The sequence below is a fragment of the Apium graveolens genome, chromosome 11, assembly GCF_009905375.1.
Source record: "Apium graveolens cultivar Ventura chromosome 11, ASM990537v1, whole genome shotgun sequence".
In the NCBI taxonomy this organism is placed as follows: Eukaryota; Viridiplantae; Streptophyta; class Magnoliopsida; order Apiales; family Apiaceae; genus Apium; species Apium graveolens.
In genome coordinates, this window is record NC_133657.1 from 186,217,421 (window position 1) to 186,361,599 (window position 144,179).

The 144,179-nt window shown below is 34.7% G+C and overlaps 4 protein-coding genes and 1 long non-coding RNA gene across 8 annotated transcripts; 2 read left to right on the plus strand and 3 right to left on the minus strand.

The window, feature by feature from the left end:
- Nucleotides 1-56,914: 56,914 nt before the first annotated feature.
- On the plus strand, nucleotides 56,915-58,649 carry LOC141697777 (uncharacterized). The gene is made up of 2 exons (XR_012564847.1): nucleotides 56,915-57,268; nucleotides 58,332-58,649. It is a non-coding gene; the product is annotated as an uncharacterized LOC141697777 (long non-coding RNA).
- A 5,421-nt stretch (nucleotides 58,650-64,070) lies between these two features.
- LOC141697141 (dihydrolipoyllysine-residue acetyltransferase component 1 of pyruvate dehydrogenase complex, mitochondrial) lies at nucleotides 64,071-75,290 on the minus strand. Of its 2 annotated transcripts, none has more exons than XM_074501383.1 (23): nucleotides 74,974-75,290; nucleotides 73,891-73,938; nucleotides 73,255-73,309; nucleotides 73,057-73,090; nucleotides 71,979-72,028; nucleotides 71,847-71,891; nucleotides 71,605-71,678; nucleotides 71,304-71,373; nucleotides 70,151-70,336; nucleotides 70,027-70,071; nucleotides 69,843-69,916; nucleotides 69,587-69,656; nucleotides 69,021-69,425; nucleotides 68,315-68,375; nucleotides 68,188-68,232; nucleotides 68,020-68,103; nucleotides 67,604-67,680; nucleotides 67,468-67,530; nucleotides 66,142-66,212; nucleotides 65,997-66,057; nucleotides 64,796-64,856; nucleotides 64,632-64,712; nucleotides 64,071-64,525 (listed from the first exon to the last, which is right to left on the minus strand). In XM_074501383.1, exons 1-23 carry the CDS (start codon nucleotides 75,060-75,062, stop codon nucleotides 64,467-64,469), a joined length of 1,908 nt encoding a protein of 635 aa, XP_074357484.1. In that variant the 5' UTR covers nucleotides 75,063-75,290; the 3' UTR covers nucleotides 64,071-64,466. The 2 variants fall into 2 exon arrangements, with proteins under 2 accessions (XP_074357484.1, XP_074357483.1); XM_074501382.1 differs by having other exon boundaries at nucleotides 73,891-73,941.
- Nucleotides 75,291-76,799: 1,509 nt separating this feature from the next.
- LOC141695193 (uncharacterized) lies at nucleotides 76,800-79,715 on the minus strand. Of its 2 annotated transcripts, none has more exons than XM_074499454.1 (2): nucleotides 79,615-79,637; nucleotides 76,800-77,976 (listed from the first exon to the last, which is right to left on the minus strand). In XM_074499454.1, exon 2 carries the CDS (start codon nucleotides 77,920-77,922, stop codon nucleotides 77,413-77,415), a length of 510 nt encoding a protein of 169 aa, XP_074355555.1. In that variant the 5' UTR covers nucleotides 77,923-77,976; nucleotides 79,615-79,637; the 3' UTR covers nucleotides 76,800-77,412. The 2 variants fall into 2 exon arrangements, with proteins under 2 accessions (XP_074355555.1, XP_074355554.1); XM_074499453.1 differs by lacking the exon at nucleotides 79,615-79,637 and adding an exon at nucleotides 79,648-79,715 and having other exon boundaries at nucleotides 76,802-77,976.
- Nucleotides 79,716-81,090: 1,375 nt separating this feature from the next.
- On the minus strand, nucleotides 81,091-88,210 carry LOC141697752 (3-phosphoinositide-dependent protein kinase 2-like). 2 transcript variants are annotated; one of them, XM_074502287.1, is made up of 12 exons: nucleotides 87,666-87,804; nucleotides 86,694-86,832; nucleotides 85,565-85,745; nucleotides 85,400-85,452; nucleotides 85,133-85,234; nucleotides 84,946-85,054; nucleotides 84,790-84,868; nucleotides 84,471-84,636; nucleotides 82,923-83,057; nucleotides 82,640-82,806; nucleotides 81,732-81,954; nucleotides 81,091-81,326 (listed from the first exon to the last, which is right to left on the minus strand). In XM_074502287.1, exons 2-12 carry the CDS (start codon nucleotides 86,721-86,723, stop codon nucleotides 81,243-81,245), a joined length of 1,329 nt encoding a protein of 442 aa, XP_074358388.1. In that variant the 5' UTR covers nucleotides 86,724-86,832; nucleotides 87,666-87,804; the 3' UTR covers nucleotides 81,091-81,242. The 2 variants fall into 2 exon arrangements, with proteins under 2 accessions (XP_074358388.1, XP_074358387.1); XM_074502286.1 differs by lacking the exon at nucleotides 86,694-86,832 and having other exon boundaries at nucleotides 87,666-88,210.
- A 13,135-nt stretch (nucleotides 88,211-101,345) lies between these two features.
- Nucleotides 101,346-103,569, plus strand: LOC141696261 (zinc finger BED domain-containing protein RICESLEEPER 2-like). The gene is made up of 3 exons (XM_074500425.1): nucleotides 101,346-101,704; nucleotides 101,876-103,448; nucleotides 103,534-103,569. The coding sequence occupies exons 1-3, from the start codon at nucleotides 101,346-101,348 to the stop codon at nucleotides 103,567-103,569; spliced, it is 1,968 nt and encodes a 655-aa protein (XP_074356526.1).
- Nucleotides 103,570-144,179: the final 40,610 nt, after the last annotated feature.

Here is a 144,179-nt window from a genome sequence, read left to right on the forward strand (position 1 = left end):
AAGGGTACATTATTGATGGATCAAGTGCTCTAGTTGTTAATGACAACCAATCATCTGAAGATGAATAAGAAATCCAGACTCCAGTTATTTCAAGCAATGGGAAAAAGAACAAGCCACAGAAGTAAGTTACTCTTGAACTTGAAGAGGATGATTTATATATCTTGGATGAACTGGATGAGTTAAATCAGTCCATGGCTTACTTAGCAAGGAAATTCTCTAACATTAGAGTAAAGAAGCCAAAGTTCTTCAAAAATCAGGGACAAACATCCAACAAGGACAGCAGCTGAAAGGCAAAGGCACATTACAACCCTGGCAGCAAAAATGGCTACAAAAAGAATCTATTGACAGGTCAAAGATCAGGTCCTTTAACAGTGATAAATTGGGCCATTTTTCTACAGAATGCAGGAATCCTAAAAAGGTGAAAAAGGACAAGGCTTATCTTGAATTGGAAGCAAAGTATGAGGCTCTTATAAGAAAGCAACAGGGTAAAACTTATATTGCAGAAGGAAAGAGTTTGAATGACTCAGATAATGATGATGATGATGAGGAGGAAGTAGGAAACTATGCACTCATAGCCTTGGAGCAAGGATAGTCATCCTCATCAAAAACACGTGTACCAACTCTTACCACTATTGATTTAAATGAAAGTCAATATAAGGAGATCGTTGAAAAGATGATCACAGAAATGTTCCATATCCATACTAGCATGATAGCTGCTACTGAGAAGGTCAGTAGATTATCAAAAGCTAATAAGAAGCTTGTGAAAAACAAGAGTTTGAGTTATGAAAGGCATATGTCATAGCCTATTTGTTTATTCGAGGATTTAACTCAACTCAAATAAGAATGTAATAAGTAAATAGTGGATCTGTCGTCAGAGAGATCTCACAAAGTAACATCTGTCAAAGGGTTAAGGAACATTATTCATCTACAGACTTGAAGACTTAATTCACTGGAAGAAGCTCAAGAAATTGATCAAGCCTCAGTGATATAAATCAAGATTGTGGATTTAATCAAGTGACAGAGATCTCGTCAGGGTATCAATTAGTTACAAGGATTTAGTCTGAAGAAAGTCAGAGTATCAAAGTCAAGACATGAAGAAACGTCACGGAAGTTAGTCACTCATGAACCAGACAGTACATCGAGTGTCAACATTGAAGTGGTGGAATTGATTCATAATTTCAGTGATATTCAGAAGAATGGATGCTGCTCAAGATTAGTATTAATTCTCTATTAATTAATTAAGTCATATAATTTAATTAAGAAAATAAATTATATCTGCAAAGATTAATTTATTGATTAATTGAATTAATTGATTAATTAATTCAGAATTAATATTAAGGATTTTCAGGATTCTAATTGGTTTAAAATCTATTTAAATTCAAACAAGACAAACTAATTGTATTAGTATGACAATCGGTATGACAATCAATAGTCATATCGAAAGTTATGATAATTTATTTAATTGTCTTGTTAGAATTTTAATTAGATTAAAAATCTGTTATTAATTTCAGCAAGACAATTTGATTGTACTAATATGACAATCGGTATGACAATCAATAGTCATACCGAAAGTCATGCCAGTACAGTTGATTGTCCTACCGAAAGTCTTGTTAGTTCAAAAGAATAGTCCTACCGATTGTCATTGCAGTTCATTTCCATTTCGGCTGTTATGATAAAAGAAGCAGAAGACATTCATTAAACAGACTTGAATACACAGCCAACCATTGAAGAACACAAAACAAACAGAAGCAGAGAAATTATTGTAAAATCCTCAGAGCATTTATTTCTAGCATTTATTGTTAAATCCAATCCACTAGAAATTCTTTTGTTGTTCTTGTGTAACTATCTAGCGGATCAAAATCCCTAGAACTTAATCTCAAATCGCTTTTAGCATTTGATTCTAATTATTGCAAAAATAGAAAAAGTTCATGTCGAATTTATTCTAAATTTGTGATAATTAATTTGAGATTAATTCCTTGTAACAGATACCGTTGTTGTAACTCATTTCAAGTTTAATAAAAGTTTTATTTAACTTGAATTTTGTTTCAATTCTTATTCCGCATTTTATTCGATTAAACGGTATAGTTTGTATTCAACCCCCCTTCTACAAACATTTTGGGACCTAACAATTGGTATCAGAGCCTTCTGATTAACGTACAAATCTAGATCCTAGACTTTTGTGTTTCTTTCACTCCTTGAATTTTTTATTCACTCAAAAAATTCATAATGACTACACAAAAAGTTGGAACCGTTAAAATTCCACTTTTCGATAAAGAAAATTATGTTATATGGAAGAAGAAGTTGCTACTGTTTTTACAAGTTGCTAATCCCAAATATCTGCAAGTGTTAAAGAAGGGTCCAAAAATTCCTATGGTTATTGAACCAGAGGTAATAGAAAATGATGTGGTGATCATCAAAGCAAGAACTTATGTGAAAGATCCTGAGGATTTCTCTCCTGCTGAAATAGAAGAAGCCTCCCTGGATGCTAGCCTTCGATTAATTTTAGTAGATTCCCTTAATCCCTTGATGAATAGACATGTGATGAATTGTAAAGATTCCAAACATATCTGGGAAACTATTGAGGTTATTAATGAAGGCACAGAGGAAGTTAGGGAGAACAAGTTAGAAATCCTGACCTCTGAGTATGAATACTTTAAATCCAATCCAGGAGAAGGAATTACTGAAGTGTTTGAGAGGTATAATGCATTGATCAACAACCTGAACATTAATGGTAAATACTATTCCATCAGGGAGGTCAACAAAAAGTTCCTTTTAACACTGCCAACTCATCTCGAACATAGAATCACTGCCATAAGAGAAGCAAGAGATCTGAGTGAGATTTCTTTGGAAAGGCTCTATGGTGTGTTAAAGACTTATGAGTTGGAGCAGATTCAGCAGAAGGAAGTTTACGGGAAAGGAAGAGTGGTCAGCACGTCTACTGCTCTAGTAGCTGATGAACATCAACAACAATCTCAACAGTCAGAAAGAATGGTACAGTCTTCCAAGGTTGAAGAAAATGTGATAGTAGCAGAATTTGATCCTCCTACTACAAATCAATCAGGAGATGATTATTATTCCTTGGAAGAACTGGAGCAATTGGAGGATGAGTCAATGGCCCTTATTGTCAAGAGATTCTCAAATGTCAGATTCAAAAGGAATCCCAAGTTCAAGTACAAGTCCAACTACAACAGATTCCAGAAAGGTGGATCTTCATCCTCTAACACCAGCAGTGGTGGGTATAAAACAAGGATGGTTGATCGAAGCACCATTCGATGCTTCAACTGCAATGAGTTGGGACACTTTGCCACATAATGCAGGAAGCCAAAACAAGTTAGGAAGAACTCTTATGATTCTAATCAGAAGAGTAAATCTGAAAGGGCTTACCTGGCAAAGGGAAGAAGCTGGGATGATACTGACAGTGAAGATGAAGAAGTTGGGAATCTTGCTCTCATGGCTAGTGATGCAAACACCTCATCGTCAAGAAAAGAGGTAAAATTTACTGATGCTGAATTAGTTTATCATCTAGGAGGTTCCTTAGATTGTGCTCGTCGTGATAATGAATTGTTAAATCAACAAATCAAAGACCTTGAGAAAGAGGTCAATGAATTAAGACTTGTGCACATTAATCAAGATAAATTAAAAGAACAAGTATCTTTTCTAGAGAATAGAGTTGACTGTTATAGACAACTTGAAACTATTCTCAAAGACAAGATCACCGGTCTTGAGGCTAAGGTTAAAGCTTACTTTAATTCTTGTTCGAAGTCCAAAGAGTTTTACAATAAGCAAGCTGTTAATCAAACATCTGGAATAGGTTATGATTACAATGCTGCTATTGGAAAATTAGGCATAAACTCCCCTCCTCATGTCCGTGCTAAAGGAAGGGAAGTACCACATGTGCTTAAGGGTGTTGATGAACCCCTCTATAAAGAATCAATTACTGAACCATTTGATGAGACCTCATTTATTATTCAAGAAGAAATCCGTGCTGAAGATAATGCTAATGAGAAAGCTGTCTCCAAGTCAAGTGTGTCAAAAGTTCCAGTCAAGGTTGTGAAAGCAACTGAGACTAACTCAGACACACATGAGTTGGATAACACAAATGCCATGTCTACCATGCATAAGTTGCCTATTGTTAATCCCTCTCATAAAGCATGTGGTGTTCCTGATTGTATGTCTTGTGCTTGTAATCTGATGTATGCTTATTTTAATGGTAAGCATGTTTCTAATGATAAGACTACTCCTCGTCAGCATGTGAATAATAGAAAGCATGAAAGGTCTAAGACTGCTAGTCCTCCTAAAGCTAGAAAGGAGACATTTGTGCCTAAGCCTAAACAGAAATTTGTCAAGGCTGTTCACAAGGTCAAATGTTCAGTCATTGAGAACGTTGAGAATATTAAAATTAAGAATGTTGTTTTGCCTGATAAAGGCCAATTTTACAAGTATGCCGGACCCAGCCAAGCTTGGGTTCCGAAGAAGGTCTAATCCATTTATATTGCAGGGCATTAAACAGGTACAACCGGTAGTGTGGATTCTTGACAGCGGATCGTCAAGACATATGACCGGAGATAGAGCCCTGCTATCAAATGTGGTTGAGAAAGCTGGCCCAGTAGTTAGCTTTGGAGATAACAACAAAGGTTTAACGGAGGGATATGGCTGTTTGCTAGCTGGAAATGTTATCATTGAAAATGTGTATATTGTGCAAGGACTTGAACACAATCTGCTTAGCATTAGTCAGTTCTGTGACAACGACTACAATGTTTTATTCGACAAACTGAAGTGTCAGATTCTGCACAAGAAAAGTGAAAAACCCTCCTTAATGGGAATCCGGAAAGGAAATCTGTTCGTAGCTGACATGAACTCTGGAAGCAATCCTGAAGTCAATTGTTTCTATGCAAAGGCATCGTCAGATGAGAGTTGGCTATGGCACAAGAGACTTTCTCATCTCAATTTCAAAACAATGAATTCTCTTGTAAAAAGAGAATTGGTAAGAGGTCTGCCTCAGCTGGAATTCTCTCCAGAAGGACTATGTGAGGCCTGCCAGAAAGGAAAGTCAAAGAAAGTAAGTCACAGAGGCACTGACACATCTTCCATAACTGGTGTTCTGCAATTATTGCACATGGATTTATTTGGACCAGTTAATGTCCTTTCGATGTCAAAAAAGTGTTATTGTCTTGTGATAGTTGATGACTATTCCAAGTATACGTGGGTTTTATTTCTTCACTCTAAGGATGAAATACCACAAGTTGTGATTGATCATATCAAGATGATTGAGTTAGATTCTAATGTCCCTGTTAGAGTAATAAGGTCAGATAATGGAACAGAATTCAAGAATTCACTTCTCAATGGATTCTGTACAGACAAAGGGATTACCAGACAATTTTCAGCTCCTAGAACCCCTCAGCAAAATGGAGTGGTAGAAAGGAAGAATCGTACATTGATTGAAGCTGCAAGAACGATGTTAAGTGAATTAGGTCTTCCAATGTACTTTTGGGCTGAAGCTGTCAATACTGCATGTTATACTCAGAATCGAACTCTAATCAACAAAGACTTCATGAAAACTCCTTATGAGATTTTGAATGAACAGAAACCTTCTATCAAATACTTTCATGTATTTGGTGCCAGATACTTCGTGCTCAAGGATGGAGATGATCGTCGTGGTAAATTCGAGGCAAAGGCATATGAGGGTATTTTTGTTGGATATGGAAGAAGATCATACAGAGTGTATATCATTGATCAACACAAAGTAACTGAAAGTGTCAATGTTACATTTGATGACACTAAACTCCCTAGTATCCAAACTGAAGATCCTTCTGATAAACTGAAGTTTGATGATATGTCAGATTCAGAATCAGAACATGGTCAAGAACCTGAGGTTGTTGCTGGTGAAGAACCTGTTAATCATGATGATACTCAAGGTAATAGTGATGGAAACTTTGGCAACAATGGAGATACCACCGCTACTGACGGAGAATCTTCAAGTCAACATGACAACAACTCAGGGGGAGATGCTGAAGGATCATCTAGTAGGACACAACATCCCAATGAATTTCAAGGCGAATCATCAAGATCAAATCTTCCAAGACAGACTGTCTGGAATAAAGCTCATCCTTTTGAGTTGATTATTGGTGATCCAGATGTTGGAGTCAGAACTAGACGTGCTACTCAAAATGAGTGTCTATTCTCAGGATTTCTTTCTGAGATGGAACCTAAGAAGATTGAAGAAGCACTAACTGATCCAGATTGGGTGATTGCTATGCAAGATGAACTCAATCAGTTTGAAAGTCAACAAGTCTGGAAACTGGTACCTAGACCTACACACAAGAAAGTTGTTGGTACTAGGTGGGTATTCAGGAATAAACTAGATGAAGATGGTGTGGTTGCAAGAAACAAGGCAAGACTGGTAGCAAAAGGGTATTCTCAAGCTGAAGGCATTGATTATGATGAAACCTATGCTCCAGTGGCTAGACTTGAGGCCATCAGGATATTTCTGTCATTCGCAGCATTCTCAAACTTTAAAGTTTATCAAATGGATGTCAAGAGCGCCTTTCTGAATGGAAAGCTGGATGAAGAGGTATATGTAGAGCAACCTCCTGGTTTTGAAGATCCAGATCATTTGGATTTTGTCTTCTTTCTTTTCAAGGCTATCTATGGGCTCAAACAGTCTCCAAGAAAATGGTATGACACTCTCTCTGAATTTCTTATTGAAAATAGCTTTATTAGAGGTGTCATAGACAAAACTCTCTTTTCTAAAAAACATAAGAATGATACTATATTAGTCCAAGTCTATGTGGATGATATAATATTTGGGTCTACTAATGATAATCTCTGTAAGAGATTTGTTAAGTTAATGCACAGCAAGTTTGAAATGAGCATGATGGGAGAGCTGAAGTTCTTTCTTGGATTACAAGTAAATCAAAGGTTAGATGGAACATTTATTTGTCAATCCAAGTATCTCAAGGAACTCCTCAAAAAGTACAATCTAGAGGATTCTGTATCAGCAAGGACTCCATCAACTACAGCTGTCAAGCTTGGACCATGTGAAAACTCCATTAAGGTAGATGTCACAAGCTACAGAGGTATGATTGGCTCGTTACTCTATCTTACTGCAAGTAGACCAGATATTATGTATGTTACATGCTTATGTGCAAGGTTCCAAGCGGATCCTAGAGATATTCATCTCGTTGCTGTTAAACGAATCTTAAGATATCTTAAGGGAACACCAAATCTAGATATTTGGTACCCTAAAGAATCTGGTTTTAACCTTGTTGGATATACAGATTCAGATTATGCAGGAAGTGTTGTTGATAGGAAAAGCACCTCAGGGAGTTGTCAATTCTTAGGTAGCAGACTAGTCTCATGGTACAGCAAGAAACAACAAACAGTTTCCAACTCAATGGCCGAGGCTGAATATATTGCTGCTGGAAGCTGCTGTGCTCAGATCTTGTGGATTAGGAACCAGCTACGAGACTATGACTCTGTATTGAACAAAATTCCTATTTTATGTGACAATACAAGTGCAATAGCCATCACCAACAACCCTGTGCAGCACTCGAGGACAAAGCACATTGACATCAGGTATCATTTTATTAGAGAGCACGTCATGAATGGTACTGTTGAACTAATTTTTATTCCAACAGAAGAACAAATAGCAGATATTTTCACTAAACCACTTGATGAATCCACATTTACCAGATTAGTTGGTAAATTGGGCATGTTGAATAGTTTTAGTGATTAATTTAGTTAATATCTGAGATCTGTTCTTGAATGAATTTACAAATGAATTTTTCATAAATGAAAAATTCATTTGCAAATTTATTTTATCATTGTATCATATTTCTTGCTTATTTCTATGTAATTTCTATTATCTTATCTTATTTATTTACTCAACTTGTTAATTTTAATGTCTCAGAATATTTTATTTTTGTCACACCCCCAACTTAAATAGCGAAATAAATATAGCTATTACATCATTTTAATGAAGGATACACAACCAATCCAAGATCTTACAGTTTAGGGTTTGGAACAGCCCATCACTACCAGCTATTACATCTGATTACAAATACCGAATCCTCACAGCTATTATTACTTATTCTACCTGAGCTCGAACATAAGCATCAGCATCACAGGTCTTACGGGCAGTCTGCTTGAATCTAACCATAGCTGCTAGCTGTAATATCAGGGTAAAGCAAGAAGTGAGCCAAAAGCTCAACAAGTGCTAACAGTACAACGCAAAACATAAATCGAGATATACCTTTAGGAATGACAATGGAAAGACATAATCAATGATAACGAGAGATAAAACTTATGTGAGTTGGCATCATTATGCTTGCATTAAAACAATTTTAAAATCATTCTTAATCAAAATCATTTTATGACGCTACGGATTACAGCCGGTGATCAGCCGCGAAGTAATCCCGAACCTCGCTGGGTTCTAAAACATTATTGGGAATCCCTAGGCAACTTTTAAGCCTAATATAAGTGTGAAAAGGACTCGCGTCTCAGTCCAGATCCACCATTCAAAGAAAACATTTATCCCCCTTTGGGACTGAAAAATCCACATTTTAATCATTTTAAAAACTGATGCCGATTTATGACAAAATCTCTTTCGACTGTAATCATTTTTATCAAGGGATTATAGATCAACTTGAAACACTGGAAATATGACACTAAATCTCAGGGCCATGATCCACTAGACTTTACTATATTAGGGTAATTGAGAGGTTTCCATAAACAAGAACTTTGACAAGGAAATTGAGCAAGGCTATTGGATAATATGAAAGAGTAATGCCAAACTAGGCTTAAAGCAATGGTTGTAGACAAGGTATAGGTATTAGAACATCAAGAAGATAAGCATCACTGGTTCCAATAGGATAGAGGTGTTAAAATATAAAGAAAGTGATCATCAGCTCAAGATATAACAGGGTATCAAGCTTTAGGGTAAGGATAGGGTTATCAAACAATCATGAATGAATTTAAGAAATGATTGGCTTTTAGGTATCAAGATAAAGTTTCTATCGAGGTTATTTCAAGAGTTGAATCAAAGCATCAGGGTGCAATATCAAGATTTCTCAGGGATCAATAGCATGATAATCAAAAGGATCAATAAAGTATTATAACAAATCTCTATTTTATCATGGCATTAAACTATCATGAAAGACTTTTGAACTACTTGCAATACGTACTCGAGGGTTCATGGCATCTCTATGTAACTCAAAGATAAACAAAAGATACGCTTGATTTAAATATATCAAAATGACTCAGGATAATTGCATCGATATATATATGAACTGTTTACAGTAAATACGAAGGTCAAGTTGAATCACTTGCCTTGAGATAGACTGGTCTGGTCTGACTGGTAGGAGCAACAACTGGAGCTTCACTCGACTTTTATGGCAAGTTTTCCCTCGTCTCGAGATCCTACATAAATAATAATAATCCTCATTATAATATATTCTTACCATCTTAACCTATTTACAACCCGAAATTAAACATGGATGGCACTTAGGCCTATACGCACTTAATTCATATCCACCATTATATTTTCAAATGTACACACGTAGCCACATAATCACATATCGTATATTAATACCAAATAACATCATATACACCATAATGCCACACTAGGCTTGGATGATCTCGACTCACCACTTAAGTCACTTGGTCGCTAACTAAACAAAGTCTTCAAATTTGGGCTTCCTAACTCAATGTGCCTTTCCTAAATTATCCAAAACCTATTGACCCTTACTTGTGCCTTTTGCTCTACTGACCTTATACTATCTTACAACTATGGTGGTCGACCTAATACTCACTTCTAAGTGTTCTAAAGCTATGTGATAAGTGAAAGTGCTCACTGGTGCAAATTTCAGAATGGTAACTAAGGTTTCTTGAGTGCATTAGACACTCTTAAACTACAAGTTTTTCTTCAAAATTTTTACACAAGACTCTCCTGACCTAAGGGCATCTCACAAGCTTAATGTGGCTCAAAGGCCTGGCTTGGGCCTTCTTGGGCCTAAGCTAAAAGTCCAAGGTTCCCCTGTTTTTCTGGGCAGAAAATGCCCTGACTTGAATTATCTTGTGACACATGGTTCTAGCTCATATCCTATGAACTATGGTTGGAAAAACTTCTATGACATACCCTCTAACTAAGGCCCAATTGGGCCTAATGAGGGCCTACCCATGACATGGCCAAATCTCCCTATTTCTAAGTTGCAACAAAACTGTCCCCTGCTGGACAGATTTTGTTATTCTACTTGTGCACCTAACCAAATGACATGCAAACCTCCAACCAACTCCTAAAACCTATTATATACTCCCCATACTAACTTCTGGTAGTTTGGGCCTCAAAGTGCACATCAATGACATGGTCAAAACTCACTCTAAACCTCAGGGTACTAAACTGATTTTTCTGCAGAAACTATAACTCTCATTTTTCCAAGGCTTTGACTTGACAAACCTATCTAACAACAACTCAAAACTTAAACAAAGACTTATACATGGTATTCTACTGAACTAACTCCCTTTTTCTCAAAATAACCTTGGTGAGATCATCCTTACCTAAGGTGCAACTATGGCAAAACAAAAGAGACTACTCTTTACAAATCACAAACCTTTATGCTCTTGAAGCAACAAGATATATATTTTTTTTATAATAGATAACCATGAATTATTACCATGCAATAAGAAGTATAAATCAATATTAATACATTATTCCTACTGAAATTAAGGCTCACTAACAACATGAATCTAAATGATCAAAACTTTCAAAAAAAATCAAAAGTGATTTACATGCATGCATGCTTTCGGATCTTTCAAGCCAAAGCAACATGATTTCCAAATAAATTTTTATCATAATTCAACATGCAAGCCTAACATGGATTACAACTAAATGATCAACTAGCATGCAAAAGGGTTTTATCAAGCTTTTACTATAAAATTCACGTTATCATCACAAAATACACAAAAATGTAACAAGGCAACAAAACACCATCCATTCGGCTCCTATCAAGTCATGGCCGAATGGATTAGGGTAAGAACAACATTTCATAAGTGTAACACTCTTATGTCTAGCCATTCTTGACCCTATGATACTATATCTCATGGTGAAAGCCTTAGATTCACAAGAATCAAGGAGGTTCACTTTGAGCTTAACAAAAACATCACCATGCAAGGTCAAAACATAGGTTTTTCACTCTAAACTTTTGAAATATATATAAGAATAACATATAGGGAGTAAAATTACTTGGATATAAGATGATTGTTTGAGTGAGAGTTGAAGAAAGAAGGGGATGGGGCTCGGTTTTGGCCGAGAGGGGAGGGGAAAAACCGAGAGGTGAGGGAGGAGGGAGGGAGAAGAGAGTGAAGTGGTGGGGTGAAGTGAGGTGATGATCACTTCTTGGACTTGTTTTTATGCATTGATTTGACTATAATGTGAGTGGGTTTGAGATTTTACAAGAGTAACCCTCCAATATAGTCAGGTAGATTTGCATGCAAGGGTAAAGGGGTAAATTGGTTAGCAAAATGTGAGTTAGTGGGGTTGAGAATGTCTTCTTTGCCCTTTGATTAAATAGAACAGAGTTTGCATGCAAGGTTATTCATGTAATTTGATAAATATGACAACTAAAATTTATAATGATTTATTTTTATAAAATAAAATACAAGTTCAAAAATTATAAAATTTATACCATAAATTAACTTGTATTTTTAGAGACTTTATAAAATCATTTTCAAAATTTGTGAACAAAATGCCTTTTAAAAGAAGATTTTTCCAAAGCTTAGAATATTCCTTATAAATCAAAAATAAAGAAATTAAATAAACTCTTGCTTTGAAAAATCATATACTACCCAAAGCAAATTTATAATGCAGAAATTTTCACTCACACAAACGTACAATCATTGAATATATTTTCATTTGACTTAATATTATACCAAATTCACAAATAATATTACATAAAATGTCGGTCGTAACAATTTTCTCTAAAAATATTTTTCTATGAATTTAATTTATTAAAATTCAAAAGAAATCTATTTTTGGACTGAAAATATTATTATCTCTGAAATATTTTAATTATTTTAAATTTGTAAATATTTTCTGAATTTTTACTAAGTTATATAAGTCTTTATTTCAGTACATATTTATATATATGTGTGTTTCTGTGTTTTTTTTAAAAGCTGATATGACAATCGGCAAGACAATTGAAATTGTCTTGCTGAAAGTCATTTCAGTTTAAATTTTGATTATTATGATTATCAATATAGCTTTATACTGGCAAGACAATCGGTATGACTATCAATTGTCTTGCCAGTTATAAACTTTTATATATATATTTCTTTTATTTTATACTGGTATGACAATCGGTATGACTATCAGATTGTCATACCAGTTATAAATTTAGTGTTTATTATTTTTTACTTCTTTTATTTGTTTTCTTTCTTTTACCTGGTATGACAATCGGTATGACAATCCCGGATTGTCATACCAGTTATACTACTTAATCAGTTTTGTTGTTTTGTTTTATCATTTCGTACAACAGTTTTCTCTCATCATTTTCAAACTTTACAGTCTTGTCTCTCTCTCTCTTCGAACCAACAGATCTCCATTGTTACTCTTGTGCTCGAGTTCTTACTCAGCAATTTACTCCTGTTATATATACATACATATATATACATACAGGAGTGCTGCCAAAATTTTTTCAAAACTTTTTTTTCGAATCATTGTGTTTGTTGATTTTGGGTATTTTTGATTTTAATTTTAATTTCTGTTTTGTGTCTTTTGGCTTTTCAAATCTGCGTTTGTGAGTTAAGAATTTTAACGAGATACATTTCTGTCTAAATTTTTCGATTATAATTAATTTAATTCGAATTATTAAATTAATTTAATTAATTCGAATTTTCTTAATATTATTCTTAAAATTCTGAAAGTGTGTGTCTTATTATTATTTAAATGGCTCTCAATTTCCAAATTGTCGCGCATAATCAGGTTGGTTATTTTAATCCAGAAAAATGTGATGTGGAAAAATTTAAGCCATAGATTAGATTTTTAAATGACCATTCGATTGTTAGCTCTGCTATTAAATCAAATGTGATTTTAAATGTCGATCTACTTAGACTGATTTGCACAACCTCTACTGTGGCCGATGATTCAAAATCTTTTTCATTCACCGTGACAAACACACAGTATATAGTTGATGAAACAGTCGTCAATCAAGCGTTAAATTTTCCATTGGACAATTTCTGTAATTTGCCCTCTGAAAATGATATCACAAACTTTTTCCATGCTATTCACTATCAGGGGGTGATCAATTTAACCAAACTTTCAAAATCCAATTTGGTGTCTGAATGGGATATTTTCTTCGATACACTTTCTAAAGTGTTTGCCAACTGCACTAAATCCAACTTTCACAACATCACTTCCACTCTGCAGTATATTGGTCTTGCGGTTGTTTTCAATCAAAGGATCAATTTTGGCAAACTACTTTTTCCCATTCTCTTGAGACGTCTCACTACTGCTTTACGTGATCATTCTACAAATCGTAGGGTATCATGTTACTATGCTCGTTTTCTCATGCTTATAGCAGATCATCTTCTCATACCTGAGCACAAAGCCCTTTTTGCTAACTCTGCAGTAACCGAACCCCCTCCAGTAAGCAAAAAGATTTACACCCGCCAAGACACAACCTTCAAATTCATGCAAGTTCCAGTACTTGTATCTACTTTCATGGCCACTTATATTCCCTTACCTATTTTCAATCTTCCCGGTCATGAACAGCAACCTCAACCTCCAGTGGTTCAAGCCACCCAGGCTCCTCCAACATCAGATGCTCTTCCATTACAGGTAGTAATTCCTCACTCTCACTCCATTCCTACTTCTGTTGAAAGACCCCCAGTGGTCGATAGGACTGACCATGAAGTTATCGAACCACAGCTTCAATCCCAGGTCATAGAGCCAAACACAGAGTCACAACCTATCTCAACCTCTCCCCCACTGTCTAAAATGTTACCCAGAAGATTAATAGGAAGTAGTGCATTGTTAAATGTGAGTGAACCCTCAGCTCTGCCTCCTCCAAAGAAAAGAAGAACTTATACTGAGGCATCTGAAAGCCTATCCTTGTCCTCCCAACAGGACATGGACTTTGAAATGGCCAATGAACAGTTACTAAAGACATTCTCTCAACAGGATGAATCTATTGAAATTCGCCATAGGGCCATGGCATCTTGTACTGAGTCAAGCACAATTCCATTACTCATAATGGAACCATACATACCCACAGATGATACTCAGGACACAGAGCAAGGAGTGCACATAGAGTCTGTTACAGTGCCTGCCATAGTTACGGCAGAAGAGCAGTCACATGCTTCTGAGGGAAAATCTGACTCTCAGCCACCCTTAATAGAGTCATTTTCTCCCCTCCCAGATCAAACACCTCTGGCTCCCTCACGGGATTCTCCACTCGCAGATTTATCTGGAGACAGTGGAGGGCAACTCGGTCAATCTATCCCTGAAGCAATTCAGACATCTATTTCACATGAAATGATAGGTTTGACTGAGGATCGGGACTCGCGAATTCCCATTGCACCACCACTGACCTCTCTTGAAGAGGCTAGGGTGATTTTAACTGCAGATACAGAAGAACAGCAACAGGAAGACTCCTCACGAGCAATTATATTGAGAGAAACACGAGCACGTGAGGTGAGTGAACCAAACACGAGTGAAATTTAGGTGAGAGCACACACAGACACAGATACTGAAAACCTGTTAGCTCAAATTGCTCCTCTAAAAGAAGAACTTGCTAAAAGCCAAGCTGAGGCTCAATCATTCAAAGCACAAGTGGTTGAACGGTCTTCTTCTTCCACCTCTGTCAACAATCAGCTGGCACTCATAAGGAATGATATCTCAGATCTCAAGAACACTGTCACACCAAAGCTCAATTCCATTCAGGAAACTCCAACTTTATCAGCTGATGACATTTCTAACTTCTGCTCTCTACATACAAGGATGACTTCTCTTGAAGATTTGGTTGAAATGAATCATTCACTGAATTCCTCCAGATTTCTGAAGATAGAGACAGGTATGGAACATCTGAATGAAGGGATGAAGCACCTGTACTATATGATCAAAAATTCTCGCTGTCCCAATGAAGAACAAAGGACTTACTTTGAAGGGCCGTCTGGTGGAGGCTCAGGCTCGGGAGGTGATGGAGGTCATGGAGGATCTAAGGGAAAGTCCGTAGAGGATCCCTCAACTAAGGGGGAGAAGAAAGAGAGTAGTGGAAAGGGGAAATAAAAAGATACCTCTGCTGGAGACAAAAGAAAGGCTGATGATGTCTACTACAGTGGAGAACAAGATGACTTTGATATTTTTGACATTCCCACTGAACCAGTCTTGGAAGATAAAGATGGTTTATTTGAAGCTGAAGAGGAAAGTGATTTTGGAGAATGGGAAGAGGAAGCTACAGTGGATCCTATCTTTGAGAAAGAGTTTCAGCAGCAGCAGTCAGAGATGAAAAAAAAGAAGCTGAACTCAAAAAGGTCTCCCAGATCATTGACATGAGGAAAGACATACAAAGAACAGAAACTCTTCAAAAGCAACGTCTTCATGACATTAAGGCTCAAGAAAGGAAAAGAGATGTCAGACTGAAGATTGGTGAAAAATGGGATGAAGCTAGGAGAGTACTTGATATGCCTCAGCTGAGCACTAACAATGATAGGCAGTTCCTACATCTTCTTGACAAGCTGGAAATCTCAAATCCTAATAATGACATGTACATGAATGCTATCAAGACTGAAGTCTCAAGGATCACAGCTGCTTTTGACAGATCCCTAAATGAGATGAGCATTTTTGTATATTGTCAGAGTGAAGGATCTTTCAAGGTGTCACTTCATCTGTTTGAGAATCGTTCTTTATCAGAGACTTGGGTTCTTCTCAACAAGGTAAAAAGAAGCTCAGAATTGAATGAAGTTCTTCGAGAAAGGCTTAAAGAGTTTGCCAGCAGGGCTAGTCCTCAAGTGGTCAACAATCCTCATCAGGTGAGATTCTTTAAGTCTGATTGTCTTCAAATCTGTCAGCTAGATGTACAATCTCTTAAAGACTACTCAGCTAAGCATCTGGTCTGGATGGAACATCATTTAAGAACTGCTGGATACTCATCCATGTTGAAGACTCAAGCTGCTGATTTGATTCAAGCTTATTGTGAAAAGAATATTAAAAGGTACAATCAGATCAAGAATAAGCTGAAGTCAGTTGGAGTTCAACCAGTCAGACCAGCAAGCTTCACTTCAGAAAAGGATCGTGTGTTTGACAAAGAGTTGCTTCAAGATTTAGAAGAAGGTGAAGTCAGAAGAGAAGACAACTGAAGTCAATTAGCTCAAAACTCAATGTAATATGATTAGAGCTTTATGAATCAAGATAGACTAATGTAGTTATATGTTCAGGCTAGAGGAACATCTATCTTGTATTCACTTGTAAATTTCTTTTGGAATCTGAAAAATGTTAAATATAATCCAGAACTTTTCTGCTATTTACTTTGCATTACTGTTTATATCTTTTTCTTATTTGTTAGTTGAGTTATCCTCTAGGTATTTGTTGTTATTGTCTAACAAGCAAATAGGGGGAGATTGAAAGGCATATGTCATAGCCTATTTGTTTATTCGAGGATTTAACTCAACTCAAATAAGAATGTAATAAGTAAATAGTGGATCTGTCGTCAGAGAGATCTCACAAAGTAACATCTGTCAAAGGGTTAAAGAACATTATTCATCTACAGACTTGAAGACTTAATTCACTGGAAGAAGCTCAAGAAATTGATCAAGCCTCAGTGATATAAATCAAGATTGTGGATTTAATCAAGTGACAGAGATCTCGTTAGGGTATCAATTAGTTACAAGGATTTAGTCTGAAGAAAATCAGAGTATCAAAGTCAAGACATGAAGAAACGTCACGGAAGTTAGTCACTCATGAACCAGACAGTACATCGAGTGTCAACATTGAAGTGGTGGAATTGATTCATAATTTCAGTGATATTCAGAAGAATGGATGCTACTCAAGATTAGTATTAATTCTCTATTAATTAATTAAGTCATATAATTTAATTAAGAAAATAAATTATATCTGCAAAGATTAATTTATTGATTAATTGAATTAATTGATTAATTAATTCAGAATTAATATTAAGGATTTTCAGGATTCTAATTGGTTTAAAATCTATTTAAATTCAAACAAGACAAACTAATTGTATTAGTATGACAATCGGTATGACAATCAATAGTCATACCGAAAGTCATGATAATTTATTTAATTGTCTTGTTAGAATTTTTATTAGATTAAAAATCTGTTATTAATTTCAGCAAGACAATTTGATTGTATTAATATGACAATCGGTATGACAATCAATAGTCATACCGAAAGTCATGCCAGTACAGTTGATTGTCCTACCGAAAGTCTTGTTAGTTCAAAAGAATAGTCCTACCGATTGTCATTGCAGTTCATTTCCATTTCGGCTGTTATGATAAAAGAAGCAGAAGACATTCATTAAACAGACTTGAATACACAGCCAACCATTGAAGAACACAAAACAAACAGAAGCAGAGAAATTATTGTAAAATCCTCAGAGCATTTATTTCTAGCAGTTATTGTTAAATCCAATCCACTAGAAATTCTTTTGTTGTTCTTGTGTAACTATCTAGCGGATCAAAATCCCTAGAACTTAATCTCAAATCGCTTTTAGCATTTGATTCTAATTATTGCAAAAATAGAAAAAGTTCATGTCGAATTTATTCTAAATTTGTGATAATTAATTTGAGATTAATTCCTTGTAACAGATACCGTTGTTGTAACTCATTTCAAGTTTAATAAAAGTTTTATTTAACTTGAATTTTGTTTCAATTCTTATTCCGCATTTTATTCGATTAAACGGTATAGTTTGTATTCAACCCCCCTTCTACAAACATATTGGGACCTAACAAGTTATTACTTGTGGAGCTTGAGACAGTCAAGCAAGAGAATGAATATCTAAAGAACAAGCTAAAGTGTGCTAGTGAAATAGAAGTTGTGTTAAGAGAAAAGATAGAGAAGAATGAGATAAACTCATTCAAAAATGCATCTCAGCTAGTTGGTCAATACCATGAGAAAAACAAGCCATGTGCAAACATAGCTATTGGCTTGGATTATGATGCATTGAACAACAACAAGAAAGTTGAAGGTTACAAGGGAAAAATAACTGTAAGGGAAGATGTCCCAGCGATGCTGAGAATGGTTGGGTCACCACTGTTCAAAGCATGTGAAGTTAATATCAGTGAAAATGAGTTGATCATAAAATAAGAACTAGATGATGAGGACAAAGAAAAAAAATGCACATAAACAACTCCAACTTCTAAAACCGAAAAGAAGCCCGTGGTGGATCAAACCCTCAAGAAGATAATCAAAGAGGTTAAGACTGAGAATGCATGAAAGAAGAAGAAAAATAGAAATGGGAAGATTGGGATAAATAAAAGCAATAACTTTGCATTTATTGCAGATGCCCCTAGGAAACAATGTTAGAAATGTGGCTCTACAAATCATCTAACTCACCTTTGCAAAAAGGTTGTTAGCAAGCCAGTAGTGGGACCATGCAAGTATAATGAAGCAAAGGCTAATGATCCCTACTCATTCTGTGACAATTTTGATTGCATACCTTGCAACATGAAAGTAATGACAAGTTGCTACAAGCTGAGAGTAGACCTTAAGGAAGTTAATATTGAGTCCGCAACTAAAAATGAAAATGCACATCAATCAATAAATTCTATTTCTTCTGAATCATCAAATTATATTTCTACCAAATATGTTATATTAGATATATTTGATAATGTCATGACTAATATGATTTGTGTTTAGTTTTCAGATCTTACTTAACATGACAAATCAGTACTTAACTGAAAATCAGTACTTATACTGAAGTCAGAACTTAAGTTGTCAGATTTTAAGTTATCAGGAGATATTTATCAGGAGATAATATCAGGACTTAAGGAGACTTTCAGATAAGGAAGACGGCTGATTGAAAGGAAAGAAGATCAAGACAAACGCAAGAAGAGATATGCATGAAGAAGGAATTCTATGAAGAATAGAATACTTGGAAGAAAATATAACTAGTTGATATATTTTAGGAAGCAGAATTATATTTCATATCAATTAGAATTTATCTTGTAACTGTGTAGTATATAAACACAGAAATAGGGTTTACACTATATGTGTTATCATAATCGAAGTTATTATTCATTGTAACCCTAGCAGCTCTCGTGATAAGTTATTCATCAATGAGAGAGGACAGTTCCATATTGTAACAGAGTTTATTATGTTAAATAAAATCTATTTTCTGTGTTCTTATATTCGATTTTATTGTGATAAACACTGTATTCAACCCCCTTCTACAGTGTGTGAGACCTAACAAGTGGTATCAGAGCAGATCTGTTAACACACAAACAGTTTAAGATCCAAAAACAATCATGTCTGAAGAAGAACAAACTCCAACCAAGCCCACCAAAACTGAAGAACCTCCAAAGACTCAAATCCATAATCGATATGAGACTATTAGAGTTCCCATACTGAAACCATCTGAATATCCCATATGGAAGGTGAGGATGTCTATGTTTCTGGAAGCTACAGATCCATAATACCTTGACAGAATCAATGAAGGACCACACAAACCAACCAAACTCTCTGTTGTAGTTGCAGGTGAACCAACAAAGTCTGTTCCAAAGGAGAAGAGTGATTACACTGCTGAAGATATCTCATCGATTGATAAGGATGCTAAGATACGACACTTGCTGCATAGTGCCATTGATAATGTTATGTCAAATAGGGTAATTAACTGCAAGACTGCAAAGGAGATATGGGATGCCTTGAAGACAAGATGCCAGGGAACTGATTCAATTAAGAAGAATAGGAAGACTATACTCACTCAAGAGTATGAGCACTTTGACTCAAAACTTGATGAGTCATTGACTGGTTTATATGACAGATTTGTCAAACTCTTGAATGATTTGTCACTAGTTGACAAGGAATATGATCTTGAAGATTCAAATCTTAAATTCATGTTAGCTCTTCCTGAAAGTTGGGATTTGAAGGCCACCACTATAAGAGACAACTATAATCTTGAAGAAACAACTCTTAATGAAATTTATGGGATGCTCAAGACTCATGAACTTGAGATGGAACAAAGAAGCAAGAGGAATGGAAGACAATCAAGGACAGTTGCTCTAAAGGCTGAGGAGGAATCCCCCAAAGCAGCTGCCTCAAGAAAAGGCAAAGGAAAAGCTCTCATCACAAAGTCTGATACTGAGTCATCATGTTCTGATAGTGATGATGACTCAAAAACTGAAAGCTTACCTGAGATGGATGCTGATGAAGAGATGATGAAGCTGTGTGCTCTTATGGTGAAAGGAATCACAAGGATTGCATACAGGAAATTCAGAAAGGGAAAGAAATTTTTCAGGAAAGGTGCAAGTTCTGATAAGAAAGGTTTTAGAAAATCTGAAGGCAAAGGAGGAAAGTATGACATAGGAGATTACTCAAATGTCAAGTGCTACAACTGTGGTGAGAAAGGCCACATATCTCCTGATTGCAAGAAAGTGAAGAGTGACAAAGGCAAGGCTCTTGTCACAAAGAAGAAAAGCTGGACAGACACTTCAGATTCTGAAAGTGAGGTGAACTATGCCTTGATGGCAAATGCTGATAGCAGTTCTGATAATGCTGAGTTAAAGGTACCTCAAACTACTTATGCCTTTCATACTGATGATATTACTGAGTTGAGAAGATATCTTAAAACCATGTTCATTAGTTATAGAGATCAAACTTTAACATGTGAAAGATTAACTTCTGAAAATCTTGCTTATAAAAAGAGGAATGATTATTTAGAAAAAGAGTTAGTCATGTTCCATAAAACTCAAAAAGATAGAGATGATGCATTTTATGTTAGGGATGAAGTACTTAAAATAAATGAATCTCTAAAAACTAAGTTAGAAAAAGAAAGAGAGATTATCAGGACTGGGACTAACTCTGGCAGAACAACTCAGAATTTATTAAGTAGTGGAAACTGGAAAGAAGGCTTAGGTTATGGAGATGATAAGAATGATAAGGGAACTATAGAAATTGAGCCTATAGTTGTTAAACAAAAGCCAAAGGTAAATCCTATTAAGTTTGTAGCTGTAAAGTCTGATATTGATAAATCAGAAGTTAAAGAGAAATTAACTTCTGACAGACCAAAACAGGATAAGCCAACTGAAGTTAACATAGGCTTAATGACAAAGAAGCAGCTTAAGCATAAGCTGAAAGATGTTAAGAATGTAAACAAGGTAAAGCTCCCTAGGAAAAATAGGAATGAAAAGGAAGGTGTGAGTAAAAGTAATGATTATAAGCCTGTTCCTAATGATCCTAGAAAGAAATGTTATAACTGTGGAAATTCTAACCATCTGGCTTCTTTTTGCAGGAAAAATAAGAACATAAACTCCTTACCTTCAAAGTCAGGATTTAAGAGTCAGGCTGTTAGATATAGGCCACAAAATCCTTGTTTTCATTGTGGTAGTTTATGGCATTCCATTTATACTTGTAAGGAATATCATAGTTTGTACTATGATTATTATCAAATAAAACCTTCTTTAAAGAAAGTTAGCATTATTCCTTCTAGTGTAAGTTCTGATGCAAAGTCTGATAGTGTAAATGCTGATAAGAAAAATGTTAACATAAACTCTGATGCTAAATCCGCTGCAAATGTTAACAAACTTAATAAGGCCAAAGGATCCAAGCAAGTCTAGGTCCTTAAAACTAATCATTAGTCGTCTTTGTGATTGCAGGGCAACAGGAAAAACATCCGAGTTCTGGACAGTGGATGTTCAGGACATATGACTGGAAATAAAGCCCCGCTATCAGACTTTGTGGAGAAAGCTGGCCCAAGTGTTTCTTATGGAGATGGCAATATGGGAAAAACTTTGGGATATGGCAATATCAATCTGGGGAATGTCATCATTGGAAAAGTAGCTCTAGTCTCAGGACTTAAACACGATTTGCTGAGTGTTAATCAAATCTGTGACAGAGGTTATCATGTGGATTTCTTTGAAGAACACTGTGAAGTTGTAAGCAAATCTACAGGCAAAGTTGTTCTGAAAGGATACATGCATGGTAACATTTATGAAGCCAATATTTCAACAAGTACTAATGGTTCTGCAATCTGTCTGTTAAGTAGAGCATCAATTGAAGAAAGCAGGAATTGACACAAGAAACTCTCTCGTTTAAATTTCAACAATATAAATGAACTAGTCAAGAAAGATCTTGTGAGAGGTTTGCCAAAATCACTATTTGCTCCTGATGGCCTTTGTGATTCCTGTCAAAAAGCAAAACAAAGAAAATCTTTATTCAAGAGCAAGACTGAATTTTCAATTCTTGACCTTTATCTCCTACTACATGTTGATCTATTTGGTCCAGTGAAAGTCATGTCTATTGCAAAGAAGAAATATGATATGCTCATAGTGGATGAGTTCACCAGATACACATGGGTATATTTCTTGCACACAAAAAATGAAACTGCATCTATCTTGATTGATCATGTCAAACAACTGGATAAAGTGGTTAAAGCCTCTGTAAAAATCATAAGAAGTGATAATGACACTGAGTTCAAGAATTTGATTATGGAAGAGTTATGCAAAGACCAAGGAATCAAGAAGGAATTCTCTGCTCCTGGAACTCCACGACAAAATGGAGTGGTTGAAAGAAAGAATAGACCTCTTATTGAAGCTGCACGAACTATGCTTGATAAAGCAAAGTTACCAACCTATTTTTGGGTTGAAGCTGTGAGGACTGCTTGTTTTACTCAAAATACAACACTCATTAACAAGCATGGAAAGACACCATATGAGATGGTGAAGAAAAAGAAGCCAAATCTGAAGTATTTTCATGTATTTAGATGCAAATGTTTTGTTCTTAAGACTCATCCTGAACAGCTATCCAAATTTGATCTAAAAGCTGATGAATGAATTTTTGTTGGATATCCACTTTCCACAAAAGCCTTCAGAGTCTACAATTTAAGAACAAGGGATGTCATGGAATCTATCAATGTCTCTTTTGATGATAAGAAGATTACAGGACTTGAAGATTTCAATGATCATGATCAGTTGAGATTTGAGAATGAAGTTTTAAATTCTGATACTGTAAATCCTGACAGTCTAAATCCTGACAGTCTAAATCCTAATACTGCAAACTCTGATGGATTAAACTCTAATGTTATTGAAACTGTGGTGACTACACCAAAGGAAGATGCACCTGTGCAGGAGGAGCATACTGAAGATACAACCACATCTCAAGAAGCATCAGAACCTACAACTGGCTCTTCAAGTTCTGATTCATCAAGTTCTGATGGGCCAAGTTCTGATAATTCTGGGAACTCCAATTTTGAAGGATCCAACTCAGAGAGCATAATTTTAGGGGGAGCATCAGAAAAGGTTGATGAAGACAGCATGGATCATGGGGGAGCATCAGGTTCTAGAGAAAACCTTCCATCTGCAAGGAAGTGGACTAAAGCACATATACCTGACTTAATTATTGGAAATCCTGATGCATGTGTCAGAACTAGAACATCTACATCAAATGAATTTCTTTATCACTCTTTTCTTTCTCAGACTGAACCAAAGAAATTAGAAGAAGCTCTTCAAGATGCTGATTGAGTGCAAGCAATGCAGGAAGAGTTAAATGAATTTAAAAGAAATAAAGTCTGGACCCTAGTGCCAAGACCAAAGAACAAATCTGTAGTTGGTACAAAGTGGGTGTTCAGAAACAAAACTGATAGTGATGGAATAATTACAAGGAATAAAGCAAGGCTGGTTACAAAAAGATATTCTCAACATGAGGGAATTGATTATGATGAAACATTTGCACCAGTTGCTAGATTGGAAGCCATAAGGATAATTTTGGCTTATGCTGCTCACAAAAAGTTTACAGTCTTTCAAATGGATGTAAAAAGTACTTTTCTTAATGGAGAATTGGAAGAAGAAGTATATGTTGAACAACCTCCAGGTTTTGTAGATTCAAAATTTCCTAATCATGTCTACAGACTTGACAAAGCACTTTATGGCCTTAAGCAAGCTCCAACAGCATGGTATTAGACATTAGCTCAGTTTCTTCTGGAAAGTGGATTCAACAGAGGGACTATTAACAAAACACTATTTTATCTCAACCATGGAAAGGACTTACTTTTGGTGCAGATATATGTTGATGATATCATTTTTGGTTCTGCAAATGACAGACTTTGTAAAAGGTTTGCCAAGCTAATGCAGTCAAGATATCAAATGAGTATGATGGGTGAACTTAGCTATTTTCTGGGCCTTCAAGTCAAGCAGAATGAAGAAGGAACTTTTATTTGTCAATCTAAGTACACCAAAAATTTGTTGAAGAAATTTGGAATGCAATATTGTTCAAGTGCATCCACTCCTATGGCCACTGCAATAAAATTGGATAAGGATACTGGTACATCAGTAGATATTACTGATTACAGAGGTATGATTGGCTCACTACTCTATCTAACTGCAAATAGACCTGATATCATGTATGTTACCTGTCTTTGTGCAAGATTTCAAGCAGGTCCAAGAGAACCTCACTTAACAGCTGTGAAAAGAATTTTCAAATACCTTAAGGGTACAACTGATCTGGGATTGTGGTATCCTAGAGAATCAGACTTTAAGCTAATAGGTTACTCAGATGCAGATTATGCAGGATGCAAACTTGACAGGAAAAACACAAGTGGAAGCTGTCAATTTCTTGGAGGAAGATTAGTTTCTTGGTTTAGCAAGAAACATAAGTCAATTTCCACATCAACTGCAGAAGCAGAGTACATTGCTGAAGGAAGCTGTTGTCCACAGATTCTTTGGATGAAGAATCAGTTACTGGATTATGGGTTAATATATTCTAAAATCCCTATTTACTGTGATAATCAAAGCGCTATTGCTATGATAGGTAATCCAGTTCAACACTCAATGACAAAGCACATCAGCATTAGGTACCACTTCATAAGGGAACATGTGGATGAAGGTACAGTAAAATTGCATTTTTTTCCAACAGATCAACAACTAGCAGATATCTTCACAAAACCACTGTGTGAAGCAACCTTTACAAGATTGGTAAATGAACTTGGAATGGTTTCAGGTTCTTTCTCTAAATTTGCTTAGTTTTTGTTCTGATACATCGGACTTTATGATTAGAATTTATAGATATTACTATCTTTGTGAATTCTATGCCTAAATTGAAAATTTGCTTAAATGCTGATTGTTGTCTGATGTGAATTTCTAAACTCTGATAGTGATATGAATGTTTCTGTGACTATTCAATCCAATGAGGATAATTGTGTTAGATGTTGAATTAGTAGTCTTTAATATACTAAAGATCTCATGTCTGAAGTAATTATTTATGTGGAAATCTCTTAACATAAGCAAATTCTGATATTGAGCTTAGTTGAAGTTTACTTTGTATCTCTTATTACTAAGTCAAAAACTAGAATAGTGCTTCTTATCTGTTAAGTTCTGATGTTAGTAAATCTGATAGATGTACTAAGTGCTGATAAGCCTCACTTATCAATAGAAAAGAAAAGAAATAAAAATCAGGTACTCATTTGAGATCTAAAGTAAAAAGTGTGGAAGGGAAGACCCAAGTGCATTGCTGGTATTAAGTAATATGCATTAGAAAAGCAAAATAAAGTTTTCTTGGTGACTTTTCACATTCTCTTATTACTGGAGAAATACTCTGATAATAGCATAAATTCTGATAAGCAGTTGTGACTCACTTACACTGAGAAGCCACTGTAAAAAGGAATTTCAAAAGATGCATAAAATGAGCACAAAACAGTTGATGTGGACTCATGCATGAACTCATTCTATAGTAGACTTCAGAATAATGACAGATTTTAAGCAAAGTTCTCAGTTATGCCTTATTTCTAAGATGTACTGAAGTGAATCAGACTTTACTCTTTGTCTGATATTTAGCTTAATGCACACACATACACTCCATATGAATGATGAAAATTATTGTGGTGATAAATGTTATTTTGGATGAACTGTTTAAGTGTTAGTTGCATAAATTCTAAGAACAAGTTCTGATAGAAGTTCTGATGATTAAGTTCTGATGTACCCATATCAGTATTTGTGTGAAGAATTACAGGAATAAATATTCACTTTTCAAGTTAAGAAGCCATATTCTGATGACTTTTAAATTCTGATAATAATCAAGTTCTGATGTTGACGTTGCAGTATTTATTTACTTGGTTTATTTTTGGTCATTACCTCAACGGTCACATTTTTTTCAGAATATTGGTTTATGTGAGATAAAGCAGTAATAATCATTTATTTAGTGGGAACAGTTTTTTTTAAACTGAACGTGCAAAGTCATAATTGCTAATTTATCGTGCCCATTAACTTTTGCCTTATCTGCTGCATGTTTGACAGGTGTAAAGGTCTGTTCCACTCCTCATTAACTGTTGTAACGTGGGTTGTCTAAGTAAAAGAGATAAAAGATTTTCAAATCTTTTATTCATATTTTTATTCTATTTCACTCTCTCTCTTTTCTTATTCTCTCACATTTTCTGACGGTTCACTATACAGACATTTCAACAAACACCTTTCAGGCAAACAAGTTTATCACTTATTTCTGATGGCGCCCAAGGATTTAATTGTTGATGGAGCCAAGTTTGTACCAAATAACTATGCTGCAATCTTGAACAAGGCTGAAGCTCCATCAGATTTGCACTTTGTGTAAGATTTCTTAGCAAATAGTGAGATTGGGTATGCTTTGACCCAACCTCAAACCATTTCAAGCCAACAAGTACTGACGTTTTGGCGGACTGGGATTTTTGATGATGGTGGTGCTACTGGTACTCCAAGCATCGTATTTGAAGTAAATGATGTTAAACATGTAGTTACTCCTGGGGCAGTTCGCAAAGCTCTCCACTTACCAGAAGGCTGTACATTCTCAACAGTGGAGGACCCTGTTCTACAGCAGCTTATGGCCAGTTTGGGTTATGAGAAAAGTTTGGGAAAGCTTGGACAACTGAAAAGAGCAAATATCAGGAAAGAATGGAGCTTTTTCTTTGATTACATCACTAAGGCATTCGCCAATAAATGCTCCAACTTTGATGTTATTCCAATCATGAGTCAGCAAATCGGGTATGCTCTTATTCATCAAACTCAATTTGATTTTGCAAGTGCTGTGCTAGGTTTCATAGGGGATAGGATGACAGAGGATAGGAATATAGTATACTTTGCTAGATTCTGTCAGCTTATATATACTTTTTGTTGTGCTGATGAACCCCAACCTACCACTGATTTAATTCCACCCTTTAAGCTTGCAAAAAGGGCTTTTAATGATTTGTTAAATGCTGACATTAAGAAACAAGTGGTTAGACCCTTACAAATACCTCAGTTAGTGAAACAGATACTGGTAAATGCTGATCCTCAAACCTACACATCTGTTTATCCTGATGTTTAACCCACATCCCAGCCACCACAACAACCATTATAACATACCACATCTACACAAACACCTCAAACTTCTCAACCTCAACCTACTCAACCCTCAATCAGGACATATTTCAAACCATCATAGTCATCTCAATCTCAACCTTCAGCACATCCAGTGAAGCCTTCATCTTCCAAACCCAAGAGGACTAAGACAGTACCTCAGACTCAACAGAAGAGAAGGAAACTTGTTCTGAGAGATGAGTCAGACAATGAGGAACAAGTTCCCATGTCTGAACCTGTTGTAGTAGAAGCTGAGAAAATCTCTTCTCAGAAAGACACTGTAACTGGGAGTTCTAGGACTCTCAAAAGGCTTAGAAAGCTAAATCCTGATGATAAAGCTCCTACAGTGTCTCCACCCTTGAAGAAAATGAAAAAGCAAAGAGCTCACAGGGACACAGTTGAGTCAGAATCAGAAGATGAGGAAGCAGCTAAGGAAGGGGGTCGGGAATCTCTGATCCCAACAGAACCAATTGTTATTGAATTACTTCCTTCAGCACAACCAGAAACTGCTCAAGATAGAGTGCCTACTCCTCCTGTGTCACCTATAATTGAACAAGCACATACTGATGACCCATGTACAAGTGCTGAGATTGATATTCATAACTTGATTGTGCCTGAGGTTTTGTACTTAGAAGCTCCACCAACTCAAATCACTCCACCAACAACACCAATTCTAGATGCTGATTTTAATGAAGATATTCCTACTACACCAATTCTGAATCTGGATGATGAAAATCAGATTTTAGGTGGGCATCAAGGTTTGGCTGTTGATCAGAACTTAGTTGGAGATCAGCACTTAAAGGATGATGTTGAAGCCTCAATAGCCTCTCATACTATTCTTTTATCAGAGGATGCTGATTCTATAAATTCTGATGCTGCTAATGATGAACTTACTGGTGAAGCTGCTGCCAATGTAGATGCTGATGCAGCTGGTCCATCAGGACATGCACCTCAACAAGCTCCAAATAAAGCTGAATTAATCAAGAAGTTTGTTAGAGAAGATGCACCAGTACCTTGGAGTGAAACTCCTAGAGGAAGGGAGTGGACTAAGGAATGGAACAAAGTTGATTTTGTTCCTTCTTCAACCATACTTGCTGAGCACTTGACCAAAGCTGATGAGATGCTAGTAAATGATGATTTCAAGACATATCTCAGAGTTACTGCACTAAGTACAAGGAACCTTCAAGGTCAACAATCTGTAACTCAGGCCAAGGTAGACAAGATTCAAGAATCCATAAATCAGCAAGATATGCTTGTCAAGCTGGACAAGAAAAGGTTTTTCAAACCTATCTTTGACAGAATTGAGTACATTGAGAAAACTCAGGAGAAGCAACAGGCTCAGATTGATGAAATTTTGAAGAATCAAGCTTCTCATCAAAATCAACTCAATGAGATCCAATCCTCAGTGGATTTTCTTGTCTCTCTTCTTTTACCTGTTGATGCCAAAAAGGGGGAGAAAGTAATTAAGTCCAAATGCAAAACTATTAAGACAATGAAGGGAAAGGATGATGAAAAAGATGACCAGGGAAACTCTGGAATGGTTGGAGGTCATGGTCAAGGTCAAGGTTTTTCATCAAGCAAAGCTGGAACTACAAGTCAAAGAACAAGTTCTGATACTGGGAGAAGAATAAGTTCTGATATTGGTAAAATGATAAGTTCTGATGAACATCTGGAACTTGATGAGGAAATTTCAAGACAGTTATTTTTGAAAGAAAATCCAGGAATGGACTTTGAGAGTCTAAAGGAAGAAGAAGCTAGACTTAAGTTAGAAAAAGTCAACTCCAAATCTAAAGCTTCTGTTGTTGAAAAGAAACTTCCTAAGGCTAAAGGCATTGTGATAAAAGAAAGGACAAATCTTGAGGCAACTAAAGCCAAATCACAAGAGGAGATAGATCCAAGGTCCAAGGGCAAAGAAAAAGTTGATGAACCTGTAAAGGTTTATGTGCCATTCATGGATAAAAAATATCTAATGAAGATTCTAGTTTTACTCTGATAAAAAGGAATATTTCTCAAACAACCTCTGACATGACTCATTTTGTTCAGAGTCAAGATATAGTAAGTTATGATATGACAGTGAAGCAATCAACCTCTGACTTAGCTCAAGTTGGCTTGATATCAGAAGATAAGGAAAATGAAACCTCTGACATTGCTCATGTTAAACCTTCAAAGTTACTCCTACCAGGATTCACCAAAGCTAAACAGACTTAATCTTTGAAGACTGCAACAAGTGGTTTTGAAGCAAGGGTTGTTACAGGAAAAGGAGCCAGAGATAAATTTGGATTGGGTAGTGCTGATGAAAGAAGAATACAAAACACAACCAATGATCCAACTTCTTTAAGTGAACCAGGTGTTGGAGCAACTCCTGAAAGATTGAATCAGCTTGAATTTATACATATGGTTTACCATACATTTTTGAAAGAATAGATCTTGTTATATTTTATGACAGATGGAAGGGTATACCATATTAGGCAGAATGCTATACCACTGAAGTATTTTGAGGAATCGGAACATGTTCTATTCTTACTTCAAGTGAAGAACAGATTAACAGATAGTGCTGCAAATTATTTGAAGACTCAAATTCAAAGACAGAAGAAGCTTTACTCTGTAAAGTCTGACAGCACATATTGTCCCAAGTACAGAGATCACAAAGGTGATATTGTCGAGATGAAGCCTAACTCTGCTAAGATTATAACTAATTTTCTGGGTTATAAGGTTGTGGAATTCAATCTTGAGTCTGACAAGGCATATTTAATCAGACTAGATCAGGATATAAGGAAAGCTAGAATAAATGATCTCAGGGCTGCTATCTTTCAAATTGGTGAAGATACAGTTGAATTGAAGAATTCTAAAAGGAGGATGGTTAATGAACTTGAATATGCTGAGAGATGTTTGTTAAAGAACTATCTTAGAACAACTCCTAATATCAAAGAGATCAGTAATTGAAGCCAAGTCAAAGATCTACAACTGCTTAAATTCTGATGTGTATACAGACTGAAGCTGTTATCAGACCTTGAGGATGGTAAAGCTACAAGGACTCTAAGTTGTAGTTATCTAGTCAAATTTTCATGCATTTGTACTTAATGTTTTTGACATCATCAAATATCTGTTAAACTTGTATATTATGCTAATTTACAAGTTGGGGGAGATTGTTAGATATATTTGATAATGTCATGACTAATATGATTTGTGTTTAGTTTTCAGATCTTACTTAACAGGATAAATCAGTACTTAACTGGAAATCAGTACTTATACTGAAGTCAGAAAGTTGTCAGAACTTAAGTTATCAGGAGATATTTATCAGGAGATAATATCAGGACTTAAGGAGACTTTCAGATAAGGAAGGCGGCTGATTGAAAGGAAAGAAGATCAAGACAAACGCAAGAAGAGATATGCATGAAGAAGGAATTCTATGAAGAATAGAATACTTGGAAGAAAAGATAACTAGTTCATATATTTTAGGAAGCAGAATTATATTCCATATCAATTAGAATTTATCTTGTAACTGTGTAGTATATAAACACAAACATAGGGTTTACACTATATGTGTTATCATAATCAAAGTTATTATTCATTGTAACTCTAGCATCTTTCGTGATAAGTTGTTCATCACTGAGAGAGGACAATTCCATATTGTAACGGAGTTTATTGTGTTAAATAAAATCTATTTTCTATGTTCTTATATTCGATTTGATTGTGATAAACACTGTATTCAACCCCCTTCTACAGTGTGTGAGACCTAACATGTTAACAAGAAGAAAGTACCCAACACTGCTTGGGTTGCTAAACACACTTAATCCTTATTTTGTGCAGGGCAAAGTGAGAAAGTCATATGGATCATAGATAGTGGATGCTCAAGACATATGACAGGTGATATGGCCCTGCTATCATAATTTGAGGAAATGGCTGGCCCATTAGTGACTTTTGGAGACAACAACAAAGGTTTCACAATGGGATATGGCAAGGTAATTTCTGGAAATATTGGCATTGAAGATGTGGCACTGGTTGTTGGTTTGGAAGTGAATCTCCTAAGTGTTAGTCAATTCATAGATAGGGGATTTAATGTTGCATTTGACAAAGAAGAATGCTTAATCATCAGCAAAAAGACTAGTGAAGTTGCTCTGAAAGGAGTAAGAAAGGGAAGCCTGTTTGTTGCAGATTTAGACTCAGCAAACAAGGAAGGAATTTTTTGCACCAAGCCATCTATAAAGCAAATCAATCTATGGTATAAAAAGCTCTCTCACCTAAATTACAAGGCAATCAATACCTTAATGAAAAAAGAGTGAGAGATATGCCATATTTGGAATTTGTTAGGTCCCAATATGTTTGTAGAAGGGGGGAGTTGAATACAAACAATACCGAATAATCGAATTTAGTGCGGAATAAAAAATTGAAACAAAATTCTATTTAAATAAAAATATTATTAAACTTGAAAGGTGTTACAACAACGGTATCGATTACAAGGGATTAATCTCAAATTAATTATCACAAATCTAGAATAAATTCGACATGAACTTTTTCTATTTTTGCAATAAAAAGATTCAAATGCTAAACACAATTTGAGATTAAGTTCTAGGGATTTTGATCCGCTAGATAGTTATACAAGAACAAGAGAATGATTTCTAGTTGTTTGGATTTAACTTGGAAACTAGAAATTGTGATCTTGAATTTAGCAGATGAAAATGAAATATTGTGCGGCTGCTTTTCTTTCTGTGTTCTTGGTTGGTTGATGGATAAAGAATGACTTCAGCTGCTTCTGTCTTTATAATTTAATCAACAGAATCACTTGAACTGGAATGACAATCGGTTGAATTAGCAAGACAATCTGCTGAACCAGTAGAACTTTCGGTATGACAATCAGTTGTACTAGTATGACTTTCGGTATGACTATCTGTTGTACTAGCATGACAATCTGATTGAACTAGCAAGACTATCTCCTTCCAGTAGAACTTTTGGCAAGACAATTAAAATGACTTGGCATTACAATTGGTATGACAATCCAGATTGTCATGCTAGTTCAATTTCAATTGTCTTGCTGAATTAAAATAGATTTTAATCCAATAATAATTCTGAAAATTCTTAATATTAATTCAGAATTAATTAATCAATTAATTCAATTAATCAATAAATTAATCTTTGCAGATATAATTTATTTTCTTAATTAAATTATATGACTTAATTAATTAATAGAGAATTAATACTAATCTTGAGCAGCAACCATTCTTCTGAAAATCTTCTGAAAATCACTGAGAATTATGAATCAATTCCACCACTTCAATGTTGACACTCGATGTACTGTCTGGTTCATGAGTGACTAACTTCCGTGACATTTCTTCATGTCTTGACTTTGATACTTGATTTTCTTCAGATTAAATCCTTGTAATTATCTGATACCCTGACGAGATCTCTGTCACTTGATTAAATCGACAATCTTGATTTGTATCACCGGGGCTTGATCAATTTCTTGAACTTCTTCCAGTGAATTAATTCCTCAAGTCTGTAGATGAACGTTGTTTCTGAATCCTTTGACAGATGTTACTTTGTGAGATCTCTTTAACGGTAGATCCACTATTTACTTATTACATTCTTATTTGAGTTGAGTTAAATCCTGGAATATACTGTTAGATATATTTGATAATGTCATGGCTAATATGTTTTATGTTTAGCTTTCAGATCTTACTTGAACAGGATAAATCAGTACTTAACTGTTGATCAGTACTTATACTGGAAGTCAGGACTTAAGGGATATCAGTACTTATGTTATCAGGAGATAATCATCAGAAGATAGATATCAGAACTTAAGTGCTGAAGGACGATCAGATAAGGACAGTAGCTGATTAAAGGAAAGAAGATCAAGATAAACATAAGAAGAGATATGCATGAAGAAGGAATTCTGTAAAGAATGGAATACTTGGAAGAAAAGATATCTTATTGATATATTTTAGGAAGCAGAATTATATTCCATATCAATTAGCGATTATCTTGTAACTGTGTAGTATATAAACACAGACATAGGGTTTACACTATAAGTGTTATCATTATTAGAGAAGATTATTCATTATAACCCTAGCAGCTCTCTGATATTTGTTCATCACTGAGAGGTAACAGTTCCATACTGTAACAGAGTTTATTGTTTCAATAAAGTTTGTTTTCTGTTGCTTAAGTTCTTAAAGTTCGATTTGAGTGTACTATACACTGTATTCACCCCCTCTACAGTGTGTGTGTGACCTAACAATTGGTATCAGAGCCTATCTGTTAACATACATACAGTTAAAGATCCAAACACAATCATGTCGGACACATAAACTCCAACTAAGCCTACCAAAACTGAGGAACCACCAAAGACACAAATTCAGAGTCGGTATGAGACCATCAGAGTTCCCATACTGAGACCGTCTGAATATCCCATATGGAAGGTAAGGATGAACATGTTCCTGGAAGCAACAGATCCAGAATACCTTGATAGAATCAAGGAAGGCCCTCACAAACCAACCAAACTCGATGTTGCAGTTGCAGGTGAAGCAGCAAAGACCGTACCAAAGGAGAAGAGTGATTATACTGCTGAAGACATAGCATCAATTGCTAAGGATGCTAAGGTACGACACTTACTGCATAGTGCCATTGATAATGTAATGTCAAACAGGGTAATCAACTGCAAGACTGCTAAGGAGATATGGGATGCTCTGGAAACAAGGTGTCAGGGAACTGACACAATTAAGAAGAACATGAAGACAATACTCACTCAAGAGTATGAACACTTTGACTCAAAGACTAATGAGTCATTGAATGATTTATATGATAGATTTGTCAAACTTTTGAATGATTTGTCATTGGTTGATAAAGAGTATGATCTTGAAGATTCAAACCTTAAGTTCCTGTTAGCTCTTCCTGAATGCTGGGATTTGAAGGCAACGACAATAAGAGACAACTACAAGCTTGATGAAACAACTCTTGACGAAATCTATGGAATGCTCAAGACTCATGAGCTGGAGATGGAACAAAGAAGCAAGAGGAATGGAGGAAAGTCAAGGACAGTTGCTCTTAAGGCTGAAGAAGAATTCCCCAAAGCAGCTTCCTCAAAGAAAGACAAGGGTAAAGCTCTTTTCATAAAGTCTGATACCGAGTCATCAAGTTCTGAGAGTGATGATGACTCAGATTCTGAAAGCTTGCCTGAGACTGATGCTGATGAGGTGATGATGAAGCTGTGTGCTCTTATGGTGAAAGGAATCACAAAGATTGCATACAGGAAGTTTAGGAAGGGAAAGAAGTTTTCCAGGAAAGGCATAAGTTCTGATAAGAAGAATTTCAGAAGATCTGAAGGCAGAGGAGGAAAGTCTGACAAAGGAGATTACACCAATGTTAAATGCTATAACTGTGGTGAGAAAGGCCACATATCTCCTGATTGCAAGAAGGTAAAGGGTGACAAAGGCAAGGCTCTTGTCACAAAGCAGAAAAACTGGACAGACACCTCAGACTCTGAAAGTGAGGAGAACTATGCATTGATGGCCAATGCTGATAAAGAAAGTGCTGATAGCAGTTCTGAAGCTGCTGAAATAAAGGTACCTCAGACTACTTATGCTTTTCATACTGATGATATTAATGAGTTGAGAAGATATCTTAAAACCATGTTTGTGAGTTATAGAGATCAAACTTTAACATGTGAAAGATTAACTTCTGAAAATCTTGCTTTTAAGAAAAGAAATGATTTTTTAGAAAAATAGTTAGTCATGTTCCATTAAACTCAGAAGGATAGAGATGATGTTTTTTATGTTAGGGATGAAGTGCTAAAAATGAATGAATCTCTAAAAACTGAGTTAGAAAAGGAAAGAGAGATTATCAGGACTTGGACTAACTCTGGAAAAACAACTCAAAATTTGCTAAGTAGTGGAAACTGGAAAGAAGGCTTAGGTTATGGAGAAAATAAGAATGATAAAGGAACTGAAGAAATTAAGCCTGTTGTTAAGCAAAAGCCAAAGTTAAAACCTGTTAAGTTTGTAACTGTAAAGTCTGAAAATGAGAAATCAGAAGTTAAAGAGGAATCAACTTCTGACAAACTAAAACAGGAAAAGACAACTGAAGTGAACATAGGCTTAATGACAAAGAAGCAGCTTAAGCATAAGCTGAAAGATGTTAAGAATGCAAACAAGGTAAAATCACCTAGGAAAAATAGGAATGGAAAGGAAGGTGTGAATAAAAGCAATGATTATAAACCTGTTCCTGATGCTCCTAGGAAAACATGTCATAACTGTGGAAGTTCTAACCATCTGGCTTCTTTTTGCAGGAAGAACAAGAATATTAACTCCTTACCCTCAAAATCAGGAGTTAAGAGTCAGTATGTTAGATACAAACCACAAAATCCTTGTTTTCATTGTGGTAGTTTATGGCATTCCATTTATACTTGTAAGGAATATCATAGTTTGTACTATGATTATTATCAAATAAAACCTTCTTTGAAGAAAGTTTTTATTGTTCCTTCTAGTGTAAATTCTGATTCAAAGTCTGATAGTGTAAGTTCTGATAAGAAAAATGTTAACATAAACTCTGATGCTAAATCCGCTGCAAATGTTAACAAACTTAATAAGGCCAAAGGATCCAAGCAAGTCTGGGTCCTTAAAACTAATAATTAGTGGTCTTTGTGATTGCAGGGCAACAGGAAAAATATTCTAGTTCTGGACAGTGGATGTTCAGGACATATGACTGGAAATAAGGCCCCGCTATCAGACTTTGTGGAGAAAGCTGGCCCAAGTGTTTCTTATGGAGATGGCAACATTGGAAAAACATTGGGATATGGCAATATCAATCTTGGAAATGTCATAATTAAACAAGTAGCTCTAGTCTCAAGACTTAAACACAACCTACTGAGTATAAGTCAAATCTGTGACAGAGGTTATCATGTTGATTTCTTTGAAGAACACTGTGAAATTGTGAGTAAATCTAAAGGCAAAGTTGTTCTGAAAGGATACAGGCGTGGTAAGATTTATGAAGCTAAGCTTTCAACAAGTACTGATGGTTCTGCAATCTGTCTGATGAGTAGAGCATCAATTGAAGAAAGCTGGAATTGGCATAAGAAACTCTCTCATTTAAATTTCAACAATATAAATGAACTGGTCAAGAAAGATCTTGTGAGAGGATTGCCAAACACAGTATTTGCTCCTGATGGTCTTTGTGATTCATGTCAGAAAGCCAAACAAAGAAAATCTTCATTCAAGAGCAAGACTGAATCATCAATTCTTGAGCCTTATCATCTACTATATGTTGATCTATTTGGTCCAGTAAATGTCATGTCTATTACAAAGAAGTAGTATGCGTTGGTCATAGTGGATGAGTTCACCAGATACACATGGGTGTATTTCTTGCATACAAAAAGTGAAACTGCATCAATCTTGATTGATCATGTCAAACATCTGGATAAAATGGTCAAAGATTCTGTGAAAGTTTTAAGGAGTGATAATGGCACTGAGTTCAAGAATTTGATAATGGAAGAGTTCTGCAAAAGTCATGGAATAAAGCAGGAATTTTCTGCTCCTGGAACTCCACAGCAAAATGGAGTTGTTGAAAGGAAGAATAGAACTCTCATTGAAGCTGCACGTACAATGCTTGAAGAAGCAAAGCTTCCAACCTATTTCTGGGCTGAAGCTGTGCAGACTGCTTGTTTTACTCAAAATGCAACACTCATTAACAATCATGGAAAAACACCATATGAGATGGTGAAGAAAAAGAAGCCAAATCTGAAATAATTTCATGTATTTGGATGCAAGTGTTTTGTTCTCAAGACTCATACTGAACATCTATCAAAGTTTGATCTAAAAGCTGATGAAGGAATCTTTGTTGGATATCCACTTTCCACAAAAGCCTTCAGAGTCTATAATTTGAGAACAAAAGTAGTCATGGAATCTATCAATGTCTCTTTTGATGACAAGAAGATTACTGGTCTTGAAGATTTCATTGACCATGATCAGCTGAGGTTTGAAAATGAAGACTCAAATTCTGATACTGAAAATCCTGAAATTCTAAGTCCTGATACTGTAAACTCTGATGGAATAAACTCTGATGTTATTGAAACTGTGGTGGCTACGCCAAGGGAAGATGCACCGATGCAGGGGGAGCATACTCAAGATCCTATCACAGCTCAAGAAACATCAGAACATACATCTGGCTCTTCAAATTCTGATTCATCAAATTCTGATAAGCCAAGTTCTGATAGTACTGGAAATTTAAATACTGCAGACTCCAACTCAGAGAGCATAGTTTCAGGGGGAGCATCAGAAAATGAAAATGAAGATAGCATGGATCATGGGGGAGCATCCAGTTCTAGAGAAAACCTTCCATCTGCAAGGAAGTGGACAAAATCACATACACCTGATTTGATAATTGGAAATCCTGATGCAGGTGTCAGAACTAGAACAGGTACTTCAAATGAATGTCTTTACAATTCTTTTCTCTCTCAGACTGAGCCAAAGAAAGTGGAAGAAGCTCTTCAAGATGCTGATTGGGTGCAAGCAATGCAGGAAGAGTTGAATGAATTTGAAAGAAACAAAGTCTGGACCCTAGTGCCAAGACCAAAGAATAGATCTGTTGTTGGTACAAAGTGGGTATTCAGAAACAAAACTGACAGTGATGGCATAATTACAAGGAATAAGGCAAGGCTGGTTACAAAAGGATATTCTCAACATGAGGGAATTGATTATGATGAAACATTTGCACCAGTTGCTAGGTTAGAAGCCATAAGGATATTCTTGGCTTATGCTGCTCACAAAAAGTTTACTTTCTTTCAAATGGATGTGAAAAGTGTTTTTCTCAGTGGAGAATTGGAGGAGGAGGTATATGTTGAACAACCTCCAGGTTTTGTAGATACCAAACATCCAGATTATGTCTACAGGCTTGATAAAGCACTTTATGGACTTAAGCAAGCTCCTAGAGCATGGTATGAGACTTTAGCTCAGTTTCTTCTGGAAAGTGGATTCAACAGAGGGACAATAGACAAAACACTGTTCTACCTCAACCATGGAAAGGACTTACTTCTGGTCCAGATTTATGTTGATGATATCATTTTTGGATCTACAAATGACAAACTTTGCAAGAAGTTTGCCAAACTAATGCAGTCAAGATATCAGATGAGTATGATGGGGGAACTTAGCTATTTTCTGGGCCTTCAAGTCAAGCAGAATGAGGAAGGCACTTTTATTTGTCAAACCAAGTACACCAGAAACTTGCTGAAGAAATTTGGAATGCAAGATTGTTCAAGTGCATCCACTCCAATGGCCACTGCAACAAAACTGGATAAGGATACTGGTAAATCAGTAGATATTACTGACTACAGAGGTATGATTGGCTCTCTACTCTATCTAACTGCTAGTAGACCTGATATCATGTATGCTACCTGTCCTTGTGCAAGATTTCAAGCAGATCCAAGAGAACCTCACTTAACAGCTGTAAAAAGAATCTTTAAGTATCTTAAAGGAACAGCTGCTCTGGGATTATGGTATCCTAGAGAATCAGATTTTAAACTAATAGGTTACTCAGATGCAGATTTTGCAGGTTGCAAAATTGACAGGAAAAGCACAAGTGGAAGCTGCCAATTTCTTGGAGGCAGATTGGTTTCTTGGTACAGCAAGAAACAAAAGTCAATTTCCATATCAACTGCAGAAGCAGAGTATATTGCTGCAGAAAGCTGTTGTGCACAGATTCTTTGGATGAAGAATCAGTTACTGGATTATGGGTTAACATATTTCAAAATCCCTATTTACTGTGATAATCAAAGTGCTATTGCTATGACAGGTAATCCAGTTCAACACTCTATGACAAAGCACATCAGCATCAGGTACCACTTCATCAGGGAACATGTGGATGAAGGTACAGTGGAATTGTATTTTGTTCCCACAGATCAACAACTAGCAGATATCTTCACAAAACCACTGTGTGAAGCTACTTTTACAAGATTGGTAAATGAACTTGGAATGGTTTCAGGTTCTTTCTCTAAATCTGCTTAGTCTTGTTCTGTGATTATCAGACTTTATGCTCAGTATTTACAGACTTAATCTCATTGTGTATTTTGTGCTTAATTGATAAATGTCTTTAAGTACTGACTGTTGTCTGATATATGTTTCTAAACTCTGATAAGTGATATGTCTGTTCAAGTACCTATTCAATCCTATGAGGATAACTGTGCTAGATACTGACCTAGTAGTCTTCAATAAACAAATGATTCCATGTAAGAAGTAATTATTTCAGTGGAAATCTTATAACACTAGCAAATTCTGATAATTGAGCTTAGTTAAGTTTACTTTATATATCTTATTACTAAGTCACAAATTAGAATAATGCTACTCATCTGTTAAGTTCTGATACTAGTAAAACTGCTGAATGTACTAAGTGCTGATAACCCTCACTTATCAAAAGAAAAAGCAAAAAGATTAAAGAATAAAATCAGGTACTCCTTTGAGATCTAGAGTAAAAATGTGGAAGGGACGACCCAAGTGCATTGCTGGTATTAAGTAAATATGCATTAGAAAAGCAAAATATTTTCTTGGTGACTTTTCACACTCTATGATTACTGGAGAAATACTCTGATAATAGCATAAATTCTGATAAACAGTCGTGACTCACTTACATTGAGAAGCCACTGTAAAATAGAATTTCAAAAGATGCATAAAATTAGCACAAAACAGTTGAGGTGGACTCAAGCATGAACTCATTCATCAATAGGTTTCAGGACAATGACAGCTCTTTAGCAAAATTTTAGTTATGCCTTATTTCTAAGATGTACTGAAGTAACTCAGACTTTACTCTGTGTCTGTTATTTAGCTTAATGCGCACACTAATCACTCCATATGAATGATGAAAATTACTGTGGTGGTCTATGTTATTTTAGATAAACAGTCACTGTGTCACTTTGCACAAATTCTGAGGACAAGTTCTAGTTACACGTTCTAATGATTAAGTTCTGAAGTCTATAACTCAGAACTTGTATGAGGATTTACTAAGATGGGCATTCCTTTTTCGAGTTAAGAAATTATGTTCTGATGACTGTTAAGTTCTGATATAAGTCTAAGTTCTGATATTACAGTCTAATGTTTTACTTGACTTATCTGTGAATAAAATTTGATAACAGTCTCAGTTAATAATTGAATATGTTGAAGTGGAAGATTAATAATCACTTTGGTTAGGGTTAATGGTATTTGTACCTGAACAGTCCAATGTTACTTGTTTCTTGTGCGCTTTAAACCATGTTTCCTCTTTCCAATGAATGTTATTCTTTTTCAAAGTCTAGGGAGACGAGGTAGAATTAATTCTACCTGTCAGCATTCAATTTCTTTGCGTCTCCTGGCATTCTCTTGCCTATATAAGCAACCACTTCACATCAGCCTTCCCATCACACTTTTATCACAAACTCACTCTCGTTTTTCATTTATCATCACAAATGGCTGAATTTGGCTGGTTCTACAATTATGGTGATGAGACTGTTCATGTCTTTTTGAATGGAATTCCAACTCCATACCTTATCACCAACATTCCTCACAATCTCTGGATCCAATTTCCAGAGGTTATCAAACGTGATCTGGTGGCCGTTCGAAGAGAACTTCATCTTCATCGTCTCCGCCAGCAAGAGCGAATCATCCGACTCGCCATTCTGTTTGTCGAGAGTAGGAAGAAGAAGATGACTTAATCTCGTCTTCTTCCTGTTTTTCTTCATCATCAGCTTTGTCAGGCTTCTTAGCTAGGACTAAGGCTGTTGATGTTCGGTTTAGCAGCTTAGGGAAAATCTTGTATAAGTATTGATGTAATTTCCATTTCATAAATGTATTGTCTTGATATATTAATGAAAGTTGTTTTTACTTCAAGATTTTGTTTCTGAGTTATTTTATCTTGTGTTGATAAATCCTGATTGATATTCTGATGACCATATAAATTTTGTTTTATATTAAGTTCTGATTCATTTTCAGCACTTACTTATCTAATTTATCTTGGTCATTTTCATGTGATGTATTTTCAGAATATTAATGATGTAGTGAAAAATAATTCAATCAGTGATAACGGTTTAAATTTTGAGTTAAAACTGTTTCTCTTGATAAATGGAACGGTTTTTCCTTGAAACTAGGCAAATGGGTAAGTAATGATTCCTGTTTTCTCGAGCCCAGTAACTGTCCGTTATTACTGCATGTCTGACAGGTGTCCAACGGTAACATTTTTGTTCAGAGTATAAGTACAACAGAGAGAAGATTTCTTTAATCTTTTATTTTCTTCATATTTTATCTCTCTCCTTACTTTTACTCTCTTTCTCTTTATTTCTCACGTTGTTTTTTTTATACAGACATTATATCAAACACCTAACAGGCATACTTGAATCTCAATTTTTTTTCACATGGCACCAAAGGATTTAATCATTGATGGAGCTAAGTTTGTCCCCAACAACTATGCTGCAGTTCTTGATCACACTGAAGCTCCATCTGAATTGCACTTTGTGCAAGATCTTCTTGCACATAGTGAGGTTGGGTATGCATTAACACAGCCTGAATTCTTTTCAAGCCAACAAGTTCTGAGGTTTTGGAGGACTGGACTTTTTGATGATGGTGGTCAATGTGAAACTCCCAGTATTATCTTCCAAGTGGGTGATTCATCCTTTGTAGTCACTCCTGGTACAGTACGCAGGGCTTTACATCTTCCAGAAGATTGTACTTTCTCCATTCCAGAGGACTCAGCCCTTAGGGAGTTAATGGCTGAATTGGGATATGAACAGAGTCTGACGAAACTTGGACAGTTGAAACGGGCTAATATCAGAAGAGAATGGAGTTTCTTCTTTATTTGCATCACCAAAGCTTTTGGGAACAAATGTTCAAATTTTGATGCTATTCCAATTATGAGTCAGCACATCGGGTATGCAATTATTAATCAAACTCATTTTGATTTTGCAACTGCTTTAATTGGTTTTATTGGGGATAGGATGACAGAGGATCGAGACGTTGTTTATTTTGCTAGATTCTGTCAACTTATTTACACTTATTGTATTGATGAACCTCATTTAGTCAGCACCCAAACCCCACCTTTTAAGGTTGCAAAACGATACTTTAATGACCTGGTAAATGCTGATACTAAGAAAAAAGTGGTTAGACCATTACAGATTCCTCAGTCTGTCAAACAGATCCTAGTAAATGCTGATCCTGATACTTATAGATCTGTTTACTCTGATGTCCAACCAACTCCAAACACCCAAAATCCATCAACCTCAGTACCTACCTCTCATTCTACTCAACCTACCCTCAGAACATATTTCAAATCCTATCTCTCCACTTCACAGACTGCTCAACCTTCATCTTCAGCACCTACTGTGAAATCTTCATCTTCCAAGCCAAAGAGGACAAAGAATGTTCCTTAAACACCTCAAAAGAGAAGGAGGATTGCATTGAGAGATGAATCTGATTCTGAGGAACCGGTTCCTACTAGAGAACCTGTTGTAACTGAAGCTGAGAAAGAGATTTCTCAGAAGGATTCTGAAATTGGGGGTTCTAGGCTTCTCAAGAGGCTTAGACGAATGACAGTTCCTGAAACTCCCAAGGAATCCAAATCAACAAAGAAGTACAAGAAACAGAGGGCACAAAGGCCAGTTTCAGATGATGAAGAAGAAGCAGCTAAGGAAAGGGATCAAGAATCTCTGATCTCACAAGACAAGGAATTTGCTCCAGTCACTTCTTCTCCATCAACTCCATCTCAGGAAGCTGTATCTGACAAGGCTAACTCACCATCTGTGTCTCTTGTTGATCCAGGCACAAGTGCTGATATTGATGTTCAACACTTGGTTGTGTCTGAAGTATTTCTCTTAGAAGCTCCAACAGCAAATAATCCTTCCACAACACCTGTTACTGATACTGTTCAAACTCCAGAGTTATCAACAACACCTTCTCTGCATCAAGATGCTGATGATCATACTTTAGGTGAGCATCATGATATGGCTGTTGATCAGAACTTAGTATCGGATCAGCAATTAGAGGATGCTGAAGCCTCCATTGCTACTCACACTGTTGTCTTATCAGAAGATACTGATTCTTTAAGTTCTGATGCTGCAAATGCTGGAGATACTGGTGATGCTGCTCCAACTGTAGATGCTGATGAAGCAGGTCCTTCAGGACATACTCCTCAACAGACTCTTCCTAAGTCTGAACTGGTAAAGAAGTCTGTTACCGGGGAAGCACCAGTACCTTGGAGTGAAACTCCTGCAGTTCAGGAGTGGACTAAGGAATGGAACTCAGTTTCATGTGTTCCAACTGAAATACATCTTGCTGAGCACTTGACTAAAGCTGATGAAATGTTAAATTCTGATGATTTAAAAACCCAGCTTAGAGTCACTGCATTGAGTACTAAACATCTACAAGGTCTTCATTCAACTACTCATGCAGAGCTACACAAGATTCAGGAGAACTTTATCAAATAGGAACAAGTTTGGAAAATTGATAAGAAAAAGTTCTTTCAACCTACCATTGACAGGATTGCTTATATTGAGAAAACTCAAGAGAAACAACAAGCTCAGATTGATGAAATTCTGACAAATCAAGCTTCTCAGCAATCGCAACTTACTGAAATCCAATCCTCAGTGGAATTACTTATCTCTCTTTTACTACCTGCTGATGCCAAAAAGGGGGAGAAGGTAATTAAGTCCAAATGCAAAACTAACAAGACACTGCAAGGAAAGGATGATGAAAATGATGATCAAGGATACTCTGGAATGGGTAGCGGTCATAGTCAAGGTAGAAGGTTTACATCAAGATAAGCTAGTCACAGGACAAGTTCTGATACTGGGAAAAGAATAAGTTCTACTGCTGGTAAAAGGATAACTTCTGATGAACTTCTAGATCTTGATGAGGAAATGTCAAGACAGTTATTTCTTCAAGAAAATCCAGGAATGGACTTGGAAAGTTTAAAGGAAGAAGAAGCTAGACTTAAATCAGAGAAAGTCACATCTAAATCTGAAGCTTCTGGTAAAAAATCACTTCCAAAACTCAAAGGCATTGTGATCAAAGAAAGGACACATACTGAAGCAACATTGGCTAGATCACAACCACAGATAGATCCAAAATCCAAGGGTAAAGAAAAGGTTGGTGAACCTATCAAGGTTTATGTACCTCCTGAGGAAGAAGAAATTACTGATAAAAAGGATGATCTTGCTTTGACTTCAAGAAAAGTTCTTAAAACAACCTCTGACATGGCTCAAGTTGTTCAGAGTAAAGAAATTGTAAGTTCTGATATTCAGAAGAAGCAAGTAACCTCTGACAGAGCTCAAGTTAACTTGATATCAGAAAATAGATCAAAGACACTCCTACCAGGATTCACTAAAGCAAAACAGACTCAATCTTTGAAGACTACTGCAAGTGGTTTTGAAGCAAGAGTAGTTACTGGAAAGGAAGCTAAAGATAAAACTGGATTGGGAAGTGCTGATGAAAGAAGAGTACACAACACTACCAATGATCCAACTTCCTTGAGTGAACCAGGTATTGGAGCAACTCCTGAGAGATTGAATCAACTGGAATCTATACAGATGGTTTACCATACCTACTTGAAAGAATACATCATGTTGTATTTCATGATAGATGGTAGGGTTTATCATATAAGACAAAATGTCATTCCATTGAAGTATTTTGAAGAATTGGAGCATGTACTTTTCTTACTTCAAGTGGATGACAGAATAACAGAGACTGCTGCAAACTACTTAACAGATTCAGAGACAGAAAAGGCTTTATTCTGTTAAGTCTGACAGCATATATGTTCCAAAGTACAGAGATCACAATGGTGATATTGTTGATATGAAGCCTAATACTGCACAGATCAAAACATATCTTGGTATTAAGGGACTTGAATTCAATCTGGAGTCTGACAAAGCTTATGTCATAAGACTAGATCAGGAGTTGAGAAAAGCAAAGATCAATGATCTCAGAGCTGTAATCTTTCAAACTGGTGAAGATACTGCAGAGCTTAAAGATGTCAAAAGGAGAATGATTGATGAACTCAGATATGCTGAGAAATGTTTGTTGAAGAACTATCTCAGAACAACTCCTGACATCAGAGAGATCAGAAAATGATGAAGCCAAATCGAAGATCTACAACTGCTTAAATTCTGATATTTATACAGACTGAAGTTGTTATCAGAAGTTGAAATTGGTAAAAGCTTTAAGGACTGTAATTTGTAGTTATCTAGTCTAATTCTCATACATTTGTACTTAATGTTTTTGACATCATCAAATATCTGTTAAACTTGTATATTATGTTAATTTACAAGTTGGGGAGATTGTTAGATATATTTGATAATGTCATGGCTAATATGTTTTATGTTTAGCTTTCAGATCTTACTTGAACAGGATAAATCAATACTTAACTGTTGATCAGTACTTATACTGGAAGTCAGGACTTAAGGGATATCAGTACTTATGTTATCAGGAGATAATCATCAGAAGATAGATATCAGAACTTAAGCGCTGAAGGACGATCAGATAAGGACAGTAGCTGATTAAAGGAAAGAAGATCAAGATAAACATAAGAAGAGATATGCATGAAGAAGGAATTCTGTAAAGAATGGAATACTTGGAAGAAAAGATATCTGATTGATATATTTTAGGAAGCAGAATTATATTCCATATCAATTAGCGATTATCTTGTAACTGTGTAGTATATAAACACAGACATAGGGTTTACACTATAAGTGTTATAATTATTAGAGAAGATTATTCATTGTAACCCTAGCAGCTCTCGTGATATTTGTTCATCACTGAGAGGTAACAGTTCCATACTGTAACAGAGTTTATTGTTTCAATAAAGTTTGTTTTTTGTTACTTAAGTTCTTAAAGTTCGATTTGAGTGTACTATACACTGTATTCACCCCCTCTACAGTGTGTGTGTGACCTAACATATACAAATAGGCTATGACATATGCTTACAGAATTTGCTCAAAATAAAGTTTGTGAGGCTCGTCAAAAAGGAAAAATGAAGAAATCAAGTCACAAGAGTAAAACTGTGAATTCCATAAGTGCATCTTTGCAACTTATTCACATTGACTTATTTGGACCAGTTAATGTCTTATCAATTTCAAGGAAGAAATATGCACTTGTGATGGTGGACGACTACTCAAAGTACATTTGGGTAGAATTTATGCATTCTAAGGATGAGAATCCACACATCATAATTGAACACATCAAGAAGATTGAGAAGCAGACTAAAGATCAAAATTGTGTAAAAATATTGAGGTGTGACAATGACACGAAATTCAGAAATACATTTTTAACTGAATTCTGCAAAAATAAAGGCATTGTTCAAGAATTCTTAGCAGCTAGGACACCTCAACAGAATGGTGTTGTTGAAAGGAAAAATAATACATTAGTGGAGGCTGCGAGGACAATGCTGCAAGATGCCAAATTGCCAACAAGATTTTGGGAAAAAGCTGTCAACACTGCATGTTATACTTAAAATTCTCAACATTGATAGTGATTCTGGGATAAAGCTGAAATCAACACAAATCACATAATAGATGAAGAGTCTACTGAACAAGTGAATTACGAGAATGGAAGCTCATCTCAAACACCTAAATTTGATAGCACAAACTCGGGGGGAGAAAGAGAAGAAAGTTTTGCAAGTCGTGCCAATGATGAATAGAATGCAGAAAATACAAGTCAACAAACTCACACCAGGAAATGGGATAGGAGTCACACAAGAGAAGCAATTATTGATGATCCAACTGTTGGAGTGAGAACTAGAAGTGCAACTGCAAATGAATGTCTTCATGCATATTTTTTTTCACTAGTTGAGCGTAAGAAAATTGAGAAAGCTCTACTTGATCCTGATTGGATATCTGCTATGCAAGAAGAGCTAAATCAGTTTGAAAGAAACAAAGTTTGGGAATTGGTTCCTGCACCAAAGAACAAGAGTGTAATTGGAACAAAGTGGGTGTTAAGTAACAAGAAATAAAGCAAGGTTGGTTGCAAAAGGATATTCATAGGAAGAAGAAGACTTGAAGTAATAAGGATCTTTCTTGCATTTGCTGCACACTCAAATTTTAAGGTATATCAAATGGATGTAAATAGTGCATTCCTTAATGGTGAGTTGGAAGAAGAAGTTTATGTGTAACAAGCACCTGGATTTGAAGATCTAAAATTTTTAGATTTTGTATATAAATTACTCAAGACTCTCTATGGATTAAAACAAGCACCTGGAGCTTGGCATGACACACTATCAGAATTTTTGCTCAAACATGGATTCACTAGAGGAACAATAGACAAGACTCTCTTCTACAGGTAGCATGGTGGTGATATGATCCTAGTTCAAATTTATGTGAATGATATCATTTTTGGTTCTACAAATGAAAAGTTATGTCAAAGATTCTCAAAACTTGTGAATATGAAATGAGTATGATGGGAGAGTTGAGTTACTTTCTTGGACTTCAAGTCATTCAAAGAAGTGATGGAATCTTCATCAGCCAAACCAAGTATATCAAGGATTTATTGAAGAAGTTTGGCATGGTTGATTGTTCACCTGCATCAACACCTATGTCTACAGCTACTAAGTTGGATGAAGATAAGAAAGGAAAAAGTGTAGACATTTCAGGTTATAGAGGAATGATTGGATCTTTGTTGTATTTAACTGCTAGTAGACCAGACATTATGTTTACAACATGTCTGTGTGCAAGATTTCAAGGAATCACATTTGATGGTTGTGAAGAGAATTTTCAGATACATAAAGGGAACTCCAGACTTGGGATTAAGATATCCTAAGGGAACATGATTTGAAGTTATTGGATACACAGATGCATATTTTGTTGGATGCGGGGTTGACAGAAAGAGCACTAGTGGAAGCTGTCAGTTTCTTGGACAAAGACTAGTATCCTTGTATAGTAAGAAATGACAATCTATGTCAACTTCCACAGTTGAGGCTGGATATATAGCTGCTGGAAGTTGTTGTGCTCAAGTGCTTTGGATTAGAAATCAGCTAATGGATTATGACCTAGTGTTACACAAAATTCCAATTATGTCTGACAATACTAGTGCTATATCGATTGTGGCCTATCCAGTTAATCATTTTAGAACAAAGCACATTGATGTAAGGTACCATTTTATTAGAGAACATGCTGCAAATGGTACCATTGAGCTTATTTTTGTTCCAACAGAAAAACAGTTAGCTGACATTTTTACTAAACCTTTGGATGAAGCAACTTTCACTAGACTTGTAGGTGAAATTGGAATGCTAAATTCTTCATCCTAAAGGCTCAACTAATGTTTTACAGCAAATTAATTTTTATAAATCAAAATTCATTTGATTAATTAGAAATTAACTGAAATATGAATTATAAATATTTCAGACTTCTCTGCATATTTATTTTTCATTTTATCTTTGTTAACTTAGAATTTTTCAAACTCTAAGTAAACTGTCTCTTTGTTAATTCATATCTTCAATATATGAAGTTAATAGAAGATAGACCTGAAAAGCAGCAAAATTTCATAGAGACCGAGTTCTCAATAAGTATAATGACTTCTCGATAAGTCATTTTGAAACTTCTCGAAGTAGTTCTCGATAAGTCAGTTTTGGACTTCTCGAGTGGATATCTCGATAATTTATTTTAACTTCTCGATAGAGTTCTCGATAATCTATTATGACTTCTTGAATGACTTCTCGAATAAAGTCATTGTTAGACTTCTCAAATTGACATCTCGATAAGTCACTCTATGACTTCTCGATATGTATTGTAGAGATCTCGAGTGAATTATTTTGAGTTCTCCACAAGTACAATTTAAACTTATCTTTAACTCAGACCGAAATAATTTTATTTAATAAATTATTTTCAGTATGATACCTTTGATAAAGTCCATTCTGATTTTATTTTGATTTATTCAAATAAAACTTGGAACCAATTCAGTCCATTCAGAACAAACTGGGTATTTATTTTGACATCTCGGCAAGCCATTTTCTAGTTCTAAATAAGAGTCGGGAAAATGACATATCGATATGTATCTATTCTCAATATGACTTCTCGATAAGCAAATTACAAACGTCTATTTTTAGTTCTCGATAAGTCATTTATAACCTTTACTATAAATACCCATACATCTCGACATACACCTCTTTATGCCTTCGAGATCTCTAAGTGACATAATTTTTCCAAATCCAAACCGTTTTCTCTCATTTCAAGCTTTTTCTTTCTATTTTTTATTACCCACTCAAATTCAAACTATTCCAATGGCATCAAACACAGTTACACCTTTCATCCCAAAAGAGGGCACTAATTATCTTGCTTTTACTTATGCAAATCAGGCTCCTAATATTTTCAAGAGTTTTGTGAAGTTTCTCTCTGAAACTTACTTTGCATGTGCTCTAACAGCAAATCCAGTCCTGTACTTGGATATTCTAAGGGATTATTGGAACACAGATGTGATAAGAACAATGGTGCATGAGAACCAAACTGCTTCCATGGTGGTAAATTGCTCCATTCAAGGTCAACAAGTGGAATTTTCTGAAACTGATGTAAACATGGCTTTGGGCATTCCTACTAACAATTTGATGGAGGTTCCAACTCAAGATAAATTAGCAGAATTCATGGACTTCATTAACTACAGTGAAATGATCAACTTAGCCAATCTCAACAAGAAGAATTTGAGGAAAGAATGGTCATTCATGTTTGACTCCATTGTGAGAGCATTCACATGTAGGAAAACATGATATGATAACATTTCTAGTGTAGTTCAGAAGCTGGTATTCTCAATGGCTCACAACAGACACATCAATGTGGGGATGCCAATTCTGCAGGAACTCAGCACAAGGCTAACTATGCCTTTGTCTTTAATAGGTAAGGAAATCTTCTTTTCGGGGTTTATAATGTCTACTTTAAATCATAAAATTCCAGGCATTCATTTACTTAATGGTATAGATAGGACAAAAAATAGGCAATTGCAAACAAGTGTCCATAATTTTATTTGATTCACTTACTACAAAGAACAAGGTAACTGTAAGTCCCAAAATCACTCCATTTATGTTGGAAAGATTTAGACTTATGCTTACCCCATGCCTGACATGAGGTCTACAATTATATCTAGTGCGGTAATGGTTCCTGTACCTGTGGAAGAACAAACACAGGAACACCAACAGAGACCTTCCCATACTGAGACCCCTTCTTCTGTACCATTAGAAGCTAGGAAACCAACCACTTTTTCCTCTCACAAGGGTGAAGTGAGCAAAAAGAAGAGAAAGCAGGTACCATTAACTGTAATAAATGAGAGTGGTGATAACCAAATAGAACAAGAGTCACCCTTGGTCAAGAAAACAAAGAAGGCAAAACAAACTGAGTTGACCACTCAAGCCACCTCTGCATCCTCCCAAAAGGATGTATTTGTAAAAGAGGGATTAAAACAGACTCTAGGGGTATCCTCTCAACAGGGTGTCTCTATTGAACAAAGCATCCACCCATATTCATCTTGTCAAAAGTCTGCACCAACACTTGAACAAATTCAAGTGTATGAAAGAAGAAATAAGGATGGCACACACAAAGAGAGCACGTCATTTGAAGCTCCTCCTTCTACTCAGGGGGAGCTGCCAACACTCAACTCTGAAATTCAACATCTAATTTCTCAAATTTCTTCTTTATTTAATCAAACTCTTGAATCTGATTCTCAAGAGTTACCAACATCAAGTGATATGGTTCAAGAAACTGTGCTCACCACCCAGGACCCAAATCTAGTTGGTGAGAGGCTACATAATGGGGTGGACCTTGATGACACCAACACAAACACAAGGGTTTCATCAGTTTTTACTGAAGACCATGTGGTGTTTCCAAATGCACCTTCATGTGCGAATCAACCTTCACAGGTTGTAAGGTTTGAGGATAGTAATCTTGAGGGGGAACTATCTAAATCCTCTCCATTTCAATTGGAGGTTCCTCTTGAAGGAATAACTCCCCTCAAAACCCTAGCTGAGATTGCACTCACAATTGAAGCTATGTGTTCAATTGTCAATGATCCTACTATGGGGGAGGCAAATACATCACATTCGAGTGATAGTACTTTGAAATAAGTACAAGGGTTTGAGACTAGAGTACATGATAGTAACCTAGTTAAATCCCATCCAATTCAAATGGAGGTTCCCACTACAAGTGGAGAACAACAAACCGTCATAACCACAATTCAACATGTGAGTCAAAGTGTGACATATGTCATATGTGGTTCTATTGAATCCCTTCCCTCCACCTCAAATCCAAATGACCAACCCTCCACCTCTAACTCTTCTCAATCACAACCTCACTTAATTTCTCAATAGTTACAGGAGACATAAGCTCAACCTACCATTATCAATGATCTGTTAGTTGATCAATTATCTGGACTTGCTCAAATCTCACAGTAGCTTCTCACCTCCAACATGTCTAATCAAGATTACTAGGCTATCATTCTCTCTTATTAGACAGAGGTTCAAGAACAGCAGGCTAAAATTATAAATGAAGCTGAACAAGATGGAAATTGTGATGCCTGGCTGGAGAAAGACTTTATTCTAGAGATGGATGAAGTACTAGCAAGATTCACGGAGGAGTACTTAAATATTCTTGGGAGCAATGCAAAATCTTTAACTCCAAAAGAAGTCTATGATGTAGTTATTGAAGTCTATAATGCCCAACTTAAAGTTTTTCACCTTTTTGGTAAAGCTCTAAAAATGCAATTGAGTGATCATCAAGACAGAATAAGGAGACTGGTCAAAGACAAATTGGATGAGATTATTCCTTCACGGGTGGAAATCAAGCAAAAATTCTCAAGATTTATTGATCAAATGGTCAAGTTTGATTTAACATCTGTAGACAAGAGCATCAAGAATCTCAGGGATTCATTTCTAGCTCTTCATGAAGTTGTCTAGCAACAAATCACCAATACTAATGACATTAGGGTCAAACTGTATCAACTCCATCAGGCTAGATATGAGCCATCTGCTCTTTTGATGGAAGGAATCAAGGAGGCTGTTCAAGTAACATTTGGCACTTTCATATCTTCAAGCTCTCAACCACCTTTATCAACATCATCAAATCTCCAACTTCAATCTCTACAACAACAAGTTTCAACTTTACAAGCCTCTAATGACTCACTCACAGCTCAAGTTCAAGCTCCCACTTCTCTAGTGCAGAGTCAACAGAATGACATCAGGACCCTGGTAGACTCCCATGAACATCTTCAAATGCAGAACTCAGTTCATTTGGGATCTATCATGGGTGCCTTAAATTTTCCTTTTCCTGCTCTTCCTGAAGCTGTGAGGCCAGAAATTCCCAATCCACTACTCCTGTCTGCCAACAAGACTAAGGGGGAGATAGAAGCTAGGATTCAAAAATCTCAGGAATCTGGTAAAACTAAAGAGGCTGGAAAATTGACATCAACTCACATTGGTCAAAGCACTTTACAAACTCAATTATCTAAAGATGTTGGAAATGATAGACTTCTAAAAGCTACAGAAAGACCCTGTCAAGAACAGAAATTCAATGAACTATTAACAGTCTTAAGGTGTCTCTTCACAACAACTACATCACCTACAAAAGAGCCTTGGCCAATAACATCAATTTTATCAGAGTTGTGATTGTCAAAGTTGATAACTTTCTAGAGAAAAAAATAATTGTAAATGTAAATGACTGTGGCTTGGACAGATGTCTACAGGTGTCTCTCTCAAATCTTCAAACCATGAGAGCATCTGAGCTGGATGTAATTATTGACAGAGTTAATCCAGTAATTCCAGAGGACACCCGACTGCTAAATGAACGCAAAAAGGCTCAGATAGCTGTTTTTCCTGAAGCCTATCTTCGGCTCCGTTTGGTATTGATGTTGCAGACAACTACAACTATTTTTTGCTGAAAAGTTGTCAAAAAAGTGCTTGGTAAATTCTAAAAACCGCTGTCTGGAAAAGCGCTTTTGGTCTAAAAGTTGCTCTTAGCAAAAGAATGTCCCCCATACTTTTGGAAAAAGCTATTTTCAGCTTTTGCAAGAAGTAACTATCAGTTTCACCATCAAACCTTCTCAAAAATGTTATTTTTATATATTATATCTCAAAATATGCATAAATTAAAAAAATTACCAAACAGTTATTTAATTTTCCTGACAACACTTTTTTCACCAGCACTTTTTGTCACAACACAACAATTTTCAACGGCACTCCCAAACAGAGCCTTCATCCAAGCAAGGGGTGGCCTACATTTGTTCACAATCTAGAAAGTGCAAGTTCTTCATAATTCCAAATATTTGTGTAAGAGAAAATATGAGATTGATAATGTCTCTTGAAACTGATCTAAAGTCCAAGAAAAACAAGAAAATTGAAGATAAGGAGATGATCATAATCTTGGGAAGATATCTTCAAAATGCTGATACCATGTTTCCAAATTAACAATTTAACTTAAAAGATGACAAGGATGATGTTGAGCAGAAGCAAGATGAATAAAAACCTGTTGGCTCAAATCCAAGTCAATCCTCCAAAGCAACTGGTAGAAAAGAAAGGAAGCAAGATTAGAAGAAGACAAATGATAATAAAAGAGGTGATTAGAGAAGAAGAAAGAAGAAGGAGGATGATTCAGGAACCAAGAAAATTGTCCAGTCAATTCAAATCCAACCTGCTCAATCCTCTAAACCTACAAGCTCAAACATTCAACTATCCTTGACCTCAAAGTCCAAGTTTTTGTACAAGCCAACTGCAAACACCCTACTCAAAATACCAATCACATCTAGCCAATTCACCTTGAAAAAAAATCACAAACCTACCCTTATTCAAGCCACCAACCAAAATTCACTTCAAATCTGTTGGAAGAAAAAACCAAAGAAATTGCAAGTTACTGAAAGGGCTATCTGGAACTGTTTTGATCAATATGATTTTCTGCCTCTAAATTGGTGTATCACAGATGATGAGTACTTTCAACAGTTAGCTGAAGAAATAGTCAAAGTCTGGTTGTATTCTATACATAAATCATGATATATTATGAAGACGGTACCTTCACACTATTTGGCAGTAACCTAATGGATACACTTTCAACCACAGAATTCAAAAGAGTGATCAGCTTGATGAGAGATAAGGACACTATTACAAGGGCTTGGAAGGCTGTATTATGTGTATGAGTGAGAGAAGGGGATGAAAGAAATGCAAGAGCAAAGGCTGAAAAAGGAAGAAAAAGATAGAAAGTATGCAGAAGAACTTACAAGACTTGAACAGAGATCAAATGAACTTAAGGCAAAGGGGATGAGTATACTTTCTAAGGATGGACACTTTCTGAATATAAAATTTGGCAGATTCTCAAGATTTAGAGTTGGTTACCCGAATGGTTATTCATTGGATGAGTGGCTCAAACTTGTGAAAGCTCTAAGAGAGACTGAAATCATAGAAGAACTTCAAGTACTAGTAAATCTTAAGGACCTTATTAGAAAAGAGCCAAGCTATGAGCATTTCATGTAATGAATGTACTTATCAAACCCATGTAATCACTTAATGTATAAAAGTTGTCAATTTTTATGTAATCTTTATTATTTCATTGTAACTTGGGGTTAGTCTTGTTACCAGACATGAATTTGTGATAAGCAATCTTCTCACAACTTTGGGGATATTTGCAAGACATGCATGTATCATAACAAGAGTAAGTCAAATTGACAACCCTAAGAATTAGTTGTATGATAATCTAAATTTGTATTTTGTATTGTATTACACGAGTCTGTAAAAATGTCAAAGATTAGACTGAAGTATTTTTCTGTAAACAGTCTCAAGCCTAAGAATAAACTCTGGAAGAAGATCATGCCTCTGAAAAAATTGTGAAGAAGCTTGGAGTTGAATAAATCTGTTTTAGGAAAAATGTTCTAAGTCAAGATATCTACAAGTCACAGATCAAGTCATATAGAGAAGTCATTCGAGAACTCCAGAATGACGTATCGAGAAGTCCAAAATAGCTTATATAGAAGTCTCAGAGATATCGACAAGTCAAATGAAGACATGAAGATTGGATATATCGACAGGTCAAATTATCATTAGAGATCTCAAAGATATTTACAAGTCAAAATGTATATAGAGATCTTTGAGATATCGACAAGTCACTTCTGCATTAGAGAACTCAGAGATATCGACAAGTCAAAATGAAGATATGAAGATTAGAGATATCGACAAGTCAATTTTCTCATTAAAGATCTCAGAGATATCGACAGGTCAAAATGCCTATAGAGATCTAAGAGATATTGACAAGTCATTTCTACATGCAAAAATTTGGAGACCTCGACAAGCCAAGTTCACTTCTAGAGAACTTAGAAACCTCGACAAGTCAAAGACACTTATAGAGAACTAAGAGATCTCGATAAGCCATTATACTTATCGAGATGTCAATTCTCTATATAACAAACTGGAGATCTCGATATGAACTTCAAGTACATAATGCAGACAAATTGAATATTCAAGATAATCAATCAACAAACGATCTAATCACTTAGATTGAAAAGTCTATAAAAGCAGCTTGAAGAGTGCAAGATCAAAGGCCAAGATTAACTGACAAAGGAAAATCACATATCCACGGGATATACAATGATTCACTAAGCCGGAAATGGAAAGCTTTAGAGTTAACTTAAAGTAGGGTTTAGTACATCTTATTACATGCTGTGTAAATCTGTGTTTACTAATCTATAAAGTAAACACTGGTCCTTTACTTTTAAGTTGTATTAACATATCAAGTTTTTCTTGTATCTCTCAAAGAAGAACCTGAGTTCTTTACTTAAAAAGAACCCATGATTCGTAGCAAAACACTAGCTTGATTTTAATACAAAATTAAATGAGTTTTAAAATTTTGTGTGCACTGTTTTATTCCAGTTAACATAATATTGTTGTATTTCTAATCTGCTTTGTTAACCAAACAACAAACATTCAAAAAGTCTTAAAAATATCCAAAACACATCCACCCCCTTTGCGTTGTATTCATTATCTAACACATCGTTATTAACATTCAACTTATGAGCTTATAAATTATAAATTCGACTTATAAACTAGGACAAGAAACTAAGGGTGAGTTTGACATTACTGTTGCAGATAACAACAGCAGCTTTTCGCTGAAAAAAAGCTAAAAACTGTTTGGTAAAATTTAAAAACTGTTTTTTGGAAAAGTGTTTTTGACGTAAAGTTGGCGTTAGAAAAAGTAAGGCCCCCATAATTTTCGAAAAAGTGCTTTTAAGTTTTTGCGAAAAGCAGAAACTGATTTCGTCTTCAAACTTCATAAAAACATTATTTTTTATTATTTTTAACATCAAAACATATACAAATTAAAAATATTATCAAATAATCATGTGATTTTTTTAACTGCAATCCTATTAGTGATAAAGTTTTGCGGGTTTAAAAGTCGGAAAACAGGCCCAATATTGGGGCCGTTACTAGATAATCGCATAAACTGAGCCAAGCCCAAAGTCCCCACCTGATAATAAATCAGGGTAAACAACAGAAGACAACAAGCAGCAGGAAAAACATGGGAAACACAAACCAAAAAACATCAGGGGAACTCAAGAAGAAGAAGAATAGTGATGATAATAATGCTATGGTCAAAAAATTCAAACTACAGCTTCAGTTGGATAAGAGTCCTGTTTTTACTATGTTTACTTTATTCATCAACAACGTGAAACAACAAGTGCAGTTGTTTAAAGCAAACCCTGTTTTGTCCAAGTTTGGTAATTTACTCGCTTGGCAAACTGTGAATCCTCCTCCTCCGACTCCTCAGAAGCTTCCACAACAGACCAAGACCAATTCTTTGGCCTTGTGGCAGGTGGTTATCTTTTTCTTTTTTATTTCACTTTATTCTACAAATTACAATGCCAATGATTTGTTTCTTGTTACTAGTGAGATTGTGTAGTAGCTTCCTTCTATGTTTTTTGTCAAAAAATTAGAATTACCCCGGTGAGTGATAAGCTGAGTAGGCTATTATAATTCCTAATTCCCTTATTATGCTTAGGCTTTTTTAGCCAGATACAATGAGGAGAATTTGACCTTTATAAAGTCTTTCGGTAAAAATCCTAATTACATATAGCCATATAGGTGCCAAATTGCCTTCGATGGGTTCAATGTAGGTCAAGTAGGGGATGCCAATTTAATTTATAGGAGCTAGGTTATTGACGGACTCGTAAAAATTAAGAAGGACCAGCAAGAACATAAGTATCATATTTTCCTAAGGCTTCATCAGTTGGAATTAGCTTTATAGTCAAACCGTCCGATTTATACATGTTTTTTTTCTTGGTCCAAGGGTAAAAAGATACTTTTTCAGTACTTCAGCGGGGAAATGTACAGTTTTGAACCACAGAGGCTGAATGGTATATTGGTGCAAACCTCAAGACTTAAAATGTCATTAAGCCTAAAGAATAATGACATCATTTCTCTACATACCAAACTAAGCATATCCATTTTTACCCCCTATAATCACTTAGAATCTAAATTTTTACCTCTAGCGGTACAATTTCATGGGCATGCCCTTGGAAATTTTCATTTCCTCCTACGTGCTAGGGCTGTTCTTCTCGAAGCTTTTTTTTAAAGTTTTTTAATAAATCAGTTTTTCCTTGGATCCACTATGTACTGAAACGTAGCAAACAAAAACTTCTTGTTATGTGATGTCTTTATGTGAGACGAAGGCTCTTAACTCTTAGATCTGTAGTGAAGTCACTATCTTTAGTTGAGATATCGTGTTCACATGCCATTTGCTCTATTGTATAATGAAAAAGATGTAATTGGCTATATAATCTAATCAAGTCCAGAAAGTGGAAGACACTGCAATTGTGTATGTATTTGGATAAGCTACTCAAACTATTGTTCTGAACTATACTTGTGGCTATTTTCAGGCTTCTGCAGTTGGAGGGTATTTTATTTTGAGATGGGCGTGGGCGAAATGGAATGAGCAGAGGACAAAGAAGAAGTCAAGTGATGATCCTTTTTGATTAAAGTTCAAATCGCACTGGAGTTCTTCTCGGTACGTACTTCTATATGCAAGGGGACATGTTCACAAGTTTTAGTCTCCCAAGTCAAAACCAGCTCTTCTTTTCATTTGTTATAAATTTAGTGTGAAGGTGTTTGAAATTACGGCATATTGGACAATTAACATTCCTCAGTTTTATTCTTCAATCAAGAGCCATGGCCTATGTTAGTAATATTTTATTAGACTTTTGCAGTTGGGTCATGATGTATCTGCTTTTTTTTTTCCTAAATGGATGTATCTGCTTTGCATGTGCAGGTAGTGGATCTTGTGATACTCTGTGACTGTGAGTATGTTAGCCCGACCAAGAACACATAAGATAACTTTAACTGTTGCACGTCTGCGCTAGGAAATTTGATAGCAAAGTTTGAGAGATTAGAGTTTTATAAGATCACCAGGCTAGCCATCTCTAAGCCCAGTAGAATACCGTGTACACTTTTCGAATAATGTCGTTGCATAAACGACTTGACACTGTCAGATCTTCTATATGTTAGAGACTAGAGGGACCAAAAGGCCTTTCAGGAAAGTGTAGATTGTGACTATCAGCCCTTCTGAACTTGGGAGCTGCATCCAAGTTATAGCTGGGTGCAAACAAAGCTATTCTCTTCTTAGTTCTTGCAAAGCATATATACATGAGAACATGAGAACCAAAACGAGCCCAATATCAATTAAACAAAGAAAAATCATAGGAAATATTGTTCAAACATTATCAGGAAGAACAAGGTGAAAAATTGTGATGATACTGGTATGAATCTGGAAAAACAGTCCCTTGTCATGTCCCAACTACCGAGAACTGGAATTTAGGTCCTTAAAACTCTTTGGGTCCCATGGAGATTCCAAGATTCAGTTTTTTGGTTAAAATATTACTTCATATAAGAGCAACCGCAGTGGTAGTGCCCCTTTTAATATTGACTCAACCCATTATTCACTCCACATATGCAAATGTGTGACCCCAGGAAAAATGGTGAATGCATGTTTCCAACACAGGGTCATTTTAATATACTTTTCAGAAATATGTTTACCATATTTTTACAGTTTGATGTCCAATTGTACTCATTTAGTTATAGGATAGGGTGAATTTTGAGGATATGAAAATGGAAATTGAGAATTTTGAGAATGTGAAAATTGATATGGAGAATTCAAATTTTGAGAATTAAAATTTAAATTTTGTGGGTTTGGAAAATAGGGATTTGGATATGGTTATGGAAATTGATGGTTTATATTTTGAGAATTTGAATTTTGATTTGAAGATGGGGGATTATTTGGATTCATTTTTTGCTAAGTCTTTTTTTGGAGTAAGGAGTGTAAATAATAAGGTATAGAAATTGGTATTTATGGAAGTAAAAATGTTACCGTTTATAATCGTTGGAATTTATACGTTATATTATAGCTGAGTAAAACTACATAACTCACATGCATGTTCAGTTCATATAAAAAAGTAATATTAAAATATAAATTCATGGTCAAGTGACCCAGCCCAGGAAAGTGACACTGGGTCATTTTGAAGAGTCTCCTGCAATGCTATTCTTTTTAGTTGTCCAGCTATTTGGACACATTGTGTGTCCCAAGACATGAAGCGGCCCCGCGCTGCAGATGGTCTAAGTGCCAACTTGTCCTTGATAGTCTGGAATGTAGATTTATGCATTCGATTCAATCCTATTATCGATTTAAAATCTGTAAAACTTGGAGAATTTTAAAGGGTTAGAAGATAACTACAAATGAGAACTGAGAACGCTATGTAACAAGCAATCATGTTAAATAAGTGACCATCAGTTAGTGTTGCTTTATGATTGACTCATGTTTACTACTTTAAAACATGTATTTATATTAATGTATGTAAGTTACTAATTACTATAAACAATTCAGAGATCTCTGGTGTCTCTATATGCTGAACCATCACGGACTTCTGTTTCTCTATATGCTAAACCAAGGAACTCTGTGTTTAGTGCCTATGACACATTTATAATTATGGTTTTTCATTCTACTGGTACGGTATTAACGAGTGTGCCTTGTGGCCTTGAGCACCTTCCTACATGCCAAGTCTGTCCCTGTCCAAGTTTATTTCAATTCTTAATATTAATTATTTTTTTATTTTTTTCTATGATCCAGTAACTATCGATTGGAAATAACTATTGTCTTGTAGTAGACCTCAATGGGTTTTGTCAGGCTTGTTGATATGGTCCGTAAGCTAAGTAGCAACAGGTTATCTCAAGCCTGTCAAGGACGAAGTATTGGTGTGCCTTTTAGTTCTGTAATTTCCACATCTACCTGCTATAGAATTTTGAATCTAATATTATATCTTATGTTTGTTGTATTTTTATCTGTAATTTCATGTTTAGATAGCCATGTCCAAACTGGAGAGAAGTCTGAAGGAGTTCAAATAAATAATACTCCTGATTAACAGGAATTGTGGCTGTGTTATATGTGAAAGTTTATAAGCTACTTAAACTTCTTATATAAATTAGACTTCTTGTGGCTGTTTTCTGGCTTATGCCCTTGGAGGGTGTTTTCTTTTGAAAAGGGCTTGGGCAAGGATGGATTCAGTCATTCAGCCGAGGAAAATAATCCAATGATGATCCATCTTAATGACTGTCCAAACGCACGGGAGGTCTTCTTTGTGTTATATTACATTGCTTTTTTGTACTTCTGATTATGCAGGGTATATTTTTTGCAAGGTTTAGTTTATTGAGACAGAACAAGCTCTTACTTTCATATGTTTTAAATTTATTGTTAAACTAGTTTAAAATCGCAGCACGGAATCAAGAGAGTGAGTATATGTCCGTGTTGGTGTGGGCATGTAGTGTAACATCCTGCATCGATCAGAATGAGAGTATTCGAGTATGACAAGTTTACAACTAATGTATACCAAATTGCCAACTCTTTTGGACTTACATGTGGTAGGTTGTGTCTGGGCTTGGATGTTATACGTGGTGTGTATAAGTGTCTTATAGTATGGTGCAAGTCTTCCCTTTTCGAATAGTGTTGTTGCATATGTGACTTCATCACAATCAGATATTCTACATGTAGGACCCGAAAGCCTTTCTGGAGTGAGTAGCCTGTAGTTGTAGCTGAAATTAGCGGCCAATAAGCAACATGACTCAAATTAAAAAAAAAATGCCCCATAACCGCAAGTTCTCCTGAATTTGGGAGCTGCATTCATGATAATGTATAGTACAAACAAAACTATTCTCTTGATGCAAGGCATTTCTTTCTCAAGGTTTTCATGCACAGAGTAGCAAAATTAAGGAGGTACTGGCATGTTGTGTCTCAGCTGGTTTTGAAATATCTATAACATTTTTTTTTTGCTAGCATTAAGAAGTCTTGAAAATCAATAGATTTTTTTTTTAATTTGAACCAAACTGACATTAATAAATTTATTAGAAAAAAAATTATAAAATATTTCAGCTCCATATCTTTGAAAGTTCCGGTTCTGTCACCGTTTCCAGGCATCATTTGGCTAATGAGCAATGTCCATTTTGTAGGTGCCTACAACCAATGTAATTAACATAGACTACTGCTAGTGTTAGAGCATATGTATCCGTTTAGTCCGTCAATCCATTGGTTCATCAATTGAATTAACAGCACTGATTACTATTCACCTAAAATTAACTTTTTTCATAAATTCTATACACCCATAAAACTCCATCAATTCATCAATTACTATTTATCAAATAAAAAGTACATAATATTAGCTATTTTACTTAATAAAATAGATTAAATATCTATTATGTAACGGTCCCACAAATAATATTCTCGAAAACAATTGTTGATAATCGATTAAATAGATTAAATATCTATTATGTAAATGAAGAAATTCTTGATAAAATTGTTGATAATTTTAGATTTTCGGATAAACTTTTATTGAATCATATTCTGACACGTGTCTTGATTTAATATTATAAATAGAAAAATCTTTATAAATAACATATTTTTATAAATTTATAGTCATCTCAAAATCACTTCCATTCTTTAAAACTAAGAGAATGAATTCTCCCCTTAAATTATATTAGTTTGAATATCGACCGATAATTAGATCAATAAATTGTCAAGTTCCAGAAATACATAACTGTACCCATTTTATTAAATATGTATATATATTTATATATAAAACACAAAATATGTTTAAATATATGTGTGTGTATTGAACTAAAATAGTAGCAAAAGTATGGTAAAACAAATAAAAGTAATTTAAATAATGAGGCCCCACTAATTGATGGTCATTAAATCTATTGAAATTTGATGAAGGGAATGATGAATCAATGCTTTATCAATATTTGATGGAGTGAAAACCTCCCCCCAGTACATCCAACTTTTACGATGAACCCTCAATAAAGCTCATGAATTGCTTTTTCAATGTTACCCGTGCATATACTCTTAAGTGTCAACACTGATTACACAAGTATCACCACATGTCTGTGCTTTACGTCATGACTTTTTTGTTTAGCAACATCTCATGAAATATGTATTACTCTGCTGGAAATGACACGATCTGTTTTTGGGTTAATTGTGTCCAAATGTATCAAATTGATTATAAAATTGACGTAAATGAGTCACTCATTTGAAAATTTCTATAAAAAATGTCACTACATTATTAGTCGAAATTCTTAAAAATATTATTTATTGAGTTTCGCACATTTTTTTATGAATGATATTACATCCAAATTAAAGATTCTGAGTTTTAGTATTTTAGATAATATTTTTAGATTTTTATGAATTCATCTACTATTTATTTTTATTTAAATCAAATAAAACAATGAAAAAATTTAAAATATATAGTTGATAAATTTTAAAAATCTAACAATATTATCTAAAATAGTAGAACTTGGAACCTTTTATTTGGATATAATATCATTCATAAAAAATGTGCTAAACTCAATATATAATACTTTTAAATTTTTTGACTAACGATGCAGTGATATTTTTGATACAAATTTTTAAATGAACGACTATTTGAGTCAGTTTTGTAATCAGACTCACTTATAAGTGACCTATTTGATAATTAAGCCCAATAACCCGTATGTTTCTACTCCGGTTTGTATACACACTAAATGTTGCTAATTTTGGGTAATATGCACCATGCTTTCATTTTAGTTCTGAGGATACAATTAAACTTCGCCCTGCCCTTTCAATTTACATTGCCTGAGGCTACACAAATGTAATTAAATTTGTATATTTTTTGAAACATGGGAAATAAACTCGAATAACCATGGTCGAAGCAAAGACGAACGGAGATAAGAGAAAACTTCTTTGTAATTAATCCGGAGGAATGCACCAAAGAGTTCTATATAATAATCTTGGTGGAAGCAAAGACAAAAATTATCAGAGAAAAAATGAACCTAAAATCTTCGATTCTCTACATATTTCTCCACCTCTTTCAAATCTTCCAATGTAAGACCATGCAGTGTTAATTTCTTTGACATCATTAACTACATTATGGCGGCAATACGTACACTGAAAAGCAAACTGATTCCGGAAAACTGATAAACGTCAATACCAACTAAGAAATGAAATTCTCTCTATAATTGGGAGACAGAAGGGAAGAAGCTAGCTGCTACATCATTGTACAAGGACATGATACAAAATTGGGGGGGGGGGGGGGATATTAACATCAACACCAAAGCATTTTATTATGAAAATGTCTAGCATAAGATGGATAAATGGTGCAAAGAAATTGAATTTCATTATTAAAACTATGCACATTCTTCAAGGCTATCCCCGCACATTATTTCCTATACAAGATGGACACCAGCCAACACAAATCATGGCAACTACCAAGTAAAAAAATTGTGTAAGCTATGACATGAAGTCTTTAGATAAGCACTTGAAAGGTCTCTAGAAAGGTTGGAGCCGAGAGATTAAATGTTGGTAAAACCAGATAACAACAAAAAGTGTGGAGGAAAGTAGCTTTCCGAGAATGTCAAACTATATTTTGAATATTTGTACACCCACAATGCTTTCCCTGTAGGTATTCCGTGTCTTAATTTGAGAGCGCTCTTTCCTAATTCTACAATAGCATCCTTCGAATATCACTAAAGTTTGAACTTAAAGCTTTGACAAAATCACCTGCAAGTATAAATTACATCAATCATTAGGCAGCTACCACATTGGTAATTTGAAAGAACATCCACATTCAACCTATCTGATGGATAGAATTCACAGGGACACATACCTCCTACTTCTCCATCAAAAACTCGGTGATCAGCGGATAGTGTTAGATTCATTTTTGTAATGACACCAGGCTTTTCAATACCTACAAAAGGGTACTTGTGTTAAAGAATTTATAAATAAATAAAACTAGATGGCTTACATAATTATTACAAGGAAATAATATACCATCAGTCCCAACTATTGGTTCAACAACTTGATTGCCCCTACCAACTGCTAGGATACCAGCCTGAACAATGAAAAAACAAGTTACAGTACAGGCCATCTAGCAAAATAACATTTTTCCGTTCTCGCAAGCCTAACAACATACTGAACATTAATACTTTAGTCCTTGAATAAATGTGGTAGAGCTTGTTCTCGACTATATTACCCTTCATAAATTTTAGAGTTGACCGCACTTTGCACCCTCCTACTTTGTTCCAAAAACAAATTTATACCAAAACTTTGGGAAACTCAGTTTGCACCCCTATACTCCAGCTTTGACATTCATTATGCACCCTTTTTCAGAATTTAATTGAATTGAGCAGGGACAAAACCGGAAATTCAGCAAAATACTTAATCAAAATAAATTTCATATTTTTCAAATAAATTTAAAAATTGAATTTTTCTTTATACCAACTATAAAATAATAATTTTGAATTTTCAAATAATACTATTAATTTAAAATTTCATTTTATAGTATTCATTTCAATTTTTTATAACTCTACTAAAACTAAATTTAAGTATATAATCATAATTAATTTGGTAATTTTTTAGTAGAATTATAAGATATAGACATTAATACTAGTGAATGAAAATCAAAACAAAAGGTACTAGTATTATTTGAAGATTTAAAATTTACTCTTCTGTATCAAAATTCATTTCTTATTATTATTTGAAAGATATAAATTTAATTTACTTAGTTTTTTTGCTGAAGTTCCGGTTTTGTCCCCATCCAAATCAATAAAATTATGAAAAGAGGTTCATAATACATGTCCAAATATAAGTTAAGGGGTGCAATATGCTTTTTACAAACTTCTGGTACACATTTTCAAAGCTGCAAAGTGCAGTTAACTCTACATTTTTTTTCTATATTATTTGCAAAGAGAACACATTTATTAGAGATAAAACTACTAAGAGTTACGTAGTGATCATATCCTTATAACCATGACTTATTTTTTAACCAATCTTTTTGGCCTAAACCGCCTTTTTTCTCTAGGCCGGATGAAGTATATGCTTCACCCAATGAGGCAGCCTGCAATGTAAATCTAAACACTTTCTGGGTGTATGACAAGGTTATAACATGGCCTTGAACCTTGATACATATACATATACATATGTAAGGAGGGGGGGTCTGTAATAGTGAGTGTGCCAAAGAGAGATATGGAACCTGCGGTGGATTTATGATTGCACAAAAGCGATCCACCGGAAACATTCCCAGGTTTGAGATACTGCAAAGTAATTCAATTATGGTAAACTACTTTCAGAAATCTGGAAGTGCAAACATACAACTAGAGTTTCTGGTTGAAATTCACCTGAAAGTCCCCCCTTGAAACTCATTTGGTAAGAGCTTTCCTGCACGTGCCTTTTCTGCAAGTTCCTTGACCTAATAAGATAGCACCCAGGATATAGATACTTAATAAACAATTCTCAAAGATCTGAATTCATAAGTTAGTCTACTAAAGAGAGGTGGACTGGGTAGACAAGAAACTTTTTGTTCATCTTTTTTCTTCAATTAATTCTATACGGAAAAGGTAAAAGACTATTTCCTGACTTCATGTTTGATATTCATAGAGTAATGCAACAGTTAATCTATAAAGATGTATTTACCCGGCTAATTACATTTAAGATTGCTCTTGATGTTCCATAGCTTTTTGACGATTTCTCGATGTAATAGACCATAAAAATTGCTACGCCATATTATGTTTATTTCTTCAGAATTAAATGTTGATGATCATTATAATTGATATACACAGTTACAAATATATTTTTCCCATCCAACACCTCAAACTGTAAATTTTAAGATTTAGAGATCTATAATTCCCGGTTGAGCATCCAAGTGCTTCTGCACATTATTCTCCACTTTGGTGCACTTACCCTTTTCCTTGATAGCACAAAATAATGGTGCTATTCTTATATAGGCGCTTCATGACCAGTCGGTGCCCGTGCCAGTGCCCGTCCACATTTCTTACAGCAGTATTGACAAATTGTATTAAGCTATCGCTCTGGTTTCACATCGTGCAGAAATATATTGAAAAAGGTTGTACTTCTAATGCATAGAGATCTTCCATCCATATTAAAATATATAAGCTCTGACATTGTGCACAATTATCTCAAACAAGGGTGGAGTTTGACTGCTCTTTTGCATTATAAGTTCTAGTATACTCTCGCATTTACGCACAAAGATCTTGAGTACTAACACTTTAATCTTAGTTAGCAACAACCTTGACCTCTTATCCCACAGTGTTCAACAAAATTATGTCTGATGCAGCTAGTGAATCATAACAATCAGTATGTTCTCACATCTGTAAACCAAACTCTTAGCAGGGTTGCATGCTGCACGGATATTTTTTTTCCCGTGAGCTATAGTAAAGTAGATTTAGCAGGCTATCACCAATCTAAATTATGTCACCAGAAACATCCTCACCACATTCAGTCATTATCCTCCACTGTTTAATTAAGACTTATTAATATGCAGCAACTTCATTTATATATTAGTTAGTACCTGGGGTTGTAATAAGTTGCCATTTTTAATTATTAAATCATCAATTAGTAATTTGCAGCTTTTGCTACTTTGAAGCTGGTTTAGTTGTCATAAAATTACAATATTTTTAGTGTAATGCCATTAAATCCAGCTATACCTCTAACGAAATTGCACTAATGGATTTCTGATCTGCATTCCTCACAATTGGAGTCATCAATCCCTGAATTTCAAAGATAAATGAGAAAAAATCTTGTTTAAAAACCAGGAAAACAACAATGAGTAATATAGCACACCTTCTCAGTTGCAACCGCAATTGATATATCAACCGAACCACATAACACGATTTCACCTTTCTCATCATTCCAGAATGCTGCAATGCATTAGATAATCAACTATTGCCACCATAGTTAACAAAATAAATTCTAGATACTTGACGGAGGAAATTTATTAAGTGATTTCCAAGTACACAAACAAAATATACAAACTTCAATGCAACTAATATGATTGTACAACCTAAAAAGAAGAAAGTTATCTAGTGATTACGAAGTGGATTTCTGTTCGGACTTCGGATCTGTCACAGTGCATCCTTGAGGAAGAAAGTCAATATAAAAAGAAGCACGAGTTTATGACAGAATTTACTTTACGACAAGGCTTCCTTGTTGCAATGTCCATTAACTAAAATGTCACAGATATACCAGATATATCTTACCATTTGCTTTTGGTACATTCTTCAGTGCAATTGCAACGGCTTTGATGACAATATCATTTACCGAAACTTTAACATTGTATTTCTCTGTATAAAAAGAATGAAATGTCATCTACAATAGTGATTAAAAAAAATCAAAAACTGAAATTACCTAGATATTAAATTGCGTACCTTTGAGCTCCTTCCTAAAAGAAAGTAGAGGATCCAGTATAACATCTGTTAAGAAACAATAATTGTTATTTCATAATTCATTTTTACCAGATGACAAACATAGACTACTTCATATAAGTTTCAGAACCTGAGGATAAGTATAGATGAGGGGTATTTTGTTTTGATTCCAAAAGTCTTTTTGCTATCACCTGCAGAACCAATACCACAAACATCATATTAGAAGCCAGTTGCAAAAAGTCATAATCTTATCACGAAATCAGTACATTGTAGTGTTGCACATGAATACTAGGCTGACAAGTAACAAGCTAACTAAACACTGGGAATATTTTTTCAGCTAAATGTACTAGAAATTTTTCAAAAATATAACTAACGTATTTTTTAGCAACGATTAACCTAGGTTTTTCTAAAAATATTAAAACTACAGTATTTATAGCAACGATAAACATAGGTAGAATAGAGTGAACTATTTTCCAAGGACCCTAAACAGAATGACAATGGTCAATGTACCAAAATTAAAAAGGCTAATGGCTTGACTGCGATTGAAAAAAAAACAGATTCAACATTAACACGCAAGCACCCATTAGACAGAAACTAGAATCCCATTTAATGCTGTTCTGGTCACGCTACTAAATAAAGATATTTCTACTACTTGCAATTGTATGACCTCTCATGTCTTCGGAGGGCTGATGCAGGACAGGCTATAAGGAAGCCGAAAGAAACTTTTTGGGAAACTATAGGCTGTGAAGGCCCAGTAAGTAAAAAATTCTAGAACATATGTAATAATAATACTGTGCCCAAAAATATATATATCAGAGACCTAATTAGAACAATACCTTACGAATCTGACTATTAGGTTGGTCTTCAAAAGAATGTGACTGCTGTTTGCGAGTTCCAACACTCTCCGATGCAGATGAAGAAGTTTGTGGCTGAACTTGAGGTGGAGATTTCTTCGCAGTTGAAGAAGGTTTTGCAGAACCTTTACCTGATTTTATTGCATCTAAAACATCACCTTTTAGCAGAGTACCACGAGGACCTGATGCTAGTAAAGAAGAAGCATCTAATCCGTGTTCAGTTATCAGTAACTTGGCTGATGGACTAATCCTAGTAAACCCACTCTTCCCACTTTTCCCACTTTTCACTTCAGTCTTTGCTTCAAGAGGAGCTGATTTTCCCTCCTTTACTGACAAGTTACCAGTAACAGAAGACTTGACAGCGTCAATATCATTGGGATCCTCCACCTTGAGAAAAAGATGGAATTAATCCATGTGCCAGCAGATATTAAGAGAAAGAGAAAACAAACAGAGACTAGGTTAACTAAAAAAAAGAGCAGTTTTACTTAATATGAACTGAATTAAAATCTTGAAGTTTTGGAAAGGTTTACATAATGCAGATCACTTACAGTGATTGCAATGGGTTGTCCGACTACAATATCTTTAGAACCTTCAGGTGCAAGTATCTTGGCCAGGAACCTGAAGCAAAGTATTATTGAATTTGTGCACAAGGTGCAGTCTGGATTAAAATATGATAGTCGTCATAATGACATAGGTTGTCATCTCAGAATAATAAAAATGTTAGGCAAAGCAATTGTATCTAGTCTACTAACAGATATCTCAAGAAAATATGTGAATTCAAACTCAGTGCTGTCGGAAACATACCCCTCCTCAAGACATTCATGTTCAAGGGTAGCTTTGTCAGTCTCTATCTCACAAATCACATCACCAACCTCTATCTGCAGATCAGGTCAAGTACCATGTCAAAAGCCGTAAAAATACAATATAATTTACCCACAACAGATGTATGGGTAATTCACTTGCAGCCCCTATGGTAGATATTACTAACCTTATCACCTTCCTTTTTTAACCACTTAGCGATGTTACCTTGATTCTGTGAAACAAAGAACAATGCTCACAGTCACTAAACTAAGAAGAGAAATGAAGACATTGGAATCTGGTCTTCGGCTTACCATGGTTGGGGATAATGCTGGCATTTCAAGAACCACGTGAGGTGGAAGTTTAGCTGCGTCAATATTCACAGAGCTTGGTTCCTGCGGACCGTCGTCAGTTGTTTGTTGAGCTGGCTTCTTTTCTTTTCCGTCTGATTCATTGGTAATACTAGAAGGGACATTTGGTATATCGTCTGCATCTTCAACCTATGAAAAAGAGTATAAAAATAAAAAATTACTTCAAGTCTAGTCCTATATCCAAAAACAATTAAGCATAATTTATTAAATGTCATTTAATCCTTAACGATACAATCAGAGTAACTATTGACCAAACATAATCAATGAGGAAGATAATTACAACAGTCTAATGTATTTTGGTCATTCCAAGCTACCACGAATATCCAATATCATTCTTGGAAAAATATCTTTAATGCGCCTTGATTGAACATTGGATGAGTCAAAATAATTTACTTGTATTTCAAAAATGCACTTTCATATAATAGACCTAAGTTGTACTAAAAAATGACAACGTGTCCTTAAATTTTAGATCCGAACCAAAGGCTTGAAGTCTTGAACTACTGGAATTGTTTCTAGACCAGTTTTATTCAATCTAGTGACGATGCTACATAAGAAAATTGATGCAAGGCTTTTGCACATAACATGTTTGCACAAAGAATAGAAATATTCTTCATATATGATGTAATTAATGGCCATAGCTTGCTTGTTTGAGTGATTCTCTTGTTTTTTTACCTTGGTTAAAGAGTTTGTGATGAAGTCAAGAGCTTAAAAAATAAGGTTGACGAGGATTTGATTGCTAGGGAAGGAGGAGAGAGAAAGACAGACACACATACACACAAACAGAGAGAGAGAGAGAGAGAGATGCACACAGATATATATACAGAGAGGGGGGGGGGGTCATACATAAGAAAGGGCAAGAACAATAAAATTTAATACTCCACCAAGTCCACTCCACCACAAAATCATGGAATCAATACGCTCTTTTAGTAGGACTGTTCAAAGGAGTGGACAAATGATCAACTATCCTGAAGTTTCACTAAGTTAATAATCCTTTACGTTCTTCTGCGATTTAATTATGTCTAGTTAATACTATAAACATGGGGAAAATTGCAAGAAAGTTAATATACATAAACGATAAAAGGACTTAAAAGTATACCGTGATTGCAATAGGCTGTCCCACGGGTATATCCTTTGAACCTTCAGGTACCAATATCTTAGCTAGAAACCTGAAAAGGATTGACCGAGAGTCTAAAAGAAAGTACCTCAAGTATACAACTTGATGCTACCCATCTAAAGTGATGAAACAAAAAAATAATAAACGTTGGGAGACTTATTAACCAATAGTTACATAAAGCAAAGACCACAACAGAAACAAGTCATAGACACAAAGAAGATAAATCGTGGTTTAATATATATAGCAGACTGTAGTTTACTTCAGTAGAAAAAAATATAATTACCCCTCTTCAAGACACTCAAACTCCAGGGTAGCTTTGTCTGTCTCTATTTCGCAGATAACATCCCCCACTTCTATCTGTCATATCAAATATATACAAGTCGGTACAGGAAAAGGCTAAAAAACTTAGCCCATCAATACTTAAACTCCGAATTCTTGAAATGAATGGCAAGATATGACACTTAAAGAAAAACAAATTTATGATCGAATGACACTGATGTAGTACAAATATCTTATAGAGCTAACCTTATCTCCTTCCTTCTTCTTCCATTTCGCCAAGTTACCTTGAGCCTGCAATGCAGTGTACGAAGAGCATATGATATATTTCACTAAGAAACATGTTTAAAGTTTATATACTTAAGCAGATAAACATCTTACCATTGTAGGGGACAAAGCTGGCATTCCGATGACAAGATGTGGTGGAAGCTCTGCATTGACAGGAAAAATAGAGATATATAACTAATAGTCTGTAAATTATATATGCTATCATGTATCGCTGTTAATTTATCATAGTGATGAGGAACGGGAGTGGAGAATGTTTGTTATTTTTGAGTTTATATGTATTAAGATTAGAGAGGATTAAAATTATTTGTTTGTGTTTTATATGTGAGGCTAGTAGTTTATTAATTAAATGGGTTATATGTAATAAAGCCCAATTGTTAAGGGCCTTAGTCCATTAGATTATTTATTAGGGTTTCTATTCCTATATAAGCATTGTAAGCCCCCACATATTACTTAGCTTTGATTATACATTTTTCTGGGAATAACATTGATTATTATTCTTGGGATACGTATAATTCATTGCTTATCGAAAAATCTACGTGTTTGTTTAATTAATCATCGTTTCTTCAAATCTGTCCTGCATCAGATAGTATATATTATCGTTAATCTTTTATTTTTATTTGACGGGGGATGCATTTGTGGTGGCCTGTAGCAATAATCTTTTTAGCAAGCACAAATAAAAATGAACTTCAGCTTGACACAAATCAGAAATTTGTCGTGCATGAGCAAATGTACAGCTAAAACTAAAGTTAAGTGCCCTAAATCAAAGTTGATGCATTGATCCTAACTTGCAACATTATTTAGCTGAAAAGGTCTCAAGCATTCCAACCACAACCTCTAACATATTCCATAATCCATATAATATGAATCAATGCTGATCAAGTAATCATGACATATGAAGATAAAAGCTCGAAGAAAGTTTATGAACTTTCGAAGTAGAGTCTCAGAAAAATAATTCATATCTGAATATTATGCAAGCTCAGTTGTATCTACAGTTCTACACCTCTGTTCTGGTATTAATTATACCAAAACATATATTACACGTTTAAAATGGTTTATAAGCTATTTCAAAAATCAGCAGAACAATAAATTGGGACATACTATAAGAAATCTATGAAAATTCTTAGATCTCCATGTTCAAAAAGCATTTTAAATTTAAAAGAAAAATTTCAACCTGAAGACGAGAAGTGTCTCAGCCCCATTTGCAACTGTAAAAACACAGCCAAAGGTTAGAAACCGGTTATAACTGGTATATGTTTTAACTTACAGAGAGCTTGGGATGAGTAACTAACATTAGGTACTTATAAGTCTTTTTTATGCTGAAGCAAACACCAGCAGAAGAAATATATTAAGAGGACAATTTATTGACTACCTTCATCGAGGATGGAGTTTCAGATATAACACGGTATCCTGATAGAGCTGAAGGCCTGAAAAGCTTCTTAATTAGTGAAATGTGATGAAAGTAGAAAACAACATCGAAATAGACTTGAAATTTAGAATTATTACATTTATCGAAAATTAATCAACCAAACTGGTCTTAGAAATTACTTCAAATAATGATTAAAGCTTAAAAGGGGAGCAAGTATTGGTCTAAAAAGTTGCTATCAGATCTGATGACAGGGAAAACAATCTTGAACGGATAGAAGTCATGCAAGAGCCTAGTTAATTGGTTACCACTAACAATGTAGCCTTCTAATAATCACAATTCATTTTTCTGAATTGAATTTTTTATAGAGGATTGTATGGTGACTATAGGCTTTGTGATGTAGTTCCAAGCACCGCTAATTTTGTGTTTCTTTGATTTAATGTTTCTCCATCAGGCATCTTAACTGGCTAATTGTTAGTCGAAATTTGATGCTCTGGCTAAATTCCCTTGTGCTTCTCAAAAAGACAAAAACTATGACCAATGACATTCCCTTGACAGATATAAGGAGGGACTTGGCAAAATTGACAATATAATCAAATGTCATCTTATGGGTTAGTTGATGATAAGTATAGAGATGCAAACCTTAACAAAGTTTTATCTACATCAATAATGGCTCTCTTTAACCCTGAACTGCTGCAAAACAACAATATTCAATATTGTAAGTAATAATTTAGTATTGTATAAACAGACATAATTCATTTGATTTTAGAAAATAAGAAAACTTGAAACAGTATGCATCATGTAGGGACTAGGGTGGGTTCTGTGTGACAGATATGACAATGATTTTGTCCCCATGAAAGTGGAAAAGATTTTTAAGACGAGTGAAGACTAAATGTATGAAGTGATATCTTAGATGAAGAAATGACCCGCACACAGGAGATTGCAGAAAAATAAAACCAGAAACAGGGAAACTTATATATTTAGATGAAAACAGGAACAAAGTAGATAAGATAATCACTTTCTGTTCTATCGCATTCTCAGACTCATCTTACAGAGTAACATGCTAGTCAAACTCATACCTTCTCTAACACAAGCGTCCTCACACAACTAGAATCCTACTCATTTCACCATGATACTCTACTTGGACTCACAAATTCACTTCCACAACCCTCATTATACACGTAGACTCCATACACCTCACTCTTAAACTACGCCCAAACCATACAACGACCAAATATAAATAAAACTAATTCCGAAAAACTTCCTACTCAGAAATTGCTTCTGCATGAAAATGATAGGAGTAACAAGTCAACTGGGGGATAGAGGCTCTTATATACAGCTAAACTCCCCTAAAATATGTAAACACTCTTTTAAACCAAGTACCCTAACCCTTACATTATAAAAACTAAGATTGTCTACAAAACAACATCAATATATAAAACCTAGAAATGCACCTCAGACCTTGCTCTCTTCGGGATCACAGCTCTCTTCGGGATCACAGTACTCATCCCAACTATTACTGTTACTATTCCTATCGATACGAGATTTACATTCAATCAAATTAATACATGTCAGCCAATTCAGTAAAACCTAAACTCTGGTTATCACAACATCCAACTACAATAAAAACAATTAATTAAATCAAAAGTAAACTATAAAAAGCAACTAAAAAACTAAATTATACATAAAACATAAAATAAAAAGAAAATGAAGGGGGGAGGGTACCTGGCGAGAGAGATTGCAGAGAGATAGCGAGATTTGAAGAGAGAGGGAGCGCGCGAGAGCACCGGATGTCTGAGACGTGATAGCGCCATCGATGTTTACCCCGCCTACTTCTGTATGTGTTTATATTGGTGTATCGAGAGAGAGAGAGAGATTTGCGACTTTTGTTGATTAATCAGCAAAGGCACTAGACTATAATTAATTAACGGGAAAAGAGGTGTGATTAATTGAGAAATGAAGTGTAGTGGAATTAATAGATTCGTAGATCCAATATTGGGCTTTTATGGGCTGCATTTTCTACTTGTTTTGTCTAATTATGATTTGCTACATAATGCTCAAAATTGAATTCAATTGATATATAACATCTTTTTTGTGATTTAATGTTTGATAACGATGTTGAGTTACAATATTCTTGAATTGACACTTGACAGGGCTTCATGACATTTTATATTTAGTATTTGTATATTAAAAATAGGTGATTAAAAAGGTCGCATGACAAATTATATATTTTCAATAAAAGCAATTTTCTTTTTGAGATATATACGAGGTAATCGAAGAAAATTACGTAAATTTCTATATTTAACTAAAATAAAGTCATATTATATATAGTTTATTATTAATCAAACTATTACTTTATTTTCTGAAAGTAATTATATTCGTAGAGAGTATGAGATCATAAATTGTTCAAAAATAAAATAGAACTTGTTTCTGTCTTATTCGAACTCTTGTTAGTATATGGCAACCAACTTCGTGAATCATATATAGTAGTAAATTCAAAGTATTTGCAGCTCTTGGAAGTTAAGAGACATATGGTGGCTCTTTAATACAATCAAAGAACAAAGTCATCTACTCTACAATGTAATACAACATTTCCAGCTACTGAAATGGTTGCTACCTTGTGCAGGTCATGAGCTGCTGATCAAAAGATGCTGTATCCACAACTATTTTTTCATAAATTCATCAAACAAGCGAGCAACAAAAAGCAGCAAGCACATTCCGAATGACACAACCAATCTTTATAAACAACAAGAGAAAGTGGGACAGAAGAAAAATTACAAAAGTTTGAAAAAGAAGACAGAAGAAAAGAAAAAAGAATGAATGAAAGAAAAATAAGGAAACAGAAAGAATAATACGTCTATAAAGAATATTATATAATAGAAATCTCTCCATCTATAAAAGAGGAGAATTGTAACAAAAGAATCGTGGGGTTTTTTTCATCAGTTTACAAATCGATCACTTACTTAGTTATTTTCTCTCTTAGTTTTTTTATACAAATCTCTTTTCTGTATACATTAATGGTCAGCTAAAAACCTCACATCGGCAATCTATAACAAGATAACATACAGTTTATATATATTATAATCAAAATTTTATATAGATTAAATACCTAATAAACATCTATTATTATAATAATTATAAAGATAAAAAAATAAGGAACGATATATAGTCCGTTGAGACGCCTGAAGTTACAAAGCCCAAGATGACGGGAAAGTCGAGCTATTCTTGATTCATCAACTTTATAATTGTTTAAATAATTTTTGTTAATGTGATATACGATTAATATGTTAGGATGCTTAAAAATATAGAAATCATTTTAAATTGTTATGCATCGTAGAGAAATCATAAAAACATAATTTATAAAACATGTTTTATGATTTATATATCTATGTGTGTTCCCTCTTTAGGGTTATAGGATATAGTAATCAATCTGGACAACAAACTACCAAATCTTCCCATTTTGTATGAGGATACCTTGCTTCCTTGGAATTAGTACAACAAAACGACTACAGCAGTATAAAATCACGGATAACAAAGTCACGGATAACAAACACCATTATTCCAAGAAGAGTCCTAATTCACCTAAACATTATCAAAATTATATATCTTAATTCTAGAAATAAATCATAAGTTCGGAACTTAAAAACTGACTTTACGAATCTAATCTGCACAAACTGTCAAACTCCTAACCTCACAAGCACTCACTCAATCACCTATATATTTTGGGGACTAAGTGCCTGAGACCCAAAAAAGATTAAGAACAGTGAACTTACTGTCATAAATCATAATCTTGAAATTTGAAGGGATTGCTTGCTCATTTCTTTAGGCTTATCCGACCACATCATATTCCCTTCACATAAACAAGTGTGATGAGGTTAAGCAATAAACTAGCACGCGCATAAACAACAAAAAACTACCACATCTTCCGGTTAGTCCCTGTATAACTTGCTTCCTTGGAATTAGTTCAACAAAATGACTACCGCAACATGAAATGGATGTAATTGCTAGAAGAGAACAGACTGAGTATACAAGAATTCAATAGGTTGGAAATTTTCAAGATATCGAGATATAAAAATAAATTTCCAGAAAGCTCACAACATTAGTTTGGCAAATAAGCGCTGTACCACCCCCCCGCCCCAACCCCAATATTATAAGCCCTTACTATCACATATTTTCTGCGTTATTCATTAACAAACGAATTTTGAGAGAACAGGATCCACATGGGAGAACCACTGATGCTGGAAATGAATTCAAGGTTTGTAATGAGATGAAATCACCATCCCTCGATAGTAAATATCCCATCTCCTCCAACTCTACAGAATCAATCGAGAAGCAATCACCACATCTGCACTGATACAAAAGCTCCACAACATCACCAGCATACTCAATTGTCATATCCTCTATGCTAACATCTTCTGAAGTTGTTGCATCCTGTTTCAGTGTTTGCAGCTCAATATCATAAACAGCCCGTGATGTTGGATTGCCAAGGATTTCCCACGCTCTTTGAATCTCCAAAAACCTATTGTCGGGTAGATTTATGGAATTGGATAAGTCATCAGTCTTTTGTAATTTATCTGGATGGTAATTAAGAACAGAAGACCGGTATCTTGTACGAATTTCTTCATAAGTTGCCCCTTCCTTCACTCCCAAAATCTCATAGTGTGTTCTAGTCATTGAAATGTAGATAAAGTTTGCATATGCGATCAGCTGTGTAAGATATCCCTTTTGCTGCAAATGCATTAAACAGAAGAAACGACATTTCAGTTGACGTTTTAATATAATTGGATATGAGTTGGAGAAAATATGTCCTAAAGTAAGTACATAAAAATATGATCAACAAAATAAAGACCATAAAGATATACAAACTTGTTAAGACATTGTAAACAAGGATGTCTGCAAATTATCATTGTATAAATCTGCCCAACTAGGTTCTAAATTAACAATGCCCCTGATATTCACTCTCCGGATGAAAATCCTGTCCAACAGTTGAATTATATTAACTTGAAGACGCGCAAATCCTATACATTCTGAAAACTAAATGATGCTCACTTAATCAGAGGCGAAATCTGATCTCATTATGATTAAGATAGCATGACTCCTAAAATTGACCCCTACAAGTTTTTACATGTATCTTATCTAACTTGAGGCACACGCTTATAGAAACAGTTGAACTAAAACTGGGACTGAACGTTAACATAGTAAAAACTCCAGCAAACTACTGTGTAACTTACTGTTTTATGTTTTTTTACGCACCTCAACTCAGTCATGTGGTGGTGCTAAGTATTTAAAGTCTCAAATTCCAGTTGCTTCTGTATTTTTTATTATGATAATCATATGATAATATAAACTTGAACAAAATCCTAAAAACTAACTGATGCTCACTTTAGCAGAGGCAAAATCCCATTCCGTTGTGATTGAAACAGCATGACTCCTAAATTGACCTCTACAAGTATTTATATGTATCTTATCTAACTTAAGGCACAAGCTTATTGAAACGGTCGAACTAAAACTGAGACTGAACGTTAACATACTAAATACTCCAGCAAAGTGCAAACTATTGTCTAACTAACCTACTGATTTGTGCTTTTTTTACGCACCTCAACTCAAACATGTGGTGATGCTAAGTATTTAAAGTCTCAAATTCCAGTTGGTTCTGTATTTTTTATTATGATAATCATATGATTAAATATACATAACGAGTTAATAACACACGTCTGCTGCTCTTGACATATGACTTCCTTTTAGGCAGTGTTTATTTGAAGGGAATGATAATTCACAGAAAACTACCATATTTAGCATTTTAGCTCTACAAATATACCACAAATTATCCTCCAACTTATTCCACGAACTAGATTCCAAACCTAAGTTCACTTCTACGGCATTAATATGACCTACTTAAAGAGTAGGACTAATATCCCACGAAATTAACTATGAATTGATCAAAACAGTCACTGTCAACATTATAAAGGAATAAGTATAATTTCACGAAAAACGAGTGTGCATTCCATATAATCCATAGCATTAGCTATTCACCGCAGCTACGCTCTGTCGACTAGGTTCTAAAATGATGTAAACAAAGTTGCAGTCTTGCAGATAACAATTACAATTACATCATTCACTAGGTAAAAAGTCTGAGAAAAATTCCAAGCACTCGAGTAATTCTAACATTTTTAAATTACACATCTTAATTCAATTAATTAATCGTGATCGAATCGAAACATATTAGACAAATCTAATTTGTTCAATCTACTAACATTACAAACACTCACTTCTCAATCACCTATAAATTTGACACTACCAAAGATAAATTGAAAAAATTATGATTATGTAAACATATACATACATATACACAGATATGTATAATACCTACAAGAGTTAACAATTGGTTAAAAATGATACCTTATGCTGAAGCCTCTCAAGGTAGATTGGGGGCTTTAATGCTCTGTTTGGAGATGAACTCTTTGTAATAAAATAAAATATTAATTTAAGTATATTATATATAATACAATTACATAAATCGAAATATTGAACATACAGTTTTATTCTTCAAAAAAATTATTTAACATATTAATTATTAAAATAAAGTTCTGTTTTGGGCTTTTTTGAAAAATATCCAAGACTAAAAATATTTTTGCAAAAATACCGTCACTTTTTTAAAAATTTTACAAAAATACTTTTTAAGGTTTCTTTTGATTGCATTTAAGGTTGATTTTGGTTGTATTTTAGGTTGATGCCCCTGCGGGGCCCACTGTCACGTCAGCAGCCATACAGCCTGCCCCGTCTGCTGCCACATCAGCTGCCATGTCAGCATTGGGTGGAACCCACTTGTCACGTCAGCTGTCCCGTCAACATAGGTACAGTCAGCGCATAGTCAGCATGGGTACAAGCGCGCAGTCAGCATAGTATAATTATTAAATAATTAAAATAGTATATTTGCAATTAAGATAGTATATTTGTAATTAATTTGAAAATATAATATTTTTACAAAAAAACTTAGAAAAATTAGTATTTTTGGTAAATTCTCTTCTGTTTTCTTCAAATTTGGGTATAATTTTTTTTATAAATTAGACTTATATACCTTGCGAATGAACAAAGAATATTTATAATCGAATCTGAAAATTTCTTAATCACTTAAGTTATCTCGCTTAAATTTGGGTATAACTGATTTACTCGATGCATATCATAATTTTTGGATGAAACGATCTCGGCATAAAGTAGGGTAGAAGTTCAACACAAGCATGTAATTTACATTGTATTTTTTATATTATTTATTATCTTATAAATTTGACTTCATATTTAGTTTTAATAAATATTTTGAACAAAATATTTTTTTACAATTTTTTAAAATGGAGTTGAATATGTAACCAAGTACTTTACTCAAATATTTAAAAAGTGTAAATTTGATTCAATTACCCAATTTATTCTATTTCAAAATTAAATATTTTAATTGAATAGTAATTTATATTGTTGATACATGTTAGCGTTGGCCAACATTTTAACTTCAATTTTTAAGTCTTAATTTGTTTAGATTAATCCGAAAACTACAATGTTAGTTTTTGATTAATTTAGTTTGGAGTCGAACGGATATTTTTAAAGTAAATTTTTTAATATTCTAGTTACAAAATTTAGTTATCATGTTTACTGTTCATCCAATTTTACGGTATTTGCAATGCTGGTAACCAGTTCCAAAAAGGATCCTTTTATGTCCAAGGTGAAGGCTTTTGGAGATTTAACATTGCAGATACAGTGAAGCTAACAAAAACAAACTTGTGGGTTGTGACCATCCAGTTAGCAGTAACTAAAAGTAAAATCAACCTGGCATCAATGTAACCCTCGGACGAGATGAAACAGTATTTGTTACCTGAATCAATTTCAATTTCGTAAAATAAAAAATTTCCTTTGGAGATTCCCTGTTATTTCAGGATCATCCCCATGTTCCGCTCTACAATATTGTTACATGAAAGAATGTGTAACAAAAAAAACATAAACAGACTTCACCGTTGTTGAATAGCCTCAATAGCCTTTTTCCACTGATTAGCTCTTTGTTTAGGATCTTCAAATGATATCACCTTTTTCGGCTGCATCATCAAGGTAAAAAACAAAAAAAAATTGTTAATTCCAGTGCAGCGAAGCCAAGTAAATTGAATATGTATAGACTATAGTCCAACTCCAAGTCCCCAGTTAATTGTTTACAAGCATTTAACGATTAATATCATCCTTGTATTGCAAGATATGAGGATGGATAACTTATACGGTGCACACTGGTATTCTTTAATCCGAAGTCCAAAGTGTTGTATGATAGGTAATACTATACTCCTTTTTATGCTAGCACTAGTTCGATTAATTTAATGGACATAATAAAAGCTTTTAGCTAAGAAAGTTTTATTTAAAATTACATACCAGAAATATACAGATATTCCAAAAAGATTTCAAATTTGGGGAGTGAGTGAGTGAAAGACCCATAAAATCAATAACAGACTTACTGTCACAATCTTGAAATTTGAAGGGTTCGCTACATGGACGCTCATTTCTTTAGGGTTGTCCGACCACATTACGTTCCCTTTAACCACTAACTTTGATGGATCCACGTAAATTAACTTTGGCTTGTTTGTGAGGATAAGCTGGACTTTCTTGTTTGTTAATTTTTGTAGTTTCTTTACCATGGAAATCATGATAACAACTTCATCAGGCTCCAAAAATTGCTGCCTATTTATTGACCAACAAAAAAGAGAAAAATTCAGTCAAATAGACAAATTCGAAATGTAGAGAAAGGAATATAAAAACACCAGACCGCAACTCTTTCCACTAAGTACACTAGTACAGCATTACAATTAATTATTTCAACCCTAGTACTTATGTGACATTGTTTACATGCAAATACAAATAGGCTTGAGTATGCGTCAAGTACAATTCAACATAGTTGCATAATATGAACCTTTGATTACAGAAAATTGTTGGAAAAACCAAATAATTCAAAATTGTAAGACAGTGTTCAAGGTAGGTAAACAGAATGGTTTATAAATATTGGAAAAAAAAATTAAAAAATCAAGATAAATCACAATTCTATTTTTAACAAAAATATTGGATGTGAAACAAAAAAGGTGCATTAAGAATAACATATGAATATTGTCATTCTCCAGATATCGATATGCAAGAAGTCATAGCTTAGTTTTCACATTAAACAGCAACATCAAGGAAAATTGAAACTGTTGAGAGCTATTAATTTTATTTTCCTTCTTTTATAAAAAATTCACCCAAAACAATAAAAGATCAAAACCAGAAACCTGAACACCTGATAAAATAAAGTATATCCAGTCCGATTATATCAGGGGCAATTGCAGCCAATAGGTTTTAGATGAGGAAAATGCCCTAACCAGAAGTACAAAATTACCATTTTGAATCGAATGAGTCAATTGAAGCAATTCTGGTTATAGACGCCACAGATTCGTTATTTCCCTCGGTTTGCTTCCCTGAACTATCATGCTTCCCTGAACTATCACCAACATGTGATGGGTTCCATGAAGAATCCTGAGCAATATCCCCTCCACTGTAATGAACCTACAAAGTTTAAAAGTTGGTAAATAAAAAGCAAAGTATATTATTATCAGGGAAAATATTAATGAGATATAGCAGATTTTTTTTGTATCCTAATATGTTAAACATAAAATAATTACCATTTGCTTCAAAGCAAGTTTAGGAGGAGTTTGCATCCTTAAATTATCCCAAACAATTCCTTTAAAGAAGGGATGCTTTTTGAGTGAATCATATCCATCAGGTCCTGCACCAGGTCTTCTACTCGGATCAATATCCTGTGTAATTAAATGTTCCGTTAAAAAACTTAAACAAAAAAGAGTATTTGCACTTCTAACACTATATGACTGTTTCAAATAATAAATTTACACAGACCCTCTATAAATTCTAATACTAACAAGAAAACGTTATGAACTCATAAAATTAGATATATATGCTGGATGTGACACATTCTGCTGCCAATAGATAATAACATGTTAGGAACTGATAAGTTCCTGGACAATATTGTGTCTATTTTTGGTGTTTTCTGTTGATTTAAGTAGGATAACAGCTAAAGTAAGCTGAGAAACAGAGATATAGAGCAGAATAGAGATAGAATCAGAGAGAATAGGTAGAGATCAGAGAGAAACTTGAGAGAAAAGACAGAGTTTTAGAGAGATTAGAGATAGAATGGGTTTAGAACTGGAAAGCAGGGATTCTTCACTCACTTGCCGCACCGCGCACCGGACTCTTGGGGATTCTTCTCTCATCCACGAGTGAGAGAAGATAATACAGATACTTGAACATTTAATCAATTAACTATGCTAAAATGCATCAGTTGGATTATTAAGTAATACTAATATATATTTTTTAACGATAATGTACTCATAATGAACTTATGTAATTCATTATTTAGTTTAATTTGACTTAAACTCCTGAAAAATATATAAAAAAATATATTTTTGATGTATTAATGTTTGGCGAATCCCCCCGCACCCGAATCCCCGTATTTTTAGATTTGCCGAATTTCCTTATCCCCGTATCACGCACCCCTGCACCCGCACCCGCACTCATGCTTCCTAGGTTTAGAAACCCTAGAGAGAGAAAGTAAGAATCATTTATAAAGAGAGAAAGAGATTTGGTGGCAAATGCCATTTTCCATATATTCAAGTCATAATATGAAAATACAAACAATACAGGTATTTATAGACCCTGAACTATGTAACTAACTCCAGAATAGTAAATGACTCCAATGCCCTTTACTACTGCTGCTGCTCTAGTCTACTACTAGCTAGTTTTAATGTCAGTTCCTAACATAACAGCTCAAAGATTTCCTAACATTTACTTCTTATCGTATGTCTTGGAACAGAGAAGAGTGCGCAGAGCTAATAGATGCAAGTATAAAAGTGACAAAATTAGTGACTGCCATATATAGCCAGTTAGTAGTATTTACAAAGAGACGAAACAATGACAACAAATGCAGCATTGTGACATATTAATTAACATAGCATTACAATGCAAAGCTTGAAGTCTACAATTTATATACTACACAAGTCAGTGTTCAGAAGATGCAAGTCTTCAATTCCCCTTAAAGGGATAGGTCGGTGCAAAATTCAACTTATACATTGTATATGAGTTAAGTTAAAAATAATATATAAGTAAAAAATTATCTCTTCATAAATAAAGATATAGAGACACAACATATAGCTTACCAATAACCGATCAATTAAGTCTCTAGATTCACTGGAAAAGTAGTCTGGAAATTTAAAATCTCTAGCGATAATTCTCTGAAAAATGAGCCATTCACTAGCATCTTTAAAGGGTGAAGTTCCTGAAAGCATTTGGTACAAGGTGCAGCCAAGTGCCCACAGGTCATTTCTGTTCACGTATAATGGAAAAGGAAACTAATAGTAAATACAACATCCAACACAGACGATCCTGTTACTGAAGATGATAATTCGTAAACTGTTGAGGTTTACTCCAATAATTGATCTATGTAGCGCATTAAGCAACTCTGAGAAACATGCTCACCCAACAGTAGCAGGAAATGAATTTAAAACTTCCGGAGGGACATAAGCTGCTGTCCCAACAAAAGTGCAGGCTTTATCATCTGCATAGAGGGAAAACATGTGTTAGACGTAACTAAAAGTACAGTTGCATAATTCACGCGTAATTCATGAAACTTGCCTGATGCTGCATTTGGAAGGACAGTTATTAGGCTATCCTGCATAGGCTTTACGCTACCAAAGTCCGCAATTTTAATATGCCCATCAGAAGTAAGTAATAGATTCTCCGGCTGCTAATTCATATACCTGTTAGCACTTCTATGCCAGAGAAACTGCACGCATACACACAAAACTATTGGCTAAATTACCTTAATATCACGATGTAACAATCCCAACTTATGTATGTACTCAAGAGCTTCTACTACTTCAGCAGCATAGAAACGAGCTTCGTCTTCTGACAACCGACCTTTCTGCACTGACACAAATTCAATATATATTGGACAAATTCAATAACAATGTGAAAACTTAAAAGTAAGATAATTTTAAAAATCAAAATTTAGCAAACAAAAATTTAATAAGATAGGATTTTTGCTACCCAAAACAAAAGTTCCTACAAGAATCGTAAACTGGCTCACCCTAGTTATCTGATCAAAGAGTTCTCCACCTTCACAAGACTCGAGTGCCATGTCTAAAAATCACACAAAATGCAATAATAACCGGTTATCAAACAACATACAGTATTTAACTAGTTCCTACCAAATCCGGATTCTTATATAACTAGATAGGACAGGGGTACCTACATAGGGAAAATGTATCTTGAAATGTGAAATACAATTGAATAATGCCAGGATGATCCAGCTGATCAAGTACTATCCGTTCTAGTTTGACATATGCTGTTTTATTTTCCTTAGTGATAAACTTTTTATCCATGATCTTTAATGCATAGACCATGCCTGTGTCTTTCTTTTTTGCTCGAACAACCTGTTGCAGAAGACAGTAGTACAGCTTAAACACAAGCAAGAATATGGCGTGATGTACTAATAAGGCACTCATGTTACTAGTAGACAAGCATAAACCACTATTGTGAATACATCAAGAGTTTTTGATAGAGAAGTCATTTTCAATGCAAACGATGCTCTGTTGCTTTCAATTAATATAGCCCTTGAATCTTATCGTGAAAAAATGGAGCAATGATTCAGGATTCAGCTTCGCATCTATAGAATCGGGACTCTAAATAGCAACAGGCATATTGACTATTGCCTAAAACAAACTGAGAAAAACAACCAAAAATATTCCGATCGTAACAGGAAAATTATCCACCTTGCAGAAGCTTTTATTTTAATACAAGCAAATCTCGGTTTTAATATATAGACGGTCTGATAATGTTGTACAAATGGAAAGCTGATACAGATTAGAAACAATAATAGCACATTTCCAACAACTGAATATTTTAATCACTTATATCCAAGCCACATGTAACCTAGGAGACAATGTGACTTCGAATCGTACCCCAGTCCAGTTTTGCAGTTCTCTATTTGGCAAAATCGAAAAATTAAATTCTCTATCAGGCACTAATCATCTCTACTTGTTTTTTGGTTATCATATCAAGTATCAACAGCGGTTCAAGTTCTCCCCTTCAAGTGATTTGCATCTGATCATATTTTTGCTAATGTCAATCCATTATTACTGAAGTTCTAATGAAGAGGTTCCAATTACCCAACTGTTCTGGTCTGTGAAACACATGGAGTAAGGTGTAAAAAATGCTCCTTTATGATTCACAATGCGGGCCAGAATGTGCTACTGTTATCTATAGGACTCGAAGAATGTCAAATGTATTAAATTCTCTCTAACTATTTTTCTTCCTTCCAGAAGACTTATTGGTGCATAATTGAAGTATCGAACTTAATGAATGAATTCTAAATAACTTACTGACAAGTGCATATATATATGCACATACATGATGCAGCCTGCATCATAAAAAATAACTTCTAAGTCAACATCGGCAATTGTAAGTATAGCCTTCAAAACAGTGGCAATTAGCTACAGATTGCTTGTTCCACTACTCCTCCTATAGAATGAGAATGTACACGAGAGAACAAGTCAATCCTCTAATATAACTAATAATTAGAATAAAGATGTGAACAGAAAGCAGATGAAGCTGTAGTCTATAGAATAGTGTAAATTATTTTTAAAAATATATTGGAATTCTTCCTTTAGGTGACAATATCGAATTGCAAAAAGAAATTGCAAAACTTGGTAGTGAAAGAAATCCAACAAAAACATTTGCGACTTATACTCAAGCTAACAAAATTTATCAGAAACAGACACATATCCCTCTTATTTGGGTAGAAACTAGAGATACATCAACTCCAAATATACATCAACTCCAAATACAAAAACCAACGTGTAATGCTACAGCCTACAGGATAGAGTCGCGAATCACTTTAAATGAGTCTTATACACCAAATAAACCAATTACATATTGTAACTTTCAGAAAATACTACCCCTGCAGCCCCTCCTAACCAACCAAAAATCTTGCATAACCAAACATCTGCGAGCACCTGAATCCTTGAAGTGTGAAGCCTACTTTACTCTAATAAACTTGAATGACGAACATAAACAGAATTGCGACACACATTCTATTCTTAGAATGCACCTTTTTAATACCACACAACCACACCTAACTACCAATTACACAGTATCAAAATACAACAATTAACCAAACCCGAAAACCCCCATGAGCATTTCACTACAAACACATAAAAAAAACTCAATCTTGATTCTTGAACCACAAAACAAGCCATTCAATCACAAAAACAACATTAACACATCTAACATCAAAATTACCAAAACCAACCAAAATTAAATAATGGGTAATTAAAAAACAAGATTGTTAAGACCTTAGAATAAGAACCAACTCCATAGATCTTGCCCAACTCAAAATCTTGAATGGAAAAATTTTCTTGTGGGGCCCTAAATGCAAAGCTTTGAGATCTATTTGGTGGATTCTCGTTCTGCATACTCAGCTTTGACTCAAATTCTTTCTCCATTTGCATCACCTTCTTCAACAAATCACCAACACTTCTTGTATCTATAAATATATAGACACACACATGCAAATCAAGATATTCTTTAAATGCAACCAAGCAATAAAAATACCATTTTCCCCACAAAACCCAGAATCAAAATATGATCTTTAACCATAAATTACAGAAATTTAATTGTGATCTTGAAATTTGATTATTTTGTTTCAAATTCAAAACCCTAAAAAATTAAATAAAAGGGGTGAATTAATGTTAAAAATAAATGGGGATTGAAGAGACCATGTGGGAAAATGATGGGTGTATTTCCAGGGAAATCAAGAAAATCTCAAAAGATAAATAAAATTGAACATTTTCTATTTTAGAATATAAAAATGTACTATGTGTGTAACAAGGAGGAGGAGAATGAAGTGGGGGTGATGGTGACGTTGCTTAATGATTAGAAGAAGCTCCCTTGACATCGAAATACAGAAATAAAATCGAAATCGGGAAAATCGGAGAAAATGAATCGGATAAAATCGATCCGAAATTGAAATTGGAATATAAAAAATTGATCAGATATGAATGATCTGAATGATCGGGATACATTTCAATTGAATTGATAAAAATTAAACTGAATCCATTAGTAATAATTAACTAGTATAAAAGTTCGTGCGAGATACAGACAAATAACTTAAATTGCATGTGTTTAATTAAAGTAAAATTATATTATGTGTCGTTTAAAGAAGTTTGTAATTTGGAATCTGACACGAGTAATACTGATAGCGTGCAAAATAATTTTTAACTTTGTTCGGGCTCATAAATATATTTATATTTTTTTGTGGGTGTTGTGTAATTAAGATGATTTTTCAGAATATTTATACACATATCTTACTTCCAATTCTTCGAGAATGATGTTAAAGGAAGTTTAAGTTCTGATTCTAGTTTTATTCAGAAATTTTTAAAAATCTTCCAAAACTTTACTCAATTCTTGTACTCTCATATTTCGATACTTTCTTTCTAACTATTTCGTATTATTTTTTCTTCTAATCCCCAATATTTTTAAGCATTTTATGTCTTTCTTTCTCTTTCACATTCTTAATGTATTTCAAGACATTAAACAATTCAATTTTGAATAATTAACTGAATAAATTTATGTTGTGTTACAAAATGATCAATCTTTCAATCCCGACCCTTGAGATTGGTCAATTATGTCTGGATAAATATTTTTTGTGTTCAATCATCATAAGTTCAAATTGTTCATGTGCCTAACCTGTCCTTAGTTAGATAATAAATGCATTCATTTTTTAATCACTTATAACTTCATTCACAAAAGTATAGTGAATAGATAGACCAACCATTGAAATGAGTTTGTTACTACTATAAGAGTAATTGTGGAGGTAAGAAAATATTTTACCAAAACTTTCCCAAGAATGAGATGTTGCTATTCTATTGGTTATTTTCCCTTAAATGAAATAGACCCACATGTGTTAATATAAATTATACAAATAAAAACATACCATGTATTTTTTTTGGAGCTATTTTGGTACCGATTTTGGTACCTCTAACACTATTCTTACTATATTGAGCTTTGTATATGCACGCTTTATTTTTTCTTTAATTGTTAAAAGACTACGAGATCCGGGCCTTTAACCTAACTTTTTTCTAAAATCGACTTAAAATTTTTAATTTACATTTTTTTTCAAATTTGTTAAGTTTACATGTTTATCAAATCAATCTTGGTACACGAATGATCATAAAATAATAATTTCATCAAATGAATAACTTGTATAAACAATTTATATGGTTTCGAATATAGTAGTGAAATATATGTTAATCTTTTTTTTGATGGAATATGTTAATCTTAATTAGTAGAAGAATAATATTAATAAGTGAAATATTATTACCGTTATCGAGAGTATTCATTGATCGTGATTTAACTATATATTTTAAATTTAAATTGATCAAGACTAAAACTGGTTGTGTGATCAAAGACAGTAACTCAACTTCCACATTAATAAACTTTTAATAAACACTTGAAAAATATTTGTTCAGGAGTTAGTCTCGTAAGTTACGTTAATAAAATATTGGAGTAGCCCCTCTAATAGAAACCAATTTAGAATAAAAACTAGAAACTAGAAACCAATTTTTTTTAAATTAATTCGAAATATAACACATATGGTATGCAAATCGATCGTTGAGAGATGTAGAAAAATACAGTGAAATCGGATTTTAAAAAATATTTACGGTTTGACAGGAAATATCAAATTAAAAACGGAGGGGAAAAGCTGAAATTGGTTGTGGGAGGGTGCAGGGTAGTTGGGTGGTGTGATTTAGGGGGGAGGTAGATCTAATGGCTTAGATTAGTTATAAGTTTCTATTTCAATTTTAGTTTGTATTTGATCATTCCCCTATATATATAATTTAATTATTGCAGGCTCTTTTTTTGAAAATAAAATAAGGCATTGATTAATTAAAAAAACTAATAATTATATATACATAAATAATTATTTTTAAAAAGTATTCAATAACGCTTAAACCGACTATTTAGCCCGTGCATCGCACATATTATAAACTAGTATATATATAAGAGAGATTATAACTAAATGTTCTCCTGACTTAGCTGGTTATGGGTTTGCATTCAAACCCCATTAACAACCTCTTTTATGAAAGGCTCACTAATAAGATTTAGAGTTGAGGTTTTGTAGTTAATAAAATCAGGTTTGGTAAAATTAATTTGCTTGCTCGGGAGTTAGGCTCGTAAGTCAGGCTTATTATATATATATATATATATGAAGCTACTCTAATGGAAACCATTTTAGAATAGAAACTAGAAACCAAATAATTTTTTTTTTAAATTATTTCGAAATATAACACATATGGTATGCAAATCGATCGTTGAGAGATGAAGAAAAATACAGTGAAATCAGATTTTTAAAAAAACTTACCGTTTGACGGGAAAAATTAAATTAAAAACGAAGGAGAAAATCCGAGATTGGGCTTGGGAGGATGTAGATTAGTTGAGTGTTGTGATTTTAGGGCGACCATTAGATTATATTAATTTAATGACTTAAAATAGTTTCTAGTTTCTATTCATCTCCCTATGTATTATGTATGTATAAGAGATAAGAGAAGAGATAAGAGATTATTCAATAATTTAAATATATAATGTATATGTATAATATAATAAATATTTCATATATTTAAAGACTATGCCTCTAATCGAGTTTTTTTAAAATAAAATCATACATGCATATATTAATTCTCCTCCAAATTAAGGCTACAAGAAATAAAATCAGGAGGGTTCAAATACCACTTTTGGGAGAGATTCACAAAAATTCTGAATCCGAAAAATCCGTCCAATCTGATCCAGAAAAAAATTACATTAAAAATCCGATCCGGAAAAAACCCGATATGCGAGCCTTCACGGGCCACATATTTTTCATAATAATCCGGCCCGACCTGATCCGGTAAAAGCCTGGATTTAATTCTGGTCCGAATTTAGGCCCGATCCGGGTAAAAGCCCGGCCCGATCTGGATAAAAGCCCGACACAGCCCGATCTGGCTCGTTAAAATCCCAATTTTTTTGTTACTTTTTAACAAATATTTGAATAAAACATTAGAAAAATTATGTTTTTTTCCAAATTTATTTTATAATTGAATATAATTTTGAATACAATTCCTAATTTTAAAAAAAAACTATTTAGAGAATTGAAAGTTACACATCTTTTACTTATACTTGGAACCTTTTATTAATATTAAGATCGAAGTACTGAGATGTAAATTTAAAATTCTAAATTATTCTAAGATATAATATAAATAATTTGTTCTTAAATCTAATGAGGAGTGTGTACATATAAATAAAAGTGTAAACTTGCAAATACAATCCAAAAAAATACGAAAATCAAATATTATTACCAAAAAAATAAAATTATTAATATTAAAATTATTCAAAAAAAGCCGGCAGCCTGGCCCGGTCCAATCCACGGGCCAAAAGGGGCCTAGTTATTTTGAATAAAATGCGGTCCGACCCGATTTTAAAAAAACGGCTCGACCCAATTTCAAAAAAAATCCAAAATTTTCAAAATTCGCCCCGAATCCGGCTCAATCCGGTTTTTGTGCATCTCTAAAGACTAAACCTGACAAAGAATATTTCACGTGTGCTATCAAATGAGCTACCATATGCACAAATCGATTCACGAACACATTTAACACTTCCTGAAAAGGTTTGAGCAACTCTTGACAATATTCCACAATAGTGTCAAAAATAGATTTTCTTCTATGTTGTTGAAACACATCCACTAGCAATTTAGAATCCGACTCAAAGATGCATTTATTTATCCTCCATTCTTTAATCCACGAGAGTGCTTCTTTCAAGTTTACTGCTTCTGCTTCACGAGCTTGTCCTCGGCCCTCTAACTGTGCTAACCTTAGCTCTAAGAAATGTTCTTTTATCATTCTGTACCACACATTCAACGCCAATAAACTTTTAATTAAGACGAAAAACTGCATCAATGTTGATTTTAATCCAACCCTCTGATGGCTTACACCATCTTTTGTGCGTCATCAGTCCTATGTTTCTCCTATCGCCTTCTATCTCTCTCACCCGCTTTCAATCTGTAAGTAAATCTAATGCCATCAATTTAACACCAAAAACCGATGTATTTATCTTCTCCAATACCCATTTGTTTCTTCTAACTCATAAGCTCCAACAAAACAGAGTTACCATTACACAATGGTCTTTATTTCCAGCACTACATACTCGTTTTAGGACCTCCATAATTATGTTATTTGTGGTAGGCAAGATTAGTTATTGTAATCCCATTTCTTTCTAAAGTTCCTGCGTAAAACAACATTGGAATAATATATACATATCATCTTCAATACTAGTGTCACATCAAGTGGACACATCAGGTACATTAACAAGTTTATTTAGTAGATTATCTGTTGTTGGTAGTACATCCCAACTTGCACGCCAAATGAAGTTAAGAACCTTCCCTGATAATTGTAATCCCCATATCCTTCTCCAATAACTCATATCAACACACTCAGATTCTCCATGTATTTTTCTATAACAACTACGAAATGGAAAGTTACCTTTGTCGTCTAGGCTCCAATACCAGTCATCTTTTTCTGTTACGTATTGTTATAAGAACTTGTCGAATAAGATTCATATCCCTCTCATTACAAATATCAGCCAACAGGTCTTCATCCCACTTGCCCTGATTTAATTCCATCAAACTTTGCACTGTTGCATTATTCAATCCTTGAGGAATCTTTGTGGTTAAGTATCTATTTTCCAAGCATGGTAGCCACGGTTCCTTCCAAGCCCTGGTATTTGCACCATTACCTACACGTTTATGCCCCATTGTTTAATAACATCTTGAGATTGCAAAATAATTCTCCAGAGGTAACTTGGATTATTACCAAGTACTGCATTCAGAAAATCACTTTTAGGAAAGTATTGAGCTTTCATGAACTGAGTCACCATGGGGGTTGCATTAGTCATGGACCTCCATGCTTGCTTGGCCAACATTTTCATATTAAATTCTTTCAACTTCTTGAAACCCAGTACACCATTCTCCTTAACATTGCATAGACGTTCCCATGTCATCCATTTGATTTCACTACTTGTGTTATTATTACTCCACAAAAATGCATTTGATTTATTTTTCAATTTTGTCACATATTTCATTTGGAATTAGTATCAAACTTATCCAAAAATTAGGAATTGTTTGAGCTGATGTCTTAAGTAATGTGACATATCCTGTTTTTTAGATTGTCTGATTACTCACTACCTGTAATTTATGTTCTATTCTTTCCAGAAAGAATCCAAATTCCGCAGTCTTATTACAACCTGCATGCATTGGGATCCCCAAGTATTTCCCTGATACCTTAGCTTCATTTACCCTCAGCTTATTACAGATTTCTTTTCGAACTTGTGCTACTGTATTTGGAGAGACAGTTATCAGTAACTTATTGAAATTAACAACTTGTCCCGATATAGCTGCATACATATGCAAAATTCTTTTCATCACCCATGCCTTTGTTATTGTAGCTCAAAGAATAAATAGCAGTCATCGACAAATAATAAATGAGATATGGTAGGTGCACCTGATGCCACTCTAATACCATACAAAATTCAGACTTCTTTGTTCCTTAGAATCATTGCACTAAGTCCTTCTACACACATTATATATATGTAGGGTGATATAGGATCCACTTGACGCACACCACACCGAGGTTTAACTGCTCCAAACTCCCGACCATTGTGCAGGAAGCTGTATGAGACTGATTAATTAATACGCACGACTCTGTCAATCCATAGATTATGGAACCTAAATTTTAGCATCATGTTATGTATAAAGTCACATTCTAATATGTCATAAGTCTTTGATATATCCATCTTCAATCCTGCAACCCTATTCATACCATGTGTCTTCCTCTTCATGTAATGGTTTATTTCAAACGCCACTATGACATTGTCTGTCAGCATTCTATCCTCAATAAAGGCACTTTGTTTGTCCGATACAATTGTATTTAGGCAAGATCTAAATCTACAAGTCATGAATTTAGATAGGATTCTTACCAATACATTGCAGAGTGAGATCGATCGAATGTCAACCATAATCTGAGGTACTTTCACCTTTGAAATCAGGCAAACCAGTGAATGATTAATCCCATCAGTGAATTGAGTCATACTACTTCCAATAATAATTTTTTTAAATTACAAATTGAGCCATACTACTTCCCTATAAGTTGGGCCAAAACTCTGGTCCAAACTCCTTTTTATAAGCTGGAAGGAAGGACACAACAGTGCAACACAACGTAAACATGTTGGTTAAACTCAAAAGTCCTAAAATGAACTAATTTTAAGATAAGTTTCAATAGTTAGTTTGGTCTCATTGTTCAAATACATTGTACTTAAGTTGGCATAGGTTTAAGATAAGTTCCAATGGTTAGTTTGGTCTCATTGAATTTCTTCGGTCATTAGAGCAAACCCAACAAGTCCAACATGTGCCTTATATGACGTCCTAAGTCAATAATTAGGGCATTTGATATAAAGTTTTTGATCCAACAATACCCTAGTGATGCCTTATCACTATGACAACGTCTTTGAGCTTTATTTTTAAGGCACATCTTTATTGTTCTAACTTATATTTTATTATAAATTATTACGAACACTCTCTTTCTCTCTTTACTATATATTATTTTTAATGATGAAAGAAATATTTAATAATAAAATATTAAATATGTAGTAAGGATAAGGCACATAGGCGGAAAATAAGTTACTTAAATATGTCCTAAGTTACTACAATATAATATTATATATTATATTTAAGGCTTGAACTAAGGTATTGTTGGACTTACTTTTATTCCATAGGTCCGACATGCTCACATTATTTATTATTTTCTCGGTCCACATTATAACTTGCGCCTCAACTTCTCATTTTCGTATTTGTCGATTTTATAACCAAAACCGAATTGATTATAACTAAATCGGTGTTTTTAAATCAAAATTGAGCCGGCGGTTATGATTACGGTTTTCAATTTTAGATTTCGGAGATATATGGTTCCCGTACGATTTTATCTAAAATCCGAACCAAATCGGCTCATGCTCTCCCCAACCATTAATAAGTGTCTGTTGAATTAAATACTTACATCTTTAAATACATGTTTAGTCAAATCATATTTTGATTGAAAATTATATATTCCATATAATAAAAATATAAAAATATACATTATTAAAAAGTATATTCAGTCTATCTTAAAATGAAACTTTTAGATTATAAAAACTAATAAAATTAATTTTTAATGTTTAGTCAAAAACTGGTCAACTTGATTGCTAAAAAAATCAAAATGGACATGTAATTAGGGTTGTAAGAAGTATTCATGTTTTGTAATCAGAATTCAGGTATGGGGTACCGAAGATTAATTCGAAAATCTTGTATTAACAGGAAGGATTACTGAAGATTAATTCGAAAATCTAGTATTAACATGAAGGATTAACCGAAAGAAGTTAAATTTGATTTTTTAATATTTTAAATATGTTAATTTTGTGCTCTTACATTACTGACTGTTTAAAAATTAATATATTTTATCATATTACATATTTCATATTTATTTTAACCTAACTTGAAATTTTATTTTATGTCTAAAAACTTATTTGTAATATTGATCACAAACAATGAATAATGACTAATCGTATTTCAGAAATTGTATCGGTAATGTATCTTATAAAGGATTAATAGATTAAATCGAGAATTGTTTTTTTCAAATGTTTGTAGTAATTCATGCTTATTATATTCCCTCCATTTCTTCTCAACAATTGTGTTGACAGAGGAATTTGGTAACAACAAAATTTGAGATTTGTCAACAAGTTGGCGCTAGAAGGAGGGGCTAATCAAGATTTGCATCTAGGAGGAAAGATGTCTCACAATCACGATGGAAGTTCTTACAAGGAAGAGAGTTCTGAAGAAAGGTCTGGACATGACTATGGCTGTCATGAGCACTATGTTCCTGTGGAGATTGTCCGACGAACTCCAGACATTGGGGGCCAACCTCCGGTTCTCATCTGGAACGCTCATTTGATGGAACAACTTTATCACATGGGCAAAACTTTGAATGGATTTGATTCGAGATTGGGTAATACTCGATCTGATCATGCACCCGGGAAAGGTCCGATAATTGAATGAGGTGTTTCGGATGGTTGTGGATAAGCCAACAACAGGCATATGCCAATTACTCCACGGCGGCTAGATTACTCTGAGGATGCTTCTCCAATTAATGAATTTGTGGACGAAGGCATTGATGGGAAAGAGATGTTGTGAGCAGGCTATCAGATAACTCCGCACTCGCATAATTCTGGATGGACTTTGAATGAACATCATCAGGCGGAAGCTTTGCTGGATGATAGACTACAAGGCTTTGTTGCCTTAAAGACTTGATTGGACATTCGACTACGAGACAATGATATGAGGATATTGCTTTTGGAATGGTAAAAAGAAGCTGATTAAGGAAATACGACGCCATGTGGCTTGACGCGTGTGTCCTTGAATTCCTTAAGGGATCAGGAGCGGCACCGCGGTCACGAGAGAGATCATCCTCGTAATGTGGCTGGAAGATATGAACGAGGTTATGGGAGTGATAAATAGAGAATATTTGGTTGGCACGGTCGGTGGACTCCAAATTATCGCACTAGCTCGGCTGAAAAGAGGTATGTGAGATACTTGGAGAATGATATGGATGTTTATGCTCGGCACAACAGGGATGCATAGACTCATAATTATGCTTAAACTCAGAGAGATACCCCGACACTGACTCAGGCTTTGTCTAACTTGGAGGGTAATAGCCGAGAAAGAACTCAAGATCAAGGTTTGGTCCCGCAACTACAAGGTGGAAATTAGGTGGATGTTCGGGCGATAGATCAATAATCTTTGCCTCCAGGGGGTAATCAAGTGGTGCCACTGCCACCACAACCTCAGGATTCACAACCTAATGTGCAAAACATACATGGAATTGGAACTTTTAATGTGGATGATCTAAAGATATTGCTCAACCATCTCGAAGGAAGAAGGATTACTGTTACAACAGAGGTCCCTTCACCATTCTCGGTGGCTGTAAGGAGAGCCCAATTACCAGCGGGATATCGAAATACAACCAGCGACTTGCGATTTCATGGAAGTTCTGATCCATTTAAATTCTAGGAAATATTCAATATAGAGATGGATATTTTCCGGACTTGGCAAGGTGTCGACTCTTGGCAGCTCCATTCGAAAAAAGCGCCTAATGATGGTTTCAGAAGCTTGGACCCTGAGTAATCACATTTTGGGATCAGATGAAATCTATATTCTTGACCAAGTTTCAAGATGTTGTAAGATATGCTCCTCCAGTCATTACTTTAGCCAATGCCAAGCAGCGGAGAATGAAATTTTGTCCTCTTACTTGAAAAAATTCAATGTTGAGTCCACCAACGCAAGAGGTGCTTTGGATGAGGCACTTAAAAGCTTTTTTATAGCTGGGTTGAGAACAGGTTCAGAATTTAGGAAACATCTGCAAGGGAAAGATCCGGCTACTATGATGGATGCCTTGGCACAAGCCAAATCCTTCAAAGCCATAGAGAAATCATTGACTTAAGTACGTCCCACCTCACAAGGAATTTAGAAAGAGAATCCAAAGAAAAGAGAAAGATCTCCAAACCCGAGATATCGCAGAGATAGTCGTAGTCCAAAACGGGTGAACGCTGCCACTATTCGAAGATAATGGAGTCCACCCTTGAGCTACGAGAATCGGCCAAGTAATTTTACTCCTTTGGCATCCTCTGTTGAACACATCTTCGAAGTAAACAAGAACAAAGGTCTTTTCAGGAAATCGGATGCTCTATCCTTGTAGCAGAGCAAAGATAAGAAGAAGTATAGCGAGTACCATGAATCGTCCGAACATAAGACTCATGAATGTTGCCAGCTGACAGATGAAATAAAGACTCTGATCATAGAAAGGTATCTTCGCGAATGGGTGGTTAAAGAAGTGAAAAGCCATAGAAATGGCTATGGCAAAGTAAAAGAAGAAGGTGGTCGTACCCCGCGGGGGTCCAAAAATGAAGTTCCAGAAAAAAGTAAGTTTGTCAGAGATAGAAGCATCTGATCAATATATGGAGGAGACCCCGATGTGGAGAGCAACAATCGAGAACTTGGTAGATATGCCGGGGAAGAAAGGTATAAACATCTTATCAACACCCACATTCTGGAAATAAGGCCACCAAAGATACTCAAAGGAGAATCCATGGGCATCACTTTCAGATAATAAGATTCAAAAATAGGTACACCACCCACACAATGATGCCTTGGTCATATTAATTCAGATCAGAATGGAGAATGTCTATATAGTCTTCATGGATATTGGAAGCTCCATCAATATCCTTTATTACAGTGCTTATAAGAAGATGAGATTCATATGGAAGGTGATATAGTTTAAAAGGAAATCAACGGGGAAAGTCTTAGAGGAAAAGTTGAGACACTGCAAAGCTTAGAGCAAGCCCTTGATGAAGTCCTTCTCAAGAGGGTGCGCCGTCACATGAAGAAGCCTTAGTGGAAGAACTTCGCGGAGTTGATCTTGACTTGGATCCACACATCCCTTTGCCTGTAGAGAAAATGAGTTCGAAAGAAGAAACAATATCTATCTCGGTGGATGACAATGATTCAAGTAAATATTGGAAGATTGATGGAAGCTGGAAAAGCTAAAACTAGGTATACACGCATGACAACGATCCTGGCCGCTAGGGAGGTAAGGCTATATTTTTAATCTCACAAGATCGAGGTTCATACCACTTATCCATTAAGGCAAATTTTACGTAAACCAGAGTCATCAGGAAGGATGTTAAAATGGGCAATAGAGTTGGGATAATTTGATTTGGACTATTCTCCACAGACAGCAGTCAAAGATCAAGCTTTGGCCAATTTTTTGCTTGAGTTTGACTCCGAGATCGACGAAAGAGCTATAGTGTTGGCTGAACCTTCTTCACAATAGAATACTCCTGATATTGTAAAGGAAGATTTTTCACGCCTTTGGTGGATTTTGCATATGGACGGAGCAGTTAATAATGATGGGGCTGGCGCCGGAGTTGTATAGGTTACTCTAGAAGAGCACCATCTGATGAGTGACATACACTTCAAGTTTCGTGCCACGGATAATGATGTAGAGTATAAAGCTCTAATCAATGGTCTAAAGATGGATTGGAAGTTGGAATTATGAATTTGGTAGCATAGAGTAGGGATGTTCACGAACCGAGCCGAGTCGAGTTTTGATCGAACAGAGCCGAGCTTTAATTTTTTTTCTGACGAACCGAGCCGAGCCGAGCTTTCTTATCGAACAAAAATCGTGTTCGAGCTCGAGCTCGTTAACTAACGAGCCGAACACGAGCTTGTTCGCGAACATAAACGAGCCGAGCCGAGCCGAGCCGAGCCAGAAAAAATTCTGGTCAACCGATGTTTGACTGTGAAAATAACTTATCAAATAAATTTATTTTTTTTTGAAAATTTGGTTATATCACTAAAATATATATATCTTGACATCCATACGGTTGGATCGAGGAAAAATATTTTAAAAAAAATCGAAACACCAATTAATGACTAAACACTAGTTAGTGGTAATAATCAAACTACTACTTGACTGTTAAAATAACAAACCAAATAAAATTATTTTGGTCTGAAAATTTGGTTATATCATTAAAATATATTTATTTTGACATCCATATGGTTGGATCAATTAAAAATAATTTTAAACAAGTCGAGATACTAATACAGGACTAAACACTAGTTACTAGTACTAGTCAAACTAATTTTTGACTGTTAAAATAGCAAACCAAATTAAATTATTTTGATCTGTAACTTTGGTTATATCAATAAAATGTATGTATTATGACATCCATACGGTTGGATCAATATAAAATATTTTTAAAATAATCAAAACAACAAATCAGGACTAACCACTAGTTAACGGTAATAGTCAAACTAATACTTGACTGTTAATATAACAAACCAAATAAAATTATTTTGATCTGAAAATTTGGTTATATTATTAAAATATATTTATTTTGACATCCATACGGTTGGATCAATTAGAAATAATTTTAAACAAGTCGAGATACTAATACAGGACTAAACACTAGTTACCAGTATTAGTCAAACTAATGTTTGAACGTTAAAATAGCAAACCAAATAAAATTATTTTGATATGTAACTTTGGTTATATTACTAAAATATATATATTATGACATCCATACGGTTGGATCCATATAAAGTATTTTTAAAATAATCGAAACAACAAATCCGGACTAAACACTAGTTAGCGTTAATAGTCAAACTAATGATTGACCATAAAATAGAAAATCAAATAAAATTATTTTTGATGTGAAACTTTGGTTATATCATTAAAATATATATTTTATGACATCCATACGGTTGGATCGACGAAAAATATTTTAAAAAAAGTCGAGACACCAATACAGGACTAAACCCTATTTAGTGGTAGTAGTCAAACTAATGTTTGATCGTTAAAATAACAAACCAAATAAAATTATCTTGATTTGAAACTTTGGTTATATCACTAAAATCTATTTATATTGACATCGATACGGTTGGATCGATACAAAATATTTTTAAAAAAGTCGAGACACTAATACATGACTAAACACTAATATAATTTTAAACAAGTTAAAATTAAAATAAAAATTTCTAAATCGTGTCAAAATATAGCATATATGGTATGTAAAATGATCGTTGAAAGATGAAAAAAAGTACCGTGAAATCGGATTTTTAAAAAAATCTTACGGTTCGACCGGAAAAATCAAATTAAATTATTTAAGTAAATAAACCCCTTTCTTGGCCCAACCCAACTAATACTAGCCCACTTTCCTTGCCCAGCCCAACCCCTAATCTAAGTCACTAACCCTAAATTTCTAAAATTCTACATCCTTAAAAGGCTAAAACAACAGCTCGATCCCGCCTCTTCTTCTCATCTCTCTAACTCTTAAAAAACAGCAGCTCGATTCTTACAGAAGTTATGGATCCTTACAGAAATAAGAGCAGTATTCAAATAATCCCTGAAAATGCTGAATTTGAACCATTAAGAAGTTTAGGTGAAGAAAGTCTTGGTGATGAATCTGAAGGCGGTGGTGATGAATATAATCAGCCCCAGCAGCCTGAACAAGAGGAAGTTTCAAGAAAAAGAAAAAGTGCGGTCGTTGATAGTGAAGAATCTAATCAGGAGAAGCCTTATCAGAAGCAGCAAAGAAAGAAGAAATCTCGTTGCTGGGCGCATTTGGATATTGTTATAGAGAACAACCAGGAGTTTGCAATATGTAAATTTTACAAAAAAAAAATGATAAAGGGCAGCACAGGATGCACAACGACATTCAACAGGCACGTGGATAAATGTTTAGCTTCGCACGGATGAACAAATCAAGCAGTCCTTCAGCTTCAATCGAGTGGTTCGAAATCTTCCGAGGTAACAGTGGGTAATTTTATTTATGATCATGCTGAGATGAGAAAAATTGTTTCTCATTATATTTTGGTAAACGAATTACCATTTAGGCACGTAGAAAGTTATATGTTTAATTTGGTGATGAAGACTGCTACTCCATTTTGGCAAAAAATTAGCAGACAAATGGTGAAAAAAGACTGTATTAGTACTTTTGAAATTGAAAGAAACAAATTAAGAGAAACTCTCAAATCAGCTAGAAAGATTAATATTACAACTGATATGTGGACTTCGTCGCATCAAAAACTAGGGTACATGGTTGTCACAGGTCATTGGATTGATTCCGATTGGAAACTTAACATGAGAGTTCTCAATTTTTGTAATGTCCCTCCCCCACATAGTGGTCTAGTAATTTCAGAGGCTGTATTTAAGTGTTTAAATGATTGGGGAATCATTGATAAAATTGGAACTTTGACTGTGGATAATGCTGCTGCAAATGATGTTGCCCTACGATATTTGAAACAAACTTTTAGTGTTAGAAAGAAATTACCAATTGATGGGAGAATGTTTCATGCACGATGCTGTGCACATATATTGAATTTATGTGTGCAAGATGGGCTAGTACCGACTAAAGAAATAGTTGATAAAATTCGGGATGGGGTGAAATATGTGGCAGCCTCGGAATCTCGTAGGATTAAGTTTGCTGAGATTTCCATGTCGTTAGGCTTGAAGTGTAAAAAGTTAATTCTAGATGTTTCAACACGTTGGAATTCGACATTTAGTATGCTTTCTTGTGCTATTGAGTTCAAAAATGCTTTTTTAATATATTCCACATCTGATTTGGGGTTCAAAGAGTATGTACCAATGACTGAGGATTGGGAAAGGGTTGAACATGTATGTTCTTTCCTAGAGGTGTTTGCTGATGTCACAAAAGTCATTTTGGGGACGGATTATTCCACTTCAAACTTGTTTTTATCAGAAATCAGGAGAGTCAAGCAAGTAATAGATCAAAAAGCTGTCCACCCTAATGTGCATATTCAAACAATGGCTCGGACAATGGAATTAAAGTTTGAGAAATATTGGGGGGAAACTAATTTGATAATGTCAATTGGCGTCGTCATGGATCCAAGGTTTAAGATGAAGCTTCCAACATTTTGTTTTCCCACCCTTTATCCAATTGCAACTGATTCTGAAAGGAGTTTAATCTATTTGACAAATGCTTTGAATGAGTTGTACTTAGAATATTGTAAGGAAGCGAAAGATGCGAGTAAAGAGAGGAATGAATCAAGTGTATCTTCGTCCGATGCTAGCTTTTTTAGTGCACCACGTGAGATACCACAGGGAATTAATGATTTTGAGAGCTTCATTCGACAAACTGGTGGTATAATTGAGCCTACAAAGTCAGAATTGGAAGAGTATTTGAGTGAGAAAATTCTGCCTCAAAGTTCAAAATTCGATGTTCTAGCCTGGTGGAAAGGAAATTCCACAAAATTCCCTGTTTTGTCTAAAATGGCATATGATGTTTTAAGTATTCCTATTAGCACTGTGGCTTCCGAGTCGACTTTTAGCGCTGGGAGTAGAGTTATTGAACCTCACCGATCTTGTTTAAAACCTGAGACAGTTGAAGTGTTATTGTGCGGAGCTGATTGGGTGCGTGAACTGTATGAACTGAAAAAAGCAAAAAAGGTATTAATTTAACCAGCAACGTTGCATATTTTCCAGCCTTATATGCTTTTTTGACAAATCTGACTTATTTTTTAAATATTTTCAGGAGGAAGACAAGGATATGGTGATCCATTTAGATTAAATGATGGAATGATGGACCTTGCGTTGTAATGGTAAATATAAGTGATCCCTTTCTGCTTTTCTGATGTTCCCTGTGATTGTTCCCTGATATATTTGTGGACCACTCTCTGATGTTCCCTGTGATTGTTTTAAAATGTTGGAGATTCCGAATCATGTCTGCCTTTGATTATATGCATGTTTGCCTTTCCTGCTTCTCTGATGTTCCCTGTGATTATATGCATGTTTTTAAAATCTTGAATTCTGTACACAATCAGTCTCTGTGAAATAGGATTGGAATGAAGTCTGATGTGTAATCTAAAACAAGAAGTTTTGTGAAAACACTCTACAAAACTTAACCTGTGTTTTAAGCATTGTCAATGTTTTTAGATTCCAGAGTTCCTACAGTCTGAATCTTACCAGAGAAAATTTGAAATTCTTGATGCACATGCCTTGCGGACTTTTTACATAATAAAATAAAGAGTGGGTTAATGAGCTCATACGCTATGCTCTGATATGAAGTTTTATGGTAAGAACAATAATGAAGTAGAGACTGGAGAGATTAGCAAAAAGAAAACGAGAGTAGAAACTGGAGAGTAATACCTGATATACCAATATGACAATTTCATTTCATTTTCTGACATATATATTGAAATTGTTACTGGACTAACAAGTAATAATCTCATTTCTAAAGTCCTGCTAAGTAATAATCTCATTTTTTAAATCTATGCTTTAACATCGTAAGTAGTTCAACCTAAGCACTACTATAGCCATCCGAGGCACCTATTAAGATTGATACAGGATGAATGGATGATGTTATTGGAGAGGATGTTGTATGTTATTTCTGCAGCAAATCAGTTATTGACTCTACTGTATATACAAACACTATTGATGCTATTCCCAAACAAAAAAAACACCAAATTCACAACCACCGCCTCCTTGATCTCAGAACATGCCTTAATAATAAATATTGTGTCGTTTGTTATTGTAATGTATTTTACAACACATACTGGATGAAGTAGGAAGCCTTCTTTACTTCAGATGCTTCTTTTCAGGAACATAAGTACTCTTTATTTTTATGCACCCTCGACTATTCAAGGATTTCAAGCTCCTGCTTATCACCATGATACCATCACCCTCTTAATCTTGTGTACCCTATTCCTGATATTCTTGTGTACCTTGATTTATAGTCTAGATAACTCATAAGTTTGAACTCTGAAACAACACGAGTTAGAAATTAATTTGAGTTCTGTTTGGTTTTATTTTGCAAGGATGAACAGGTGGGAGAAGTTGAAGTTCGAGTTAGAAATACGAAGCTGCTGCAACTTTATTTTGGTTTTAAAATTTTTAGATTGGAATCTCAACTCGACTAAAGGAGTATATATGTTATTATGTTGGCACTCCACTTAAAAGTTGAAACTTAAAAAAATGGCAGCTTGAACCTATGTCTATGTATTTCTTTTAAATTTGTGATTGTTCTTACCTGAACTAAGTGATGTAACTCATGATTGATAACATTTTTTTATGAATTATTGGTTATGTAGTTCTGATAATTGTGCTATTGTTGTGTTGTGTGGTGCTTGGCTTTAAGGTTTTTCAGGAAGCACAAATTAAGCTTGTATGTTTAAGGAAAATGTAAACCAAATACTTGTCTTGCTCCTGCTGCTTCACCATCTGTAGCTTTCTTATTTTTTAAGAATTCAAAAAAATCTGCAACTTTCACAGTAGCTTAGCAATCCAGTAGATATCTTGCAGCATGTCCAGAGGTGTTCAAATAAAAGGAATGTATTAGATTAAAATTTAGTATTTACCTATATAAAAATATTCAGGATATATTTTAATTTTTTCGAGCTTTAACGAGCGAGTTCGAGCCGAGCGAGCTCGAGCCGAGCTCGAGTCGAACACCCTAAAACTCGGCTCGAGCTCGTTTTGCTTAACGAACACATTTGTCTGTTCGAGCTCGAGCTCGAGTTCGTTAACGAGCCGAGCCGAACGAGCTCTTAACGAGCCGAGCTCGAGCTTGTTCGCGAACAGCTCGGTTCGTGAACAGCCCTAGCATAGAGTGATTAAGAGTTGGTTGCCAACCAAGTGAATGAGGGGTTCCAAGCTCGAGGACCTTGAACTGAACTTTACATGAGGTGTGTGCAGTGCCTACTACGGAGGTTTGGCAAAGTTGGATTGAAATGTGTGCTAAGGGAAAAGAACAATATACAGATGTCTTGGAAAAATGGGCTCTCAGATGGAAAGTGTGTTGCTTGGAGGGATTCCATTGGGAATTCAAGAAGTTCTGAGTATTCCCGAAGTAAATATATTGCAAGTCGAAGAGGTCTGAGAATAAACTTTGATGACTCTGATACAAGATTATATCTGTGTATGGACTACGCTGGAAGACAAGGGTAAAGCTCCGCGTCTTTGCTATCAAGCAGCGAAATATGCGGAGTATGATAGAGTTCTTTGCCGAAGAGAATTTAATCAACCCCTACTGTAATGTATCGATGGTGAAAAATGTGACTATATCCACAGGGAAGTACATGAGGGAATTTACGGCAACCACTCAGGGGGGGGGGGTTCGCTGGCCATGAAGATTCTAAAAAAAGGTTATTATTGGTCGTCAATGAAAGAAAACGCTTTCAAGTTTATTCGGGCTTGTGATTGTTGCCAACTACTCGACTGCCCCGACTTCCTCTCTAACCTCAATAATAAGTCCTTGGCCTTTTTCCATGTGGGGGATTGATGTAATACCCCCAACTTTTCAGACAATAAATTGTTGGGTTTCGAGCACATAAACACAACGGAAATAGTAATTAAAAATGTAAAAGATCAGAATTTTCGAAACCCACCGCAGGATCCATGTGAAAAACATATATTTAATTCGTAGATCAGATTGTTTACCTTAAGAAGTTTTACCAATTGGTTGACTAATTGAGATCCAAAGCTTGTTAAATCACCACGCATCCCGCTCTCGCGATCTACGCTATATCAGTATCCACACGAATGCTTGAACTCAAGGATTGGATGTGTACTAGCACAAACCCGTTTCTTCTTGCTCTCTCCATCTTCTCTCTTGGTGGCTAGGGTTTTAGTAAAAGTCTTGCACACCAAAAAATCAGCCACACAAGAGATATTATATAGAGAGTAGAAAAATGAATTATAACTCTTAACTAATTAGGAGTTATTATTATTTCAAAATTTATATTTGTATTATAATTAAGTCTCACTTAATTATTTAACAAATAAATTTCATAATTAATATTAGTAAATTTGAATATCATTATTTATCTAATTAATTAAGTCAAACTTAATTAATATTATAAATAATTCAAATTACTTTAATTTAATTTAAATCCAATTTAAATTAAATAATCCTTCAAGCATTCTTTGTGTGTGACCCTATAAGTTATTATTACACTGGCAAAGAATTTTAAATCTAATTTAAAATCGTAAACAATGAGCGGCATCTAGTAGTACATCATTGCTACCCAAGTAATAATAATTGAATCTGTGATCGATTAAACCTTTCGTGAATAATGTACAATGTAATATAATCCCTTTAACCAAATATTATAGATTAAACTAGAGACATGTAATGTGTCATCCTCATCATAGTTTAATCCAAGTTTCCTTGATCAATGATTAGACTATCATATCAAATCAACATTTGAGTGTGGCCACACATTTCATAGTCTAGCTCACACAAGAGGCCAATAATATCACTCCTAAAATAGGAGGGTTAAATCCCATCTAGATCATTCATATATTTCATACGATTCATAGTATACCCAATGTCCACTTTTATCATTACCCGGTCAAAGATAACTTTTAATGAAATCAATGTAAATTAATTCTCGTATAGAAATATAATGACTTCAGGTCTAAGGACCATTACATCATTATCACTGTGAGAATTACTTATGACACAATAGACATGTAGAATCTCACATTGGGTCTGTCCAGTACCATGTACATATAAATCTGCCTGTGTTTTTGACTTTAGTATCACTATACCTATGATCAATGAGATGTGATCATCAGTCAACAAACACACTAGTCTTAATGCATTATTATTGTCCCTTAATAATAATACTCGACTAGGGACCTTTAGGAATATTGATACTACTCTCATAATCTCATTTCTAAGTCACGTACTTAGAGATATAGAATTGCATATCATATTTCAAGGACATTTATTAATCTAACATTTATATCACAGTAAATTAAGAATTAATAAATTATAAAGAGAATAATCGATAGAACATAAACATTAATAATCCTAATGTCTTAAACTAAAACATTATAGTGTTATCTCTAGGGCACAAACACTAACAATCTCCCACTTGCACTAGAGCCAATCACTTATGTATCTAATACTCATTGAACTAGTATGACCATCGTACTTCTGCTGCGACAAAGCCTTAGTCAGTAGGTCTGCAACACTATCATTACTATGCACTTTACATTTATATCTCCTTAATCATTAAAATCATTAATAAGAAAATATTTCCTAAGGACATGCCTAAACAGTCTCCATGGTTGTTTTAAAAAAATATCAATATATTCGGCTTCCATAAAATCATCAATATTCTTGCTGTGAACTATTCAAGCTAACATCAATTATATTTAGACAAAACACAAAAAAGACATAAACTCGTAATCATCCTTGTATGTCCAAAAATTAGGTTCAGAAACTAGTATCAGTGTAACCCTTTATAACCAGTTCCCTATCTTCTCCATACACCAAAAATAAATCTTTAGTCCTCTTTAAGTACTTAAGAATATTCTTGAAAATAATCAAGTGACCCTCACCTGGATTAGACTGGTATCTGATCGTCATGCTCAAAGCATACAAAACATCAGGATAAATACATATCATTGTACACATTATAGATCTAATTGCTAACGCATCTGGAACTTTCTCAAACGGCCCTTATCATCTAATGATTTAGGGGGCAATTATCTTTTGAGATCACTATCCCATGAGACATCGAAACATATCCTTTCTTTGTCTCTTGCATAATAAAATGATATAATACTTTATCAATGTATGTACTCTGACTAGGTCGATTAATCTTTTCAATCTATCTCTATAGATTTTGATCCCTAATATATAGGTAACATCGCCAAATTAGTCTTTCACCGAGAGACTATTTCTCAACCAAGTCTTAACAGCCTGTAGAGAAGGTATGTCATTCCATATCTGTTATATGTCATCTATATATAATACTAGGAATGTCACATGGCTCCCACTAACCTTCTTGTAAACACATGGTTCATCTTCATTTTGAATAAAACCAAACTCTTTGACCGTTTCATCAAAATGAATATTCATTCTCCTTGAGGCTTTTTTCAATCTATAAATAGATAGAAGCAACTTACAAACTATCTTAGAAAACTTCGGATCGACAAAACCCTCAGGTTGTATCATATATACATCATGTTCAAGGCTCCCTTTTAAGAAAGCAGTTTTGACATCCATTTTCCAAATCTCATAGTCAAAGTAAACAACTATTGCTAACAAAATCCTGATGGACTTGTGTAACACCCCCAAATCCGGGGTCGGGGATCTGGGTTATCACGAGTTCTATTTCCCTTAACAATACTTAATCTAAATAAACAACCAATTACTGCGTACTGTGACCCCACAAAATACACACACACCACAAGTTATAGTCTCAGAGATGAATACCAAAAATAACACAAGTCATTTTATTCCACAATTATAAGTCATTACACCTCAAAAGGGTTTCTGAATAAATTTACATATTCTTTGCCATTATTATAATTCATAATATACATAAGTCTGGTACATCAACAGTTGAAAACCTAGTCTATTGGTAGTTCCTAACTCAGCTACAACGGCATCAACGCCTACATGAAACTGCAGAATGTTTCCTGTTCGCTTGCGAATTGGGAGCTTGGTCCTGTTTATCTTGTCTATCTGTTATTGTGTGATGAAAGAAGAAAACAAGGGTGAGCAACGCCCACCGAAATAATATATATAATAATTAACAAAATATGAGCATTCTCATAGTACTCATGAAACTCTTGGTCAAGAAGAATTGAACCATGTTTGATATCTTAACGCGACCAAGTTGCAAAATATTCAGTATATATGTATATATACTTTTCAAAATCTTGGAAATCCTCTTCCATGCATAATATACATAGAGTTACGGTTTATAACTGTATAATAATATCGTTGCAAGGTGATCTCATATATCTAACCTTGTCTCAACATTTTTCTTAAAATCTTTGTCATGCATAGATAATCATTAACTAGATATAAGTTGAAAAGATAAAGTTACAAGATACTCCAATATACTTATATCTTTTCCGAATACTACCTGAACTACCACCATTCAAGTTATAATCAGTTTCAAAAATTCATCGCACAGATGAGACTACAAGATAAGACTTGAATAGATTCAATCTTTGAAATATCATTTGAAAGAAATGAAGTTATGAGATACTTCATTAAGTTCCGATATATATATATACACCTATCTATATATCTCATACACCCCTTGAAAACCTCTGTTATGAAAATTATAAACAGAGTTTTAATATCCAATGAATTTGAAAGGAAGAAAGCTTTGGCATAAACCTGATATCTTGCTGATCAGGCAAATATACCAATTAAGTAACCTTTTCTACTAGTAGATGGATGAATCCCCCACCGGTCATCACCCTGGCCGCATTAGGACCTTGTGCTGGACCGCCACCCGGCTTCTTACGCGTTGATGGACTGCCACCCAGCCACTTACACTTTGATAGACCGTACCCCGGCCTGTCGCTTATGTCATCTCAATTAGATGGACTTACTTCCCGAATGTTGGGCAAGTTATCAAATTCTTTTATCAAAACCGCAACCTCGTTACGAATATAAAATACACCACAGAGCCGGATCCCTCAGATTTTTAAGCGAGTATTTAAATCCCTTTCACAAGGAAGATCTTAAATTTGAAAACGAGTTTTGAGATCCGCTCTAACTTTTAAATCATTTTGAAGACTCGAAAACATTTTAAAGAATGTTTAGAGTAATGATGATTTAATAAAATAAATCAGTCCCGATATATTAGAAAATATCTGAATATTATTATTTAAATAATATTCCCATAAATGATAATCTTTATAAAATAATTGAAGTAGAAGTTTTAAAACTCATACTTGAAACGAATAATAAATAACAAAAGATATACTTATACAAAAGTACGATCCTTATTTAAATAATCGAAAATAAGTTTGGTTATTATACAAAACCATCGAATATACCTTATTCAATTAATAGGTATAAATAACTATATATTTATATATATATAAATATACATATATATTATACTCGGGAACATCGACTCCCAGTTTAGAAAAATGTTCACATTTGAGTCCCATATACTAAGGGTATACGCAACTACTGCTTATCTCTAGCATAGGTATCATGCAGTTTATAAGCATTTGAATTGATAATAGAATATCAAGATTTCATAACATGCATATATACCATATCAACATACTTCAATATATCGCAAGATTTGCTAATAACAGTCATGCACTTACCTCAAGATAATGCATCAATATATTTACATCACAACAACAGTATAACGGGTAGAAAACTTGTCTGAGTGTTCCCGGATAGACTTAAGCTTAGAGTGGGTCAGGTAACCTATGAACAACAACATAATCCGGAATTAGACCACAGTCGCTTAAGAAACTAGTCAAAACTCACTCATACCCTGACAATCGCTTACGGGCGCTTATACTCTTATCAATTTGCTTTAATTGCTCCCGTACCCTTGGCTCCACCAATTTTAAAAAATTAACTGTTAAGAATTTTAAGGGGACCCTTTCGAGAGAACTTTATAATTGCCTTATTCACTTGACATAATTCTCTCGTGTTTCGATTAATCATTTAAGGGTCTCAATTATGGTCTCAAAGTTACTCGAGGTTTTGGGGTTCGCTCACGAAATACCGTTACTTAAAATGGTCGTTTCTCATCGCTCGTAATTCGGATTTAGGCGAATGACATATCAAAACGAAGCTCGTAGCATGAAATATCTAAACATGGCAAATGTCAGAAGCTTACAGTGAGTTCACGGGTCCTAAAGTTTCATACAATACAGTCTAAGGAAAATGAGCATTACGACGACTATGTTTACGAGATTCCCAAAATAATTACCACTCTAAATCCTCATCAATTCACTCACAACCACCAACACAACAATATTAAACCATCATACTATAAACTCAGTCCCCAACTCCAAGTTTTACCAATTTATCCAACCAATCAAAGACCCAATATTCAAAACCAGTACAAATCCACCAAAACTACTTATAATCAAAGATCAAACCTTAATACTAACAATGCTTCAATAAAACTTAATAGAATCATAAAATCAAAGTTAGGGTTTAAAGTTTATACCTTCCTTAGATCTTTAAACCACTTACAAGAGATTTTAATCCTTAATAGAGCCTTGATCTATGTTTATCATTTTCAAACTTGCAAAGGAGTTCAAGAAATGAGTTAGAACTTTTAGAGTTACAATTAGTCCGATTTAAAGAACTGTAAATATGAGGGTCTTACCATAATTATTTGGACGAGACTTGTGAACAAGAGTTGTAGGCCATCTCAATACCTTTCCAACGAGCTATAGAACACAACATTTGAGTGAGTATTGAAGGAGATATGACAGTTTGAAGTTGCTGGTATTATTTTGGCCGAGAGCAAAATGAAGAAATGGAGAAAATGGAAAAGCTTCTTTGATTGTGTCTTGATGATATGTGGTGTTTAAGGCTTGGTTACTTAGAATTTACCATGGTAAATAATGCTTGGCTAATAATCATCCAACAAAACAAATCTACTTGTCATGCTTATGTCATCTTTCTTATGTCATCCATTTGCCATATGTCTTTGTCTTGTGGTTTGATGATGTCATAATACCTTGGATTTTTGTACAAGCTTATCTCTTGGTTGGTTGCATATTTGTTTTACGGTTCGCTTAACTTTCGTTCTCGTTATCCGTTTGAGGGATCATATCCGGGATCTCATTATTTGAGCTTCCCTAAATCTCTCATAATATTTTATAATCCTTTAATGATCCTCTCTTATAATCCTTATTTAAAAATCCTTTTAATTATATTACCTTATGCTCAATTCTTCCGGTATCTGGTGGATTTTCGGGAAAAATCAAAGTGTCCGGATTCGAATTCTGGCAACCTTTACATACACTCATTTACTTTATGGAATACTAATACGATCTCAGAATTTCCATAACAGTACTCCTATATAGTGTGGTCTGATAATTTTACTCAATCAGATCAACAAAAGTTACTATTAATCAGAGTTTCAAAAATTTCCAAAAATTGGGGTTATTACAACTTGACCATAGTAACTAGTGAAAAAGTCTCATCATAGTCTATACCATGAATTTATTTGAAACCTTTTGCCACTAGTCGCACCTTATAGGTCTGTACTTTACCATCCATGTCAGTTTTCTTCTTGAAAACCCACTTGCACCCTATAGGTTTTACCCCTTCGAGTGGATCAACTAAAGTCAGTACTTTATTTTGATACATGGATTCCATCTCGGATTTCATGGCCTCTAGCCATCTCTTGGAGTCTGAAATGTTCATAGCATCTTCGTAGGTGAAAGGCTTATCATTATCCATAAGCATCACGTCACCATCTTGAGTCAAAAGAAATTCATAATTTCTCCCGGGCTCATGGTGAATCCTACTAGATCTACGAATAACCTGTGTTTCTTGGACATGATTACTTTCAACATTTTGATGTACATCCCGATCTTATTCCAACTCTGGTTCAATGTTATCATGTGGTCCTCGATCTTCATCGAGATGTATTATCCTCCCACTGATTTTCTTAGAAAGTAGTAGTTCTCCCTCAAGAAATACAGCGGCCCAAGCAACAAATACTTTGTTCCCGGAAGGATTATAAAAACTATACCCTAGTCTTACTTGGGTATCCCACAAAATAGCATCTATCTAATTTTGGTCCAAGCTTGTCAGAGGCTAAACGTTTTACAAACGCTTCACATCCCCAAATTTTCATAAATGACATGCTTTGACATTTATCACTCTATATCTCATATGGAGTATTTTGAACCGCTTTAGTCGGAACTTGGTTAAGTGTATATGCAGCCGTTTCTAGAGCATAACCCTAGAAACTGAATGGAAGATCCGCTTGACTCATCATCGATCGCACTATGTCCAACAAGGTACGGTTTCTCCTCTCAGAATCTCTATTTCATTGAGGTGTTCCAGAAGGAGTAAGTTATGATACACTATCACACTCCTTCAAGAAACTCTTGAAATTGAGGTTTAAGTATACTCCTCCACAATCTGATCGTAAAACTTTTATACTTTTCCCTTGTTTGTTTTTCTACTTCATCCTTATATTCTTTGAACATTTCAAAAGAATCGGATTTGTTCTTCATAAGAACCACATATCCATATCTACTGAAATCATCAGTAAATGTTATGAAGTAGTATAAGCCACCCCTTGCCATCATACGCATTCGACCACATACATCATTATGTATAAGTCGGTGGTCCTTTCACCTGATCAGGTAAAAGAAGCTTTAGTCATTTTGCCAATGAGACAAAGTTTACATCTTCCGTATGATTCAAAATCAAACTTATCCAAGTATCCATCTATTTGTAACTCAGAAATGCATTTCTAATTAATATGGCTTAACGACAATGGTAGAGGTAATGTTTGATTGGAGTCATCTTATAACATATAAATTGTTAACTAATTGTGAAACATTATAGGCCTTATCATTAAAATAGAATAAACAACTATTGTTTATTTAATTAAAATGAAAACCTTTCTTGTCCTGACAAGAAATTGATTTAATGTATCCCCTAAAGGCAGGTACGTAGTAACAATTTATCAAGTTCTCAATCTCGCCTATATGGGCAAAATTAGGTATCGAGTTCCTTCAACTAGAGCAACAACTTTTGCTCCAATTCTAACCCGAAACCTGAAGCTTGACCATTGCTAGTCTTCTTTTTTAGATCTTCCAAAAAAGCTCAATAATTTAACTTCCAATCATCTAGTTATTTCCACATAAATGACAATCATCTCCTTTAGCAACACCACTATCAGGCTTCAAAATCCCTTTGGGATTGGACTTTGGTTTGACAACAAATAAGATCAAATTTTCACCTTGCCTGTCCACTTTCCTTTCCCATTTGTATTCCATGTGTACATCATCTATATGGACGTAATTCATGCCTTTACCGTGTTATTTTCAGCAGTTCTAAACATGCTTAACAACTCAGTGAGTGTTCTGTCTATTTCATTCCTTTTGTTCTTAACAAACTAAGAATATAAGTTGTTCAAAGATTGTTTGATCAAATCAATCTGAGTCTCTAGACTATTCTTGAAACCCAAAATATCAAGGTACATATATCTATCGTCTTTAGAACATGTGGTCCAACCAGATATTATTCTCCCATTAATGCAAAGTATGGTGCCTTATTATTATCAAATCTTTCTGACGAGCCTATCCTTCAAACATCCTTTGAAGGTGCTAAATCATATCATAAGCATCATTATGCTCTTGTTCCTTCTAAAGCTCAACACTCATACTTACAAGCATGAGATATGAAACATTAGTTGCATAATCAATTTGCTTCTGGTAAGCATTTTGTTCATCACATGTTTCATTCTCAGCTAGAAGAAATAAGGGAGGGGTTTGAGTGACATCCTTGAACCTGAGGACAATCCTCAAGTTTCCGTGTCAGTTGAGGAAATTATTTCATGTCAGCTTGTCCTTCTCAGGGACTATTACATAGAAAAGTTATTTGTGTTATTTGTCATTTGATATCTACAATATTAAAGTGCATAAAATGACTTAGTCTACATATGATCATTAAATTATGTTCAAGTGATTATTCATATATATACACAAAATATATATCTCCCACTATTTTTATCAAATCAATAGCCCTAACTATTAATTCGGAAAGAATATCTTCTATATCATTTCTAGTGAGCCAAGATCCATATTTCACCATGTGTTAGGTCAGCTTTGGCTTTTCTCCTAAAACATGATTATTTAGGTAGACAACATTTGTCAATTATATCAACTATATAACTCTTGGATAGCTTGGTGGAACAACATTTGTTCACATTTATCTAATAAATCTCGCCAAACTCTATGCCTCTAAGTTCACAATCCTATTGTGGTAACTTAGTTAAGTCAAACCCAATAGTCAAAAAGTATCAATATACTTCAACACATCTCCCACGATAGATGGGAGTACTTCGCTTTGGCGAACCCACTCCTGGTCGATCTAGGGGTTAACACATTGGACTCATTGAAAGGCATCTAATCAACTTAATATTAACTTTAGGGTTTTGTTAATTTTAAAACGATCATGATCCCATCATAAAGAGATTCCCAATTTTTCCTTGAATAAAATACTTCAAATCAATATTCGTCAATGGTTTGATTTCCAGGTAGTGAGGGAGTCACAACGGTCTCGCTTAAAACCCACAACCTTACAAGTTCAATGAACTCGCTTTTGACAAAATCGCCCCATATCAGAAATAAAGAAAATTTGTATTTTATTTTATGATTTATAAACACGAGAATCTCATAATCGTTTGTTCATTTTAAAATCTTGAATCGTTACAGATTTTATCTTGTTTAGCAAGCATGGCATGGGTGTCGTATCTAATACATACATCCTTAATCTAATTAAGCATGCATCTTTATAAACTACTCTACACATACATTCATCATATGCGCATATATATGTAAAGTGCAATAAATAAACGTGGTTGGTTATGGCTTCATCCTATGTGATCTTTATCAAGCTAATGACAAAGATCTAGGTCAATCTAAGGTGGAAAATAAATACAGGCTAACTATTACATGTCTTCTTTCTTGTATTGCTTCCTTGGATGGCCTCCGTGTGGGATTACCCTTGATCTTTAAATCTTCATGTCTTCATGTACATTATAAGAATGAAATATGAAAACTAATCTAATGAACTTACAAGAAGAACTCGAGTTACATTCGAGATTTAATAATTATAAGATTAAATGACATGCAAGCCGTATTTGCAAAACCAAAACCATTAACCTAAGGTCATAAGCCATAACCATCCACCATGCTCAATTAACACAAAATAACATGTTAAAACACATAATCTTATTTTAACATATCATACCCATCATAATCTAATCATAAAAACCAAATATTGAAAAAAATCAGAAAATTCGAAATTAAATCTGATAACAGTAAATCGCAGATTATAGGGCCTAAACGACGTCAAACACCTTACAGATCAGTCGATGATAGCTTTATCTATCAGTTTCGTTCAGACGCTCGATTCCATATGAAATAGCGTATTCGTTCGCCAAAATCGGACACCGGACCAAGATTTCAGTAAATCCGCTTCATCCGATTCAGAATCATATCAAATACGATTCTTATAATAAGAACAAACAAAAAACATGTATATATCAGTATATATACAGATTATATAATTATCATATGATTATACAACTCTCATGAATATCATATATTCAAAAAATATATATACATACGCATATATAAACATAACAACATGTAAAACATACAAAATCGTATACATAACAGTCATGGAATATTGTATACATATTATCATCATAAAACCAATAAACACATAAACGAATTAAACACTTTTCGCAAGTAGTTCTGATGCCATTGTTGGGTTTCGAGCACATAAACGCAACGGAGACAATAATTAAAAATGTAAAAGATCAGAATTTTCAAAACCCACCGCAGGATCCATGCAAAAAACATATATTTAATTCGCAGATCAGATTGTTTACCTTAAGAAGCTTTACCAATTGGTTGACTAATGGAGATTTAAAGCTTGTTCAATCACCACGCATCCGGCTCTCGCGATCTACGCTCTATCGGTATCCACACTAATGCTTGAACTCAAGGATTGGATGTGTACTAACACAAACCCGTTTCTTTTTGCTTTCTCTATCTTCTCTCTTGGTGACTAGGGTTTTAATAAAAGTCTTGCACACCAAAAAATCAGCCACACAAGAGATATTATATTGAGAGTAGAAAAATAAATTATAACTCTTAACTAATTATGAGTTATTATTAATTCGAAATTTATCTAATTAATATTAGTAAATTTGAATATCATTATTTATCTAATTAATTAAGTCAAATTTAATTAATATTATAAATAATTTAAATTACTTTAATTTAATTTAAATCCAACTTAAATTAAATAATCCTTCAAGCATTCTTTGTGTGTGACCCTATAGATTATTATTACATTGACAACGAACTTTAAATCTAATTTAAAATCGTAAACAATGAGCGACATCTAGTAATACATCATTGCTACCCAACTAATAATAATTGAATCGGTGTTCGATTAAATCTTTCATAAATAATGTACAATATAATATAATCCTTTTAACCAGATATTATAGTTAAACTAGAGGCATGTAATGTGTCATCCTCATCATAGTTTAATCCAAGTTTTCTTGATCAATGAGTAGACTATCATATCAAATCAACATTTGAGCGTGGCCACACATTTCATAGTCTAGCTCACACAAGAGGCCAATAATATCACTCCTAAAATAGGAGGGTTAAATCCCATCTAGATCATTCATATTTCTCATACGATTCATAGTATACCCAATGTCCACTTCTATCATTACCCGATCAAGGATAACTTTTAATGAAATCAATGTATATTAATTCTCGTATAGAAATATAATGACTTCAGGTCTAAGGACCGTTACATCATTATCACTGTGAGAATTACTTATGACACAACAGACATGTAGAATCTCACACTGGGTCTGTCCAGCACCATGTACATATACATATGCCTGTGTTTTTGACTTTAGTATCACTAAACCTATGATCAATAAGATGTGATCATCAGTCAACAAACACACCAGTCTTAATGCATTATTATTGTCCCTTAATAATAATACTCGACTAGGGACCTTTAGGAATATTGATACTATTCTCATAATCTCATTTCTAAGTCACGTACTTAGAGATATAGAATTGCATATCATATTCCAAGGACATTTATTAATCTAACATATATATCGCAGTAAATTAAGAATTAATAAATTATAAAGAGAATAATCGATAGAACATAAACATTAATAATTCTAATGTCTTAAACTAAAACATTATAGTGTTATCTCTATGGCATAAACACAAACATAAATTATACTTAAATATCAAACTAAATCTACAAATTTATACACGCTTAAAATATGTATGGCCTACATAATTTTTAATCTCAAACATAAATAGCATCATATAGCTGAAAATAAAGTAAATTCTGGGAGACGTAACTCCAATACCAACATAATCACTAAAATATTATTCCAAAGCAAGCTAAACTAAATTCCACCTTTAATATGTCCCAAAAACTAAGCACCTGAAAATTTGTAAGTAATGAGCCAAAGAGTCCATCAAGAAAATAATTCTACACTAGTGGATCAAGTATCATAATTTTATTAAACCAAAATCATTGTCCAAAATTCTTTCTGAAAAAAATATAATTTAATTCCACAGCTCGCTAATGCCACAAATACCTGGTGACACAGTATCAGAAGTTCATAATTTATGTCAATAATGCGCCCCTTACTAAGGTATCATAGAGTGTGCGCTCCCGAAGGTATCATAAGTAGCACTCCTTAGTAAGGTATAAAAGACTAGTTCCAGAACTATATGCAATTTCTAACTGGTTCATAAGTCAGAGCTCACTGAAAATTCTTATTTCTAAAACAGGGTATTTGATTCATAAATTTCAAAACAAAAGCAGTGCAAAAATATTTTAAAAAATTTCAAATAAAAATAAAAGTGTGAAAAGTTAACTTACCTTAGCTAAAAAATCACCAAATACACAATTCCCAGATATATGCTAGGAGATAAGCCTAAATTAAACAAATAAGCTATATTTCTTACAAAATTATACACTAGAAGTGAAAAAAACATGTGACAATCATGAAATTAACTCTCACTAATTAATAACATATATATGGCTAATAGAATATTAATTACAATTACAGCTATGTCATGTAGACATCTGACAAAACACATACATCCATACACGTAAATATATAATTCTTAACTAACACAAAGAATTACATTTAACTTAACAAATGTTATATATTTCGTTGACTATAATAATTAAATAATAAAAATTACAACCTCAGTCTATTTTAAATTATGCTAAAAATACAATACTCATTCTAAAAAACCCCAAATAAAAGTATATGTATTGCTTTGTCAAAATAAATATTAGCATAAAAAAATTATATATATAAAATCAAATCAACAGGAAACTAAATATAATTATAAACTCTTTTTATACCAATAAATGATTTAAACAAGTATACAATTTACTTATTCTTTTGCTTATATTCAAACTAATAACATTAATTTATTAGAACAAAAAAATAAAATATTTAAATATTAACCATTTTAACTACTTATGTAAACTGGTCTTGTGAGTTACGCCTGTAACGTTGCTGATGTTTCCGTCAATTGAGTCATCACGTTGTTAGTATTTTGACGAGACATAGTTCCTACATAATTCATTTAAAACTCCATCTCAATATTAATAAGAATATACGAAATATTCATGACAAAGTAAAATCAATGCTCGAAACTTTATTTATAAATCTCTTAAAACAATACAAGTACTCAAAACAAATACATATATGAAATGAACGATAATATAATGATAAACTCAATCTTTCTTAAATAAGCGCTCAATTTGGCAATTCGTAATTTCCATTTGGAGTCGTATGTCAGATATAAAGTTATTAATCTCCTTAACTCTTATTTCGGTACACCATTTTTCTAAAGTTTTTGGATCATAAGAGTTAGTGAACTGAACAATCTTATACAATTTCTTTTTATAGGTCTGTTGTGCAATTCTTGACTAATTCATTTCATCCTTCATTTTCTTCGCTAAAACATCTCATTCTATCTTCAAATTTCCACTTTCAATAGTCAACTCATCAATCTGCTCTTCCAGCCAAACAATAGTATCACTATCCATATCCGCCAACTACATAAGAATTCCTCCTCGCGATACTATAGGTCCAGTAACTGAGTCACAATTATCATAATCAGGAATTGGAGTTGAATCCCCCACATCCATAGTAGTAGGGGATGTTACCTTATGCTCTTGTTCATCCTCATCTTCCATGAACTCCTCTTCAGGATCATCCTCATCAAACATCTCATCTTCAAAACCCCAAACATTATCATTATCTTCCATCTACAAGTGGCACAATAAAATATTAATATTTTGAAAAACTCTCAGCTCACAGGTCACGCCTAAAAGACAGTCTACAGGAAGCTAACCTAGACTCTGAATACCAACTGTAATACCCCGACTTCTTAGACAATAAATTATACTTAAATATCAAACTAAAACTACAAATTTTAGTCAAGCTTAAAATAAGTCTCAAATAAGCCTACACGATTTTTAATCCAAAACATAAATAGCATCATATAGATGAAAATAAAGCAATTCATGGGAGACGCAACTCCAATACAAAGATAATCACTAAAATATTATTCTAAAGCAAACTCGAATCAAGTATACCTTTAAGATGTCCCAAAAACTAAGCACCTGAAAATTTATAAGTAATGAGCCAAAGAACCTAACAAGAAAACAATTCTACACTAGTGAATCAAGTATCATAATTTTATAAAACCAAAATCATTGTTAAAAAATCCATATGACATAAAACATAATTTAATTTCACAGCTCGCTAAGACCACAAATACCCAGTGACATAGTATCAAAAGTTCATAATTTCTGTCAATAATGCGCCCCTTACCAATGTATTATAGAGTGTGCGCTCCCGAAGGCATCATAAGTAGCACTCCCTAGTAAGGTATCAAAGGCTAGTTCCAGAACTATACGCAATTATTAACTGGTTCATAAGTCACAGCTCACTTGAGATTCTTATTTCTAAACAGGGTACTTAATCCATAAATTTTAAAACAAAAGCAGTGCAAAAATGTTAAAAAAAAATTCAAACAAAAACTAAAGTGTGAAAACTTACCCTAGCTGAAAAATCACCAAATACACAATTCCCAGATATATGCTAGGAGCTAAACCAAAATTGAACAAATAAGCAATCTTTCTTATAAAACTACACACTAGAAGTGAAAAAAATATGTAACAATCATGAAATTAACTCCCACTAATTAATAACATATATATGGCTAATAGAATATTAATTATACAATTACAACTAGATCATGTAGATACCTGACAAAACACATGCATCCATACACGTAAAAATATAATTCTTAACTAACACAAAGTATTACATTTAAGTTTACAAATTTTATATATTTAGTGGACTACAATAATTAAATAATAAAAATTATAACCACAATCTATTTTAAATTATGCTAAAAATACAATACTCATTCTAAAAAACAAACCCAAATAAAAGTATATGTATTGCTTTGTCAAAATAAATATTAGCATAAATACAGTTATTTATATAAAATCAAATCAACAAGAAACTAAATATAATTATAAACCTTTTTTTTATACCAATAAATGATTTAAATAAGTATACAATTTAATTATTCTTTTGCATATATTCAAACTAATAACATTAATTTATTGGAACAACGGAATAAAACATTTAAAAATTAATAATTTTAACTATAAACTGGTTTTGTGAGACACTCCTGTAACACATTTAGAGAATTTAACATCAATAACCTTTAACATATTTACAAATTTAACATAAATTACCAAACCTATAACATGTTATACAACTAAATGTAAATCATGGCAACTAACAATACATATTATATTATATTATATATGTAAGTATTACAAAATATATAGGTTGAAAAGAAAAGAAAGAGAATACACACCTACTGAGACCTATATACACATGCATTACTATAATATCAATAAACACCTTAACATCAAGTAACTACACGAGAGAGATTTTTAATAAGACAAGAAACACATAAGAAAATATAATAGAATAAGAGGTACCTTGCTAAGAAGAAACTGTGCAAAAATATAAGTGAAGCAAGTACGTATATTTATATACATAATTAGTTCAACGTGTTCCTAGAATAATGGTAAGTTAACACTATTTTAAACTGATGTATATCTCCACTAACGGTAGTTTTTAATTGAAGCCCTTGGTTACATAAAACACTAATTAAATAAATATATTTATAAAGTAACTACACATATTTTAAAATATATAGTCATAAAAGTAATATATATTACAAAAATTTGGACACCATTAAAAGTTTTGTTTTTTTAGCCATTCATGTTATGAATTTTTTTTTTTACTAAAATAATTTAAATAATTTCAATTTATATTTGTTTTAACCAAGAAAAATGCAGTTATCACAATTGATCTCATTGGCGAACTCTAACATGTGAAGGCGGGTGTCAAGCATGTTATTGTGACTGTGGATTACTTCATTAAATGAGCAGAAGCCATGCCCTTAGCAAATATCACAACAAAGAAGATCAGTGATTCGTCTTCAACTCTATTGTCTGCAGATTTGCAATCCCATATAAACGCATATCGGACAATGGAAAATAATTTGATAACAAGGAGCTAAAAAAATAAATTGTGTGAAGATATACACATAAAGAAAGATTTTGCCATGGGCTACCACCCATAGAGTAATGGTAATACTGAAGGCATTAACAAGATCATTAAGCACGTTGAAGGCTAAGTTAGAAGAGAAGAAAGGTGATTGACCGGATGATCTCCCTATAGTTTTATAATCTTAAAAAATTGCTCCAACATCAATTATTAGAAAATTTCTTTTCACGCTTCATGGATTCGAAACCATGGTTCTGTGGAAATTAGAGTCATGTCATTCACAAGAGATCACTATGTTGAGAAAGAAATCAAGGCTAATAATATATTTTACTTGGAATATTTAGAAGAAGGAAAAGCAAACGTGAACTGTCTCAGAAAACCCTTAGGGCTCGCCCTAAATATTTGGCGGAGTGTCCGAGAAAACCCTCAGGGCTCGCTCTAAACATTTGGAGGGGTGTCTGAGAAAACCCTCAGGGCTCACCTTAACTGGGTTAGTGAGGACGCGCCCGCCATGAAGGCCTGGTCAAGGTAGATGCTCCTCTTATAGAGGACGCACCCTCCAAGGATGAATACCTTGTCGAGATAGATGTTCCTCTTACAGAGGACGCACCCTCCAAGGATGAATACCTTGTCGAGGTAGATGCTCCTCTTATAAAGGACACGCTCTCAAAGGATGAATACCTTGTCGAGATAGATGCTCCTCTTATAGAGAACGCGCCCACCAAGGATGAATACCTTGTCTAGGTAGCTGTTTCTCTTACAGAGGACGCGCCCATCAATGATGAATACTTTGTCGAGGTAGATGCTCCTCTTATAGAGGACACACCCTCAAAGGATAAAAACTTTATCAAGGTAGATACTCCTCTTATAGAGGATGCACCCTCCTACAATGAAAACCTTGTCGATGAAGATGCTCCTCTAACAGAGGACGCACCCTCCAAGGTTAAAGACTTTTTCGAGTTAGATGCACTCCTTACAGAGAATTTTACCTCAAAAGATTGGGAAAGATGCCAAGACTGATGACACACATTCAAAAATGAAGATGTGGAGGATGTTCCCTCACGATTAAGGATGACATAAATTTTCGCTTTGGTTTAAAGATTAAAATTCCAATTTTGTTTTCAACTTCATATGGAATTTGGGGATAGTTGTTGTAGGCAAAATTTGGTACAAAAATATCTGGATCAAATTCGGGTCAACAGAACACAATTTGGGCGGACGCCAAGAAATTAGGTTTTCACGGACAGCCAATGATGGACGACAAAAGACGGCTGACCAATGAAGGAGGGCCAAGGAAATAGATTTTCGCTGAAAAAGTTAGGGCGAGCCCAAACCTTGGAAAAGTTAGGGTAAGCTCAAAACTTGGATAAAGTTATGGCGAGTCCAAATAGGACTGAGCATTCGGTTAGTTCGGTCCAAAACCACACCGAACCAAATAGACCAAAAAATCGAATTATCATATTTTCTTAGACCGAACCGGACTGAAATTTTATTTTGGACCGGACCGGACTGAAATTTTATTTTGGACCGGACCGGACTGAAATAATTTGGTTCGGTCCGATTTTGGACCGAAAGACCGAATTTTTTGAAAAAAATAAAAATAAATTAAAATTTTAAACCAAAAATTATAAAATCTAAAATATAATTTAAGTAAGGTGATATGTGGAGTTCTAAGAGTGTATAAATATAATGATAATTAAAATTTATGATTATAATTTTTAAGATATATGTAAAAGATATAATATAAAATTATAATATTTATGATTTGGTCTATTCGGTCCGGACCGAAATATTTTTTACAAGAACCGGACCGAACTGAATTTTATTTCGGTCCATTCGGTCAAATTTTCTGAAAAGTCAAGATCGGACTGAACCGAATTAGCACGGTTCGGTTCGGTTATTCGGTTTTGGTTTGGTTTTGCTGCCCTAAGTCCAAATCTTGGACTAAGTTAGGGCGAGTCCCAAACCTTGGACAAAGTTAGGGCGAGCCCAGCCCCAAACTTGGACGAGCCCCAACCTTGTACGAGTTAGGGCGAGCCCCAACCTTGGACGAGTTAGGGCGAGCCCCAACCTTGGACGAGTTAGGGCGAGCCCCAACCTTGGACAAGTTAGGGCGAGCCCAACCTTGGACGTGTTAGGGCGAGCCCAAACCTTGGATGAGTTAGAGCGAGGCCCAAACTTGGACGGGTTAGAGCGAGCCCCAATTTGGACGGGTTAGAGCGAGCCCCAACCTTGGATGAGTTAGGACGAGCCCAAACCTTGGACGAGTTAGGCGGGCCCCACTTGGCCAAGTTAGGACGAGTCCAAACCTTGGACGAGTTAGGGAGAGCCCCAAACTTTGGACAAGTTAGGGCGAGCCCCAACCTATGAACAAGTTAGGCAAACCCTAAATATTTGATTGACATATTCCTTGTACAGATTTCACGGACATGATCACTTTGACAGATTTATACCTTAGATTTATTTGGACGGGGTTAGAGCGTACATTATATGTAGAATGACAGAAGAAAAGATCAAAGACTGATGATATAGGGTGCGCGCGCTCTTAGATTCCACTTGGCACAGAATACAACTGTTTGGGTGCGCCCTTAGCTTCCACTTGGCGCAAAGTACAACTGTTTGCGCGCGCCCTTCGATTCTACTTGGCGCGAAACATAACCTTGACATACTACTTGGACGGGCTCTTTTGATACTTCGGGAAGACGATGGATGATTTTTGCTAACATATTTTCTGCAGGTACTCTATTGAAGAACTCATTCCTGTAATGCAACCATAGGAAGACGGTGTTCGTGGTCAGAGACCTTCAGGGGTATGCTTGGACTGAAGGCCTCCTCCTGTAGTCAATGGGTGTCCTCATTTGGGATGTTGGGTCAACTCTGATGTGTGCTTTGGGAGCTCTATCTCTGTAGTCAACGGGTGTCCTCGTTGGGAGATTTCGGAGTATCCTGCACTTTGCACCCAAAAGTTTGGGATCACTTGTCCTGTAATCTGGTAAGGCTCCTTATTCGGGGGACAATGATGCATCCAATATTTGGGGTAAACCATGGCTATACCTGCGTCTGCGAATTAGAGAAACAACTATTAGTAAAGGGTTATCCTCGGCCGGGGAGATGTCTTATCCGTGAAGTCTCGAAGCCGCGGACGAGCCTTGAGCCTTTGTGGTTAGGCCTCATCGGCGGACATTCCTAAAACTAATAGAAGAAGGTTTTCGACAGGTTTTCTACTGGGCCCCAGATGAGAAATCTAAATCTATTAGATTTCTTATTCTCCAAGAACTACGTTGGTTTGATTTCCTATAAATAGGGATACGTAGCCAAATTGTAAGGGAGTCGGAAGCGAGAGCCTTAAGGATCCACCACCAACCCTAAGCAATATCAGCCCCCAATTAATCACAACAACCACACTCCGCTCACTTTTCAGGAAAAAAAACACCATAATATATCTTGATTCAGGAGACGAACCTCAAATTTTGTTTTTACCAAATTTCTCCGTCAACAAATTGTAGGGGTGAAGTGATATTTGGAAAAGAAACTAATATACATCACACTAAACCAAACTAATAAAATAGTAATCATATAATTTTCTTTTTTATTAAATTTTAAGTTCAAGATTGCGTAAACTACTATGATATGAGAGAAAAGGGCTCCCAGACTTTTTTAGGACAGTTGAATGGAGATTTCATTTTTTTGGCATAGACGTTCAAAAAGTTCCAAAAGTGGCACAGAACGCCACTTCCTCCGGGGTTCATCCCTAGAGGCCCAGAAGAAGTGGCGTTCTGGGGTAATTCATTTTTTTTTCTTTCCTCCCGGATTGAATTGCACTTGGTTGAATTATTTATACGTGTTTGTAAGTGGAAAATATGTAATAAAGACCTAGTTTTAAGTCTTCATATTAAATTGGAAAAAAATTATTTTGGTATAATTTTTTTGTTGGATAGTCATGCAAGCCTATTCGTAGTACGTAATTTTTATTTTTTAAAAAAAGTGTATGTATAACTTTTTATGCCCTCAAAAAGTATACCGTGGTAGTCGGCAACGAAAATATTCAATGAAGACCTATTTTTGGGCCCTAATATAAAATTGGAAAAAAGCATTTTGGTGTAATTTTTTTTATTGGGGAGTCATGCAAGCCTATTTATAGTATGTAATTTTTGTTTTTTTAAGAAGTGTATATATGACCTTTTGTGACTTCAAAAAAGGGTACCTTGCGAGTTGGCAAAGAAATTTTTTTATGAAAGGGTAGTTTGATTTTTTTTTGCTGTAATAGAAAACAATAACATCTTTTAGTAAAAGTAACAAGATGAAATGGACTTGTCAACTTTTAGAAGTCCGAATCTTCAGACAAATATGAAAAGTTAAAAGAAGTACTGTGTTTACGTAAAGAAAAAATAGATTTCCTAAATTCATGGGAGTAGGCACATGCAAATTTTTGAAATGATTTGACAAGTCAACTTTTGTTTTGAACTGAATGACACAGGTGAATAATTTTATTTTAAAATTTATAGGGTCAATAATATCAATTATTTCCACATTCGTAACTGCACAACCTAATATTACATATTGATCATATAAAATTATGCTTATAAATAGCTGCAAAACTATAAGCCATCAACTAAATTTCCCCCTTTGTAGTACATTAGTTTCTAAATTTTGAGGTTGCTATAGTCAGGTCATGGACAAGGGCAAGGGACACGCTAGTTCTGATATTCATGATTACGGGGAAGTTAATTGGTATAAATGGACCGAATCTCAAGCACGGGATGAAGCTCAACAAGCAGAAATTTGGCAGGTCAAACAATTTGTGAGAAGAATGCGAGGTATATGGGCCGCACAAGGGCATGCTGTACGTGATAATAAACAGTTCGTTGGCTATGGGGAAATGCACTTGAAGTTTATGAAATCATCGATCGAGTATGAAGAAAACATTAATAAGAATTTCAACTTTGGTCACATTTCAAAGGAGGAACATGAGTATGAGTTAAATGAAATGTCTCGACATTACCACTTCATGGAGGACGAGCTTGAGATGAGAAAAAAGGAGTACGAGGATGTGTACGCAAAACGTAGGGCTGAAAGGATACGTGAAGAGCACAAGGAGTGGGATGAAAAATATGCGAAATATATCGTCAAACTTGGGGATTTTTCTCAAGGACACAATGATGCTGGTATGGTTATAACTATATGTCATGGAAATCAGGGGCCCCACACATTGCCATCGCGTGATACTCGGTCGAGTACGTACGCCTCGACCCACGAATATGGGGAGGGAGGTCATATGCAAACATCCCCTCACATACAAGAGGATGAGGACATTGATGATGAGTTTGATCAGTACGTAGTTAATCTTGCGGATGACTAAAAAAATTGCGAGCTTCATTTATTTTCCAATTTTCAGCTGTAATGTATTTCTCTTATTATATGTTTACATAATCAATTTTCTCTTGCAATGTAATTTGTTCCCAAGATGAATGGAAAATGCACTCGTTATTGCATTTTTTGTTTACTACTTTACAGAAACATTTGTACTAATTTTGATAGTATTCCCAAAGTTGACGACTTTTTTAAAAGTGGTTGTAAATTTATATTTGGAAAATTTTTATTCCACGTATTAGTATTTTTGGAAAACTAAGTAGCACGTGAAACTTACAGGCATGTATTATTACTTGTTGGTAAATATATGAGTTTTGACTACTCAGAAATGGAAGTGTAAAATGATGATAAGGAAAATGACAAGGAAATGAGTTAGGTATCCCGTGAATACACAGTAAAAAGCACATGCAACAGTTTGATTGAAGTTTTCACTTTTTAGAGATGAAAGTTAAAGAAGTTACTTTTACGAATGCCAGTCTGCAACTGTAAAGTTGGAAGGGTCCTCCACAGATAGGTAGCCACATACAGACTGCAAGAAAGTAATTGAGTAGTCTTGTTAAATGCAGTAGAAGTTGTAAAAGCTGTATGATGTAAGAAATGAATGTTAACTCTTTCGAAGCAGTATGAGACGTAAGTAGCACGTGAATGTTACAGGCATGTCTACTTAATTTGTGTGGCCTTTCGTCCTTGTATATTATGTAAATATGTTGTTGTTCGGAAGTTAATGTTGTATACTAATAGAAGAGCAATGAGCTATACTCCTGGTGATATTATTCGAGCTATTGGTCGAAAATGGTTTTGTGATGACGATTTTAGATATTCAATGGATCCACATTTACGTTACTCAAGAGGTTCAGTAATCACGATGCATAGAGAGTGGGAATGGCGTGTAGGGTGTTAGCAAATATGTGTAGCCCAATGTTAAGAACATGGAGTGCGAGTAACTAAACAACGCGCCATACACATGCAGCGAGACAAGAATGCGTTTAAACCGGATGGATCTAGAAAGAAAATGTAGGGAATTTGCTGAAGATGGTGACCATCACAGTGCAAGAATGTATCATCATTTCGCTACGAGTCCTGACTATATTTCCGATTTCTACTTGTCCGATGATGGGTAATATTTCTGAATATTATATTTTGATAGTGTACTTTATTAATTTGAGCTTTTAAAATTATTATTTTATATTTATGAATGATTTGACTACTCAGATAGTGTGTGAGTGTTTATGATAAATTTAGTATGAAGTACTATATAAATGTAAGGTGATGTAGTTGTTAGCATGCCCTATAAATGTCTTGGTCATTTCAATTGGAAAGCATAAAATGGATAAGGGTAAAAAAAGATCATCGTCAAGCACATATATGTCCATTTGGCGTCAGCTTAATATCACGAAATGTATCAGTCGCAGAAAGAAAATGAAAGAAGATGAGAGTGGCAGAAAGAAGAAGAAGTGCGTGAATCAAAACATTTTGGGCGAGATAAAAGCTGATAAAAAAAGCTCTGAAAGGCTTATAATGATCGGTCCCTGCCGGAGGACGACCGCATCCGTCAGATCGATGAAGTGTATAAAAAATATGACAAAATAGAAATCAACCTGATTGAAAGAGAAGATAGTGAAATTGTATGGTATGTTGAAGGTCATCAGGCCTGGCGTGACGTTGGAGAAGATGCGGATGAAGAAGAGGGTGAAGTTGTAGAGAGTGCAGGAACTGATGAGGATCAATATGTTGTAAACCTTGTAGATTTTTAAGTTCTTTCTGACGTTCGTTGTATAATTTTAGTAACAATTTGAACGCTTAATTGGAATGTTTGTTTTGAATGGGATAAACCTAATAGTAGTTCCATATTTTGAAGCTCGAATGGACAACACAATAATCAACTTTTGTATGTAATGTTCGAAATAACAAGATAGAAAACTTAGATTATACAAATGACAATGGTAGTACAACATTTGAAATGAAGCTAAGAAAATGCAATGAAGCTAAGAAATGAGCAAGTAGAAGTTCACGTTGTTAAGTGTGGACGCCCTGGGCATTTCTTGCTACGCTTGGTGTGACCTTCTTGGTTGCATACACTACATTTCTTTCTTGACCGCGGGCCATCAATCTCCATTCGGATCCGCACTGATTTCCCCTTATCTCCACGTTTTTGCTTAAGTTTCTTCAATGATTCATTCGCTACTAACTTTCCATACCCCTGCCAAAGTGGGGGTAATTCATAGTTCCAGTATTCGGTTGGTTGTAAGGGATAAATAATTGGCCGGTACAAGTTCTCCATTATCTGGTTTTTATGGCAATTTTCAATAAAATGATCCCAACTCAGTCCATGTATTATACAACCAGCCATTGTGTGAGAGCACATCATGTGATGCGTCGCCCATTTTCCACACGTGCACGTACGACCGTTGAGGTTGACGACCTGGGTCTTACCTCCCTTTACCCTTCCCTTAACAGTTGTGTATTGACGTGTAACTATTTTCAAGATACTACGTGCACGGTGAAAAGTAATAAATGTTTGTCCAATTGCCTTTCTTTAAATTTTTGCTAATATGGCGGCTGAAAGCGCACATAACTGTTGACCCTGTTACACACCATCATCTACTTTATTTCTATATGTGTCAATAATCGTGACCACCTTGTAGAAGAGGTACTCCATCATCGCTGTTACCGGAAGGAAACGAGCCCTTCTTATATTTCCATTGAAACCCTCAAGCATATTGGTGGTCGTTTGACCATAGCGAACACCATTATCATGGGAAAGTGTCCACCTCTCAACGGGTATTCTTGCAAGATAGTCAAGGGCAGGGGGGAAATTTCACCAATCCTTGCCATGTATGCATCATGCTTGGAGACTTGTGTGGTTGTGCCTGCTTTCCACATCAATTTCTTTAGTTCACCATGGCAGAAGTTGCTTCGGACATGTAGTAGACAGAACCTATGGATGCCTAATGGCTCAGCAAATCCGTTTTGAGGGTCTCTTACTGCAGAAAGAATACTGGCTACTCGATCAGAGATGATGCACACGCTGGTCTTTTAGCGACATACATGTCTCCGAATACATTGCAGAAACCAAGACCAGTTCTCGTACGTCTCCTTATCAACCAAACCATAGCAAAGAGAAAAAGGGTGGTTGTTTGAATCTACACCCATGGCAACAAGCAGCTTGCCCCTATATCTCCCCTTCAAGAAAGTTCCGTCTATTGAAATCACATGACGTGCATGTTGCCACCCGTCCATCATTACCTTCAAACACTAAAAGATTCGCTTACAAACGGACGTGCTCCATTCCTGAGCATGAGGCACGGCATCAATCTCAGCAATGGTTCCATGATTTGTCTTCTTGATGGCTGCAAGAAACATGGGAAGAGCTTGATATGTTGTAGCCCAACTTCCATAGACTTCCTCAATGGCTATTTGTTTGCCTCGCCACGCTTTCTTGTACCCCACTATATGGTTGTGCTCATTGTTGATAAGCGGGATAATGGTTTTAATGGGGATTTCTGGTGTATCTATCACCTGTTTTACATGTCATTGAGCAGTCTCAAAAAAATTTCACAAAATATTTACACAAAATATGTAGGGAAGTTAAATAGTTATGTATGTTAAATTGCTTACAAGTGGTTTCACAAGCTGCGAAATCATCCTTGCAGATAGCTTCTTGTGATCTTGCAACGGCTGATCAACCAAGCATCTGTGTTCCTCTCTATTGACATTTATCCTCCAGTAACCAGAATTATGCATGAAAGTAGCTCGCATCCTCCAGTTACAGCCCTCAGCCCGACACTGAACAATGAGCTGTTCTTTGTTACTCTTTGTCATTTTATATGTACGATCTGTGGCAATATGAGCACGCTTGACTGCCAACAACAAGGTTGCTTTGTCACGGTAACACTTTCCTTCACTCAGTTCCCTCTGATCAAGGTCTTCATCAACATACATATCATTAGTGCTATCTATTATTAGGGGAATATATTTCTCTGTGCGGAACCATGGAGCCCTTGGAACATGATGCTCTTCCCCAGCTGTTGGAAACATGCTAGAGATTTCTGCATTCCTCTCTACATGCCCTCCCCCTTCATCGTTGCCTGATGAATCTTCTTCCCCATCATCATCATGAAGGTGAAAATCATCCTCACTGGATGAATTATCTACAGCTTCATCTGCGACGAGGGCTAACCGCTTATCCGAACCTCTTCCCACCATCTCTACATTACCCCAACATTCTTCCTCATTTTCATAACTACTCCCCCCTTCATACCCTCCACCAAATAGACTACTCTCCCCTCCTAACCCTCCACCATATTCACTACCCCTCCTCCATACCCTCCACCATATTGACTACTCCCCCCTCCGTACCCTCCACCATATTCACTACCCCCCATACCCTCCACCATATTGACTACCCCCCTCCATACCCTCCACCATATTGACTACCCCCCCTCCATACCCTTTACCATATTGACTACTCTCCCCTCCATACCCTCCACCATATTGACCACTTTCCCTTCCATACCCTTCTCCGTATTGACTACTTTCCCCTCCATACCCTCCATCATATTGACTACTTTCCCTTCCATACCCTCCACCATGTTGACTACTGCCTCCTACGTACCCTCCACCTTTTTCCGTTATTTCTCCTCTATACCCTCCGCCTTGAAAATGTAGATCTGACCATCCTGGGTTGACATTACTCCTGTATGTTAATTGTGTCGGTTGTGACCCTAAATTTGGTTGGAAAGAGTATGGGTCATCAACATCAACTTCCTCTGTTTCGATGAACAAAGAAACATCTCCTTGGACGTTCAGCAACATGGCAGGGACATTTAACATACAGGTAACATCATCATCACTTAATATTTCCATTTGATAAAAACCTTCAACTAAGTTGTATTGACCAAGGTAAGGATACTTCAAACTCAATTTCAGATTTCATTGATAAGAACTAATATTCATTAAATTGTATACAAGACGTTTAAGCTCATCAAAAGAGGTACCAAACCTAATAAACATCATTTTCTTGGGATCGATAGAGTAGTTGATATTAGTACCCTCTCGAATTACTACTCCACCTCAAAAAAAAATTACATTCACGTGGCCTTCCATTTCCCTGATTTAAGGAAAATATTTAACAAATGAGCAACATAATTATATTCATATATATACATATATACACATAATTAAAAGGATGACATACCTTTTCGTATGGGTTGAAGAGAACTATGTGCTGAACATATTTGGTGCCTCAGGACATGTATAAATAGTGGAACGAGTATTATTGTGATTTATTGATTGTGTCAATAATTTCTGCATAAAGATATATGATCCCCTCCGTTTCAGATTTCAGATAAGATTATTGTGTAAGGGAAATCTACTTTTTCCAGATTTTGTGGATAGGAAGCAGAAGATAACGTTCTCCAAATTTTCAACACGAAGAAAAAAATATTTATGAAACGATATAAATACAAGTTTGTAAAATAAATTTATGAACTCCGTAAAAAGATTTAAATAAAATACATAGTTAAATAATTTATTAATAATAAAAATAACATGAAATTTGTTACTAAGTAAAATATTTCAGTAACTAATATTATATAATATTTTTAATATAGTAATAATATGAATACAAAATAATATTCTATTAGTATAAAGTAATATTATGTACATTTTTGAACATAAGAATAATATGATTACAAAATAATATTATATAAATTGATAAAATTAGTAACAATAGACATATAAATATATGAGTATAAAATAATATTATGTAATAATAATTATTAGTCAAGTATTAATAATAAAGAGAGAAATAAAGAAGAAAAAAAGGATAAGAAAGAAAGAGAGAGAGTGGATAAGAAAGAAAGAAAGAGAGAGCAGGCGGAAGAAAGGGGAAAAAATTTGAAGGCTTGCAAGAGATACCCGGAAGAACCGGCGTTCTTTGGGTGGAGGAGGGAGATTTTTGGTCAGCAAACCCCCGGAGCAAGAGGCATTCCATGGTGTTCCCCTGTAAAACCGGCATTCTCAGGTCTCCTCTCTCTCTCTCTCTCTCTCTCTCTCTCTCTCTTTCTCTCTCTCTCTCTCTCTCTCTCTCTCTCTACTTTATCTTAATTTTTGTTCGAATTGAATTATTTACATTATGTTTAATTATTTGCATCATGTTTAATTATTTGTATATGCTTAATTACATCCTTGGTTAATTACATCCTTGGTTAAATAAATTATTTGTATATGCTTAATTACATCCTTGTTTTTATTTAATTAGTTGCTTTGATTTAATAATTACTTTGATTTATTTAGTTGATTAATTATGTAATAATTGCTTTGATTTATATTTAGTTATGTCTAAATATAGTTAATTAATTCATTCATTAAATTTGTTTAATTCATAATGTGTAATTAAATAGTTAATTATAATTAAGTAGTTATTTATATTCAATAAATGGTGAATTATAAAATAATTGCTTTGATATATGAATAGAACCGAATAAAATGGTTACATAAATGACCGATCGAATAAAACTTGTTGGCATATAAAAAGAAAACATTTGCTTCAGAGTAAATATACATGCATCTTTTCTCGAGTGTTTATTTCTAATATTCATGGCGCACTTCCCCATCAGTCAAGTTTCAGCACAAACAAATGTTTTAGAATAAAATTAATTTAGAAGATATTTTAGAATCGGTTGGTTAATATTTTCTTTGGACACTTAAATATGTAATAAGCGTTTGTATAATTTAAAAACTATAAATTACCAATTATTTATACTTTTACTATTACATAGTTTGTTTAATCTATAATATAATAATTGTTAGATATATTTGTGATGTCATGTCTAATAATGATTTGTGTTTAGTTTTCAAATCTTAACTAACAGGACAAATCAGGACTTAACTGGAAATCAGTACTTATACTGAAGTCAGAACTTAAGATATCAGAAGATATTTATCAGGAGATAATATCAGGACTTAAGAAGACATTCAGATGAGGAAGACGACTGATTGAAGGAAAGAAGATTAAGGCAAACACAAGAAGAGATATGCATGGAGAAGAATTCTATGAAGAATAGAATACTTGGAAGAAAAGATAACTAGTTGATATATTTTAGGATGCAGACTTATGTTCGATATCAATTAGAAGATTATCTTGTAACTGTGTGTCTATATAAACACATCACAGGGTTTACACTATAAGTGTTATCTTAATCGAGAATCTTATTCATTGTAACCCTAGCAGCTCTCGTGATATTTGTTAATCACTGAGAGAGAACGGTTCCATTGTAATATTGTTTCATTAATAATATTATTCTGTGTTTCATACTTGTGTTCTTAATTCGATTTAATTGTACTAGACACTGTATTTAACCCCCTTCTACAGTGTGTGTGACCTAACAAGTGGTATCAGAGCAGTCTGTTAACACACATATAGTAAAGATCCTAAACAATTATGTCGGAAGAAGAGAAAACTCCAACCAAGCCCACCAAAACTGAAAAAACTCCAAAGACACAAATACATAATCGGTATGAGACTATTAGGGTTCCCATACTGAAACCTTCTGAGTATCCCATATGGAAAGTGAGGATGACTATGTATCTGGAAGCCACAGATCCAGAATACCTTGACATAATTAATGAAGGTCCACATAAGCCAACCAAGCTCTCTGTTGTAGTTGCAGATCAGCCAGCACAGACTGTACCAAAGGAGAAGAGTGAATATATAGCTGAAGATATCTCATCTATTGCCAAGGATGCAAATGTAAGATATTTGCTGCATAGTGCCATTGATAATGTCATGTCAAACAGGGTAATTAACTGCAAGACTGCAAAGGAGATTTGGGATGCCTTGGAGACAAGATGCCAGGGAACTGATTCAATTAAGAAGAACAGAAGGACTATACTCACTCAAGAGTATGAGCACTTTGACTCAAAACCTGATGAGTCATTAACTGGTTTATAAGACAGATTTGTCAAACTCTTGAATGATCTGTCACTGGTGGATAAGGAATATGATCTTGAAGATACTAATCTTAAATTCCTTTTAGCTCTTCCTGAAAGTTGGGATTTGAAGGCAACTACTATAAGAGACAACTATGCTCTTGATGAAACTACTCTTGATGAAATTTATGGTATGCTCAAAACTCATGAACTTGAGATGGATCAAAGAAGCAAGAGGCATGGGAGAAAGTCAAGAACAGTTGCTCTTAAGGCTGAGGAGGAATCCCCCAAAGTGGTTGTCTCAAAGAAAGACAAAGGAAAGGCTCTCATCACAAATTCTGATACTGAGTCATCAAATTCTGATAGTGATGAGGATTCAGAAATTGAAAGTCTATCTGAGATGGATACTGATGAAGAGATGATAAAATTGTGTGCTCTTATGGTGAAGGGTATCACAAAGGCCTACAGGAAATTCAGAAAGGGAAAAAAGTTTTCCAGGAAAAGTGGAAGTTCTGATAAGAAGGGATTCAGAAAATCTGAAGGCAAAGCTGGAAAGTCTGACAAAGGAGATTACTCAAATGTTAAATGCTACAACTGTGGTGAGAAAGGCCACATATCTCCTGACCACAAGAAATGAAAAGGTGACAAAGGCAAGGCATTTGTCACAAAGAAGAAAAGCTGGACAGACACTTCAGATTCTGATAATGAGGTGAACTATGCCCAGATGGCAAATGCTGATAGCAGTTCTGAAGCTGCTGAGTTAAAGGTACCTCAAACAACTTATGTTTTTCATACTGATGATATTACTGAGTTGAGATCTTATCTTAAAACCATATTCATTAGCTACAGAGATCAGACTTTAACATGTGATAGGTTAACTTCTGAAAATCTGGCTTTTAAGAAAAGGAATGACTATTTAGAAATGGAGTTAGTTATGTTCCATCAAACTCAGAAAGAAAGAGATGATGCATTTTATGTTAGAGATGAAGTGTTAAAATTGAATCAATCTCTAAAAATTCAGTTAGAAAAGGAAAGAGAGATTATCAGGACTTGGACTAACTATGGCAAAACAACTCAGAATTTATTAAGTAGTGGAAACTGGAAAGAGGGCTTAGGTTATGGAGATGATAAAAGTGAAACAGGAACTGAACAAATTAAGCCAACTATTGTTAAACTGACTACAAAGCCAAAGTTAAATCATGTTAAGTTTGTAGCTAAATCTGTAAAGTCTGATTCTGAAAAAATGAAAGATACTGAGATAGAAGTTAAGGCAGAGTCAACTTCTGACAAATTGAAACATGATAAGATAATTGAAGTTAACATAGGCTTAATGACTAAGAAGCAGCTCAAGTATAAGCTGAAAGAGATTAAGAATGTAAATAAGGTAAAGCCACCTAGGAAAAATAGGAATGGAAAGGAAGGTGTGAATAAAAGGAATAATTTTATGCCTGTTCCTAATGCTCCTAGAAAGAAATGCTATAACTGTGGAAATTCTAACCATCTGGCTTCTTTTTGTAGGAAGAATAAGAATATAAACTCCTTACCTTCTAAGTCAGGAGTTAAGAGTCAGTCTGTTAGGTTTAAGCCACAAAATCCTTGTTTTCATTGTGGAAGCTTATGGCATTCAATTTATACTTGTAAGGAATATTATAGTTTGTACTATGATTATTGTCAAATAAAACCTTCTTTGAAGAAAGTTATCATTATTCCTTCTAGTGTAAATTCTGATGCAAAGTCTGATACTGTAAATTCTGATGAGAAAAATTTTAACATAAATTCTGATGTTAAATCCGCTGCAAATGTTAACAAACTTAATAAGGCCAAAGGATCTAAGCAAGTCTGGGTCCTTAAAACTAATCATTAGTGGTCTTTGTGATTGCAGGGCAACAGGAAAAACATCCTAGTTCTGGACAGTGGATGTTCAGGACATATGACTGGAAATAAAGCCCTGCTATCAAACTTTATGGAGAAAGCTGGCCCAGGTGTTTCTTATGGAGATGGCAATATGGGAAAAACTCTGGGATATGGCAATATCAATCTTGGGAATGTCATCATTGAAAAAGTAGCTCTAGTCTCAGGACTTAAACAAAATCTGCTGAGTGTTAGTCAAATCTGTGACAGAGGTTTTCATGTGGATTTCTTTGAAAAACACTGTGAAGTTGTAAGCAAATCTACAGGCAAAGTTGTTCTAAAGGGATACAGGCATGGTAACATTTATGAAGCCAAGCTTTCAACAAGCTCTGATGGTTCTACAATCTGTCTGTTAAGCAGAACATCAATTAAGAAAGTTGGGATTGGCACAAGAAACTCTCTCATTTAAATTTCAACAATATAAATGAACTAGTCAAGAAAGATCTTGTGAGAGGACTGCCAAAATCAGTATTTGCTCCTGATGGCCTTTGTGATTCATGTCAAAAGGCAAAACAAAGAAAATCTTCATTAAAGAGCAAGACCGAATCTTCAATTCTTGAGCCTTATCACCTACTACATGTTGATCTATTTGGTCCAATGAATGTCATATCTATTGCAAAGAAGAAATATGCTATGGTCATAGTAGATGAGTTTACCATATACACATGGGTGTATTTCTTGCACACAAAAAGTGAAACTGCATCTAACTTGATTGATCATGTCAAATAACTGGATAAGTTGGTCAAAGACTCTGTGAAAATTATAAGAAGTGATAATGACACTGAGTTCAAGAATATGATTATGGAAGAGTTCTGCGAAGACCATGGAATAAAGCAGAAATTCTCTGCTCCTGGAACTCCACAGCAAAATGGAGTTATTGAAAGAAAGAATAGAACTCTTATTGAAGTTGCACGAACTATGCTTGATGAAGCAAAGTTACCAACCTACTTTTGGGCTGAAGCTGTGCAGACTGCTTGTTTTACTCAGAATGCAACACTTATCAACAAGCATGGAAAGACACCATATGAGATGGTGAAGAAAAAGAAGCCAAATCTAAAGTACTTTCATGTATTTGGATGCAAGTGTTTTGTTCTTAAGACTCATCCTGAACAACTATCCAAATTTAATCTGAAAGCTAATGAAGGAATTTTTGTTGGATATCCACTTTCCACAAAAGCCTTCAGAGTCTTCAATTTAAGAACAAGGGTTGTCATGGAATCTATCAATGTCTCTTTTGATGATAAGAAGATTACTGGACTTGAAGATTTCAATGATCACGATCAGCTGAGATTTGAGAATGAAGTTTTAAATTCTGATTCTGTAAATTCTGATAGTCTAAATCCTGATACTGCAAACTCTGATGGGTTAAACTCTGATGTTATTAAAACTGTGGTGACTACGTCAAAGGAAAATGCACCTGTGCAGGGGGAGCATATTGAAGATCCAACCACATCTCAAGAAGCATCAGAACCTATAACAGGCTCTTCAAGTTCTGATTCATCAAGTTCTGATGGGCCAAGTTCTGATAATTCTGGAAACTCAAATTCTGATTCATCAAGTTCTGATGGGCCAAGTTCTGATAATTCTGGAAACCCAAATTCTGAAGAATCCAACTCAGAGAGCATGATTTCAGGGGAGCATCAGATAATGTTGATGGAGACAGCATGGATCATGGGGGAGCATCCAGTTTTAGAGATAATCTTCCATCTGCAAGGAAGTGGACTAAAGCACATATACCTGACTTGATTATTGGAGATCCTGAAGCAGGTATTAGAACTAGAACAACAACATCAAATGAATGTCTCCATCATTCTTTTCTTTCTCAGGCTGAACCAAAGAAAGTGCAAGAAGCTCTTTAAGATACTGATTGGGTGCAAGCAATGCAGGAAGAGTTAAATGAATTTGAAAGAAATAAAGTTTGGACCCTAGTGCCAAGACCAAAGAACAGATCTGTTGTTGGTACAAAATGGGTGTTCAGAAACAAAACTGATAGTGATGGCATAATTACAAGGAATAAAGCAAGGCTGGTTGCAAAAGGATATTCTCAACAAGAGGGAATTGATTATGATGAAATATTTGCACCAGTTGCTAGATTGGAAGTCATAAGGATATTTTTGGCTTATGCTGCTCATAAAAAGTTTACAGTCTTTCAAATGGATGTAAAAAGTGCTTTTCTTAATGGAGAATTGGAAGAAGAAGTATATGTTGAACAACCTCCAGGTTTTTTAGATTCAAAATTTCCTCATCACGTCTACAGACTTAATAAAGCACTTTATGGCCTTAAACAAGCTCCAAGAGCATGGTATGAGACATTAGCTCAGTTTCTTCTGGAAAGTGGATTTAACCAGAGACTATTGACAAAACTTTATTCTATCTCAACCATGGAAAGGACTTACTTTTGGTGCAGATATATGTTGATGATATCATTTTTAGTTCTACAAATGACAGACTTTGTAAAAGGTTTGCCAAGCTAATGCAGTCAAGATATCAAATGAGTATGATGGGAGAACTTAACTATTTTCTGGGCCTTCAAGTCAAGCAGAATGAAGAAGGGACTTTTATTTGTCAATCTAAGTACACTAGAAATTTGTTGAAGAAATTTGGAATGTAAGACTGTTCAAGTGCATCCACTCCTATGGCCACTGCAACAAAATTGGATAAGGATACTGGTATATTAGTAGATATTACTGATTACAGAGGTATGATTGGCTCATTACACTATCTAACTGCAAGTAGACCTGATATCATGTATGCTACCTGTCTTTATGCAAGATTTCAAGCAGATCAAAGAGAACCTCACTTAACAGCTGTGAAAAGAATTTTCAAGTATCTTAAGGGTACAGCTGATCTGGGATTGTGGTATCCTAGGGAATCAGACTTTAAGCTAATAGGTTACTCAGATGCAGATTTTGCAGCGTGCAAAATTGACAGGAAACGCACAAGTGGAAGCTGCCAATTTCTTGGAGGCAGATTGGTTTCTTGGTTTAGCAAGAAACAAAAGTCAATTTCCACATCAACTGCAGAGGCAGAGTACATAGCTGCAGGAAGCTGTTGTGCACAGATTCTTTGGATGAAGAATCAGTTACTGGATTATGGGTTAGAATTTTCTAAAATCCCTATTTACTGTGATAATCAAAGTTCTATTGCTATGACAGGTAATCCAGTTCAACACTCAATGACAAAGCACATCAGCATTAGGTACCATTTCATAAGGGAACATGTGATGGAAGGTACAGTGGAATTACACTTTGTTCCAACAGATCAACAACTAGCAGATATCTTCACAAAACCATTATGTGAAGCTACTTTTACAAGATTGGTAAATGAACTTGGAATGGTTTCAGGTTCTTTCTCTAAATCTGTTTAGTTTATGATCTGATACATCAGACTTTATGATCAGTATTTACAGATATTACTCTCATTATGTAATCTGTGCTTAAATTGAAATTTTCCTAAGTGCCGATTGTTTTCTGATGTGAATTTTTAAACTCTGATAGTGATATGAATGTTTATGTGACTATTCAATCCAATGAGGATAACTGTGCTAGATACTGACCTAGTAATCTCTAATATACTAAATATCCCAAGTTTGAAGTAATTGTTTATGTGGAAATCTTTTGACACAAGCAAATTCTGATGTTGAGCTTAGTTAGGTTTACTTTGTGTATCTTATTACTAAGTCAAAAACTAGAATGGTGCTTCTTATCTATTAAGTTCTGATGTTTCTAAATCTTATGGATGTACTAAGTGCTGATAAGCCTCACTTATCAAAAGAAAAAGAAAAGAAAAAGAAATAAATATCAGGTACTCCTTTGAGATCTAGAGAAAAATATATGTAAAAGGGAAGACCCAAGTGCATTGCTGGTATTAAGTAATATGCATTAGAAAAGCAAAATAAAATTTTCTTGGTGACTTTTCACATTCTCTGATTACTGGAGAAATACTCTGATAACAACATAAATTCTGAAAAGCAGTCGTGACTCACTTACACTGAGAAGCCACTTTTAAAAGGAATTTCAAAAGATGCATAAAATGAGCACAAAACAGTTGAGGTGGACTCATGCATGAACTCATTCTATAGTAGACTTCAGACTAAATGACAGATTTTGAGCAAATTTCTTAGTTATGCCTTATTTCTAAGATGTACTGAAGTGAATCAGACTTTACTCTTTGTCTGATATTTAGCTTAATGCACACACTTACACTACATATGAATGATGAAAATTATTGTAATGATCAATATTGTTTTAGATGAACTGTTTAAGTGTCAGTTGCATAAATTCTGAGGACAAGTTCTGATGATTAAGTTCTGTTGAAACCATATCAGTATTTGTGTGAAGAATTACAGAAATAAACATTCACTTTTTGAGTAAAGAAGCCATATTCTGATGACTTTTAAATTCTGATAATAATCAAGTTCTGATGCTTACGTGGCAGTATTTATTTACTTGATTTATTTTTAAGTCAATACTTGAACGGTTATATTTTATCAGAATATTGGATTACGTGAGATAAAGCAGTCATAATCATTTGTTTCGTGGGAACAGTTTTTTTTTGGAAAAACTGAATGTGCATAGTAATCATTACTTATTTTCCGTGCCCATTAACTCTGGCTTTGGACCTTTTAATGACTATTATTATTACACATTGGTTTAGGGAGACGAGGTATCATTATTTTTACCTGTAATTATTAAATACTCCTCGTGTCTCTTAGTATTCTATTGGCTATTTAAACCAACTATTCATTCCGGCCAATACATCTTCCATTTTTTACAAACTCACTCTTTTTACATACTTATCAAAATGATGGTTCGTTTCAACTTACTCCTGAACTATGATACTTTTAATATCAAGTTGAGTTGTGATGATTGGCGACATGAGTGGCATGTAACTGACATTCCTAAAGAGATCTGGAACTCAGTTCCACAAGAGGTTCACACAGACCTCTTATTCTTTTATATGGACTATCATCTCCATTGTGATCGTCTGGAAGAGGAAATGAGAGAAGCTCTTCGTCAGCAGCAGAAGAAGCTAGTCGTTAGGTCTTCTTAGACCAGGACTAAGGCTGTTGATGTTAAGAATTCTAAGAATAGGACTGTCTTGTAATTTTTTAATGTATATGATAAATTTCATGAAATGTACTCATCTGATATATTAATAAATTTTCCTTTAAAATTGCAAGATTTGGTCTTTGGTTCTCAATTTATGTGACTGTGCATGTTTTAATTGCAATTTGTTAATCTTTACTTCATCATTTTTTTAACTTTATCTTGTGATGAATGTTTTGATTTAATAATGGTCAATAATAAATTTTGATGATTTGAGGAAACAATTGAGGTACAAATTCAACAATCAGAATCTGTTGCAAAAGTAGCTGAGAAGGTCTCTTCTCAGAAAGTTCAGGAAACTGGGAGTTCTAGGCCTCTCAAAAGGCTTCGAAAGATAAATTCTGATGACAAAGCTCCCAAAGTCTCTCCACCCTTGAAGAAATGGAAGAAACAAAGAGCTAACAGGGACACAGTTGAGTCAGATTCAGAGGATGTGGAAGCAGTATCTAAGGAAGGGGATCAGGAATCTCTGATCTCAAAAGAGCCAATTGTGATTGAATCCCTTCCTCTACACAACCAAAATTTGCTGAAGCCACTGCATCTACACCTCCACTGTCACCAATTCAAGATGAAGACACTGCTCAAGACAGAGTACCTACACTTCCAGTGTCTCCTATCATTGAACAAGTACATATTGAAGACCCAGGTACAAGTGCTGAAATAGATATTCATAACTTGGTTGT

What these genes read in the sequence shown, in the direction of transcription:
- LOC141696261 (XM_074500425.1), top strand. Translation starts at nt 101,346, where the DNA reads ATGGATCCTTACAGAAATAAGAGCAGTATTCAAATAATCCCTGAAAAT. An exon ending in TGCACAACGACATTCAACAG is followed by an intron (nt 101,705 to 101,875) that starts GCACGTGGATAA and finishes ATTACCATTTAG; the next exon opens with GCACGTAGAAAGTTATATGT. An exon ending in AACTGAAAAAAGCAAAAAAG is followed by an intron (nt 103,449 to 103,533) that starts GTATTAATTTAA and finishes AAATATTTTCAG; the next exon opens with GAGGAAGACAAGGATATGGT.
- LOC141697141 (XM_074501382.1), bottom strand. Translation starts at nt 75,062, where the DNA reads ATGGCGCTATCACGTCTCAGACATCCGGTGCTCTCGCGCGCTCCCTCT. An exon ending in GTAGATAAAACTTTGTTAAG is followed by an intron (nt 73,310 to 73,890) that starts GTTTGCATCTCT and finishes GAAGCTTTTCAG; the next exon opens with GCCTTCAGCTCTATCAGGAT. An exon ending in AAACTCCATCCTCGATGAAG is followed by an intron (nt 73,091 to 73,254) that starts GTAGTCAATAAA and finishes GTGTTTTTACAG; the next exon opens with TTGCAAATGGGGCTGAGACA.
- LOC141697752 (XM_074502286.1), bottom strand. Translation starts at nt 87,821, where the DNA reads ATGCAAATGGAGAAAGAATTTGAGTCAAAGCTGAGTATGCAGAACGAG. An exon ending in TCATTTCCTGCTACTGTTGG is followed by an intron (nt 84,637 to 84,789) that starts GTGAGCATGTTT and finishes ATACGTGAACAG; the next exon opens with AAATGACCTGTGGGCACTTG. An exon ending in GACTCATTCGATTCAAAATG is followed by an intron (nt 81,955 to 82,639) that starts GTAATTTTGTAC and finishes GTCAATAAATAG; the next exon opens with GCAGCAATTTTTGGAGCCTG.
- LOC141695193 (XM_074499454.1), bottom strand. Translation starts at nt 77,922, where the DNA reads ATGACTAGAACACACTATGAGATTTTGGGAGTGAAGGAAGGGGCAACT.